The 121,896-nt window shown below is 45.8% G+C and overlaps 1 long non-coding RNA gene across 1 annotated transcript; it reads left to right on the top strand.

Moving 5' to 3' along the window:
• Positions 1–3,299: 3,299 nt before the first annotated feature.
• Positions 3,300–61,140, top strand: LOC137323339 (uncharacterized). The gene is made up of 3 exons (XR_010963357.1): positions 3,300–3,428; positions 14,955–15,004; positions 60,862–61,140. It is a non-coding gene; the product is annotated as an uncharacterized lncRNA (long non-coding RNA).
• Positions 61,141–121,896: the final 60,756 nt, after the last annotated feature.

Below are 121,896 nucleotides of genomic sequence, written 5' to 3'. Positions count from 1 at the left end.
GGTAGGTGCCATATTTCTTTCTTTCTTCCTCAAGCAGTTGTATCCCACATACTAGTCAGTAATTTAGATCATAAACCCCTCATATCACATCTTCTACTGAAAGACGCACGTAAACACTGCTCCTCGACAACCCATTCTCTTCTTCTCCTCCTTTGGATGTGACACAACAAGAAGAAGCAAAGGAGGAAGGTATAGTAACAGTCCCCTCTGCTTCTGGCCCTGCCATCATTTCATCATGTGTGCTGTCAATCACCCTCTCCCTTCCAAACACTAATCGAGAAATATCGATCTTGGATGCATGACATTGCAGCACAGGGTAATGCACAAAGAATGAGTGAGCAGGAGGAAAATCAGGAGGAACATGTTGCTGACTGAAGAGTCAAGATATGGTGTCCCTCAGCTGAAAAGACTGGGCACACAGATCACATGAGTCCTGCTTTTAAAAGAAGGATACCTGCAGAGCGTCAAGCTTTTCACCCTTCTTTTAAAAGTAGGCACCGTGATGGATGGCCTTGCAGAACCTCTGACCACCATGGAACATGTAGCACCTGCAGGCCAATCTGCAGCAAAGGGCCCCCAAACTGAGCATGCATGGCATTCTTAGTTTCTGCCATGCATGCTCAGACTATTGTCACAGAGGCTTGAGAGCTGTATGGGAGCTAGCTGCCCAAGTGATTGTCACTGCGATACAGACAAGTATCTGAATGATACCATTAGGTCTGCATTCCTGCAAATCAGTGGCCCTGCAGAGCCGGTGCCCAGTACCAGTGGCATGGCAGCAATATGCTCAAATGATCCTGTTGCCTCTCAGATCAGCAGCACACGCATGCCTTCCCATGAGCTGTTCAGATACCTGCACATGTGCAGAAAGGAGGAAGGGCCAGGTTACCTGTGAAGCCTGCCTCAGGCCCAACTTGGGAAACCCAATGGATATCTTTAGAATTGAAGGGGAGTTTGGGAGTCCCACAGCAGAAGGCACAACAGTAAATGGTTAATCCCGGGGATGAGGGGGCGGACATATGAGGAGAGGTTGAGTAGATTGGGACTCTACTCATTGGAGTTCAGAAGAATGAGAGGCGATCTTATTGAAACATATAAGATTGTGAAGGGTCTTGATCGGGTGGATGCAGTAAGGATGTTCCCAAAGATGGGTGAAACTAGAACTAGGGGGCATAATCTTAGAATAAGGGGCTGCTCTTTCAAAACTGAGATGAGGAGAAACTTCTTCACTCAGAGGGTGGTAGGTCTGTGGAATTTGCTGCCCCAGGAAGCTGTGGAAGCTACATCATTAGATAAATTTAAAACAGAAATAGACAGTTTCCTAGAAGTAAAGGGAATTAGGGGTTATGGGGAGCGGGCAGGAAATTGGACATGAAGCTGAGTTCGGATCGGTCAATGCCCTGTGGGTGGCGGAGAGGGCCCAGGGGCTATCTGGCCGGGTCCTGCTCCGACTTCTTGTGTTCTTTAGATTTGTGGTTGGGATCAGATCAGCCATGATCTTATTGAATGGCGGAGCAGGCTCGAGGGGCCGATTGGCCTACTCCTGCTCCAATTTCTTATGTTCTTATGTTCTTATGAAGCGACTGTCAGCAGCAAAAAATAATAATCCAAATTGGCTGAGAAGTAAACTTTCTTTGAATCCTTCTGTAATACCAGATGGCACCTTTTAATCTACTTGTGTCTTTACCTTACCACCAAGTAACACTGTGCCCATTTTTTTATGGGCATGATGTCTCTTCAGCATTAATGATGGAAAACGGGATGTATGATGCTATGACATTATTACCGCCTTATTTAAGCATGCCTGCCCATTTTAAAGTTTCCATTATCAGCCAGAAATGGGGACAGTAAATTGGACAGAGATCCAGTGCAATGACTACCCACCCACTGGAAAATCAGATGATATGAAAAGGAAAATTCAGGTTTGAATGTTTAGACTTACACATGAAGAATGGCCATTTAGATCCTGAAAGGTACCTGGTGTCCAAGGATCTGGACTCCGGCATGAGTCAGCACCTTCAAGACAGGATAGGAAAATATTTGAGGGGCAGAAAGCATCACAATAACACAAGCAAATTAACAAAGTGTCGGCCTTGGCTCATTGGTAGTATTCTATCCCCTGAGCCAGCAGCTTGTAGTTTCAAGCCCCACTCCAGAGACTTGAGCATATAATCCATGCTGACAATTCAGTGCAGTACCGAGGGAGTGCTGACTATTAGAGGGGAGACATTAAACTAAGGCCCTGTATGCCTTCTCTGGTGGACGTGAAAGATCCCGTGGTACTATTTGAAGAAAAGCAGGAGAGTTCTCCTGATGCCTTGGCCAACACAACTAAGAGATAATCTGGTTTTGCATCTCATTGCTGTTCGTACAACTTTGCTGCACACAAATTGGCTGCTGTATTTCCTATATGACAACACTGACTACACTTCAAAAGTATTTAATTGTCGGTAAAATACTTTGGGACGTCCTGAGGTCATGAAAAGCACTACATAAATGCAAGTTTTTTTTCTTTCTTTAATAAGCAATTTTAATTATATCATGCACTGGTGTGCCATCTTTGAAAATATATCAGTGCTTTTTTTCTGTTCCAAAATAGTATTTATTATTCTGTTTTTCAAATGTTAGCACAGTGCTAACTCCTAAAAATCCTTAATCCTTCCAATGGCAGAATCAAAAGATGCTTTGAATGTTAAAAATTATCCTCATATACTTTCTGTGGGTCCAAATTTTGGTCAAATAATTTTCTTTCCCGTCATTCATCTATGGAAAAAATTATCTACGGGATTAAGATTCTTCCTGTCAATAATTTTAGAGAGATCTGGCATAATTTCCCATTTTATACTGACAGCCACTTTTTCCAGTAAATTGCCAGGAGGAATTTCATTACCTTTGTCATCCCAATGAAACATGCTGATTGAACTAAATTCAAGCTGTAAGATATTGGCCACTGCCCGATCACTGGCCTGCCTGATGGATATGATGCAAACTGTACCACACACGGAGACGGAAGAGGTCAGAAAACAACGCATTCCAAGCTATTCTTGCATGGCTCCGAGTGACCAGCTATTGGGCAGAATTGATTGAGGCCTGCAAGATTTGTACCTGCCTTCAACCTCAGCCTGGAATCAGAGCACAACAAGGGCAACTAGGGTTAAAAGGAGAGAAAATAATGGCCAGATTTTGTCTGAAAATAATGGTGAGCCTAATAGTGATCACCGTTACTTCAGTGCGTCTGGTACAGCAACTTCCGGTGACCGTACGTGCGCAGTTAAATGTGGAAATCCAGAAGTTGCTATACCAGATGCCCTGTTCCTCCAGCTTCACGGGAAGGAGATTTCTCCAGCTGGCTTATCGCTCAGATGAATGGAACAGCATGAAGTTCCTGCACTGCCCTGATGGATACAAGGTAATCTCACCAAAAAAAGGTACGTCAAGTTATTTAAGTCTAAGTACCCTTTCTAATGGCATGGTAAGTCTTAGTTACTGCCAAACAACCTCTCTGGCACTGAAAATTAACTATTACATGTGTGGAGTCTCATTCCTTCAGATTTTAATTGTTTTTGGACATTTAAAAAACATTTAAAATTTTTATTTTTTTTACTTTTTCTTTTTGTCTCTTTTATCTTTGTCTCTTAATTCAATACTTCTTTCCCTCACTTTATTTCACTTTCTGTACCTGATTTGACATTGAATTCGCAATTCTAACTTACACTTCCTGATTCAGTCTCTGAACATGCTTCAATCTGATTGATTAAGGGGATACACAGCTGCTTGTCCCGTTCACACAGGTCCCAGATGCCCGGGGGAGGGTACCATGTTGGATTGAGACCCCATGAGACGAACTTGCTTTGCAAAAGCCCATGAAAAGTCTATTGGCAAATGCAAGTCTAACCAACAGCGGGTGCCGTTCGTTCGCCGCTCAGAGCAAAATCCGACCCGTTATCTCTTACCCTTTCTATTTATTTAATCTGTACCCGATTTGACAATGAATTCACGATTCTAACTGACACTTCCTGGTTCAAACTCTGTGCTGCTCATCAGATGCTTTAATCTGAATGATTAAGGGGATAGACAGTTGCTTGCCCTGTTCACATAGGTCCCAGGCGCACTGTAGAGGGCGCCGTTTTGGATTCAGCACCTGATGAGAGGAACTTGTCTTGAAAAAATACCAAGAAAAGTTTATGGGTAAGGGCAAGTCGAATGAGCAGCGGGCGCCACTCATTCGCCACTCAGAGGAAAATCCGGGCCGTTGAGAGAATAAATGTGAAGTCCGCTAAGGGCTGAAAATATAATTTAGTTTATGAGAGCTTTCAGGCAGACAAGTCAGAGTCTAGTGGCTAGGCAGGAATATAGATTTTCCACCCATTGACCATACAGGGACAGTAAATCTAGCCCTCTATTTTTTCTCTGACTATCCAAGATGGTTGCTCACCAATGAGACAATACGAGTTTAACAGCAAATATGTTCATTTGTTCGTGTATTCCTTACTGATGAGAACAGACAGGTCAGCAGTTCTTTAAACTAAAAGAAAATCAGTACACCATCACTTCTCAATGGCCGCTTGCTCTGGGGAAAGGTCACGCTTCCAGATAAAATACATGTATAATGTTGGACTCAACACCACAACTGGTGAGAAAGTAAACCACATTGTAATTTCCAAACCGGATAAAATATATGGGTAATGTTTGACTCAGCACCACAGCTGGTGAGAAACCACAAACTGTTTTAAAACTGGACATCTGACAACAGAATACAGCAAAGGATTTTATTTTGTGTGAGATAAGACACAGCGATCGGCTATTTCACATCATCTCACAATCACATTTAAATCTTCCAACAAAAAATGTATTTTCCCATTTCTTAAAATGTTCTCCTCTCCTCTTGTGTAGTCGTTGCCTCCCTTGTTGAGTATGCCTCCATGGGTGCCAGTTATCCTCTGGTATCATGACCTTTATTCATTTGTGAGTCTTGACAGTATGTGCCAGCAGGCTATTTGACTGTGGAAGGCATTACAATAATGATGCTGTTCCCACCTGGCAGCCACATACTGTAACCTGTTTGACAGGTCATCATGATGGCACACTTACATGTTCCTTATTATCCTTAAACACTTATGTAGTTGTGAAGTTAAAGAACAATAGCTTTATTTATAGACAGTCTGGAAATGGGACTTGCTTACTTTATTCCAAGTTACAGTTACGGGTTGAGCTCTCTGCTTACTACAGTATAATTTACTTCACAGGATAGTGTTCAGTTGCATTTGCAACCCCTCAGATAATGAAGCAGTCCAAGCCCGCATGCAGCAAGACCTGGACAACATCCAGGGTTGGGCTGATAAGTGGCGAGTAACAGTCGCGTCAGACAAGTACCAGGCAATGACCATCTCCAACAAGAGAGAGTCTAACCACCTCCCCTTGACATTCAACGGCATTACGATCGCCGAATCCCCCACCATCAACATCCTGGGGGTCACCATTGACCAGAAACTGAACTGGACCAGCCATATAAATACTGTGACTACAAGAGCAGGTCAGAGGCTGGGTATTCTGTGGCGAGTGACTCACCTCCTGACTCCCCAAAGCCTTTCCACCATCTACAAGGCACAAGTCAGGAGTGTGATGGAATACTCTCCACTTGCCTGGATGAGTGCAGTTCCAACAACACTCAAGAAGCTCGACACCATCCAGGACAAAGCAGCCCGCTTGATTGGCACCCCATCCACCACCCTAAACATTCACTCCCTTCACCACCGGCGCACTGTGGCTGCAGTGTGTACCATCCACAGGATGCACTGCAGCAACTCGCCAAGGCTTCTTCAACAGCACCTCCCAAACCCATGACCTCTACCACGTAGAAGGACAAGGGCAGCAGGCACATGGGAACAACACTACCTGCACGTTCCCCTCCAAGTCACACACCATCCCGACTTGGAAATATATCGCTGTTCCTTCATCGTCGCTGGGTCAAAATCCTGGAACTCCCTACCTAACAGCACTGTGGGAGAACCTTCACCACACGGACTGCAGTGGTTCAAGAAGGCGGCTCACCACCACCTTCTCATGGGCAATTAGGGATGGGCAATAAATGCTGGCCTCACCAGCGACGCCCACATCCCATGAACGAATAAAAAAAAAACAGGATACCATATATCCTTGCATTTTGTTCCCTCTAGTTCTGTACGCTCTAGTTCCTAAGTTCCAGGCCTGTACTAGCCACTTTCATATCTACAGATTTCAAGTACATTGACTGTCCCTACCACCCGATGATGTAGAGACTGGTTCAGTTGTCAGGGTCTTCCTTAAACGTGAATGAGCCTGACACAGCTGCTCAAAATGGCATCTTCAATCTTGCTCTGAGTCTTTCACTTGAAAACTGTTCTCCATCTCTGGGATATTAAACCCTCTAAGGTGTCAGCCTTGGTGCAGTGGTAACATTTTTGCCTCTGAGTTAGAAAACTGTGGGTTCAAGTCCCACTCCAGGCTACCACTCCAGTGCAGTACTGAGAGAGTGCTGCACTGTCTTAGCTGCTATCTTTTGGACGAGGCGTTAAGCTGAGGCCCTCTCAGGTAAACTTAAAAGTTCCTAGAAAGACCCTGTGATTTCTCCACTTCACCATCCAATTGTTTAACAGATTCCAGGGAACTTGCCATGGAAATGCATTCTATACATTGACCACTCTTTATGTGAAGAAGAATTCACTGATCAGTCCTAAATTTATCTTTTATTGGTTTGAATATATGTCTCCTAATCCTACTCGCTATTTAACTTGAAAGTAATATTTTGGGCTTATCATTTCCATTCCTTTCACTACCTTATATACCTCTATAAGATCACCTCCTCAACATCTCCTTTCCATGCTAAAAAAGCCAAAGTCTTTCCAGTTTTCCTCATAACTCAGACCCGAGACACTAGGAATCAGCCTTGTGGGTCTTCTCTGCACTGCTTCCAACTCCTGAATGTCTCCCTTGTGTCTCAGCGACCAGAGCTGGACGTAGTTCTCAAGGTGTGATCTGACCAGATCTGACCTCCCCGAACATATTCAACTGTTTTGGCTAAATAGTTTAACATTCTATTGGGTTTGTTGGTTGCTACTGTGGTTTGGTTAGACATGTCCAGTGTCAACTTTACGAAGATTACTAGGTTTCTTTGGCTTCTTCCTTAGCTATTTCAACACCATTTGTGGAGCACACGTGTCGCTAATTTTTTTCTTTTTACATGCCACACTTTACTTTTGTCTATATTAAATTTCATCTGCCATTTTTCTGCCCTGATACATATTGCCCAGCCTGTTCTCAGGATTCACTTCTGCACTAAGCTTCTTTCAAGGCCACTCACAGGACTGTTCTCATGGATTGATCTTTTTCCAGATGCTCTCAGGGCTCTCTCCCTCTCTGAGCTTCACTCAGGGCTTTCTTGTTCTGATCATAGACCTCGCTCCCTCTCACCAGGGTGCGTTAGGGCTTTCTCCCTCTCTCAGGCTGTTCTTAAGGCTCTCTCCCTGTCTGCTATGATCATAAAACTCTCCCCCCCTCCCCCTTCCCCGGGCTGTTCCTAGAACTCCTGCCCTCTCTCGGCTCAGCTAGGCTGCTCTTACCACAGAATCTAGCTTCTCTATGCCTCTGCCACACTCAAAGCTCAAGCTCTCCAGCATGCAAGGTTTTCTTCCCTGCTGTGACTCCTGCACCTGAAGAACTCTTTCTGGCTAAAGTCATGCCAGTTTTGGTCTCTCATCCTTGCCCATTGTTGTGCACTTACATATGATCTTTTACACTTTCAGCCACTGCTGACGCCTCAGTTCAGCTCCAACAGGAGCTTGGCCCACTCTTTGTCTTGGTCCTAGGCTTTCACTATCCTGCAACTGTTCCCGGAATTCCCAGTGGTTCCTAGCTAGCTAGCACTTTGGTTCTTATGCTCAGCTTTGATGTCTCAGTCTCCCTGGTTCCTCCTGTTGTCTCCAATCTCACTCCTGCACTCATTTGGTTATTCCATACCTCTGCTGTACATCTTGGTCACTTCTCTGCATTAGGCCACTTCAGCTTTCCTGTGCTTCTCTGCCCCAACTCTCATCTACTCCTCTTTTATAGCTTTCTTAACTGTGCTTACGTTTCCCACATTCTGTTGTTTTCCTCTCTCCAAGCACCAGCCCACACCTCCTCCACTCACGGGTGGCTCTGGTGCAGACATCCCCCCATTACTAACACGTGCTGTCCAAGAGAAAATGGTCTAAAGTTGTTAAACTCAATGCTAAAGTCGGAAGGTTGTAAAGTGCCCAGTAGAAAGATGAACTTGCATTGAGCTTCAATGGAACAGTGTAGGAGGCCAAGGACCGAGAAGTCAGAGTGGGAGTGGGATGGAGAACAACTTCAGACTGGGAGTGGAGGAGGTGTGGGCAGGTGTTTTGGGTGGGGTTCCCCCAATAGTACATGGCCGGTGGGGTGGTCCACTCCCCTGGGGTCTACCTACCTTTCTTCTGCTACATTCTCAGGCCACGGGAGCCTTCTCCTCTTTGCCAGATTTTCCATGCTTTCCTCCACCTCTGCCACTGTGCTGCAATCATTTACACCTCCTCTGGACCCATCTTTTATTTCTAAACTTGTCTCATTATCACCTCCTTTTGCCTTGCACCATCATCACTTTTATCATCTAACCACCCCTGCTCTCCACCCTATCACAGATCTTTCCCTTTTGTTCTTTTCCTGTCCCCTTTTCCCTGGCTCTATACTTGCTTAAAAGCTGTTCATCTCTAACGTCTTCCAGTTCTGATGAAAGGTCATCAACCTGAAACGTTAACTCTGTTTCTTTCTCCACACATGCTGCCTGTCCTGCTGAATGTTTTCAGCATTTTGTCTTTTTATTTCAGATTTCCAGTATCCGCAGCATTTTGCTTTTGTTTCACTATTACAACAGGCATTTTTCTGAAGTTGTCCTAGGAGACTGTATGAATTGCTCATCTCATCAAAAACACATGTAAATTAAACCAAGCAGAGAGGTCAATGATAGATGCAAATAAAAGGCATGATTGCCTTAAATGGCCACAAAGAGAGAATGAAGGAGTGATTTCACAACTTGTGATCCACATCAGCAAGGACAAATTGCAGAAATATTCAAGAACAAAAATTAATTAACTAAAGCTTTATGAATCGGGATAAAACCTACGCTATTTGCCTCTGAACAAAATGAAATATTACGTTCTGCATGACAAGAGGTTGATAAAATGGTTTTAAATAAACAAATGTGCTTATTGCCATACCGGAAGTTTTCATTTTATTGAAGATGTTTTTCCACACGCGGACCCAACTGAAATGTTCCAGGCTTATTTGCGAAAGGAAAAACAGAAGTTAATTGGGTATTGAAATAAGATCTGATTCACCAACGACAGCATATGTACTTATTTGCTACAATTCTGAGATGGTCGAAGGAGTAATTTAAGGTACGACGTGTACTATTTAGTTGACATGTCAGCAAGCGGGAACTGTCCTCCACTATACTTAAATCTGTGGATAAGTTAAACAGAACTTATTTTCAGATATTTTGGTCATGCTCCAAACTGGTAAGATATAATCGAAATAATAAGAAAAATTACTAGTTACACAATACCAGAAGAACCAATATTTTGTTTCTTTGGTCTCTTGGAATGTACCAATTGTTTTTAATATTCATTGGCTAGTGCATTCTTTGTTAGCTGGGGCTAGGAGATGGATAAGATTATCATGGAAATTGCAAGGTTCACCAACAGCTGGTATGTTGTTGGGAATGACGTGGAAACCAGTGTGGTAGGACAATGGCGCACGAAAAATTACACCACAAACTGCCGGGACATGGGTTCATCCTAAGGTTGCTAACTCTGGTTGGAGGTATTCTGGGAAGTTTGGTCACATGACTCCCGCTTCCAACTGTCCCACCCCCACGCTCCCGCCTGTTATAAAATTGGATAGCCAGGTGGTGAAGGATAGAATACTAGAGCCTAGTCTTCAGTTGCTTCCAAGTCTTTATTCAGAGAGATTTCCCTTATACACACACCACACCCTAGATCAGCTCTCATATAAAAAGGAAACAAGAGAGGCCCCAATTGACACACACCACCTGAATACAATTAACACTAATTGATATAAATCACATGATACAATTAACACTGCCACTGGTCGCCAGGTACATCCATCCTCGCGGTGCGCTGCCGTTCCATGCCCAATTGGAAAGGATGCGGAGATGCCGGTGATGGACTGGGGTGGACAAATGTAAGGACTTGCACAACACCAGGTTATAGTCCAACAGTTTTATTTTAAATCACAAGCTTTCGGAGCTTTCCTCCTTCGTCAGGTGAGTGACGAAGGAAGAAAGCTCCGAAAGCTTGTGATTTAAAATAAAACTGTTGGACTATAACCAGGTGTTGTGCAAGTCCTTACAATTGGAAAGGAAACAGACTCTTCATTATCTGGTTGGAGAAAAGGACCTTTTCTCCCCACCTCCAATATTTTTTATAACTATGATACAAAAGTGTTCAAAGAAAATGGAAAAAAGCACAGATTTTTTTTTAATGCCTCTTTGATTTTTCTCCCATTGTTGCTTGCACAACTGTTAGGGAGATTAATATTCCTGGAGACTCCAGAACAATGCTGGATGGTTGGCAACCCTAGGTCACCACTATGATTTCTTGTTAAGTTCCTGATCTTGACTAGGTCATCTTGGTGAGACATTAAGGCAAAGCAAGGGACTTTCCCATAATGTCCAAAATCTAAATTAATGGGGAAAAAAATTGTGTCTGCAGATTGCAAGGAACAGATGCAGACGTCTGGTGATTCTCTAAATTAAAACTAGCGGGGAATAATGCCTGTCCTCAGTGTTTTGATTTCTTTTCTTTTTTATTTAATTCCGACACAGATTAATTCCAAACCGTTCAAATTTCTTTTGCTAACTTTTCTCCTCTTCTGCTGAAGATTGGGGTACAGTTCAATATGTACCAGCAGCCCTCCATAGCTCCAGCAATTAATCGTTTTTCATATAATCACAAAGATATTTGGTGTTGGAGGCTATTACATAGAATTTTAGAGCACAAAAATAGGCCATTCAGCCCAACAGGTCTAGGCCGGTGTTTATGCTCCACACGAGCCTTCTCCCACCTTAATTCATCTCACCCTATCAACATATCCTTCCATTATTCCTTTCTCCCTCGTGCACACATCCAGCTTCCCCTTAAATGCATCTATGCTATTCGCCTCAACCACTCCATGTGGTAGTGAGGTCCATATTCTAACCACTCTCTGAGTAAAGAAGTTTCTCCTGAATTCCTTATAGGATTTATTAGTGACTATCTTATATTTATGACTCCCTATTAAGCCACAATGAGGTGGTTATTATAGTTGAGCCCAATGCAGTTCTCAGCCAACATCTATACATATGCACTTTTCAGCAAGAGTCACTGGATGACGATCAGGTGTGGGACCCTTGGATACATTTTTTGATTTCCCTTGGCTGGAGACACCGAGGCTAATTGTAGTGGCTCTAATTATACTGGCAGCCAGCTAAAATCAGCAAACTCAGCACAGAACAACGGTCAAAACTGACACCTTCCTGTTGTGTATCATATACCACATGCTGCATTTAATCACTGCTGCGGAGACCTTTGTGTTAAATATGGATGGAAAACTTTCAAAGTTTCACTTAACTTAACCAAGGTCTTTTAGTTTCTGTCTGCTCCTGCTCTGAACCCGAGGGAAAAGTGAGACTTGCAGTCGGCAGCCAGCTGCCTATCTTTATGGCGGCATGATTTAAAAAGATTATTATGTTCTGATTGGCTGACCGTCGTCAGCGCATCATGCAATCTGACGAAGATTCTGTGAGACATTCAGTCGCAACGTCTACTTGGGGAGAGGGGCAAGGGGCAAAGTGAAATTCCTGCCAGGAATGCGGAGCATTCTATGAAATGTGTAGCACTTGAGAGCTACGAGCCTTTGTAAATTAAATGAAATCTTTGTTCTGCATGTTAGTTGTGAGTTTTGCTTTAAGAATGTTACTTTTCTGTTCTACTCTTTCATGTGAATGTTTCAGATTGTAGAATTTGTCCTTCAATTTATGTGTCTTTACAAGGAATTAACGGCTGTTGGCCAGCCAATCAAACCTTAGATTTTACTCAACCACACACTAATGATTACTACTAAGTTATGTACAGGAAGTTGGGAGAGGGCGTTAATAAAAACCCTCTGCGTTGTTTATGAAGTATCGAATAAGGGTAGTTAAACCAGAATATACTGCAACCCTTGTAATTATTGACTAGGAATACGTTTTTAAGACTTCAATAATATGCAGAGCATATGACAGTAATGCAACAAGACACAAAGTCTCCTGCCATTTAACTGAACATCAGCAACATCTGTTATAATGCATACAAGTTTCGTTTGGCCTAATTTGCCTGGTAAAGTCACATGTACAAGTACTTTCATGTACTTCTACCAAAGCCTTAAGAGACAGAAGGAACCAATCAAGTGAGCTTAGTTGTAACCAGTGAGTCTACTAAATATGAATTGGTTCCATTGGGTTCCACCTGTTTTCTGGATTGTGAAAATTAATGTCAGTTTATCGGAATTATAAAACCTTGTACAGCAGCGGTAATAATGAGCTTCAGGGGAAAATTTGTGGCAATTTTGGACTGTTTAATATTAGTTATTTATATTTAAAGGAATGAGCACAGGATAGTTCATTTTTGTTTTTGAATTTGATAACAGAAAGAATATCAGAATAGAAAAACGGATTCTGTGTTAAATTTTTGGTATGGCATGCATAAGAATTTCTCCAAGAAATATAAAGTTTTAATGACAGAAATGCCAAGAATAATTCACTACAAAGTGCGATCAAAGGTTGCACACTAGTTCCTGTTCTTTATTAATGGGGAACTTAGAGTAAATACTTTGGTACTTTTCACAATACAAATGCATTTCCCATAAACCATCGACTACGATATTTTGTGAAAATTATATTCTAGATCTTTGGACTGAAAGGAATGTGAATAATTTAATTTATTAGCATTAGTTCAGATTTAAAAACTGGACTAAATTGACTTGGGAAGGAATAAAGAAAACTAATAATTCCATGGCTCTGAAATGATTATTTATTTGTTTTATAGCATTTCTTCAAATCATAATTCCTCCCGTTCAAAAGATGCTAGGACATTTAAAGTTTAATAGTGAAAATAGACAATGGTTTCTGCATTATTCATTATGTGAATTACTAAATAAATACAGCCACTGTGTTAAGTAACTGCAGGGAGAGCAGGTTTGATGGGAAATGGGTGTGTTTGTATCAAACGCCTATGATGTGGTGATTACTGTGCTGTAATAACCAACCCACGTCTGGCAGATTGTCGTGTGTGGCATTATTCAGCATTACTCCTCTTTGGTTTGGGAAAGACCAGAAAATACATGATTGTTCCTTCCAGTTTTATAAGAGTTGTTCAACCCTAACAATAGTCGCTTGCCTTTGTTATTAATTCATTTGCAGAAGTGTAGAAAGACAGAATCGGCTTTCGATAAATTATTTCTCACCCAATAGAATTTAACATTTTTATGGCACCAGTATTTACTATTGAACTATCCACAGATAAAATGTCTGAATAAGGCATATATGGTAGTTTAAACAGAACAGTAATAAATCCAATGGGATATGTGATAGTTGTGGTAAATAAGGATGGGCAGATGCACTAGATACCTCCCAGATGCCCTTTCTCAACAAAGATTATTCATGCACTGCTGACTCAATGATGCAACTGGCACAGCACTAGACTATTCTAAAACATGGATCCTAGAGTCAAACTGATCAGTAAGCCCTTAATAACACACTGCCGAATAAGCAATTAACATTGCACTCACACCACTCAAATACAGTATACAGGTACTTGCAAAATCATTCCACACAAAATGTTACTTCTCATTTTTTGTTTGTGAACAGCTCCTCATCATTCTCAGACAGTGCTCGACGCTAAGATTTAAGTTGAGACTTGTGGTTGAAATCAGCAAATAAACACCCTGTTTAAACTATATTCTTTCCACACCACAAGTCCTAAAAGTAATTGAGCACCGGCAAGGAAAACTGCCCCCTTTTTAATTATTCACAATTCCAGCTCTGTTTGGCATCAATTGGAGAAAAAAAATTGGCACTTAGAAACTATTTATGGTTAAGTTACAAGGAGGCGTAGGTGAAGCATGAGAAGGCTCAATGCGACAACATCCATCTTTCTGTAATTGTTTCTACGACCATTAAAAGAACTCACTTAAGATATTTTAGTGTCGCAGGAATAAAATATTTTAGAAGACAATTTTAATTTTAAAACATATGGCCATCTGATATATAATAAACTTTCTATATAATGATATCTTTAGGAGCAAAATCATGTTTTACAGTGAGGGGAGTGTTCTTGGAAGGGTTTTTATACAGCTTCCCTATTAATAAGTGGCCTTAAACAACTCACTTTATCAAAGGTCATGGCTTATCGGAGAATTGTATAGTGAAAAACAGCAAATGCTCATCTGCACGGCCATTCATCCATACAACTGCTTGTTGCCACTCACTGGTGCTCTCAGCTGATGAAAAATGAAGTGCTTTCAACTATTATTTGTTCTATAAAACGTAGTTTATTGAGCAAAGGGAACAGTTTATCAAAGACGCATGACATCACCTTGCTTAGCAACCTGAGAAACAGGTCTGTGGTGGTCAGCTCCGAAACAAAACAAACCGAGGTCACCTTTATCCCAAGGAATCTAACTCCACCGGTCTTAAACCGACTTTAGTGTCACTCTCCTGGTTCCTACTCAGTTTTATCTCCAACGAGGATCATACTATTAGTCACAATGTAAGACAGTCAGTCACTCACTGTGTCTGTGGAACGCGAGCTAACCATTCAAGGTTAGGTGGTGTTGCTGCAAGTATTAAAAACAATCTTTACCTCTTCTAAATCTTACAGGGAGAAAGGCTTCTGGAAATTGGAAAATTTAAGGAAGCACGTTTTTGAAGGTGAGAATCACTTTTGTTCAAGTAGATTATATTTTCTCACTTTGGCTTTCCTTGATCTATCCATGCCACTCATGAGGGCAAGCAGGTGGTCAGATCTCAGCCTCTGCTAGTGCCACTTAGTAACCAGCCACTAGGTCATTCACCAGAGCAGCCCTGAGTGCCCCTCCCTCCATGTAGTGAGCAACTGGACTTCACTTGGCATCTTTCTGCGGCAATGCAGCTAGGATTGAGAGAGGTTGCAGACGCAAATTGGCGTGACAAACATGGAAAGCCATCACTATGTTTAAGACGCTACAAATCAAGATACTGAACGATCTACAGGTGTAGATTTTCTGTCTGTCTGATACAGAGTGCACATTCTCTACCTAAGTCCAGAGAACTTGATTGCAGGTTGACAGAGCCAAGGCTTAGATATCCTCAAGTGTGTTGGGAGGAAATAGCAGAGGCTCTGAGCATCATTTTGCAATCCTCACTGGATAAAGGTATGGTGCAGGAGGATTGGAGGACTGCCAACGTTGTACTGTTGTTCAAAAAGGGAGCGAGGGATAAACTGAGTAATTACAAGCCAGTCAATCTAACATCGGTGGTGGGCAAAATATTGGAATCAATTCTGAGGGACAGGATAAACCGTCACTTAGAAAGGAACAGATTAATCAAGGACAGTCAGCATGAATTTGTTAAGGGAAGGTCATATCTGACTAAGTTGATTCAATTTTTTGAGGAGGTAACAAGGAGGATAGATGAGGGTAGTGCATTTGATGTGGTCTACATGGATATTAGCAAGGCTTTTGACAAGGTCCCACGTGGCAGACTCATCAAAAAAGTACAAGCCCATGGGATCCAAGGAAAAGTGGCAAGTTGGATCCAAAATTGACTCAGTAGCAGGAAGCAAAGGGTAATGGTAAATGGGTGTTTTTGCAACTGGAAGGATGTTTCCAGTGGGGTTCCACGGGGCTCAGTACCAGGTCCCTTGCTTTTTGTGGTATATATTAATGATTTGGACTTAAATGTAGGGGACATGATCAAGAAGTTTGCAGATGATACAAAAATTGGCCGTATGGTTGATTTTGAGGAGGAAAGCTGTAGAATGCAGGAAGATATCAATGGACTGGTCAGGTGGGCAGAAAAGTGGCAAATGGAATTCAATCCAGAGAAATGTGAGGCAATGCATTTGGGGAGGGCAAACAAGGCAAGGTAATACACAATAAATGGGAGGATACTGAGAGGTGTAGAGGAACTGAGGTGCATGTTCACAGATCCCTGAAGGTAGCAGGACAGGTAGATAAGGTGGTTAAGAAGGGATATGGAATACTTTCCTTTATTAGCTGAGGCATAGAATATAAGAGCTGGGAGGTTATGCTGGAATTGTATAAAATACTAGTTAGGCCACAGTGTGTACAGTTCTGGTCATCTCATTACAGGAAAGATGTGATTGCACTAGTGAGGCTACAGAGGAGATTTACGAGGATGTTGCCACGACTGGAGAATTTTGGCTATGAGGAAAGATTGGATAGGCTGGGGTTGTTTTCCTTGGAACAGAGCAGGCTGAGGGGTGATTTAATTGAGGTGTACAAAATTATGTGGTGTCTAGATAGAGTGGATAGGAAGGACCTATTTCTCTTAGCAGAGAGATCAATAACCAGGGGGCATAGATTTAAAGTAATTGGTAGAAGGATTAGTGGGGAGCTGAGGAAACATTTTTTCACCCAGAGGGTGGTGGGGGTCTGGAACTCACTGCCAGAAAGGGTGGTAGAGACAGAAACCTTCAACTCATTTAAAAAGTACCTGGATGTGCACCTGAAGTGCTGTAACCTACATGGCTGCGGACCAAGTGCTGGAAAGTGGGATTAGGCTGGGTGGCTCATTTTCCGCCGGTGTGGACACGATGGGCTGAATGGCCTCCTTCTGTACCTTAAATTTTCTATGATTCTATTCTATGTGCAAGATACTACTGGACTTTAGCCAGCTAAAACCATACTGCTTAGGATTATCCAGAACTGAGTGGGAAGAATCCCAGCCCCATCGACAGATATACCTCTGGAGGTTCCATTAGTGAACCACATTGGCTGTACAATCATCAGCAGTGCCCTGGACTACTGTAGACCTGACTGGTTCACAAATCAGATCACAGAGTCTGTAACAGAAGGTTGGCTTAGTTCTAAACTTCCATTGCCAGGCATGTCATCTTGGAGCCACATCAACCCAAAAATACCCCACTTACTTCATCTCAAGGAGGATCGTCACTTATTTGGCACTTTAAAAAGATGGCAAAGGCAGGTTTGAGCCTTCATTAAACTGACAGCAGGTGCAAGAGCTCGTCATGAGACGCATGGTCAGAAACTATTCATCTTACCGTGTGTGAGTGATTGTCACCATCCTCCTGACCACAGCATGGACTCCACACACACCACATGAAATGAAGTGCCAATAGTTGAAGGTGCAGAGCTTCAGCAGCAGCTATTTGCCTCTCTGTAACCCAATCATGGTAGGTAATGAACCCTGCCCCATCCCCAGAATTTGGGACAGGGTCAGTGTCCATTCGGCTGGGAGCCCCGCTCCACTGCTCTTCGAGCTGTGAAGCAGGGACCCCAGAATTTTGGCCCTTATGTAAGTAGATTGCACAATCAGGTTTAGTAGAATACCAAGTAACTCCATTTGTGAGGAAGGAGTCATTTGTAGAATCATATGCATTACAATGACCTGGGTGTTCCACTATTTATACATCCTATAGAGAAACCAATATGCAAAACCTATTTCAGCTGTACTTTCTGTATCTCCTCCACGTTGCAATTTTAAACTGTGAGTAGCAGAATAACCATGGCAGATTGATAATCGGTCAGAAGGATAGTTATTATTTTGTTTGAATAAAGGCAACTACATTTCCAGGATGAAGAAACAATTATTATAGATCACCAACATTATTCAGGAAATATCATCAAATCCTAGTTCAAAGTGCTTGATTTTTTAGAACGCAGTAATTATGTTTAGTAGTGGAATCTGAAGTAGACATCTTGAACCCTGTTGATAATAATGATGTGGACAGGTCACCTAGGGACTACAATCTGTTCATATTTCCTCACCCTTGCTTCTTGCACAAGCAGTCGTTATCCTTCACGTCCAATGTAATTCATATAGAAAGGTGAACCATTGGCATTAACATTCACAAACTTGGTGTGTGGCCTAAGGGGAGTGCCATTAATCCAGGTCGGATGAATAAAAACTTACAATGGCACCACTGGCAAACGATGAAATAAGACTGTTTAGACACATGCACTTAAAAAAAACGTTAGTCCCTTCCCCTACTTTACTTTATTTACTTGATCTCTTGCACACGTGGCACAATACACCAGAGCAATGACAACAGCTGTACTCCACCCATTGTGTGGTTCAGTGCCCTCATGTGTACATACATCGCTGCTGTCTTTATGTTGCTGTATGTTCCCACGTACTGATACGCTTGTACAGAAAAGTTGGTAAACCTCAGGTGAAAACAAGGCCACTGCAGTAAAAACGTTGCTGTTGGCTTCAGAAAATATCATGATAGAAACAGTGAAAATCTCTTTAGAAGATAGTTCTCATACATTCTTCTGTGAAATACCGTGCCCAACTGCCAAATACTTGACTATCATATAATAGAAACATTGTAATTGTGGTAAAATTATAGATTGCTGTTTTCCCTAATGTTCTACAATTAGCCTGTAGCAACTATGATCCTGAATCAGAAATAGGCAACTATGTCACTTGGAAGAAGTCCAAACATTTGGTTACTTACTAGTCCTGTAGCAAAAAACTGCACGGTGCTTTCTGTAATACATTAGTCTAGTCTATTGACTTCATTTACTTCATCTAGTCCTAATACAGGCATTCATTTTTGAGAGACTTCTACAAATTTGAGGGAGTCCTTGCATTACTCACTCATAGAGAGGGGTACAATTTATAGAAAATTGTCAATGTCTCAAGAACTGTTGCCACAAATGACATACACATTTAGTTATTAAAAAGGACTAGAAACCAAACTAAAGAGTTAGTAGACTGAGGCTGAAGTTCACCATTTCACTTTGAATGATATGCTTTAGATATATGGATTGAGTTGATACAGATGTAAGGATTGTTTACTAAGTTCTGTGAAACCTAGAATAAGGGTGCATGCAACACATTATTATATCTCACAGAGACTCAAGAAGTTGAATCTGGTTTGCTGCTGGGATAGAAGTCTGATCTGAAATGTAGATACAGTACTGAGACCACTAGGGAAATATGGACAGTGATAGCTTCTGGTGAATCAATGTACAGTTTTGGTGGAGAAATTATCCTTAACAATATGCAAAACAGATCCTGCAGATCTTGTTGCTTTGAGTATGGAGTCTAGTTTGGATACTTGTTTTCAGATCCCTCCATGGTCTCACCCCTCCCTATCTCTGTAACCTCTTCCAGCCCTACAACCCTCCGAGATCTCTGCACTCCTTCAATTCTTGTGCATCCCCAATTTTAAATCGTTCCACCATTGGTGGCCGTGCCTTCAGCTGCCTAGGCCTTAAGCTCTGGAATTCCCTCTCTAAACTTCTCTGCCTCTCTACCTCCCTCTCCTCCTTTAAGAAGCTCCTTAAAACTTACCACTTTGACAAAGCTTTTGATCACCTTTCCTAATATCTCCTTACATTGCTCGGTGTCAAATTTTGTTTGAAAATTGTTCCTGTGAAGCGCCTTGGGACGTTTTACTACATTAAAGGCGCTATATAAATCCAAATTGTTGTTGTCGGACTGCAGTAAATCCTGAAGTATTATATTTATTTAGTGGAAAGTTTTATTTTCCAACTAAAGTGTTGAAATGAAACATTTAATACACTGTGTAACAATGCAGTCAGTGTCACATGAAGGCAAACGTGATAACTTAAAGCACTGTTTAAGAGTACAAACTAAAAAAAAATGTATTGTGGTAGACAGAAAAAGCCCCAGCAAGTTGCATCCAAAGAATTATATAGTCATATAGTTTTTATTGCTAGCTCTGATCACATCTAACAGGATTCAGATCATCCGTAGGACTTGCAGTACCCTGGTATTGGTGCATTATTGATTGGTTGTTAAAGTTCATTCTTTAAGTCTCTGGTCTTCAGTGACACACTGAGACATGCAATAAATTGATGACAAACATTTAGACACTGTAGTGTATGTTGTGAGATCCAAACCTAGCTAAAAGTTCCAAATGATTTGCATAAAGGGATTTCAAACTCATTTGCAAGGTCACAAAATTTAGCCAACTTTGCCAATTTTGAGCTTGGCTTGGCCGAATCCTCTAAAGGTGTCATGTCATGCATAGCCAAAGGCATAAAATGTCACTCTTCTCACAGAAACCAACATCTTTATTTTCTCACTGTTTGCTTTGCCGTTGGTATGGCAGATGGCATGTTATGGATGAGCAGATGTTACCTGTGCCTGGAGCCATGGGCTATCAAGTTTCTGACAGTCTAGTGGCGAGGTCATCAAACCCCTGGTAGATCAAGTAGCCCAATGACTATATATGAACCTGCAGTCCTTAGCATTGCTGGTGGCCTGAGTTCTAGAAGTAAGATGAATTTGCATTCAATCCCTGGAGGCATAGAGGTCAGTGTTGTATTTGTGTCCCTTAGAACTGCATTTTCAAACTGAGAGATGACTAATCTTTGGCCCTTTATTCAACATAATACCTCTGTAGCCGTCGATCTGCTCAACCACTCTGCTTTTGATGTCCTTGTCCCCAGCAAAACCATTAACCTCTCCCATCTTGGTCATTCCTATGGTATGGCCCCCATCTTCATTCTCTCAAGTCCAAAAGGATGCAGTACTATCAGGCCTCTATCTCCTTTGCCAAAACTGCTCACTGCTCCAGAATAAGCCTAGAGAACAGAGAAAACCCCAATTTCTTTTCTTCACTACCAACCATCTTCTTAAACCTCTTTTATCCTGTCCCCTCCACCCTCACCAACAACAACAACTGCTTGGAGCTAATGGACCTCTTTTCCATTAAGATTCAGACTGCCTATTGAGCTGCCTCTGCTACTTTCAATTGCCAACCAAGTCAAACCTTCCCCTGAACCTGCATCCTTCTCTAGTTTCTCTCCTATTTCCGGTCATGCCCTCTCCAAGCTCATTTGTCCATGAGATCCATCTCCTGCTCCCTTGACCCCATTCCCACTAAACTGATGACCATCCAACTTGCCTTCCTAGCCCCCATTCTATCTAAGGAATCTTACAACACCAGGTTATAGTCCAACAATTTTATTTTAAAATCACAAGCTTTCGGAGATTATTTCCTTCGTCAGGTGAGTGAGTGAGTGAAAGGTTCTCAAATCGTATATCTTATATTAGGCTGACGAAGGAGATAATCTCCGAAAGCTTGTGATTTTAAAATAAAATTGTTGGACTATAACCTGGTGTTGTAAGATTCCTTACATTTGTCCACCCCAGTCCATCACCGGCATCTCCACATCATCCCATTCTATCTGACATTGTAAGTGGTTCCCTACTCTCAAGTGCTGACCCCTTTCCTTTCAAAACTGCTGTCATCAACTCTCCTTCTCAAAAAACCCACCCTCAATCCATCTGTCCTTGCAAACTACCTCCTCATCTTCAACCTCCATTATCACCTCTCAAATCCGTGCCCATCTTTCCTGCAACTCCATATTTGAATCTCTCCAATTGGATTCCTGCCCCTGCCACAACACTGAAACAGCACTAATCAAAGTTACAAATTACATCCTCTGCGACTGTTCCCATGGGTATTGACCTTCCTCATCCTTCTCCACCTCTCTGCAGCATTTGACACGGTTGACCACACTATCCTTCTTCAACGTCTCTTTATTGTCTAGCTCAGTGGGATTGCTCTTGCTTGGTTCCGCTCTTACCTATCCAATTATAGCATCTCCAGCAATCCCATTCCAGCACTGTTACTTCTGCAGTCCTCAACAATCTATCCTTGGCTCTCTCCTTTTCTTCATCTACGTCTTGGCCTTTGGCGACATCATCTGCAGACATGGGATCAGCTTCCACATGTTCGCTGATAAAATTGAGCTCTACCTCACCACCTTCTCTCTCAAACCTTCCATTGGCTCTGTGCTATCAGCGAGGCTGAAAAGAGTTGGGACCTGCCAGGAATGTGAAGAGGCTTAAACAGGTAAGTTTGGGTCTCTTCACATTCCAGGTAATCATACAGTCGTCGAAAGTTACGGCACAGAAGGAGGCCATTCAGCCCACCTTGTCCATGCCGGCCGAGAAAGAGCTATCCAGCTTAATCCCACTGTCCAGCGCTTGGTGCATAGCTATGTAGGTTACGGCTCTTTAAGTACATATCCAAGTACTTTTCAAATGAGTTGAGGGTTTCTGCCTCAATAACCCTTTTAGGCAATGAGTTCCAGACCCCCACCACCCTCTGGATGACAACATTTCTTCTTAGCTCCCCTCTAATCCTTCTACCAATTACTTTAAATCTATGCCCCCTGGTCACTGACTCGTCTGCTAAGGGAAATAGGTCCTTCCTATCCACTCTATCTAGGCCTCTCATAATTTTATACACCTCAACTAAATCACCCTTCAGCCTCCTCTGTTCCAATGAAAACAACTCCAGCTATCCAATCTTTCCTCATAGCTAAAATTCTCCAGTCCTGGAACATCCTCGTAAATCTCCTCTGTACCCTCTCTAGTGCAATCACATCTTTCCTGTAATGTGGTGACCAGAACTGTATGCTGTACTCAAGCTGTGGCCCAGCTAGTGTTTTATACAGTTACATAAGAACATAAGAAATTGGAGCAGGAGTAGGCCAATCGGCCCCTCGAGCCTGCTCCGCCATTCAATAAGATCATGGCTGATCTGATCCCAACCACAAATCTAAAGAACACAAGAAGTCGGAGCAGGACCCGGCCACATAGCCCCTGGGCCCTCTCCGCCACCCACAGGGCATTGACCGATCCGAACTCAGCTTCATGTCCAATTTCCTGCCCGCTCCCCATAACCCCTAATTCCCTTTACTTCTAGGAAACTGTCTATTTCTGTTTTAAATTTATCTAATGATGTAGCTTCCACAGCTTCCTGGGGCAGCATATTCCACAGACCTACCACCCTCTGAGTGAAGAAGTTTCTCCTCATCTCAGTTTTGAAAGAGCAGCCCCTTATTCTAAGATTATGCCCCCTAGTTCTAGTTTCACCCATCTTTGGGAACATCCTTACTGCATCCACCCGATCAAGACCCTTCACAATCTTATATGTTTCAATAAGATCGCCTCTCATTCTTCTGAACTCCAATGAGTAGAGTCCCAATCTACTCAACCTCTCCTCATATGTCCGCCCCCTCATCCCCGGGATTAACCGAGTGAACCTTCTTTGTACTGCCTCGAGAGCAAGTATGTCTTTTCTTAAGTATGGAGACCAAAACTGTATGCAGTATTCCAGGTGCGGTCTCACCAATACCTTATATAACTGCAGCAATACCTCCTTGTTTTTATATTCTATCCCCCTAGCAATAAAAGCCAACATTCCGTTGGCTTTCTTGATCACCTGCTGCACCTGCATACCAACTTTTTGATTTTCTTGCACTAGGACCCCCAGATCCCTTTGTACTGCAGTACTTTCCAGTCTCTCGCCATTAAGAAAATAACTTGCTCTCTGATTTTTCCTGCCAAAGTGCATAACCTCACATTTTCCAATATTATATTGCATCTGCCAAATCTCCGCCCACTCACCCAGCCTGTCTATATCCCCTTGCAGGTTTTTTATGTCCTCCTCACTCTCTACTTTCCCTCCCATCTTTGTATCATCTGCAAATTTTGATATGTTGCACTCGATCCCCTCCTCCAAATCGTTAATATAGATTGTAAAGAGTTGGGGACCCAGCACCGACCCCTGCGGAACACCACTGGTTACTGGTTGCCAGTCCGAAAATGAACCATTTATCCCAACTCTCTGCTTCCTGTTCGATAACCAATCCTCCACCCATGCCAGAATATTACCCCCAATCCCGTGATTTTTTATCTTAAGTAATAATCTTTTATGTGGCACCTTGTCGAATGCCTTCTGGAAGTCTAAATACACTACGTCCACTGGTTCCCCTTTATCCACCCTATACGTTATATCCTCGAAGAACTCAAGCAAATTTGTCAGACATGACTTCCCCTTCATGAAGCCATGCTGACTTTGTCCTATTAAATTATGCTTATCTAAATGTTCCGTTACTGTCTCCTTAATAATAGACTCCAAAATTTTACCCACCACAGATGTTAAGCTAACTGGCCTATAATTTCCAGCCTTCTGCCTACTACCCTTTTTAAATAACGGTGTTACATTAGCAGTTTTCCAATCTGCCGGGACCTCTCCTGAGTCCAGGGAATTTTGGAAAACTATCACCAAAGCATCCACAATCCCTACTGCCACTTCCCTCAAGACCCTAGGATGGAAGCCATCAGGTCCAGGGGATTTATCCGCCTTGAGTCCCATTATTTTACTGAGTACCATCTCCTGAGTGATTTTAATCGTATTTAGCTCCTCCCCCCCGAGAGTTCCCTGTTTGTCCAGTGTTGGGATATTCTTAGTGTCCTCTACTGTAAAGACTGAAACAAAATATTTGTTCAGCATTTTTGCCATCTCCATGTTTCCCACCATTAATTTCCCGGTCTCATCCTCTAAGGGACCTATGTTTGCCTTAGGCACCCTTTTTCTTTTTATATAACTATAGAAACTCTTGCTATCTGTTTTTATATTTTTTGCTAATTTATTTTCATAATCTAACTTCCCTTTCTTAATCAATCCTTTAGTTACTTTTTGCTGTCTTTTGAAGAATTCCCAATCTTCTATCCTCCCACTAAGTTTGGCTACCTTATATGTCCTTGTTTTTAGTCGGATACTATCCTTGATTTCTTTACTTAGCCACGGGTGGCTGTCATTTCTTTTACACCCTTTTTTCCTCAGTGGAATATATTTATTTTGAAAGTTGTAAAATAACTCCCTAAATGAACACCACTGCTCATGTACCGTCTTACCCTTTAATCTATTTTCCCAGTCCACTTTAATCAATTCCGCTCTCATACCATCATAGTCTCCTTTATTCAAGCTCAGTACGCTTGTTTGAGAATCAACCTTCTCACCCTCTAATTGGATATGGAATTCAACCATGTTGTGGTCGCTCGTTCCAAGGGGATCCTTAACTAGGACATTATTAATTAATCCTGACTCATTACACAGGACCAGGTCCAAGGTTGCCTGCCCCCTTGTAGGATCAGTTACATACTGCTCAAGAAATCCATCCCTGATGCACTCAATGAACTCGTCCTCAAGGCTGCTCTGCCCAATTTGATTTGTCCAGTTAATATGATAATTAAAATCCCCCATAATTATGGCTGTTCCCTTATTACATGCCCCGACTATCTCCTGATTAATACTTCTTCCAGCAGAGTTGCAACTATTAGGAGGCCTATATACTACGCCCACTAATGTTTTTTTTCCCTTATTATTCCTTATCTCCACCCAAACTGTTTCATTATCTTGATGCTTTGTCCCAATATCATTTCTCTGTATTACAGTGATTCCTTCCTTTATTAACATAGCCACCCCACCTCCCCTTCCTTCCTGCCTGTCCTTCCTGATTGTTAAATACCCTGGCATATTTAATTCCCAGTCGTTGTCACCCTGCAGCCATGTTTCTGTAATGGCCACAAGATCATACCCATACGTAGTTATTTGTGCCGTTAACTCGTCCATTTTATTACGAATGCTACGTGCATTCAGATAAAGAACTTTCAAATCTGTTTTGTGACGCTTAGTTCCTGCTTTTTCCTTTAACACTTTACCTATTACTCCATACCTTCTGTCTCTTCCTGTTACGCTTTCCTCTCTCTCCCTGCTCAGGTTCCCAACCCCCTGCCACTTTAGTTTAAACCCTCCCCAACAGCACTAGCAAACACTCCTCCTAGGACAGCGGTCCCGGCCCTGCCCAGGTGCAGACCGTCCGGTTTGTACTGGTCCCACCTCCCCCAGAACCGTTTCCAGTGTCCCAGGAATTTGAATCCCTCCCCCTTGCACCATTCCTCTAGCCACGTATTCATTTGAAATATCCTCCTATTTCTACTCTGACTAGCACGTGGCACTGGCAGCAATCCTGAGATTACTACCTTTGAGGTCCTATTTTTTAATTTACCTCCTAACTCCCTATATTCTGCTTTTAGGACCTCATCCCCTTTTTTACCTATATCGTTGGTGCCTATGTGCACCACGACAGCTGGCTGTTCGCCCTCCCCCTCCAAAATGTTCTGTAGCCGCTCCGAGACATCCTTGATCCTTGCACCAGGGAGGCAACACACCATCCTGGAGTCTCGGTTGCGGCCGCAGAAACGCCTGTCTATTCCCCTTACAATTGAGTCCCCTATCACTATAGCTCTGCCACTCTTTTTCCTCCCAGCCTGTGCAGCAGAGCTACCCGTGGTGCCAGGAAGTTGGCTGCTGCTGCCTTCCCCTGATAAGTCATCCCCCCCAACAGCATCCAAAGTGGCATATCTGTTTGAGAGGGGGATGGACACAGGGGACCCCTGCACTACCTGCCTGCATTTCTTACTCTTCCTGGTGGTCACCCATTCACTTCCTGCCTGTATACCCTTTACCTGCGGTGTGACCAACTCGCTAAACGTGCTATCCACGAGTTTCTCTGCATCGCGGATGCTCCACAGTGAGTCCACCCGCAGCTCCAGCTCCGAGATACGATCGGTCAGTAGCTGCAGGTGGACACACTTCCCGCACACATGGTCGGCAGGGACACTGGTAGTGTCCATGACTTCCCACATCTTGCAGGAGGAGCATATCACGGGTGCGAGGTCTGCTGCCATGACTTGCCTTAGCTGAGTTACCCCTTTTAAATTACGTTGAAATTAGAAAATGTTAACTATACTAGGGACCTAGGTTCACTAAAAAAAAAACACTATCTGCTATAAAACCTGCAGATCTTCCCTTTCTTATTACTTTACTTACAGTAAAATGGTAGAAATACTCACCTGAACCTACTCACCAATCAGCTGCCTCCCCTGTGCCGCGTCACTTTCTGACTGGTGACGTCACCCCGAACTGCCGCTGGTCTCAGAGTCTCGCTCTCAGAGTAAGCTCTGGTCTCGCTCTCTCCGCGCTGTTTATATCCCCGCTCTGGTCTCGCTCTCTCCCGCCGCTCACCGCTCTCAGGTCCACTACCGCTCTGCAAGAAAAGCAAGGCAAAGCAGCACCTCCTTCCCCCACTTCACCTAACTCCCACACGTACCGAACTCTCAGCACACTGTGTAATATCCGCACACCGTGCAGTCCGCACTGACAGGCCCCTGTATTTCTACAGTTGAGACTCAGATGAGTCAGGCCTGCCCCACCTTCAGGGACCAATTGAATCTAGCTAACCAATTAACTTGCTACAGCAGCTCTCTGCTGAAGCCTGACAAAAACTTAGAAATTTAAACTTTTAAATTGACCTTAAACAGTTGAAGCAATATGCACTAGATTTAAAGAGATCAACCCTTCAACTCCCACACGTACCGAACTCTCAGCACACTGTGTAATATCCGCACACAGTTCTAGCATAACCTCCTTGCTCTTATATTCTATGCCTCCGCTAATAAAGGAAAGTATCCCATGTGTCTTTTAACCTTCTTATCTACCTGTCCTACTACCTTCAGGGATCTGTGGACATGCATTCCGAGGTCCCTCTGTTCCTCTACACCTCTCAGTATCCTCCCATTTATTGTGTATTCCCTTGCCTTGTTTGCCCTCCCCAAATGCATTGCCTCACATTTCTCTGGATTGAATTCCATTTGCCATTTTTCTGCCCACCTGACCAGTCCATTGATATCTACCTGCAGTCTACAGCTTTCCTCCTCACTATCAACCACACGGCCAATTTTACATGTGTGTCAGGGGAGTTCCTATGCTACCCTAGGAATTCCATCTTTTAAGCCCTTAAAAGGCCTCAGTGGAACTCACAATAGCTAAGAGCTAGCATGATCCCCATAAGAAGCCCTTGACCTTGCCAGACGTAAGGAAATCGATCCTGACGAGAAGGCCAGGGAAATGTCCCCTGGTGCCCCTAGTGGAGTGGGTGTATGCCACCACTGCTGATGGATTGGGATTTGGGACAGGCTTAATGTCCATGGCTGTAGATGGCTGGGAGTCCTGCTCCACTGCTTTTCCAGTGGTGGAGCAGGGATCTCGAAATTTCAGCCCCAGAGTTTTGGTTGCTGTATCGAAAAAGAGACCACCCCAGGAAAAAGACTTTCTGGACATGGTTCAAAAGAACAAAAACCAAACTTTAGGGCCGTGAGGAGAGTTCTAGAGAGGATTTACATATAGAGGGAAAGAGATCACTCCATGGCCTCGCCCCTCTCTATCTCTGTAACCTCCTCCAGCCTTACAACCCTCCAAGAACCCTATGTTCCTCCAATTCTGCCCTCTTGTCCATCCCCCACTTCCTTCACATCACCGTGCCATCAGCTGTCTCAGTTCTAAATTGTGAATTCCCTCCTTAAACCGTTCCACCTCTCCCTCCTGCTTTAAGACCCTCCTTAACACCTACCTCTTTTATCAAGCTTTTGGTAACCTGTCCTAATGTCTCCTTCTTTGGCTCGGTGTCAATTTTTGTCTGATTACCCTCCTGTGAAGCGCCTTGACGTTTTACTATGTTAAAAGTGTTATATAAAGGCAAGTTGTCGTTGTTGATTTAAGATCTCAGAAATAAAATTGAAGACAAATTTAATTTTTTTCAGATTTCGTTATGGAATATGAAGAAGAAGTATAATAAAAGAAAGGAGAAAAACAGGACTGTGGTTGAAATGGAGGTTAAACATAACCTTAAGACAAAGTATAATTATTTTAAAACTTGCTACAAATCAAGTTGCGAGGACTGGACATTATTCAAAATCACAGATGAATCACAAATAGCAGAAAGATAGATCTGAAGACATGTTTGGGTGTGTACAAAATACAGGGAGTGTTAAAGAACAGATAGATCCTTTAAGGAAGAAATATTATGGACAATCAGGAAACAGCAGATTTGTTAAACACATTTGTCACATTAGTCTCCACAAATGAAACTGTGGACAAATTCCAGATCCAATCAAATTGGCTTGGGAATTTATTACATATGTAGGTCAGGAAACATGTATTATGAAAAGATTTCAAGGAATTAAACATGCACAGGGCACCTGGATCAAATGAGATGCATTCTAGACTTCTCAAAGGAATGAGTGAGGAATTAGACAAGACTGTTCTCGTCTTTTAAAGGCTTCATTTTTACTTTTTTTCTTAGCACTTCCTCTACTTTTTAAAGATCTAAAAATACCTCTGATCCACCTTCTTGATTTTGAAAGTTCCTCATGTAACGCTTATAAAACTAATGCCAAATTAGCTGATGTATAGTAGTAAAATAGGCCTGAGGGTGGTGAACATTATCCTAATACTCAAAAAATGGGTGACATATGAATCAAGGAATTATAGGCCAGTTAGCCAAACATTGTAACAGAGTAAACCTTCATGAGTATTTTACTGGTTGCTTTCACAGTTCAACTGAAAAGCACAGATACCCTAAAGAATAGTCAGCGCCAATTTAGGGTCAGCAGCTATCCTCATATATCTGCTACAATTCTTTAACGATGAAACTAAATTAGAATGTAAGGTATATTCATGTAAGTTACTTGGATTCTGATGACGTACTTGGCAAAGTTCCGCATGTAAGGCTTTTAAAGAAGATTAAAGCTCATAGAACTAATGCCAAATTAGCTAGCTGGAATGAAAAGTGGCTTGGCAATACAAGGCAGGAGGTAATGATAAATGGAAAAGATTTGACCGGGGTGAGAGAGGGAAGTAACTCAGAGAGCTCTGTCGTGATTTGTTGTTTGCAGTATTATTAAACAATATGTATGGGAGGATGCCTATATCTTTATCCAATGCACCAAGTTATGTGACTGGTATAAAAAGATAGGTAACATTTAAAAGGATCTGGACAAATTAAGCAGCTGGAATAAAAATGCCATGTGAATTTTAATAGGGAGAAACGTAAAATAATGCACATTAGAACAGGAAACATTTACACAGGGCATCCATTAAAAAGGTGGAAAATAATTGATTGTAATCATTAACCATTTACTGAAAGCATCCAGCAGATGTGAAACTATCATCAAAAAGGCAAATCATCCATCTGACAGGTATTTACTTATAAAGTGAAAGGTTATTTAAGTACATGTATCCCATTGGCAAGGTTACATTTAGATTAATGTGTGCAGTATTGGTCACCTTATCTTCAAAAGTACTTCAATTGGTATTTTGGGGAGTTCAGACTCTAAGCTACGAAGGGAGATGCACAAAACTAACCTTATTTTCATTGGAGAAAAGATCAAGAGGGATCACAGAGCAATTCTTTAAAATTTTGAGAGGCATGAATGATGTAGATGTAAGAAAGTCATTTAACTTAAAATTAAATAGTAAAATCCTGTTCCAAATGGGTATGTTTAATCTCAAAAATTGCCATCTTAAAACTGTGGGTAACTGTGGAGTAATAAGGACTCAAGGTCAGAAAATCTCTCAACTTTATAAGATCCATTCTTATGTCTTGGACTTCATCTGAATCTCTTGTGTGCTATGGTCATATAACGTGCTGGACCTGGAATGTCCCAATCAACTGAAGTTTATTTCACAATAAATTTAGAGTAACGATATTAGAAACTGTTAATTCCTCGTGTGAAAATCATCATCGATCGAGGACATGAAGTCGCTTGACAGAATTACTCGTACAAAAAGTAATTAAAAATAGACCAAAATCCTAAATAATAATTGAATAATTTCAAGGTTCAGCTCCCCATCTCCATGGCTCATACAGGCAAGATCAATGGCCAGATCGCTGGCTAATGCCAAGTTAACTCAGCTCAACTTGAACAGCAGGAACAGTGCTAACACTGGGCACAATGTCCCTGGGGTAGGGAGGGGGAAATGAGATGGGATTCCTGCTCCTCAACATTTGCCAGTGATTCCTGTTGGAAACAGCCCATTTGTAGATGCCTGTACAAGATGAGGTTTGGATGAAATACCTATTACTGTTGACTTGGTTGCTGACAAATGAGCCCTGAAATTGTAATGTTGGCAAATTCAGGGCTTTTGCCAATCGCAGGGAGGGGTTGGTCTCATGGGAAATTGCAAGGGTAGTCCCTTCCCTTAATTGTAATAGATTCCTAGATGCTGGGAGCAAGTCCAGATGTGCAATTGGCTGAGGAGGCTGGATTTAAAGGGTTAGCACTAGCCTCTAAAGGGAATTTACAGGGAAATTTTCCTGGATTCACAGAGAAAGCTGCAGCACCCTCGGGGAGGTAACATGCAAACAAGCTTGCACCTTTTCTATACAATTTCTAAAAGCAGCAGGTCATCATTTTTACATGGCACACAAATAGTTTGCAGTGTGATATTTAAATGTTGGAAGGTTTCGAACCTGCACAGTAACTAGAACCTCAGGTGTCATTGCACGTGCATTTGTCGTCCCAACGTGAGCTTGTTTTCTCCATGTAAATCATGGAATGCAATAGGAACCCCTATTGGCTATGTTTTCCAGACTCATGACAAATGGCCATTTGGGCAAAGTGCCAGAAGGGCTACCGAACCCCATGGAATCTCACCCTGTGATAAGTTATGGTCTTCAGAAGAAGGGGATCAAATTTTCTCTGGAGGCATAATCAGAATGTTACCCCCAAAACTGCATTCGTGCACCCATTTTGCCGATTTTTATTTACGACCAAATTTCCTGCCGATCTCAATAACATACATAAAAATGGGCGTAAACAAGCAAAAATCAGCTGAAACAATCGGGGCCTGAGGAAAGTGCTGAACTCACACCATATATTCCTTCTTGAAGTATGTAAATTAATGTTTCAAGTCATCTAACTATCATTCATGCTCATTAAGCACAGCACGATTAAGAACATGCAATCGTGGAAGCTTTTCAATTTTTAATGTGACATACTGATGCCATAAAAATTTAAAGAAACAGAAAATACAGTACAGGCCTTAGTGAGAATAATTGTTTTTAAAAATCGCTCAAAAAATAGCAAACAACCACCGGAAAAATTACTTTATTAGTAACATAGTAATATAGGAACAGGAGTAAGCCAATCAGCTCCTCGAGCCTGTTCCGTCATTCAATGAGATCATGGCTGATCTATATCCTAACTCCATCCACCCACCTTGGCTCCATTTCCCTTAGTATTCTTGGCTAGCAAAAATCTATCGATCTCAGATTTAAAATTATTAATTGAGCGAGTGTCTACTGCTTTTTGTAGGAGAGGGTTCCACACTTCTACCACCCTTTGCGTGAAGAATGTTTCTGAACTTCTCTCCTGAATGGCCTGGCTCTGATTTTAAGGTTATGTCCCCTCTTGTATTAAGCTGAATTCTTTTTTGAACACCTCCCATTGTTCATCTGCAGTTTTACCTGATAACAGTTTGGACCAGTTTGCTGTCGTCAGTCTCTGTCTCACCCCGTTAAAGTTAGCCTTACCAAAATCTAGAATCTTAATAACTGTGTTCAGTTTCTCCTTTTCAAACCTAACACTGAATTCGATCATATTATGTTCATTGTTAGATAAATGTTCCCTTACTGTTAGATTAATTAACTAAGTCTGTTTCCTGCTGAGCCTAAAATCCTGGGCTTAATTTTACACCCATTTTGAACCAGCAGGAAATTTGTGTGCATGGCTGTTTAGCCTGGGGGCGGAATCATTATAATGAACCGAGATGCGTTTGGACGCAGAGATTGATGGACGATGTAAAAGAGTGAGGAAATTCAGGCATAGCGTTAGTAACACACTTGCGCCCAAATTTCCTTGCTCTTTTATGCTTGGTATTTTGCTTTATGCCCTGATTACACATCCCTGATTCCAACTCCCGAGGATGAGTACGGAGAGAGAATGCAATTCTTTTAAGGAGGAATTTCAAGGTAGTAATGAAAGTTGAAGAGCCAGCTGGCGCTGTAACACTTAAATGTTTCTCTGAAAAACCTAATTAGAGTGCCGTCTTTTAATTATTGTCATGTTATTTATTATTCTGCATTCTCAAAGCCATTTATTCCACTTTTTTTCTCATGAGAGTAATATTGTACATTAATATGATACTGAAAATGGTAAATAGCTTATTCTGGTTTAAAGTAGCAATGCACCACATTCCTTGCCATTTAATCACTCCTGCCCTCCACCCTATTACAGACCTTTCCCTTTTTGTTCTTTACCTGACCCCCTTTTCCCTGGCTCTGTATTTGCTTAAAAACTGTTCATCTCTAATATCTTCTAGCTCTGAAGAAAGGTCATCGACCTGAAACATTAACTCTGTTTCTCTCTTCACAAATGCTGCCTGACCTACCAAATGTTTCCAGCATTTTCTATTTTTATTTCAGATTTCCAGCATCTGCAGTATTTTGCTTTCCTTCCTAGCCCAGTGCAGTTGATGTCACTTCAGCTGAAATCAGCTACCTCAGTAACAGCACAGAGATTGAACCTGAAATCTTCCTGTATGGCTCAGTACTATACCACCATCAGATGGAATGGCAAAAAGGTCGATTTACCCAACCTGATTGCTAATCATTTTTCGGGAGATAGTGCATGTGCATTAGAAGTAGGAATCCTGGGTCTGCCTTGAAAAATAAAGCTGAGGGGAAAAAATAAACCACCCATGATAACCCAATATTTGGTAGAACAGTGGCAGTAGGCTAACTGAAGGGATCTGAATCTTTTGCTATATGAAAAGAAAGAAAGACTTGCATTTATATAGCGCCTTTCACGACCTCAGGTCGCCCCAAAGCACCTTACAGCCAATTAGGTACTTTTTGAAGTGTAGTAATATAGGAAACACGGCAGCCAATTTGCACACAGCAAGGTCTCACAGACAGCAATAAGATAATGATTAGATATTCTGTATTAGTGATGTTGGTTGAGGGATAATTATAGGCCAGGACCACTGGGGAGAACTCTCCTGCTCTTTTTCAAAATAGTGACATGGGATCTTTTCTGTCCACCTGAGAGGGCAGACTTGGTTTAACGTCTCATTCGAAAGATGGCACCACCAACAGTGCAGCCTGGAGTGTCAGCCTAGATTTTGTGCTCAAGTCTCTGGAGTGGGACTTGAACCCACAACCTATAATCCTTAAGGGTCCATTTCCTCAGTGCACTTATCTTGCCCCATGTATCATTTTGCAGATGTAAATTTGCGCTCGCTCCAGCTTTGTCTGGCAGTTTGACAGTTACCCGCCATAGCAATGAGCACACACAGCGCACACAAAAGCAACTGGACTTTCCTTAATTGAGATTGGTGTTCCACTGGGGATAAGAGTCAGCTGTTGAAGCTTTTACTGCTTATGGTTTAAATAAAGTTATTAAACTAAGAGAGTCACACAGTTTCGTGTCCAGAAAGGAGAAGAAAAAGCGAATTGGGGGCAAGATATAACTGTGTCCCAGCTCCATTTGGTAGACACCCTGCCCCCTCTCCCCGTAGTGCACAAATAAATCTTTACAAATCTGCACCTTAATGCTGAGGTGAGGGAGGCCAAAATATACGTGTATCCTAAATTTTGTACATTACACATAAGATCAAACTTGTCTCAATGATTTTAATCAAAAAGATAAATTTTACATAGACAAAATTTAAACACAGCCAGCAAGTTTCATTTTAATGCAACTTTCGTCAACATCTTTAATATCAAAATGAAAACTTGCATCTACAAAATACTGAAAACACAATGAAATGACTGAAGCCTGGATGGAATTACAATAACGATAAGTGTATGGGTAGCTAAAAGTGCACTTCATACATTTTAGTAAGTCAAGGATATAAAGTATCACAGGCTAAGTAGGATTTAGCGTGAAACGATATAGAAATATATCCCACTACTTAGGGTATTAGAACAAAATCCTGCCCAGCAATTAACAGATTCACATGTGTATGTGTGGTGTGTTTTACAAAGAGGTCAACTGTAGAGTTAACAATGACAGCTCTGTTCGATTAGTGTGCAGTTGGTCAGTCTGGACAAATTCCTGTGGATGCTGTCCCTTGACATGAAGTGTTGCAGAGACCTCGGGGAAAAAATTGGCAAACAACAGCAATCTGAAGCGAGCTACCTGCACGTATTAATCAACAGCAGCTGGGATTTCATTGCCGGAGAAGATTTATGGCACCCATTTGCTACTGTATGTTTTTTATAAACAGTTTGCCACAGTTTGATGGCGACTGCTTGAAAGTCATTCTCTAATAATTAATAATTTTTCTTATCTACTCTGGAAAAGTTTGTGTTTTGTGTGTGGGGGGAAGGAGGAGGAGGAATCATCTTGTTCCTGGGGTTTTTTTGAAGCAATATCAAGCCAAATAATTGTATACCACTAATTCTATTACAGTACAAGGCTGCATCAGGCTTGAGTATGCACTGGAGACCCATTGCGAATGAAATGGTACGTCTCAATTAGTTGCCCTGGTAAAGTGCTTTAAATAAAAAATAATCTGTGAAGCATGTAAATTTTATGGACGTGCTGAATATTTGTGTAGTAAAACAACGTTCAAAATACAGCAACAATTTCCTTTTACATCAGAAGCATGGAAAATAATTCTTGTTTTGCTAATATACATAATGTAATGTGACCTGTTTTTTTTGCAATTACTGAATTTCTCAGAATACACTAATTCCTTTTCTGCTCAATAAAGAAGTCATTTTGAAGTTTATGAAAAACGCTCCTTGATTTTGTACAAAAATCACTGCTTTTTAAAAGCTAGGACTCCAGGGGCCGACATATCACGTGAAATGCTCAGGAAAAGGTGTACGGTTACTAGGAAAACTCCGCTCGAATCCAGGTTAGGAACCCAAGTGAACAAGATACTGAGCAGTTTGATCAACCCAGGCTCAATCCCAGCTTTTGTTTTGGGTGAGACACAAGTAGGTTTGAAATTAAATGCACAAAAGGACCATAAATATGTCCATGAAAACAGGAAGAGATTTGTATTCGTTAAATCAGAGGCAGAACACAGATCTGCAGTTGTCTTTTCCCCTGGTTCTTTTAGAGGCAGACGGTATTTAAAGCTTCCTCCCTGACCTTCTATTAGTACTAAAGCTTGCATTCTGCTACTTGCTGTAAATCTATGCTAGTTGACCAATAGATATTTATGGGATTGGGCAATTAAGAGGTCTTATTTTTTGGGACTGGCCAAATTGACTGCAGAATATCTTCCAGATCAATACTTTCCCATGTTCCTATGTTCCAAACTGTTTGAATTTCACCTAGTACAACATATCTGACTGATAAACATAGCAGTATTGTAAGAAATTATGTTTTTAAGTTTTATTTGAAAAATATTGAAAACTAGTTGAGGCGAATAGCATAGATGCATTTAAAGGGAAGCTAAATAAGTACACGAGGGAGAAATGAAAAGAAGGTTATGTTAATAGGGTTAAATGAAGTAGGGTGGGAGGAAGCTTGTATGGAGCATAAACACTGGCGATATATTTCCAAGTCGGGATGGTGTGTGACTTGGAGGGGAACGTGCAGGTGGTGTTGTTCCCATGTGCCTGCTGCCCTTGTCCTTCTAGGTGGTAGAGGTCACGGGTTTGGGAGGTCCTGTCGAAAAAGCCTTGGCGAGTTGCTGCAGTGCATCCTGTGGATGGTACACACTGCAGCCACAGTGAGCCGATGGTGAAGGGAGTGAATGTTTAGGGTGGTTTTGCACTACAGCAGGGATGTTGCTGGGGCCAATAGTCTTTGCTATATCCAGTGCACTCAGACATTTCTTGTTATCACGTGGAGTGAATCGAATTGGCTGAAGACTGGCTTCTGTGATGGTGGGGATATCGGGAGGAGGCCGAGATGGATCATCCACTCGGCACTTCTGGCTGAAGGTGGTTGCAAACGCTTCAGCCTTGTCTTTTGCACTCACGTGGAAATATATTGCTGTTCCTTCATCACCCCTGGGTCAAAATCCTGGAACTCCCCACCTAACAGCACTGTGGGAGAACCTTCACCACACGGACTGCAGCGGTTCAATGCGGCAGCTCACCAGCACCTTCTCAAGGGCAATAAAGGCTGGCCTTGCCAGCGACGGCCACATCCCATGAACGAATAAAAAAAAACGTGCTGGACTCTGCCATCATCTACAGGATCATTGTGGATGGAGATGATTACAGAACCTCCTCCTCCCGTTAGTCGTTTAATTGTCCACCACCATTCACGACTGGATATGGCAGGATTGCAGAGCTTTGATCTGATCCGGTGGTTGTGGAATTGCTTAGCTCTGTCTATAGCATGTTGCTTCCGCTGTTTAGCATGCATGTAGTCCTGTGTTGTAGCTTCACCAAGTTGGCACCTCATTTTTAGCTACGCCTGGCGCTGCTCCTGGCATGCTCTTCTACACTCCTCATTGAACCAGGGTTGATCCCTTGGCTTGTTGGTAATGATAGAGTGAGGAATATGCCGGGCCATGAGGTTACAGATTGTGCTGGAATACAAATCTGCTGCTGCTGATGGCCCACAGAACCTCATGGATGCCCAGTTTTGAGCTGCTAGATCTGTTCTGAATCTATCCCATTTAGCACGGTGATAGTGCCACACAACACGTTGGATAGTGTCCTCAGTGTGAAGATGGGACTTTGTCTCCTTAAAGACTGTGCAGTGGTCATTCCAACCAATACTGTCATGGACAGATGCATCTGTGACAGGTAGATTGGTGAGGACGAGGTCAAGTAGGTTTTTCCTTCGTGTTGGTTCGCTCACCACCTGCCACAGGCCCAGTCTGGCAGCTATGTCCTTCAGGACTCGGCCAGCTTGGTCAGTAGTGGTGCTACCGAGCCACTCTTGGTGATGGACATTGAAGTCCCCCACCCAGAGTACATTCTGTGCCCTTGCTACCCTCAGTGTTTCCTCCAAATGGTGCTCAACATGGAGGAGGACTGATTCATCAGCTGAGGGAGGGCGGTAGGTGGTAATCAGCAAGAGGTTTTCTTGTCCATGTTTGACCTGATGCCATGAGATTTCATGTGGTCCGGAGTCATTGTTGAGGACTCCCAGGGCCACACCCAGTACCAATGTACCGCCACCTCTGGTGGGTCTGTCCTGCTAGTGGGACAGGACATACCCAGGGATGGTGATGGAAGAGTCTGGGACATTGGCTGAAAGGTATGATTCTGTGAGTATGGCTATGTCAGGCTGTTGCTTGACTAGTCTGTGAGACAGCTCTCCCAATTTTGGCACAAGTCCCCAGATGTTAGGGAGGAGGACTTTGCAGGGTCGACTGGGCTTGGTGTTTTGCCTTTGTCGTGTCCGGTGCCTAGTGGTCCGATGTTGGGTGGTCCATTCGGTTTTATTCTTATTGTGACTTTCTGTAGAGAGATTTTACAACTGAATGGCTTGCTAGGCCATTTCAGAGGGCAATTAAATGAGTCTGGAGTCACATATAGGCCAGACCGGGTAAGGACGGCGGGTTTCCTTCCCTAAAGGACATTAGTGAACCAGATGGATTTTTACAACAATCCAGTAGTTTCATGGCCACCGTTACTGATACTAGTTTTTGTTTATTCCAGATTTTATTTAATTAATTGAATTTAAATTCCCCTGCTGCTGTGGCGGGATTTGAACTCATGACTCCAGATTATTTTGATACATTAACAGAATATAAATATTTTGATCTGAACAGAACAGTTCATTTCCACATGGATAAAGACATATTAGGAGAGATTTTCCTGGGTCTGTGCCCAGACCCAGTGGATTACCTGAGCGCAGTGAATATCAGAATATCAGAAAATCGGCCAGATTTTGCGTGCCTGTAAAGAGGCACAACCGAGCTTCCTCCACGAATTAGGTCTAAAATCATAATGTCCTTTTGTTAAACCATGTCATTATTTTGTCATTATCCTTTGCTTCAAAAATTGAAATAATTCTATTTACTGATAATTCCACTGCTATATGAGATGGTATTTCGAGATCCCCGATGGTTTGAATCTGAATTCACAAAATGCCAAATAATCTGTTGGAAAAGGAATATTCCAGTGTTAAATGCTCCAGAACTGTAATAAAGCTTAATTACTTGAAATTTTCCCCATTTCTTAATTATTTATCCATCTAACTGATAGATAACTCTGCCAATGCCTCTCTCTAAATAGTGCAGGAATTGCTAAAGTGTTCCAGTCCCTGGTTCTCACAAGAGATTCACCCCCCCACAAAAAAAAATAGAATATTGCAATTATTTTAACAAAATGATCTACTCAGCTTTAAGTGTAGCAGTTAGCATTCTTCCAATTTGGCTTATAAATGCAGAAAGAAAATGTGAAATGGCTCCAGCCTGCAAATACATTTTTCCCTTCCTCTATTGAAGGCACTGACCCCTGCTGGGATGAAGATCGACAGGCACTGAATGCCCTCAGTACCTTACCCAAGCGACCATTCTTAAGACTTGTACTTAGAAAATGAGTGTTTCCAGGCTTTTCAACTGTGAGAGAGGGGAGGGGGGGGGTGGAAGATTACAACCGAGGCCACTCCTCATACGACTTCCATACATGTCCAGCAAGGATCACTGACTCACAATAAGGATGTGGAGATGCCGGTGATGGACTGGGGTTAACAATTGTAAACAATTTTACAACACCAAGTTATAGTCCAACGATTTTATTTTTAATCCCACAAGCTTTCGGGGGCTTTCCCCTTCCTCAGGCAGTGGGCAGTTTTCCACACTGCCTGAGGAAGGGGAAAGCCCCCGAAAGCTTGTGGGATTAAAAATAAAATCGTTGGACTATAACTTGGTGTTGTAAAATTGTTTACAATTCACAGTAAGGAGTGAGAACGCTGGTTAATTTTTCTTCTCCTCACCCTTCCTAGCTCAGGGCTGCCAAGGCCAAATATAACTCCCCTACTGCTGTCCAGACAGACAATCGAACCCAGCACCTTCCAGGCCCTTTTGGCACAACATCACCCTAGACTGTGCACTTACAAATTGAGCTATCAAACGATTCTGCCTGAAAATTCTTCAAGGGATAGGCATCCCACCAATAGTCCAGATCTTCTTTTACGAACGGTGTGTGGAGTATAGTTGAACATAATAGGAACAATATTATACTGATTTTGTTGCAATGGAGTTTTGTTTGGCTGAAGTAATTAACATTTTCTAGGATCAATTAAAGAGGCACAACTCCCTCTCTCACCCAGATGCTGGAATGAATACAATCATAGTTTCTTGTGAGTATTTATGCTTCCTGAGATTATGGTCATTTTTAAATGTGGCTATTTGAGCGGACTGAGCGGCACAATAGTTTACATAGGGAATGGTAGTGTAAAATGTTCACAACTGAACCGTTCTCACCGTTAATGTGTCATTCTCCAATGGAACAAAAACAATTTGCTTGTGAAACGATATTAATACAAAATGTCAGTTGGTGATTAGTGGTACACCAGTACTGTGCCCATGCATTTATGTTTACTCTTTAGAACATGTGTTCTCTGTCTCAATGAAGCATTAAAGACACACACACACAAATATTGCACGACAGCGCAAGATACCTTTAAATCACTGGTTATAAACTAGAGCTCGAGAAGACGAATGCACTATATTGAGGAACGAGTGCCCTTTCACCTCTGGGACCTAAGGCACAATCCAGCTGAAACAGAAATGGAACTAAGTATTCTCTCTCGGATGGTTGCTGGGGCCCCAAGGGAGCAGGTTTGAATAGTCGGAGTGCAACTTCTAGTGAACACGAGCACACGCCACAGAACTGGCACTAATTAGGCCATCTTATTCATAGAGGCATAAGAATAGGTGGTGTGAGGAATACAAGTTGCAAGCTGTTGCAGTAGTTGACGCTATTCTGAGGAGATGATGGGAGAAGTTCTGAGGGCAGTATAGAGATAGCTGTGATCTGTGTCGAACCAATGATATACCAACCCGGCTTACCGGTTTGTTTAATTGAGCGCAACCAGTAAAATATATTTTGTTCCAAACACGGTCACCTCTCACCTCAATATGCACAAAGTAGAAAATGTCTGTCTCTATGCCTTAGACTGCACTTTTTAAAAATACCTTAATGAATCCAAATAAAATGTAAATGGTTTCTAATACCGGAATAAAATTTTCTGTCCCCTACATTTTAGATGTTGCTGACCAAACTGATATATAAAAGGATTTATCATGGGAGATTAGTCTCATGACACCACATGTTCTTAAAGAGTCCAAAGAGCAATTATTATGTGTCTGGCTGGCACTGTAAAGTTGTTGGTTGTGTCATCATTAACCAATTACTGCTTGATTATATTTTCTTTCTACTTTTTATGATTGTGCAATGGCATAATTTCCCACAATCAGACCTTGACAATGTGGACAATATAAAATTCTTAAGTTGTTTTTCCACACTGCGAAAGCATTCCTCAGAGGCTGATAAAGAAGGAAGGTTTTTTTTGTTGCAAATATTACCATTTCAAATGCTGTTAAAGGAGCACAATATGAAATTCAATCTATGCTGAAACTGGAAGATAATTATGGCCCTATCAACATTAGCTTTGTTGAACAGTTCACATGCATCTAATTTTTGCTCATTATTGACTTAATGTCTTCAAACAATGTATATTTGCAGAGATACGTGCATGATAAGCTTGCATATGACACTGATTACACCCTGATAAGAGTGATTATTGTTAGTGCTGTACTAGCGACAGTTGGGTGGTATCTGAATGTTGCTGCCAAAACCTTTTAAATGATGCATATTAAAATTCCAATAAAACTATCCCGGAATAAAAAGTGCTGTGGTCAATTACAGACTTTGCCGCACTTTAATTATGTATGCTGATACATCTGTCTTAACCCCTACTGACGCAGACATTAAACGTGCATCAGATAGAGTGTGTTCAAGACGAAAATCAAGAATCTCTATTTTTTTTTAACTCTTTGAGGAGCACGGAAGCTCCTTTGCCCTTTCCCCACCCCCCAACCTGAACAAACTACAAGTACTTGTACTCCAAAGGAAGTAATGTTTCTTCCTCTATTAAAATTTTACTTTGCAATTTTTGAAGCCGATCATAGCAACTATTTATATTTTCAAAGTTTGCAAATGGCACACAAAATTAAAAGGCACAATAAAAGTGTAATCAATGTAATTTCTACATTTTAAAAATTGAATTACTTTCTTTCTACTTTTTTCGTTTTCCATGTGCAATACATCATTCCCTGGTTAAAAGCCAGGCCGATGACTTACTCTCAACCTTTGTCAATATTAGCCTTGATCCAAAAGCAGAAAATGCTGGAGAAGCTCAGCAAGTCAGGCAGCATCTGTGGAGAAAGAAACAAAGTTAACGTTTTAGGTCAAAGACCTTTCATCAGAACTGGAAGATGTTAAAAGAGTTAAAGTTTTTGAGCAAGTACAGAGTCAGAGAAAGGTGGAGAGGGAGGGGAGGAAAGAACAAAAGGGAAGGTCTGTGATAGGGTAGATCATAGGGTAGAGGGCAGGAGTGATTAAATGACTAAAGGGATGATGGTGCAAGGCAAAGAAGGTGATAATGGGTGATAATTAAGAAACAAAAGATATTGAAATTATTGAAATCAATGTTGAAGTTGTAAAGTGCCTAAACAAAAGATGAGGTGCTGTTCCTCAAGCTTATGTTGAACTTCATTGAAACAGTGTAAGAGGCAGAGAACAGAGAGGTCAAAGTAGAAGTAGGAAGGAGAATTAAAATGGCAAGTGACCGGCAGGTCAGGGTCATGCTTGCAGGCAGAGCGGAGGTGTTCAGCAAAGCGATCATCCAGTCTTTGTTTGGTCTCTCCGATGTAGAGGAGACCGCATTGTGTGCAGCGGATACAGTATAGTAAATTGAAAAGCCTCTTACATTGATCCAATGAAGTTCAACGTAAGCTCGAGGAACAGCACCTCATCTTTCATTTAGGCATTTTACAACCTTCCGGACTCAACATTGATTTCAATAACTTCAGATCATAACCACTGCTCCCATTTTTTCAGTCAGCTAGTGCTGGTAATGGCTCTGCTGCTGCCATTTACAGCTACTCCTGATCAATCTTTTGTTTCTTAACCTGTCCCATTACCACCCTCCTTGCCTTGCACCATCATCCCTTTAGTCATTTAATCACTCCTGCCCTTTACCCTATCACAGACCTTCCCTTTTGTTCTTTCCTCCCCTCCCTCTCCCCCTTTCTCAGTCTCTGCACTTGCCTTAAAACTTTAACTCTTTTAACATCTTCCAGTTCTGACGAAAGGTCTTCGACCTGAAACGTTAACTCTGTTTCTTTCTCCACAGATGCTGCCTGACTTGCTGAGCTTCTCCAGCATTTTCTGTTTTTATATCAGATTTCCAGCATCCGTAGTATTTTGCTTTTGATTTAGTCTTGATCCAACTGCTTGGAGGTTCAGGACTTGAAAGACTCGCTTTGTTCTCCTCCTTTCTATTGGAAGGAGTGTGTCGGATTGCATCACTGTTCGTGCTCGCCATGCAGGGAATCGCAGTCTACCACACCATTTTTAAACACCTGCTTCACAGAATTACCAATATTTGTTGTATAGAATAAGTAAACATCAAAAGTATCTGGCTCTGGGAGTTACCTTCATTCAGCACTTCATCAGTCAATAGTCAAGCACTGCTTAGTGACTAAATAATGAAGCAATACTGGTGTGGGAACTGCAGACAAACCCAAATGTCTCTCCTTTCTTTTAACAACTGGAGATTCAGATGGAAATGAAAGGCTAATAAAGGGGGTTAGGTGGAATAGAGCCTAATTGCTAGTTGGGCAACTCCACAAGGTGAATGCATCATCAGGGCAGGTTTGACTGTTAAAGGGGCTCGGTGAAGGCATTCAATAAACCAGGACTTTAAAATCTGATGGTTTAGGTTTAACGGAACTGATTGCTGAACACAGAAGGGCCTTGCACTGGATGTCAGCAACCAGACATATACTCTTTCATGAGATTGGCAGGATTTTAGATACATATTCAGCAACAAAACATGAGACAGATCATGTGTATAGCCACTAAACTACAACGAAAAGCGCAAGAATTTCCTGAGTTGCACATATGCTGAAGTGATGCCAGAATTTACGCCCCTTTTAAACCAATCTTGCGATGGGAACTTACACCAAAACTTCCTGAGAATCTCATTGGCATATGCCGAAATGTAAAAACCGGCATGAAGCAAGCAGGAATCAGCGTAAACAATTGAGGCCTGAGGAAAGCTCAGAACAAATGCCATCTTCCTTCTTTAAGTCCCTCTTTATCTTATTGATGTCGTGAAAATTAAAGTTTGAAGCCATGAAACCATCATTTATGCATATTAAGCACAATTGTGCAATTGTGGAAACTTTTTAATATAACAGATTCAGTTGCCATAAAAAAGCATTCAAAGATATAGAAAATATAGTGCAGGCCTCAGTAAAGAGAAATAAAAAATAAGTTCCCTTAAAGAAAATTGCAGTAAAAGGCTAGAAATGGTGACTTTGGGTCCTGACCCGCCTAAACTTTCAGGCATAAATTTCTGCTCGTTCAGAGCTGGCGTAAATGCAGAAAACTCCCGTTTCTGGTCTTTTCCATAGAGGCGGAGCAACGTTAATGAGCCAAGTGGGGGCTGGGCAGATGTAACTTGGAAGCAGCACAATTGATTGAAGAAATTTGCATATAGTGATGGTTTGGTTTAAAATCAGTTACGTGTGAATTTCCTTGTTAAAAAACCAGGGCAAATCCGTACTTGCGCCATAATTACATCAAAGCTTCCCAGGAAATTCTGGGCCAATATTTAATGGAAAATATTGGACCTTTTGTAACACTTACATGGCTTAATGTACAGACTTTGTCATCTCATTTTGTTGCTGCAATATTTGGCATTTGGTTAATGCTATTCAGGATATTTTGGGCAATAAAGTATTATAATATAGTTAGAACAAAGAGAGATAAGTGATCCCCATACTCATTGGTTTTATGGTCTATTTAAAACCATTCCACAATAAAGAAGGAAGTCTTGTTGATTCTGCTCCTTCTTTGATATTAATACCTCCGTCATTCGATGGTTATAGTTATTTTGTGGGTTTTGTACCTTGACAATGATACTGAAGTTACTGAATGTAGTTTTCAGCTAGGAGAGTAGCAAGACACCATAAAAGAACACAATGCATGATTATTAACTTTTAGGTAACTGACCAAAGGTTAATGTAAGAAGTGTTAATTTAGCTAGAAAAGGTCACACATTGTTGGCATAGTAACTCAAGAACTAGCCAGTGAAGTTTAACTACACTTGGCAAGAAATTAGTAAATGACCAAACCTTCTGAAGATGAGGCTCAAAGGTCAATGTTATCAATGTTAGACTAGTGACTACTAAAGTCTTATGTCTAAGATCACACCTCATCTACAATGTGAATAAAGCCCTCTAGGAAGCACCAACTTATAAGATATAGCAGACTGGTTTGGGATTTAGTTGAGTAGGAATGCTATTTCTGATATCTTTTGGAAAATCAAAGTTTGGGGCATCATCCCTATACTACAAACAAACAACATTTTGCGTTTTACTAAGCAATATCATTTACCTTTGGCATCTGATTTTTATTATGGATAACAACTGTAAAACTGATGTTTGACCATTAGTAAAACCTTTTATAGTTTTATTGTTGTGAGGTTTAATAAATAAGCAAAGTTATTCATTTAAAATGCTCAATAGTTAAAGCAAAATATTCTTCTTTGTACACATAGTCCACAAAGCTGATTATCTCTTATCTCAAAGTGCCTTTGAACCTCTTGTAAATTAACAAGACTGTCCCTAACACAATAGAGTGTATGGCAGTTAATAGGTATCTTTTTAATGAGGACATTATTTAACGGGAACATCTATGCACACACTGAACTCCAGCAGAAAACGACTGATTTATTGGCACAATCCTTAAGCAGCACTGCATTTGTGGATTAGTGGGATGCAGGTACTTTAAACAAAAGCAATGATCACACTTTCATTCACAGGTAGTCGACCAAATACTGCGACCCTTTGTGATCAATACTGTGATCAGTGTTTTTCATAGATAAATGACCTGTAACTCATATTATCGTTTGTGATTTTGCAAAGCCACTTGCAGTTGCAGTACAACAGGCACAATCCAAAGGAGTTGCATTGGCCAGTTTTACATCCTATTAACACTGAACAAAAACTTGCACTCAAAAACTGGTTAATGATTTTAGTCTGTGGGCACTTGTAGGGCAGCTCACTGCCAAGCAGGATCACTGAACATCATTTCAATTTGTGCTCACATAGTAGGATAGCACAGATTAAAAGAACTTTTTCTTCCTATTAAGAACTACTGAAGTGGTACACAGCCATATGTATTGGACAATCTGCTTCCAAAGACAAAAGCAGCATAGAAACAAGGCTCAGTAACTTAAGCAGTAGAACACCTGCCTCCCACTAGATGGTTATGCATTGAAATCCCATGGCTGTCTGTTACTCAAAGCTGACTCTCACTGGTAGTTGTTCTGTGTTGTTCATCAGTGCACTGAATGGAACACTGTACATGGCAAAGCAAAATGTCAGAAGCAGAGATAACAGGACCGTCATCTCATTTCATTACAAGCTCATTCTTCTTGGCCGATAATGGAGCGGGGAAGGTGGCAGTCACGGTGAAGTCCATTCTTGCTAAGCTGCACATCCTATAATCGGCAACGTTCTCCTGCAGAATGAAATATCCTGTAAGATAATCACAGACTGCCACTGATAGTAGTCATGGAGCAGTCTATGTCCAGACTATCTTTGTCTCCTGGAGAATGAATGGCAGCAGGAAACTGTAGAAAGCATGTAAAAAAAAAAGGGGAAATCAAATCCATGATGACAGGTTTAATCCTGCCACTATCAACAGATGGCAATATTATCAAAGACTCCCTGCCACGGGCAGGCATGGACCTTGTTAATATTGAAATTTCAGGTCCGATGACATAATTTTTTACCCTGGCAAGATTTTAATCTGGAATTGCAGCTGCGTTGTCCAGTCCCGAGGCCTCCGAGGAAAGCTGGCACTAAGCAGGATCCAGGGCCAGAAGATGCTCAGATTAGTTACTTAAAAGATTTTGTCCTGGTTTCCTTGTGGGCCAAGAAGTGCAGGAATGCTCCTCCAAGCCCCAAGAGGAAACCTTGAGCCTCCTCTGCCACAGGCTTCCCCCCCTCACCCGACCCCACAGCCCTCCCAATTCCCCGACCCGATCACTTACCTGACTGCCAGGGACCATTCCCTCGGGTCCCTGGCAACAGCCTCCTGCCACCTGAAATTCCGCTCCCCTCCCACATCGTTCCGATGGGCTTTGGGTGGGCGCCAGTGCTGCCAAATTTAAATAAGGCCCCGGAGTTAAAATAGCGCAGGCCTCACTCTGGCGTTATCATGGGCACTTCTCTGCCACCCTGGCTCTGGCAATCCTCAATCCCACCCCCTGGGATTTGATTTAGCTCCAGTGCAGTATTTGTGCACTGTGTCACATGAGTGTTAAAGAGAACCCAAAACATCTATGGCTGTTCTCATACCATAACAGTGAGTCCTCAAGTGATGGAAAGAACAATATATTTTGAAGTAGCAGTTCTAGAAACAATCACTGAAAATGAAACTGTTTTGCCAAACACGAGATCCGTGACAGAAAGTAGTCAGTCGTGGTTTAGGGATGAGTAGAAACTACTTCAATTGGCAGTTTTACAGATTTCATTTTCTTTTTCTGTTTTATGCCACGTTTCTGCCCACCCCTCCTGAAGGCCTTAACTCCCTGTTGGGAAGACAGTTCTATAGATGCCAGTTTGAAAGTTGGTCATAGTGGCCATTACCCCAGATTAATATGATCTGATCGCATCTGCCGGAAGTCTCTCTATGAGCTGACAACCATGGCAGCAGGGGACAATATTTGCATTTGCTTAAAAATTGGCAATCCATAGTAATCTGCTCTTCTTTTCCAAATAGTAACAATAGGAGTATTTTCTAGAAGCTCATCAGCCCAAACTTTGCTACATTTCTTCCAACCAGTCAATGTGCTGCAAATCACTGCATGGTGACAATAGAAATCTTCTTGTTGCATAGCAACCACATTGTGCATGGGGTCAATGAGTTGTATATTTCTTAGAACTCGTAATTTGCTGACCATGTGAATATGTATTTTTATGTAAGTTTACTTTATCTTAGAACTTTATACATGCTCTCAGGACATGATTTGATACAGAGTACAATACATGCAGACGAAAGCAGTGACATTCATATACAGTTACATGAGGGTGAGAGGTGCTTGGTGAAATGGCACAGGTCATTCCTGGTCAGGGGGTGCTACGGCATTGGTTTGGTTGGGGAAAGGAGAAGATGAGGTGCTGCGATCAGCTATGCAGCAGCCGGTCATTGTCAGCCTTGCACATGGCACTCAAGGCTGTCTCCTTAGCAAATAGTCCTGACTGTGGGGGCTTAGGTTGAGTGGGAGGCTAGCCCACAGGAAGCTGCCACAAATCTCCTGATGTTTTCCCAGCTCCATGCACAGCCCATACATCACTCACTCTACTGGCAAATATCCCACATGTAATTAGACCACATGCTGGTAGTGGGAATGTTGAATGGTACCATAACAGGGGGATGCAACTTCTTGTCGGAAGCAAGGTCTGCGTGAACTGTGGGTGGTAGAGGTTCCTTGCTCTGCCAGCAGTAGGTCAAGCATGCACGTGTTTAGGTACAGGGGCACTATTAGGTCTGTCATATCTTCAGTGGTCTCCAACACCACAGAAAGACTGGACAGAGCAACAAAACAAAATGTGTGCAAGAGAGTGACCTTAACAGCTGCACTCTAAACAGGCCCCTGGGCGACCAGAGTCCTTTTGTATGATAGATATGAATATTCCACAGTGCAAATCTTTTGCACTATTGAGGAATCAGTTGCAATTTATTAGATTGCTAGATAACAGGGCTTTGAACATAGAGCAACTGGCAGCATCTTTGTTCCCTTTATCAAAAGCCCAAAACACCTTGTGAACGGGAAAAGGCCAAACTAAAAGGTGGAATGCTGATATCCTGAAATGGGACTCAGTGTTTACCATCCATAGGAACTTGAAGTGATGCTGCAGCAAGCACTGCTCCAGCCCTAGAAATTTATACACAGCAATGCAAGAAGACTAGAAATGAGAAATACATCAGGAACATTCAGCAGATCCAATTGAAGTCCATTTTCTGAAACTGCATTCTAGATAGACTTTTCTATCTCCATAAAGCCACAATAACTAGGCTGTAGCCTAGGTTTTCTACCATTGGTATATTTTAGGCCCAAGTGGCCAGAGACAGGTTTTAGACTCATTTGCTGAGGTTAGATAATTTGCATCCTGTCAAAAAAGGGGATAAAATTTATGAAAGCCCTTGAAAAGGCTCAGATGGGTACGGTAGCATAGTGGTTATGTTACTGGACTAGTAATCCAGAGGCCTGGACTAATAATCCAGGGTCATGAATTCAAATCCCGCCACGGCAGCTGGCGAATTTAAATTCAATTAATTAAATAAAATTCTGGAATAAAAAAAACTAGTAGCAGTAATGGTGGCCATGAAACTACTGGATTGTCGTAAAAACCCATCTGGTTCACTAATGTCCTTTAGGGAAGGAAACCTGCCGTCCTTACCCGGTCTGGTTTATATGTGACTCCAGACCCACAGCAATGTGGTTGATTCTTAATTGCCCTCTGAAATGGCCTAGCAAGCCATTCAGTTGTAAAATCTCGCTACGAAAAGTCATAACAAGAATAAAACCGGACGGACCCCCGGCATCGGACCACTAGGCACCGGACACGACAACGGCAAAACACCAAGCCCAGTCGACCCTGCAAGGTCCTCCTCTCTAACATCTGGGGACTTGTGCCAAAATTGGGAGAGCTGTCCCACAGACTAGTCAAGCAACAGCCTGACATAGCCATACTCACAGAATCATATCTTTCAGCCAATGTCCCAGACTCTTCCATCACCATCCCTGGGTATGTCCTGTCCCACCGGCAGGACAGACCCACCAGAGGTGGTGGTACAGTGATATACAGTCAGGAGGGAGTGGCCCTGGGAGTCCTCAATATTGACTCCGGACCCCATGAAATCTCATGGCATCAGGTCAAACATGGGCAAGGAAACCTCCTGCTGATTACCACCTACCGTCCTCCCTCAGCTGATGAATCAGTCCTCCTCCATGTTAAACACCTCTTGGAGGAAGCACTGAGGGTAGCAAGGGCACAGAATGTAATCTGGGTGGGGGGCTTCAATGTCCATCACCAAGAGTGGCTCAGTAGCTCCACGACTGACAGAGCTGGCTGAGTCCTGAAGGACATAGCCACCAGACTGGGCCTGCGGCAGTTGGTGAGTGAACCAACACGAGGGAAAAACCAACTTGACCTCGTCCTCACCAATCTATCTGTCACAGATGCATCTGCCCATGACAGTATTGGTAGGAGTGACCACCGCACAGTCCTCGTGGAGACGAAGTCCCGTCTTCGCACTGAGGACACCATCCAACGTGTTGTGTGGCATTACCACCGTGCTAAATGGGATAGATTCAGAACAGATCTAGCAGCTCAAAACTGGGCATCCATGAGGCGCTGTGGGCCATCAGCAGCAGCAGAATTGTATTCCAGCACATTCTGTAACCTCGTGGCCTGGCATATTCCTCACTCTACCATTACCAACATGCCAAGGGATCAACTCTGGTTCAATGAGGAGTGTAGAAGAGCATGCCAGGAGCAGCACCAGGTGTACCTAAAAAGGAGGTTCCAACCTGGTGAAGCTACAACTCAGGACTACATGCATGCTAAACAGCGGAAGCAACATGCTATAGACAGAGCTAAGCGATTCCACAACCAACGGATCAAATCAAAGCTGTGCAGACCTGCCACATCCAGTTGTGAATGGTGGTGGACAATTAAACAACTAACGGGAGGAGGAGGCTCTGTAAACATCCCCATCCTCAATGATGGCAGAGTCCAGCACGTGAGTGCAAAAGACAAGGCTGATGTATTTGCAACCATCTTCAGCCAGAAATGCCTAGTGGATGATCCATCTCAGCCTCCTCCCGATATCCCCACCATCACAGAAGCCAGTCTTCAGCCAATTCAATTCACTCCACATGATATCAATAAACGGCTGAGTGCACTGGATACAAAAAAGGCTATGGACCCCGACAACATCGCAGCTGTAGTGCTGAAGACTTGTGCTCCAGAACTAGCCGCGCCTCTAGCCAAGCTGTTCCAGTACAGCTACAACACTGGCATCTACCCGACAATGAGGAAAATTGCCCAGGTATGTCCTGTCCACAAAAAGCAGGACAAATCCAATCCGGCCAATTACCACCCAATCAGTATATTCTCAATCATCAGCAAAGTGATGAAAGGTGTCGTCAACAGTGCTATCGAGCGGCACTTACTCACCAATAACCTGCTCACCGATGCCCAGTTTGGGTTCCACCAGGACCACTCGGCTCCAGACCTCATTACAGCCTTGGTCCAAACATGGACAAAAGTGCTGATTTCCAGAGGTGAGGTGAGAGTGACTGCCCTTGACATCAAGGCAGCATTTGACCGAGTGTGGCACCAAGAAGCCCTAGTAAAATTGAAGTCAATGGGAATCAGGAAGAAAACTCTCCAGTGGCTGGAGTCATACCTAGCACAAAGGAAGATGGTAGTAGTTGTTGGAGGCCAATCATCTCAGCCCCAGGACATTGCTGCAGGAGTTCCTCAGGGCAGTGTCCTAGGCCCCACCATCTTCAGCTGCTTCATCAATGACCTTCCCTCTATCACAAGGTCAGAAATGGGGATGTTCGCTGATGATTGCAGTGTTCAGTTCCATTCGCAACCCCTCAGATAATGAAGCAGTCCGTGCCCGTATGCAGCAAGACCTGGACAACATCCAGGCTTGGGCTGATAAGTGGCAAGTAACATTCGCACCAGACAAGTGCCAGAGAATGACCATCTCCAACAAGAGAGAGTCTAACCACCTCCCCTTGACATTCAACGGCATTACCATTGCTGAATCCCCCACCATCAACATCCTGGGGGTCACCATTGACCAGAAACTTAACTGGACCAGCCACATAAATACTGTGGCTTCAAGAGCAGGTCAGAGGCTGGGTATTCTGCGGTGAGTGACTCACCTCCCTAAAGCCTTTCCACCATCTACAAGGCACAAGTCAGGAGTGTGATGGAATACTCTCCACTTGCCTGGATGAGTGCAGCTCCAACAACACTCAAGAAGCTCAGGACAAAGCAGCCCGCTTGATTAGCACCCCATCCACCACCCTAAACATTCACTCCCTCCACCACCGGCGCACTGTGGCTGCAGTGTGTACCATCCACAGGATGCACTGCAGCAACTCGCCAAGGCTTCTTCGATAGCACCTCCCAAACCCGCGACCTCTACCACTTAGAAGGACAAGGGCAGCAGGCACATGAGAACAACACCACCTGCACGTTCCCCTCCAAGTCACACACCATCCCGACTTGGAAATATATCGCCGTTCCTTCATCGTCGCTGGGTCAAAATCCAGGAACTCCCTTCCTAACAGCACTGTGGGAGAACCGTCACCACACGGACTGCAGCGGTTCAAGAAGGCGGCTCACCACCACCTTCTCAAGGGCAATTAGGGATGGGCAATAAATGCCGGCCTCACCAGCGATGCCCACATCCCATGAACAAATAAAAAAAATGGCATCTCAACCATTAACGGCCTTTGCCAAGGCAAAAGGGGTAGGCAACTTAGAAGTGACAGGAGAAAATGAAGAGAAAGGAAATCAAAGGTGCAGGCATGAGACTGCAGGCAAGTGAAGCACATCCTCGCACTCGGCCCTCTGTCTGATGGCTACTAAAGTAGAGTTGCTACTGCAGGAGATGGATGTGAGGAGGTTGTCCTCTATGACCCTCCATGCCACTATCACCATAGGTCAATATTGCAGCATGATTGCAAGGACTTGGAGCCAATATTCAGGCCAGGATTGACCATTACTGCCATTGGATATGCTCGCCTTATGCTGCATTGTAGATGCAGATGTCCTTGCGGCAAGTTGCACAGCTCAGCATTTGCATTTCTATTGATCCAGACCCTGTGAAGAGAGCTCCTCCAGTCATTGGCAGGTGGGCGTACTAGAGTCTGCAAATATACAATCCAAACCCTTCTCAATTCTACCCAGGCATTTAAGGCTGTACAGAGAACTGGTGAACAGCCCATTCAGTTCAACTCTCCTGTCAATTCACATCTCATGTGAAATGGAAAATAAAATGGAAGATAAATGGTATCTTGGCAGGTGCTGCCAATCAGAGTATACTTTCTTTCACGCAGTACCAGCAAAAACATGACTTACCGTGATTGGGATGCTTCCAAAGTAGCTGTTTCCCACTCTCAGAAACTACACCACAATACAAAAGAGGCAAAGTTCCAGCAGGGCCCTGGCAACAGCTTCATAACTTATATTACACGCAATTTATTCTACATAGCAGAAGCATATAGAAGGCCCCTGCCCACTCAACACTTTCCAGAAAGCTGTGCAGATTTGGATGGTGACAGGGCCATTTTTAGCCACTGGCTCTCCAATTAACAGCACTACGACAAGCTAAGGTCAGCTAGACATCAGAACATTGATTTCATTTTAAATTTACTGCATTTTATTGCAAAGTTTCCAACTCTATGTGAGAAGTGAACCTCAAGTAACACAATGATCATGGTTTCTCAAACTTTCAATCTTAATACTTGGCTTCACATGATGAATTTTTTTCGCATTTTTTTTAATCAATTGTAGATAAATTATCAATTTATCAATTATAGAATTTTTTATCAATTCAATTTATTAATTACTCACAAGAGAGGTTGATGATACTGCAGGTGTGTACACGGTGAGACACCAAAGGATAACACTTTCCACAGACAGTAAATTTCCTCTCCATGATCTTAATGGAATATGGTGGACAAATCTTTTCAATAAAGAGGAAGCCTGGGAACTACAGTTGATTAGGGCCACTTGATGTGATGAGAAATACTCAGCTCCTCTCCTTCTTAACCTTCTGGACTCAGAGATCAGGGAATTGCGTACAGCAGACACCTTTGCAAACAGATCAGATTCTTGGGTCTGGAGCAGAAATACACCTTAGCTGCCTAGTTTGTGATTGTGATGCAGTAGCGACTTGGTCTACACTCAGAGTCAGGTCGAAACAGAATAAAAAGGAGATATCGTTTTTTTTATTTGCGTACATCTCGTAGGGAAAGATATGAGGTTAGTTTTGTGTCTGCTTTGCACACTTTAATCACAGCATCTGCATTCGATCCTGTGTTTTAATTTATCCCTGGCATTCTAGTGGGAAGCATCTGATTCCTTTCTGTCTAGTGGTGACTACAAGTGTATTTCCTGATGTCACTGAAATAGGGATGTATTGTACCTTCTGCCAGTGTTTGACAGCCTAAAATGACTCGATGGCAAGGTAACTAGGATCGGTAATGGTGTCATCCCTATTAGTATAATGGAGAGGATGTTGAAGATATTGTGAGTTCTCGCCTGTCACGAGCAATGTTGGAAATGTGCTATTATCAATGCTACCAACTATCCTTTTTAATAATAAATCCTGGGGTTGGGTTTGTTTTCCTTGGAACAGAGGAAGCTGAGGGGTGATTTAATTGAGGTGTACAAAATTATGAGGGGCCTGGTGAGAGTGGATAGGAAGGACCTATTTCCCTTAGCAGAGAGGTCAATAACCAGGGGGCATAGATTTAAAGTGATTGGTAGAAGGATTAGAGCGGAAATAAGGAAAACTTTTTTCACCCAGAGGGTGGTGGGGGTTTGGAACTCACTGCCTGAAAGGGTGGTAGAGGCAGAAACCCTCATCTCATTTAAAAAGTACCTGGATGTGCACCTGAAGTGCCATAACCTACAGGGCTACGGAGCAAGTGCTGGAAAGTGGCATTAGGCTGGGTGGCTCATTTTCTGCTGGCACAGACACGATGGGCCGAATGGCCTCCTTCTGTGCCGTAAATTTGCTATGATTCTATGATTCCGCAATGATTCAGGCCTGAGTGTGACCGAACATGCAAGTTTTATTATAGACACTAGAACAACGTTATACCAAACAACAAGTATTTATATAACAACATTCTAAAACAGTTACATCAAATAAACAAGGATGGTACAACCTGACCCTAGGAAGTTTCAAGCTGATCAGGCCTGGTATCATAGGGTGAGTGGGTCTTCGTCACCCCAGAAGCTGCTTCTAACTGTAGTAGGACAGTGTCCTAGTTTATATATCTTTCTGAAGCATATTTGCTTCTGGTAGATTAACGACATTAGTCCCATGATGTCATCTGTCCCAGACATCTCTCCCCAGGGTGCCCATTGTTCCAGACATCTTTATCCATTCTATGATGTTATCTGTTGTGATGTGGAGATGCCGGTGATGGACTGGGGTTGACAATTGTAAACAAATTTACAACACCAAGTTATAGTCCAGCAATTTTATTTTAAATTCACAAGCTTTCGGAGGCTTCCTCCTTCCTCTGTTGTGCATTCTATCTATCTTATAAATGTAAGGAATCTTACAACACCAGGTTATAGTCCAACTGTTTTATTTGAAAATCGCAAGCTTTCGGAGGCTTTCTCCTTCGTCAGGTGAGTGTCGAATTCCATGGCATTTATGGTCAGAGAACAATACCTGGTGATTACAGATAATCTTTCCAACTGCCCGTTGTCAAGGCAATCAAAGTGTTCAGACAGAGAGATGTTACCTACAGGACCACCGAATATACAAACGGCCAGAACAAAAGACAGAGAGAGAGAGAGAGAGAGAAACATCCGAATGGAAGAGAAAGACAGAGAATGACCCATTGTATTAAAAACAGATAACTTTTTTTCGCTGGTGGGGTTACATGTAGCGTGACATGAACCCAAGATCCCGGTTGAGGCCGTCCTCATGGGTGCGGAACTTGGCTATCAATTTCTGCTCGACGATTTTGCGTTGTCGTGTGTCTCGAAGGCCGCCTTGGAGAACGCTTACCTGAAGATCGGTAGCTGAATGTCCTTGACTGCTGAAGTGTTCCCCAACTGGGAGGGAACCCTCCTGTCTGGCGATTGTTGCGCGGTGTCCGTTCATCCGTTGTCGCAGTGTCTGCATGGTCTCGCCAATGTACCGTGCTCCGGGGCATCCTTTCCTGCAACGTATGAGGTAGACAACGTTGGCCGAGTCACAGGAGTATGAACCATGTACCTGGTGGGTGGTGTCCTCTCGTGTGATGGTGGTATCTGTGTCGATGATCTGGCATGTCTTGCAGAGGTTACCGTGGCAGGGTTGTGTGGTGTCGTGGACGCTGTTCTCTTGAAGGCTGGGTAATTTGCTGCGAATGATGGTCTGTTTGAGGTTGGGTGGCTGTTTGAAGGTGAGTAGTGGACGTGTGGGGATGGCCTTAGCGAGGTGTTCGTCGTCATTGATGACATGTTGAAGGCTGCGGAGAACATGGCGTAGGTTCTCCGCTCCGGGGAAGTACTGGACGACGAAGGGTACTCTGTCGGTTGCGTCCCGTGTTCCGACGGGCAACAGCGAAAAATCGCATCGACCTCCTCAGAAGACTATAACCTGGTGTTGTAAAGATTCCTTACATTTGTCAACCCCAGTCCATCACCGGCATCTCCACATCATATCTATCTTATAGGGGAGGGACATGCCCTTATCGTTCTGTGTATTTTGGTTGTTCGGATACAGACATTTAAGGTGTCTCATCTTTTATATGCCAATCACAAAGGTTACTTAATTAATTGAACAAAGTTCCTGCAATTAACATAACAGGATTAGTCTGTGTCCAGGTCCTGAGTCTTTGATTATGTCTTGGGACGTTTTGTTATCTGTTTCTGACAATTGGCCTTCAATGTGTCCTGCGCTTCTCTTTTTAGCCAAGTGTCTAAGCTTTGCAGGATGGGATACATAATTATGAATTGGTCCAGAAATCGTATTTCTTACATTGGAAAATACCAACAGTTCTGTGTCTCCCACTGTTTACTGAGATGAAACAACTGTATACATTGCCAATTCAGTCAGGAAATGTGCCCTTGTTTTCTGCTGGCCAAGGACAATACTTTGAGCACATTATCAGGTTTGGCCCTTGTCTTTGTAAATACTTGAACTTCAGAGTATCTGAAGCTGAAGTCTAAAATACCTGAACACTCACCTGATATGTATTGTACTTGCATATTGCATCTCTGAACGTTAGAGGGCCCCCTGATGGAAGCAAGTATACTGCAGCAATTGCACTTCAGGGTCTCTCCTCTTATATTGTTCGCTGTATCTGGAGGGAATGTTCCAGAGAGTCTGAAATAAAAGCAGCCATTACATTGCCACACCAACTTGAGTATTTATTTGGACATAACATTGTCCTTTCTGTGGGATTCAATTTGCCAGTCATTATATAACAAGACAGGGTTTAGTTGAGTGCAAAGCTCCTTACTGCACTGCACAGTGAAGCAACATCAACCTTTTAAGTTTGTTTTCACATTGGTTTAGCTGAATGTTCGTTGACAACAATATTTCTCCTTTTTAACCGTATTCAGTGCAGTTGATGCATAGACATTCAGTGCACATGCAACAAATCATCACAGTAGTCATTTATAAATTATCTAAATTACATTTTTTAGGAAGGAATGAATGATTCACATTGACTCTACTCGTTGACTTCTGAGCAGCGAAAGTGGGGTTTGTAGTTATTAACTTTTGCTTGCCTCTCATCATATGCTGCAATTTAGGTTAACACACACGACAACAAAGTCTCATAATAAAAACCATTGCATGGCTGAATATGGGAACTTTTCTGTCAGTTTCTTTACAATTACCAACATCCATGATCACCTAGTTGTCTGCTTACTCCTCCCCACCCCAAAAAAAAAACAGATTAAGAAGCATCGATGGTGCCTCTTTCTTCCTTTTGATACGATCCAGAGAAAAACAAACCACAAAGCACACTGCTCCTGCCAAACAACCAAGTGCCACACATGTCACTGCTGCTGTGTGTAGTCTGGTCTGTGGTGCAAGTGACAGGGAGTTAGAATCATGGGAGGAAAATTCAGCTTACAAACAGACGTTTTATCGCCCGTAAATGGGAGTTAGGCCTCTGTATTTCACATTGTGATCTGTCGTGCCCAATCTGGACCAGGAATGCGCCGGATGCCATATTGGCTCGGGCAACTTTTAGTCATCCAGGCAGGATGACTAGTCTGAAACATGATGTGGAGATGCCGGTGATGGACTGGGGTTGACAATTGTAAACGATTTTACAACACCAAGTTATAGTCCAGCAATTTTATTTTAAATTCACAAGCTTTCGGAGGCTTCCTCCTTCGTCAGGTGAACGATGTGAAAATGAAAACCTCGAAATGAAATCGCATTTATAATTCACAGAACAATGCTCGGTGAGTACAGACAGTTTTTTCAACTGCCCGTTGCCAAGGCAATCAGTGTGCAGACAGACAGGTGTTACCTGCCAGGTCTCACAGAATATACAAATCACCAAAAAAAACAACAAACAAAAAAAACAGAGATAGAGAGGTAGAAACATAGAAAAGACAGCAACTGACCCGTTATATTAAAAACGTTATATTAAAAACATAGAAAAGACAGCAACTGACCCGTTTTTAATATAACGGGTCAGTTGCTGTCTTTTCTATGTTTCTACCTCTCTATCTCTGTTTTTTTTGTTTGTTGTTTTTTTTTGGTGATTTGTATATTCTGTGAGACCTGGCAGGTAACACCTGTCTGTCTGCACACTGATTGCCTTGGCAACGGGCAGTTGAAAAAACTGTCTGTACTCACCAAGCATTGTTCTGTGAATTATAAATGCGATTTCATTTCGAGGTTTTCATTTTCACATCGTTCACCTGACGAAGGAGGAAGCCTCCGAAAGCTTGTGAATTTAAAATAAAATTGCTGGACTATAACTTAGTCTGAAACAGGCATTAGGGTCCTTAAATATGCAAATCGGGATCTGATGCTGGTTGCAAGATGCCAAATGCGAAACTCAGTTACCAATGGGAAGAGCTTGCCTTGCCCTGTCTAGTTGTACCAAATCTTGAGCGGCCTAACCAGTGGTCCTTAAAGGAACTGCTGGAGGCCGCTCAGAAATGTGATGTTGATCATGTGACATCTAATCACATGACATTTTATCCACTGTTTGCAAATGTTATTGCATTTATCTTGATTGAGTGTCTCGGCATCACCAAGGGCCGAATAAAATATTTCAATCATTTTGTTTTGTAGAATATAAAAATTTCAGTGAGATGAATTACAACATAATTTATAAATCTAAGCAAAGAAATAGAAAGATTTACAGGGAAGTCATGTTTAAATAAAATCTACTCCTGTGATGTTTCTGCAGTATCGAGCACAATGATTCTACAAAAACATAAGCTATATAAGTAACATCTAACTGAAGTTTTTATGCAATTTTATTACTTTTTACAATACACAAGAAGTTATAAAAATAATAAATAAAACCAAAACCAAACCTAATTCAATTCACCGACTCCCACACCCCACCACACAAACCCAACTTCAGGGAGGTGAGACTAAGTCTTTAGGGAGAAGCACCAAAGCTGCCTGACTCCAGCAATAAAACACATTGTACAACAGCGCACAGCACAGGCCGACATGAACTGCCCCTCTCCCAGAAGCCGGGTTAGTCCGCCCAGGGGCTGCTCTGTGCCCGGTGGCTCCTCTCCCTCCTTCAATTACTAGAGACCAGGTCACATTTAAAGGGCACATCGTGCACTTCCTCTCACCCCACTCTTACTGATTCAAATGTCTGTCCCGATCCCGATCCCAGAATCTTGCGGGCTAGTTCATTCGGAAACAGAGTTGAAATTCTCAGAATTGAAAGCAGACAGGGAATTCCCTCGTGGCTGGTCTCACTCCACGCCGTAACCGTGCCGTAAATAATACGCTGACGGGGTCACGGAGCGAGCAGAGGAGGCTGCGCTGCACAGGGGCAATGTTCCACAAACGCAAAGTACTTTTCTCCCGGATTGCTAGCAGCAGTGCCCGGGAGGGCAAACCTTAATTTCGGGAGACTCCCAGACAATCTGGGACAATCTGAGGTAGGTTACACCCAGTTTAAGCCTATATCTTGATTTGGTAAGAATGGTTATCTAGTCCACCATATGTAGAGAAAGGAGAATTCATGTAGCAACATGTGATACACTCCAGCAGCTGGTGTGCAGAGTAAGGGTTCACTGTTATAATCTCTGGGTTATACTATTGTTTACCTAAATATTGGACAGAAAGGAGGTACTGCAGCTCGTAGGGGATGTGAGGTCTGTTTACAGGACTGGCTGGTGATGCTGAACCAAAAAACTAAATAAGCTAAAAACCTAAAAAATGTGACAGAAAGTGTACAGTGAAGGTTCATTAGAATAATACCAGGAATGAACGATTATTGTTTGAAAGTAAGGCTCCAAAATTTAGGGCTTTTTTTTAGTGGGACAGAGAAGGCAAAGGGGGGAAATATAGCAGAGATTTTCAAAATTATGAAAGATTGTGAGACGGTAAATAGTGAAAAATCATTTCCCTGGTTGAATTGGTAATTAGGGGTCATGGATTTAGGATTATCACTAGAAGATTGAAGGTGGAAGTTAGAAGAATGTTTTTCACATGGAGTGTCATTAGAACATGAAACACTTTACCACAAGTGACTATTAATGCAGAGACTATAACATCATTTTAAATGTAACTAATACATGTAATATTGTTACTAGTGAGTGGAATTATCAGAGTTCATTGATTATTAATACACATGGTTTCAATTTTACTTATTTAGCTGCATTTTTGTTTCACTTAAGATGGTTTAATTCTTTTCTCTGATAACAGGAATGAAACTATTGGATCCGCTTCAGAAAGGATGATTTGGTTACTACCCTACTTTCCAATGGTCGTGCTTAGCCTGCTATCTACCGATCAACTTCAGCCCATGGTCCTTCTGTGGTGTTACATGTGGGGAGTAATGTTAACTTTTGGCGATAGTGTAAAACTGCTATCAGATTGGCCGCCCGTTATACACCTCTCCCGAAAGGAAAATCAGGAGAGGCAGTCGAGCTGATATCGGCCATTTTACACAATTGCCAAAAGTTAGCATTACCCTCGTGACTTCTACCTCCTTTTGTTGTGCCACCCACCGCCATCAACTGGGCACACTCTGAGTCCTGGACCTCATATTGTTATTTGCGACTTTTGTTACATTAAATACAATTTCTTCAAATTATATTTGAAGAGAGAACAATTAGTACACACATCCCCCTATAGTCCTTCCATTCATTGCGAGCAATGCCGCCAGAGGTCTGCTATCCTCACGTATTTTCTTACTGAAGGACACTTCCTGATCTGCCCAAACACAAGTATATAAGTTTACCATATCATAGGCTTCAGTTACATCCATAAACTTGTATAATCAGGATGTAACCGACCAGACGTATGGGTGGAGATGGCTTATGCTGAATGTCTGTCCATAATGCACGAGGTGTATTTACAGGGGCCATTTGGACTGGTGCAGGAAGCTCCCATCACAAAGATGAGAGCTTTGTTTCCATATTATACCGTAGGTAAGTCCCAGGGGGTGCTAGAGCAGCAACAGGGGGAGTGATCACATGTGTTGTCGAGTCGAGGGAGCACTGCTGCTCCTCCTGGCTCCACAGCAATGAATATCTGAATTTTTTTTATAAAATAAACTTACATTGGCAGCTGCAGGGGCCGCTGAACAATCCCAAGCCGAGCAGGCCCAGTTCCTGCTCCGTTCATCACCAACCAATGTCAGCAAAAGAACCTAAAACAGGCATTAGGTGCCTCATTTGCATATGTAAGGAGCCTAACACCTGTTTCAGGTTCCCTCATTTAAAGGGCCTAATGCCTATTTTAGGCGGCCACCGGGGACGCCTGAAAAATGGGCCTGATGAAGTTAGCAGTGGCCCGAACGCACGCGTAGATTGGACATGGGCTGTCCTTCTGCTAAATTTTTCGTTGTACCGACGTAAAATGGGCACCACAATGTTGAATTTAAGCCGCAGTGAGTTGCTAAGAGATACAGCAAAAACTGAACAGGTGTAAAATTACCCCAAAAACTTTAGGCGTAGCAGGACCCACAGTCACTATTTATACAGTTTTACAGCAATCTTTGAGCAATTTTTAAAAAATTCTTCTTATTGAGACCTGCAATGTATTTTCTATATCTTTGAATGCTTTTTTATGGCATCATGAATCTCTTGCATTAAAGAGAAAAGCTTCCAAAATTGTATTTTTAAAAATATGTTGTGCTTAATGTTCATAAAAAACGGTTTGATGGCTTCAAACTTTTAATTTTCATAACATCAATAAGATAAAGAGGGACTTGAAGAAGGAAGATGGTGAATGTTCTGTGCTTTCCTCGATTGTTTACACTGATATCAGCTCATTTCGGCATATGCTAATGAGATTCTCAGAAAATTTCAGCAAAAGTTGCCATGGGCAAGAGTGGGGTAAATTTTGGCGTAAGTTAGACCAAGAAAATCCATGCCCATAAACATTATAACATGTCCACCAACTTAGGAATTAAATCTTAGGAAAAAGCCATTCCACTTGCCCAGCTTGCTCTATCCAGCATGTGGATCATATTCCCATTAAAAGTAGCAAATAAGTACAGATACCTTTCATTGTTACTTTCTCCACTGACATAACCAGCAACACCCAGAGATGCTAAGAAGTGAAAAGTACAATGGTATATTAATCAAAATGGTTGAATGTTTCATGCCAGACAGAACAATTAGAAAATAAAAATAATGGTTGCTATCAGAAGTGTAGCTATTCAGATCTACTGTTGTGGGTTTAAAGTTTGGACAGTATTGAAATAAGTAATTTAGAGTGCCACACCTACACGATTTTTCCCATCGGTCACACCATTGCACTCATTACTGTTGCATCACAATACCTGCCTGTATTGGCTCATCAGCACAATTTTTATTATCTGTCCTCTTATTTTATGAAACCTTTAAATCATATCATATTCTCTTTTATGACTAATGGGCATGCAATGTTTAAGGAGTCTCTCCCTGCGTACAAACATACCATCTAGCAACCAATATGTGCAAATGTCACTGACTTTCAACGGTCCCTTTTTGTCCCTGTAATCTGTTTGCCTTTTCAAAACACATTGGTTTTATTTCTACATTAAGGAAGCATTAACATCATTGAATGGACTGCCACTTCTTGATAACAGGGGCTGTCATAGTGATCCAGGGAGATAATGAAAAATGCTCATCATTGTGTAATAGCCATCCAGTACTGGCCAAAGTGCAGTACTTACATTAAAAATTGTACAAATGTGGAAGATTATGATGCCATATGTTCAGCTGTTCACCACTCTAGGGCCTCTGTGTTCAGCTATGTGTAAGAAAAAAAATCTACAATTTCATGTCTAAAAATCAGCCAGCATTATGAAACTATGACTGGGACTCTGGCTTCAAAAAGGGTATTGTTCATTGATAATTACCTTTGGCATAGTCATCGATCATGATTTTATGTCAATAAATAGCTTGTTATCAGTTCGGAAGATCTGCATAAAGGCTGATAATAAATCTTCATGGAGCCTTAACAGTCACATGGTACGCTGATACACATCACATACATGATATGAGTAAATATGTTTTGCATTCATCAACTTTCTACTTTCTTGGCTAATAACTGCATCATTGCAACACATTAAGCACCATTGGGGCAATTTGCGCAGATGAGAAACAATAAGGTTTTTTTTTATGACAGGCCTGAGGAAGATTTGACATAATATATTTATAAATCATCATTGTGCAATCAGCCAATTGGTTGCTGTATTTCATATCTCAAGCAGGCTCTTAATTTTACATGGAGGAGTCAAACATGTACTGCTCTGATGTTGAAGATCCTCTCACAGTAGATCCAGTGCTTAGGGTGGATTTCCACCCCCGTCCCGACCGAGTGGAGCAGGCCAGACGGCTGCCTGGTAGTCCTGGAGGGAAGTTCCATCCATTTTGAGGATTGGGCCTCATTAGCATCAGGACGGCGGGCTGCAGCTGGAGATCAGGTGCTCCGGGGCAACTCGCTGGCCCTGGACCACCACAATATCGGGCAGCTCGGACATCCTCCGGGCCAGAAGAAGGGCAGTGTGGATGTCTAGAGGGGGGAGCCAGTGCGGCCTAGGCTAGTCTTGTGGGGGCTGGAGGAAGCAATCCTGCTCCTCCTGACCTCACAAAAATAAAGAAGAACCTTTGGGATCCAGGCTGCCAGTTGATACTAGTCGGAGAGTGGTTGACTTATATAACATAGAAAAGAACAGATGGCTGGGAGTGTGTTATGAGGCTGCAATGCACTCAAGGTTACTGATGGCAACAGAAAACATAGAAGGGAAACTTAAAAGTTTTATGGCCATCAACCAAATCTGAAAATTGTGCCATATTTTATTCTGTAGAGTACATTTTTTTGACATCAACGAGCTTTCGCAACAAAGGTTCACTTTCTACTGCTCTCATTGCTGGACCTAGCTGTGCACTTTCACATCATGTGATAGAAATATGGGAGTTACAGGATTATATCAGACCAAAGCATTTTTTTATTCCACCCCAATTTCCTCCTTTTTTGTGTCCTTTCCTGAGGAAGATAACTCTTGATGGGAAATAGCTGCACTGGTCCTTCAGGACCTCATTCAGGTGGCCATCCTTCATGTGTCAGCCCGGCCAGTAAGAGCTGGTTGGGTATTTCACTGCCAGTGCTCACTGATCAGTCCAAGCCCTGCCTTCACTCAAGAGCCATGTGCTCAGACCTCAATAACAATAACTTCCATTTATATAGCGCCTTTAACGCAATAAAATGCCCCAAGGCACTTCACAGGACCGTTATCAGACAAAATTTGATACCGGGCCACATAAGAGGGATATTGGGCTCAATATTGAAATGGTGGCAGGTTGGCAGCGGGGGAGGTGAAGGTGCGCGCGGCAAACCCGAATAAAAAAAACTTACCGTTTCCGACGCGATCGCGATGTAATTGATGGTGATTAAAGTTCTTTCCGGGTTTCGCGCCTGGCAGCCAGCCTGATTGACAGGTTGGCTGCCGACAGGAGCTGCAATGCCAGGGGTGGAGGAGGAGGGAGAGAAAGAGAGAGAGAGGCGTCATCCAGCGCTGCAACGGAAGATCCGGGGGGGGGGGGGAGGAGAGTGGAAGATCGGGGAGGAGAGTGGAAGATCGGGGGAACTGGAAAATCGAGGGGAAGTGTGGAAGATCGGGGGGAAGAGTGGAAGATCGGGGGGAAGAGTGGAAGATCGGGGGGAAGAGTGGAAGATCGAGGGGGAAGTGGAAGATCGGGGGAAGTGGAAGATCGGGGGAAGTGGAAGATCGAGGGGGGAGTGGAAGATCGGGGGGGAATTGTGGAAGATCGGGGAGGAGAGTGGAAGATCGGGGGCAGTGGAAGATCGAGGGGGGAGTCGAAGATCGAGGGGGGAGTGGAAGTTCGGGGGGGAATAGTGGAAGATCGAGGGGGGAGTGGAAGATCGAGGGGGGAGTGGATGTTCGGGGGGGAATAGTGGAAGATCGAGGGGGGAGTGGAAGTTCGGGGGGGAATAGTGGAAGATCGGGGGGAAGAGTGGAAGATCGGGGGCAGTGGAAGATCGAGGGGGGAGTGGAAGATTGAGGGGGAATTGTGGAAGATCGGGGGTAGAGTGGAAGATCAGGGAGGAGAGTGGAAGATCGGGGGCAGTGGATGATCTTGGGGGAGAGGGGAAGCTCGGGGGGAGAGGGGAAGATCAGGGGGAGAGTGGAAGATCGGGGGAGAGTGGAAGATCGGGGGGGAGAGAGGGGAAGATCGGGGGAGAGTGGAAGATCGGGGGAGAGTGGAAGATCGGGGGGGGAGAGAGGGGAAGATCGGGGGGAGAGGGGAAGATCGGGGGGAGAGTGGAAGATCGGGGGGGGGGAGAGTGGAAGATCGGGGGGGGAGAGTGGAAGATCGGGGGAGAGGGGAAGATCGGAGGGGAAGAGTGGAAGATCGGGGGGGAGGGGGAAGATCGGGGGGAGAGGGGAAGATCGGGGGGAGAGGGGAAGATCAGGGGGAAGATCGGGGGGAGAGTGGAAGATCGGGGGGAGAGGGGAAGATCGGGGGGAGAGGGGAAGATCGGGGGGAGAGGGGAAGATCGGGGGGGAAGAGTGGAAGATCGGGGGAACGAGTGGAAGATGGGGGGGGAGAGGGGAAGATCGGGGGGAGAGGGGAAGATCGGGGGAGAGGGGAAGATCAGGGGAGAGGGGAAGATTGGGGGGAGAGGGGAAGATCGGAGAGGGAGATGGGAAGATTGGAGGGGAGAGTGGAAGATCGGGGGGAAGAGTGGAAGATCGGGGCATAGGGGAAGATCGGGGGGAGAGTGGAAGATCGGAGGATAGGGGAAGATCGGGGGGAGAGTGGAAGATCGGGGGGAAGAGTGGAAGATCGGAGGAGAAAAAAAGATCGGGGGGGAGAGTGGAAGATAGGGGGGAGAGGGGAAGATCGGGGGGAGGAGTGGAAGATCGGGGGGGAGAGGGTAAGATCGGAGCGGGAGAGGGGAAGATCGGGGGGAGAGGGGAAGATCGGAGGGGGAGATGGGAAGATCGGAGGGGGAGAGTGGAAGATCGGGTGGAGAGGGGAAGATCGGGGGGGGGAGGGCAAGATCGGGGGGAGAGAGGGGAAGATCGGGGGGGGGAGAGTGGAAGATCAGGGGGAGAGAGGGGAAGATCGGGGGGAGAGAGGGGAAGATCGGGGGAGAGAGGGGAAGATCGGGGAGAAGGGAAGATCGGGGGGGGGAGAGTGGAAGATCAGGGGGAGAGAGGGGAAGATAGGGGGAGAGAGGGGAAGATCAGGGGGAGAGAGGGGAAGATAGGGGGAGAGAGGGGAAGATCGGGGGGAGAGAGGGGAAGATCGGGGAGAGTGGAAGATCGGGGAGAGATAGGGGAAGATCGGGGAGGGAGTGGAAGATCGGTGGGAGTGGAAGATCGGTGGAAGAGTGGAAGATCGGGGAGGGAGTGGAAGATCAGGGAGAGATGGGGAAGATCGGGGAGAGTGGAAGATCGGGGATGGAGTGGAAGATCGGGGGGAGAGGGGAAGATCAGGGGAGAGTGGAAGATCGGGGAGGAAGAGTGGAAGATCAGGGAGAGATGGGGAAGATCGGGGGAGAGTGGAAGATCGGGGAGGGAGTGGAAGATCAGGGAGAGATGGGGAAGATCGGGGAGTGATGGGGCAAGATCGGGGAGAGTGGAAGATCGGGGAGGGAGTGGAAGATCGGGGGGAGAGGGGAAGATCAGGGGAGAGTGGAAGATCGGGGAGGAAGAGTGGAAGATCAGGGAGAGATAGGGGAAGATCGGGGGGCAGAGTGGAAGATCAGGGGGAGAGTGGAAGATCGGGGGGAGAGATGGGGAAGATCGGGGAGTGGAAGATCGGTGGTAGAGTGGAAGATCGAGTGGAAGATCGGGGACAGATGAGGAAGATTGGGGAGAGAGGGGAAGATCAGGGAGAGATAGGGGAAGATCGAGGGAGAGTGGAAGATCAGGGGGGAGAGTTGAAGATCGGGGGGAGAGGGGATGATCGGGGGAGAGTGGAAGATCGGGGGGAAGAGTGGAAGATCGGGGAGAGAGAGGAAGATCGGGGGAGATTGGAAGATCGGGGAGAGATGGAGGAAGATCGGGGAGAGTGGAAGATCGGGGGGCAGAGTGGAAGATCAGGGGTAGAGAGGAAGATCGGGGGGAGTGGAAGATTGGGGGAAGAATGCAGATCGGGGGGGAGAGGGGAAGATCGGGGGGAGAGGGGAGGATCGGGGGGAGAGGGGTAGATCAGGGGGGAGTGGAAGATCGGGGGGGAGTGGAAGATCAGGGTGGAAAGTGGAAGATCGGGGAGAGTGGAAGTTCGGGGGGAAGAGTGGAAGATCGGGGAGAGGGGAAGATCGGGGGGAGAGGGGAAGATCGGGGGGAGAGTGGACGATCGGGGGGGAGAGTGGAAGATCGGGGGGAGAGTGGCAGATCGGGTGGAAGAGTGGAAGATCGGGGGGAGAGGGGAAGATCGGGGGGAGAGTGGCAGATCGGGGGGAAGAGTGGAAGATCGGGGGGAGAGAGGAAGATTGGGGGAGAGTGGAAGATCAGGGGGGAGAGTGGAAGATCGGGGGGAAGAGTGGACGATCGGGGGGGAGAGTGGAAGATCGGGGGGAGAGTGGCAGATCGGGGGGAAGAGTGGAAGATCGGGGGGAGAGAGGAAGATCAAGGGAGTGAGTGGAAGATCAGGGGAGAGGGGAAGATCGGGGGGAGAGTGGAAGATTGGGGGAGAGTGGAAGATCAGGGGGGAGAGTGGAAGATCGGGGGGAAGAGTGGACGATCGGGGGGAGAGTGGAAGATCGGGGAGAGGGGAAGATCGAGGGGAGAGTGGAAGATCGGGGGGGAGTGGAAGATCAGGGTGGAAAGTGGAAGATCGGGGAGAGTGGAAGATCGGGGGGAAAGTGGAAGATCGGGGAGAGGGGAAGATCGGGGGGAGAGTGGCAGATCGGGGGGAGAGGGGAAGATCGGGGGGAGAGTGGCAGATCGGGGGGAAGAGTGGAAGATCGGGGGGAGAGAGGAATATCGAGGGAGTGAGTGGAAGATTGGGGGAGAGTGGAAGATCAGGGGAGGGGGAAGATCAGGGGAGTGAGTGGAAGATCGGAGGGAAGAGTGGAAGATCGGGGGGAAAGTGGACGATCGGGGGAGGGGGAAGATCAGGGGAGGGGGAAGATCAGGGGAGTGAGTGGAAGATCGGGTGGAAGAGTGGAAGATCGGGGGGAGAGAGGAAGATCGGGGAGAGGGGAAGATCGGGGGGAGAGTGGCAGATCGGGGGGAAGAGTGGAAGATCGGGGGGAGAGAGGAAGATCGGGGAGAGGGGAAGATCGGGGGGGGGAGAGTGGAAGATCAGGGGAGGGGGAAGATCAGGGGAGTGAGTGGAAGATTGGGGGAGAGTGGAAGATCAGGGGAGGGGGAAGATCAGGGGAGTGAGTGGAAGATCGGAGGGAAGAGTGGAAGATCGGGGGGAGAGTGGAAGATCGGGGGGAGAGTGGAAGATCGGGGGAGAGGGGAAGATCGGGGGGGAGGGGAAGATCGGGGGGGAGAGGGGAAGATCGGGGGGGAGTGGAAGATCGGGGGAGAGGGGAAGATCGGGGGAGAGGGGAAGATCGGGGGGGAGAGTGGAAGATCGGGGGAGTGAGTGGAAGATCGGGGGAGTGAGTGGAAGATCGGGGGGAGAGGGGAAGATCGGGGGGAGAGTGGAAGATCAGGGTGAAGAGTGGAAGATCGGGGGGAGAGAGGAAGATCGGGGGGGAGGGGGAAGATCGGGGGGAGAGTGAAAGATCAGGGGAGAGTGGCAGATCGGGGGGAGAGGGGAAGATCAGGGGGGGAGTGGAAGATCGGGGGAGAGGAGAAGATCGGGGGGAGTGGAAGATTGGGGGAAGAATGCAGATCGGGGGGGAGAGGGGAAGATCGGGGGGAGAGGGGAGGATCGGGGGGAGAGGGGTAGATCAGGGGGGAGTGGAAGATCGGGGGGGAGTGGAAGATCAGGGTGGAAAGTGGAAGATCGGGGAGAGTGGAAGATCGGGGGGAAGAGTGGAAGATCGGGGAGAGGGGAAGATCGGGGGGAGAGTGGCAGATCGGGGGGAGAGTGGCAGATCGGGGGGAAGAGTGGAAGATCGGGAGGAGAGAGGAAGATCGGGGGGAGAGTGGCAGATCGGGTGGAAGAGTGGAAGATCGGGGGGAGAGTGGCAGATCGGGGGGAAGAGTGGAAGATCGGGGGGAAGAGTGGAAGATCGGGGAGAGGGGTAGATCGGGGGGAGAGTGGCAGATCGGGGGGAGAGAGGAAGATCGAGGGAGTGAGTGGAAGATTGGGGGAGAGTGGAAGATCAGGGGAGGGGGAAGATCAGGGGAGTGAGTGGAAGTTCGGAGGGAAGAGTGGAAGATCGGGGGGAAAGTGGACGATCGGGGGAGGGGGAAGATCAGGGGAGGGGGAAGATCAGGGGAGTGAGTGGAAGATCGGGTGGAAGAGTGGAAGATCGGGGGGAGAGTGGCAGATCGGGGGGAGAGTGGCAGATCGGGGGGAAGAGTGGAAGATCGGGGGGAGAGAGGAAGATCGGGGAGAGGGGAAGATCGGGGGGGGGAGAGTGGAAGATCAGGGGAGGGGGAAGATCAGGGGAGTGAGTGGAAGATCGGAGGGAAGAGTGGAAGATCGGGGGGAAAGTGGACGATCGGGGGAGGGGGAAGATCAGGGGAGGGGGAAGATCAGGGGAGTGAGTGGAAGATCGGGTGGAAGAGTGGAAGATCGGGGGGAGAGAGGAAGATCGGGGAGAGGGGAAGATCGGGGGGAGAGTGGCAGATCGGGGGGAAGAGTGGAAGATCGGGGGGAGAGAGGAAGATCGGGGAGAGGGGAAGATCGGGGGGGGGAGAGTGGAAGATCAGGGGAGGGGGAAGATCAGGGGAGTGAGTGGAAGATTGGGGGAGAGTGGAAGATCAGGGGAGGGGGAAGATCAGGGGAGTGAGTGGAAGATCGGAGGGAAGAGTGGAAGATCGGGGGGAGAGTGGAAGATCGGGGAAGAGGGGAAGATCGGGGGGGAGGGGAAGATCGGGGGGGAGAGGGGAAGATCGGGGGGGAGTGGAAGATCGGGGGAGAGGGGAAGATCGGGGGAGAGGGGAAGATCGGGGGGGAGAGTGGAAGATCGGGGGAGTGAGTGGAAGATCGGGGGAGTGAGTGGAAGATCGGGGGGAGAGGGGAAGATCGGGGGGAGAGTGGAAGATCAGGGTGAAGAGTGGAAGATCGGGGGGAGAGAGGAAGATCGGGGGGGAGGGGGAAGATCGGGGGGAGAGTGAAAGATCAGGGGAGAGTGGCAGATCGGGGGGAGAGGGGAAGATCAGGGGGGGAGTGGAAGATCGGGGGAGAGGAGAAGATCGGGGGGAGTGGAAGATTGGGGGAAGAATGCAGATCGGGGGGGAGAGGGGAAGATCGGGGGGAGAGGGGAGGATCGGGGGGAGAGGGGTAGATCAGGGGGGAGTGGAAGATCGGGGGGGAGTGGAAGATCAGGGTGGAAAGTGGAAGATCGGGGAGAGTGGAAGATCGGGGGGAAGAGTGGAAGATCGGGGAGAGGGGAAGATCGGGGGGAGAGTGGCAGATCGGGGGGAGAGTGGCAGATCGGGGGGAAGAGTGGAAGATCGGGAGGAGAGAGGAAGATCGGGGGGAGAGTGGCAGATCGGGTGGAAGAGTGGAAGATCGGGGGGAGAGTGGCAGATCGGGGGGAAGAGTGGAAGATCGGGGAGAGGGGAAGATCGGGGGGAGAGTGGCAGATCGGGGGGAGAGTGGCAGATCGGGGGGAAGAGTGGAAGATCGGGAGGAGAGAGGAAGATCGGGGGGAGAGTGGCAGATCGGGGGGAAGAGTGGAAGATCGGGGGGAGAGAGGAAGATCGGGGAGAGGGGAAGATCGGGGGGGGGAGAGTGGAAGATCAGGGGAGGGGGAAGATCAGGGGAGTGAGTGGAAGATTGGGGGAGAGTGGAAGATCAGGGGAGGGGGAAGATCAGGGGAGTGAGTGGAAGATCGGAGGGAAGAGTGGAAGATCGGGGGGAGAGTGGACGATCGGGGGGAGTGGAAGATCGAGGGGAGAGAGGAAGATCAGGGTGAAGAGTGGAAGATCGGGGGGAGAGAGGAAGATCGGGGAGAGGGGAAGATCGGGGGGAGAGTGAAAGGTCAGGGGAGAGTGGCAGATCGGGGGGAGAGGGGAAGATCAGGGGGGGAGTGGAAGATCGGGGGAGAGGACAAGATCGGGGGGAAGAGTGGAAGATCGGGGAGAGGGGAAGATCGGGGGGAGAGTGGCAGATCGGGTGGAAGAGTGGAAGATCGGGGGGAGAGTGGCAGATCGGGGGGAGAGAGGAAGATCGAGGGAGTGAGTGGAAGATCAGGGGAGAGGGGAAGATCGGGGGGAGAGTGGAAGATCGGGGGGAAAGTGGAAGATCGGGGGGAAAGTGGAAGATCGGGGGGAAGAGTGGAAGATCGGGGAGAGGGGAAGATCGGGGGGAGAGTGGCAGATCGGGGGGAGAGAGGAAGATCGGGGGGAGAGTGGCAGATCGGGGGGAAGAGTGGAAGATCGGGGGGAGAGAGGAAGATCGAGGGAGTGAGTGGAAGATTGGGGGAGAGTGGAAGATCAGGGGAGGGGGAAGATCAGGGGAGTGAGTGGAAGTTCGGAGGGAAGAGTGGAAGATCGGGGGGAAAGTGGACGATCGGGGGAGGGGGAAGATTAGGGGAGGGGGAAGATCAGGGGAGTGAGTGGAAGATCGGGTGGAAGAGTGGAAGATCGGGGGGAGAGTGGCAGATCGGGGGGAAGAGTGGAAGATCGGGGGGAGAGAGGAAGATCGGGGAGAGGGGAAGATCGGGGGGGGAGAGTGGAAGATCAGGGGAGGGGGAAGATCAGGGGAGTGAGTGGAAGATTGGGGGAGAGTGGAAGATCAGGGGAGGGGGAAGATCAGGGGAGTGAGGAAGATCAGGGTGAAGAGTGGAAGATCGGGGGGAGAGAGGAAGATCAGGGTGAAGAGTGGAAGATCGGGGGGAGAGAGGAAGATCAGGGTGAAGAGTGGAAGATCGGGGGGAAGAGTGGAAGATCGGGGGAGAGGGGAATTTCGGGGGGGGAGAGTGGAAGATCAGGGGGAGGGTGGCAGTTCGGGGGGAAGAGTGGAAGATCGGGGGAGAGGGGAAGATCGGGGGGGAGGGGAAGATCGGGGGGGAGAGGGGAAGATCGGGGGGAAGTGGAAGATCGGGGGAGAGGGGAAGATCGGGGGAGAGGGGAAGATCGGGGGGGAGAGTGGAAGATCAGGGGGAGTGAGTGGAAGATCGGGGGAGTGAGTGGAAGATCGGGGGGAGAGTGGAAGATCGGGGGGAGAGGGGAAGATCGGGGGGAGAGTGGAAGATCAGGGTGAAGAGTGGAAGATCGGGGGGAGAGAGGAAGATCGGGGGGGAGGGGGAAGATCGGGGGGAGAGTGAAAGATCAGGGGAGAGTGGCAGATCGGGGGGAGAGGGGAAGATCAGGCGGTGAGTGGAAGATCGGGGGAGAGGGGAAGATCGGGGGGGGAGAGGGGAAGATCGGGGGGGAGTGGAAGATTGGGGGGGAGAGGGGAAGATCGGGGGGAATGGAAGATCTGGGGGGAGAGAGGGGAAGATCAGGGGAGACGGGAAGATCGGGGGGGTGAGGGGAAGATCGGGGGGAGAGGGGAAGATCGGGGGGAGAGTGGAAGATCGGGGGGAGAGGGGAAAATCGGGGGGTGTGGAAGATCGGAGGGGAGAGTGGAAGATCAGGGGAGACGGGAAGATTAGGGGGGAGAGTGGAAGATTGGGGGGGAGAGGGGAAGATTGGGGGGAGAGTGGAAGATCGGGGGGAGAGGGGAAGATCGGGGGGGAGAGTGGAAGATCGGGGGGAGAGGGGAAGATCGGGGGGGAGAGTGTAAGATCGGGGGGAGAGGGGAAGATGGGGGGGAGAGTGGAAGATCGGGGGGAGAGGGGAAGATCGGGGGGGAGAGTGGAAGATCGGGGGGAGAGTGGAAGATCGGGGGGAGAGGGGAAGATCGGGGGGGAGAGTGGAAGATCAGGGGAGAGGGGAAGATCGGAGGGGGGAGTGGATGATCGGGGGAGAGGGGAAGATCGGGGGGGGAGAGGGGAAGATCGGGGGGGAGTGGAAGATCGGGGGGGAGAGGGGAAGATCGGGGGGAATGGAAGATCGGGGGGAGAGTGGACGATCGGGGGGAGTGGACGATCGAGGGGAGAGAGGAAGATCAGGGTGAAGAGTGGAAGATCGGGGGGAGAGAGGAAGATCAGGGTGAAGAGTGGCAGTTCGGGGGGAAGAGTGGAAGATCGGGGGAGAGGGGAAGATCGGGGGGGAGGGGAAGATCGGGGGGGAGAGGGGAAGATCGGGGGGAAGTGGAAGATCGGGGGAGAGGGGAAGATCGGGGGAGAGGGGAAGATCGGGGGGAAGAGTGGAAGATCGGGGGAGTGAGTGGAAGATCGGGGGAGTGAGTGGAAGATCGGGGGGAGAGTGGAAGATCGGGGGGAGAGGGGAAGATCGGGGGGAGAGTGGAAGATCGGGGGGAGAGAGGAAGATCGGGGGGGAGGGGGAAGATCGGGGGGAGAGTGAAAGATCAGGAGAGAGTGGCAGATCGGGGGGAGAGGGGAAGATCAGGGGGGGAGTGGAAGATCGGGGGAGAGGGGAAGATCGGGGGGGGAGAGGGGAAGATCGGGGGGGAGTGGAAGATCGGGGGGGAGAGGGGAAGATCGGGGGGAATGGAAGATCTGGGGGGAGAGAGGGGAAGATCAGGGGAGACGGGAAGATCGGGGGGGTGAGGGGAAGATCGGGGGGAGAGGGGAAGATCGGGGGGGAGAGTGGAAGATCGGGGGGAGAGGGGAAAATCGGGGGGTGTGGAAGATCGGGGGGGAGAGTGGAAGATCGGGGGAGAGGGGAAGATCGGGGGGAAGAGTGGAAGATCGGGGGGGAGAGGGGAAGATTGGGGGGAGAGTGGAAGATCGGGGGGAAGAGTGGAAGATCAGGGGAGAGGGGAAGATCGGGGGGAAGAGTGGAAGATCGGGGGGAGAGTGGAAGATCGGGGGGAGAGGGGAAGATCGGGGGGGAGAGTGGAAGATCGGGGGGAGAGGGGAAGATCGGGGGGAGAGGGGAAGATCGGGGGGAGAGTGTAAGATCGGGGGGAGAGGGGAAGATCGGGGGGAGAGGGGAAGATCGGGGGGAGAGGGGAAGATCGGGGGGGAGAGTGGAAGATCGGGGGGAGAGTGGAAGATCGGGGGGAGAGGGGAAGATCGGGGGGGAGAGTGGAAGATCAGGGGAGAGGGGAAGATCGGAGGGGGGAGTGGATGATCGGGGGAGAGGGGAAGATCGGGGGGGGCGGGTGGATGATCGGGGGAGAGTGGAAGATCGGGGGGGAGAGTGGAAGATCAGGGGGAGTGAGTGGAAGATCGGGGGGAGAGTGGAAGATCGGTTGGGAGAGGGGAAGATCGGGGGGGAGTGGAAGATCGGGGGGGAGAGGGGAAGATCGGGGGGAGAGTGGAAGATCGGGGGGGAGAGGGGAAGATCGGGGGGAGTGGAAGATCTGGGGGGAGAGAGGGGAAGATCAGGGGAGACGGGAAGATCGGGGGGGAGAGGGGAAGATCGGGGGGAGTGGAAGATCGGGGGGAGAGTGGAAGATCAGGGGAGACGGGAAGATCAGGGGGGAGAGGGGAAGATTGGGGGGGAGAGTGGAAGATCAGGGGGGAGAGTGGAAGATCGGGGGGAGAGGGGAAGATCGGGGGGGAGAGTGGAAGATCGGGGGAGACGGGAAGATCAGGGGGGAGAGGGGAAGATTGGTGGGGAGAGTGGAAGATCAGGGGGGAGAGTGGAAGATCGGGGGGAGAGGGGAAGATCGGGGGGGAGAGGGGAAGATCGGGGGGGGAGAGTGGAAGATCGGGGGAGAGGGGAAGATCGGGGGGGAGAGTGGAAGATCGGGGGGAGAGGGGAAGATCGGGGGGAGAGGGGAAGATCGGGGGGGAGAGTGGAAGATCGGGGGAGACGGGAAGATCAGGGGGGAGAGGGGAAGATTGGGGGGGAGAGTGGAAGATCGGGGGGAGAGTGGAAGATCGGGGGGAGAGGGGAAGATCGGGGGGGAGAGTGGAAGATCGGGGCAGACGGGAAGATCAGGGGGGAGAGGGGAAGATTGGGGGGGAGAGTGGAAGATCAGGGGGGAGAGTGGAAGATCGGGGGGAGAGTGGAAGATCGGGGGGGAGAGGGGAAGATCGGGGGGGAGAGGGGAAGATCGGGGGGGAGAGTGGAAGATCGGGGGGAGAGGGGAAGATCGGGGGGGAGAGTGGAAGATCGGGGCAGACGGGAAGATCAGGGGGGAGAGGGGAAGATTGGGGGGGAGAGTGGAAGATCAGGGGGGAGAGTGGAAGATCGGGGGGGAGAGTGGAAGATCGGGGCAGACGGGAAGATCAGGGGGGAGAGGGGAAGATCGGGGGGAGAGTGGAAGATCGGGGGGAGAGGGGAAGATCGGGGGGGAGAGTGGAAGATCGGGGGGAGAGTGGAAGATCGGGGGGAGAGTGGAAGATCGGGGGGGAGAGGGGAAGATCGGGGGGGAGAGGGGAAGATCGGGGGGGAGAGTGGAAGATCGGGGGAGAGGGGAAGATCGGGGGGGAGAGTGGAAGATCGGGGGGAGAGTGGAAGATCGGGGGGAGAGGGGAAGATCGGGGGGGAGAGTGGAAGATCAGGGGAGAGGGGAAGATCGGGGGGAGAGTGGAAGATCGGGGGGAGAGGGGAAGATCGGGGGGGAGAGTGCAAGATCAGGGGAGAGGGGAAGATCGGGGGGTGGAGTGGATGATCGGGGGAGAGGGGAAGATCGGGGGGGAGAGGGGAAGATTAGGGGGAGAGTGGAAGATCGGGGGGAGAGGGGAAGATCGGGGGGGAGAGTGGAAGATCGGGGGGAGTGGAAGATCTGGGGGGAGAGAGGGGAAGATCAGGGGAGACGGGAAGATCAGGGGGGAGAGGGGAAGATTAGGGGGAGAGTGGAAGATCGGGGGGAGAGGGGAAGATCGGGGGGGAGAGTGGAAGATCGGGGGGAGTGGAAGATCTGGGGGGAGAGAGGGGAAGATCAGGGGAGACGGGAAGATCGGGGGGGAGAGGGGAAGATCGGGGGGAGTGGAAGATCGGGGGGAGAGTGGAAGATCAGGGGGGAGAGTGGAAGATCGGGGGGGAGAGTGGAAGATCAGGGGGGAGAGTGGAAGATCAGGGGGGAGAGTGGAAGATCGGGGGGGAGAGTGGAAGATCGGGGGGGAGAGGGGAAGATCGGGGGGGAGAGTGGAAGATCGGGGGAGACGGGAAGATCAGGGGGGAGAGGGGAAGATTGGGGGGGAGAGTGGAAGATCAGGGGGGAGAGTGGAAGATCAGGGGGGAGAGTGGAAGATCGGGGGGGAGAGGGGAAGATCGGGGGGGGAGAGTGGAAGATCGGGGGAGAGGGGAAGATCGGGGGGGAGAGTGGAAGATCGGGGGGAGAGGGGAAGATCGGGGGGAGAGGGGAAGATCGGGGGGGAGAGTGGAAGATCGGGGGAGAGGGGAAGATTGGGGGGGAGAGTGGAAGATCAGGGGGGAGAGTGGAAGATCGGGGGGAGAGGGGAAGATCAGGGGGGAGAGGGGAAGATCGGGGGGGAGAGTGGAAGATCAGGGGGGAGAGTGGAAGATCGGGGGGAGAGGGGAAGATCAGGGGGGAGAGGGGAAGATCGGGGGGGAGAGTGGAAGATCGGGGGAGAGGGGAAGATCGGGGGGGAGAGTGGAAGATCGGGGGGAGAGTGGAAGATCGGGGGGAGAGGGGAAGATCGGGGGGGAGAGTGGAAGATCGGGGCAGACGGGAAGATCAGGGGGGAGAGGGGAAGATTGGGGGGGAGAGTGGAAGATCAGGGGGGAGAGTGGAAGATCGGGGGGGAGAGGGGAAGATCGGGGGGAAGAGTGGAAGATCGGGGGGGAGAGGGGAAGATCGGGGGGAAGAGTGGAAGATCGGGGGAGAGGGGAAGATCGGGGGGGAGAGTGGAAGATCGGGGGGAGAGTGGAAGATCGGGGGGAGAGGGGAAGATCGGGGGGGAGAGTGGAAGATCAGGGGAGAGGGGAAGATCGGGGGGTGGAGTGGAAGATCGGGGGGAGAGTGGAAGATCGGGGGGAGAGGGGAAGATCGGGGGGGAGAGTGGAAGATCGGGGGGAGAGGGGAAGATCGGGGGGGGAGAGTGGAAGATCAGGGGAGACGGGAAGATCAGGGGGGAGAGGGGAAGATTGGGGGGAGAGTGGAAGATCGGGGGGGGAGAGTGGAAGATCAGGGGAGACGGGAAGATCGGGGGGAGAGGGGAAGATCGGGGGGGGAGAGTGGAAGATCAGGGGAGACGGGAAGATCAGGGGGGAGAGTGGAAGATCGGGGGGAGAGTGGCAGATTGGGGGGAGAGTGGAAGATCGGGGGGAGAGGGGAAGATCGGGGGGAGAGGGGAAGATCGGGGGGGGGAGAGTGGAAGATCAGGGGAGAGGGGAAGATCGGGGGGTGGAGTGGATGATCGGGGGAGAGTGGCAGATCGGGGGGAAGAGTGGAAGATCAGGGGGAGTGAGTGGAAGATCGGGGGAGAGGGGAAGATCGGGGGGGGAGAGGGGAAGATCGGGGGGGAGAGTGGAAGATCAGGGGGAGAGTGGAAGATCAGGGGAAGAGGGGAAGATCGGGGGGAGAGGGGAAGATCGGGGGGAGAGGGGAAGATCGGGGGGAGAGTGGAAGATCGGAGGGGAGAGAGGAAGATCGGGGGGGAGAGGGGAAGATCAGGGGGAGAGTGGATGATCGGGGGAGAGTGGAAGATCGGGGGGGAGGGGAAGATCGGGGGGAGAGTGGAAGATCGGGGGAGAGGGGAAGATCGGGGGGGAGAGTGGATGATCGGGGGAGAGTGGAAGATCGGGGGGGAGAGTGGAAGATCAGGGGGAGTGAGTGGAAGATCGGGGGAGAGGGGAAGATCGGGGGGGGAGAGGGGAAGATCGGGGAGGAGTGGAAGATCGGGGGGGAGAGGGGAAGATCGGGGGCAGTGGAAGATCTGGGGGGAGAGAGGAGAAGATCAGGGGAGACGGGAAGATCGGGGGGGAGAGGGGAAGATCGGGGGGAGAGGGGAAGATCGGGGGGAGTGGAAGATCGGGGGGAGAGGGGAAGATCGGGGAGAGTGGAAGATCGGGGGGGAGAGTGGAAGATCAGGGGGGACGGGAAGATCAGGGGGGAGAGTGGAAGATCGGGGGGGAGAGGGGAAGATCGGGGGGAGAGTGGAAGATCGGGGGGAGAGGGGAAGTTCGGGAGGAGAGTGGAAGATCGGGGGGCAGTGGAAGATCAGGGGAGAGGGGAAGATCGGGGGGGGGGAGTCGATGATCGGGGGAGAGTGGAAGATCAGGCGGAGTGAGTGGAAGATCGGCGGAGAGGGGAAGATCGGGGGGGGAGAGGGGAAGATCGGGGGGGAGTGGAAGATCGGGGGGGAGAGGGGAAGATCGGGGGGAGTGGAAGATCTGGGGGGAGAGAGGGGAAGATCAGGGGAGACGGGAAGATCGGGGGGGAGAGGGGAAGATCGGGGGGAGTGGAAGATCTGGGGGGAGAGAGGGGAAGATCAGGGGAGACGGGAAGATCGGGGGGGAGAGGGGAAGATCGGGAGGAGAGTGGAAGATCGGGGGGAGAGTGGAAGATCAGGGGAGAGGGGAAGATCGGTGGGGGGAGTGGATGATCGGGGGAGAGGGGAAGATCGGGGGGGAGAGTGGATGATCGGGGGAGAGTGGAAGATCGGGGGGAGTGAGTGGAAGATCGGCGGAGAGGGGAAGATCGGGGGGTAGAGGGGAAGATCGGGGGGGGAGTGGAAGATCGGGGGGGAGAGGGGAAGATCGGGGGGAGTGGAAGATCTGGGGGGAGAGAGGGGAAGATCAGGGGAGACGGGAAGATCGGGGGGAGAGGGGAAGATCGGGGGGAGAGGGGAAGATCGGGGGGAGAGGGGAAGATCGGGGGGAGTGGAAGATCGGTGGGAGAGGGAAAGATCGGGAGGAGTGGAAGATCGGGGGGGGGGGTGGAAGATCGGGGGGAAGAGTGGAAGATCAGGGGAGAGGGGAAGATCGGGGGGGGAGTGGAAGATCAGGGGAGATGGGAAGATCGGGGGGGAGAGTGGAAGATCAGGGGAGATGGGAAGATCGGGGGGGGAGTGGATGATCGGGGGAGAGGGGAAGATCAGGGGGAGTGAGTGGAAGATCGGGGGGAGAGGGGAAGATCGGGGGGACTGGAAGATCGAGGGGAGGGGGAAGATCGGGGTGAAGAGTGGAAGATCGGGGGGGGAGAGGGGAAGATCGGGGGGAGTGGAAGATCGGGGGGAGAGGGGAAGATCGGGGGGGAGAGGGGAAGATCGGGGGGAGGGGAAGATCGGGGGGAGAGGGGAAGATCGGGGGGGAGAGGGGAAGATCGGGGGGGAGAGGGGAAGATCGGGGGGAGTGGAAGATCGGGGGGAGAGGGGAAGATCGGGGGGGAGAGGGGAAGATCGGGGGGAGTGGACGATCTGGGGGGAGAGTGGAAGATCAGGGGGAGACGGGAAGATCGGGGGGAGAGTGGAAGATCGGGGGGAAGAGTGGAAGATCGGGGGGGAGAGAGGAAGATCGGGGGGGAGAGTGGAAGATCAGGGGAGAGGGGAAGATCGGGGGGGAGAGTGGAAGATCGGTGGGGAGAGTGGAAGATCGGGGGGGAGAGTGGAAGATCAGGGGGGAAATTCAGGGGGACCTGGGGGGAGAGAGGAAGATCGGGGGGAGTGGAAGATCGGAGGGGAGAGTGGAAGATCGGGGGGGGGGAGAGTGGAAGATCAGGGGAGGGGGGAAGATTGTGGGGGGAGAGGGAAGATAGGAGGGAAGAGTGGATGATCGGGGGGAGAGGGGAAGATCAGGGGAGAGGGGAAGATCGGGGGGGCGAGTGGAAGATCGGGGGGAGAGGGGAAGATCGGGGGGGAGGGGAAGATCGGGGGGGAGAGTGGAAGATCAGGGGAGAGGGGAAGATCGGGGGGAGAGGGGAAGATCAGGGGGGAGTGGAAGATCGGGGGGAGAGTGGAAGATCGGGGGGGAGAGTGGAAGATCAGGGGGGAAATTCAGGGGGACCTGGGGGGAGAGAGGAAGATCGGGGGGAGAGGGGAAGATCGGGGGGGAGAGTGGAAGATCAGGGGAGAGGGGAAGATCGGGGGGAGTGGAAGATCGGAGGGGAGAGTGGAAGATCGGGGGGGGGGAGAGTGGAAGATCAGGGGAGGGGGGAAGATTGTGGTGGGAGAGGGAAGATAGGAGGGAAGAGTGGATGATCGGGGGGAGAGTGGAAGATCGGGGGAGAGTGGAAGATCGGAGGGAGAGTGGAAGATTGAGGGGAGAGGGGAAGATCAGAGTGGGAGAGGAGAAGATGGGGGGGAGTGGAAGATCGGGGGGGAGAGAGGAAGATCGGGGGGAAGAGTGGATGATCGGGGGAGAGTGGAAGATCGGGGGGGAGAGTGGATGATCGGGGGGAGTGAGTGGAAGATCGGCGGAGAGGGGAAGATCGGGGGGTAGAGGGGAAGATCGGGGGGGGAGTGGAAGATCGGGGGGGAGAGGGGAAGATCGGGGGGAGTGGAAGATCTGGGGGGAGAGAGGGGAAGATCGGGGGGAAGAGTGGAAGATCAGGGGAGAGGGGAAGATCGGGGGGGAGAGTGGAAGATCGGGGGGAAGAGTGGAAGATCAGGGGGGAAATTCAGGGGGACCTGGGGGGAGAGAGGAAGATCGGGGGGAGTGGAAGATCGGAGGGGAGAGTGGAAGATCGGGGGGGGGGAGAGTGGAAGGTCAGGGGAGAGGGGAAGATCGGGGGGAGAGTGGAAGATCGGGGGGGAAATTCAGGGGGACCTGGGGGGAGAGAGGAAGATCGGGGGGAGTGGAAGATCGGAGGGGAGAGTGGAAGATCGGGGGGGGGGAGAGTGGAAGATCAGGGGAGGGGGGAAGATTGTGGGGGGAGAGGGAAGATAGGAGGGAAGAGTGGATGATCGGGGGGAGAGTGGAAGATCGGGGGAGAGTGGAAGATCGGAGGGAGAGTGGAAGATTGAGGGGAGAGGGGAAGATCAGAGTGGGAGAGGAGAAGATGGGGGGGAGTGGAAGATCGGGGGGGAGAGAGGAAGATCGGGGGGAAGAGTGGAAGATCGGGGGGGAGAGTAGAAGATCAGGGGAGAGGGGCAGATCGGGGGAGGGGGAAGATCAGGGGGGAGAGTGGATGATCGGGGGAGAGTGGAAGATCGGGGGGAGTGAGTGGAAGATCGGCGGAGAGGGGAAGATCGGGGGGTAGAGGGGAAGATCGGGGGGGGAGTGGAAGATCAGGGGGGAGAGGGGAAGATCGGGGGGAGTGGAAGATCTGGGGGGAGAGAGGGGAAGATCAGGGGAGACGGGAAGATCGGGGGGGAGAGGGGAAGATCGGGGGGAGTGGAAGATCGGGGGGAGAGGGGAAGATCGGGGGGGAGAGGGGAAGATCGGGGGGAGTGGACGATCTGGGGGGAGAGGGGAAGATCGGGGGGACTGGAAGATCGAGGGGGGAGGGGAAGATCGGGGGGGAGAGGGGAAGATCGGGGGGACTGGAAGATCGAGGGGAGGGGGAAGATCGGGGTGAAGAGTGGAAGATCGGGGGGAGAGAGGAAGATCGGGGGGAGAGGGGAAGATCGGGGGGAGTGGAAGATCTGGGGGGAGAGAGGGGAAGATCAGGGGAGACGGGAAGATCGGGGGGGAGAGGGGAAGATCGGGGGGAGTGGAAGATCGGGGGGAGAGGGGAAGATCGGGGGGGAGTGGACGATCTGGGGGGAGAGTGGAAGATCAGGGGGAGAGGGGAAGATCGGGGGGAGAGTGGAAGATCGGGGGGAGAGGGGAAGATCGGGGGGAAGAGTGGAAGATCAGGGGAGATGGGAAGATCGGGGGGGAGAGTGGAAGATCGGGGGGAGAGGGGAAGATCGGGGGGAGAGGGGAAGATCGGGGGGGGGAGTGGAAGATCGGGGGGGAGAGAGGAAGATCGGGGGGGCAGAGGGGAAGATCAGGGGGAGTGAGTGGAAGATCGGGGGGAGAGGGGAAGATCGGGGGGACTGGAAGATCGAGGGGAGGGGGAAGATCGGGGTGAAGAGTGGAAGATCGGGGGGGAGAGAGGAAGATCGGGGGGGCAGAGGGGAAGATCAGGGGGAGTGGAAGATCGGGGGGAGAGGGGAAAATCGGGGGGGGAGAGGGGAAGATCGGGGGGAGAGGGGAAGATCGGGGGGGAGAGGGGAAGATCGGGGGGAGTGGACGATCTGGGGGGAGAGTGGAAGATCAGGGGGAGAGGGGAAGATCGGGGGGAGAGTGGAAGATCGGGGGGAAGAGTGGAAGATCGGGGGGAGAGTGGAAGATCGGGGGGAAGAGTGGAAGATCGGGGGGGAGAGAGGAAGATCGGGGGGAGAGGGGAAGATCGGGGGGGAGAGAGGAAGATCAGGGGAGAGGGGAAGATCTGGGGGGGGAGAGGGGAAGATCGGGGGGAGTGGACGATCTGGGGGGAGAGTGGAAGATCAGGGGGAGAGGGGAAGATCGGGGGGAGAGTGGAAGATCGGGGGGAGAGGGGAAGATCGGGGGGGAGAGGGGAAGATCGGGGGGAGTGGAAGATCGGGGGGGAGAGGGGAAGATCGGGGGGAGTGGACGATCTGGGGGGAGAGTGGAAGATCAGGGGGAGAGGGGAAGATCGGGGGGAGAGTGGAAGATCGGGGGGAAGAGTGGAAGATCGGGGGGGAGAGAGGAAGATCGGGGGGAGAGGGGAAGATCGGGGGGAGAGGGGAAGATCGGGGGGGGAGTGGAAGATCGGGGGGGAGAGAGGAAGATCGGGGGGGCAGAGGGGAAGATCAGGGGGAGTGAGTGGAAGATCGGGGGGAGAGGGGAAGATCGGGGGGACTGGAAGATCGAGGGGAGGGGGAAGATCGGGGTGAAGAGTGGAAGATCGGGGGGGAGAGAGGAAGATCGGGGGGGCAGAGGGGAAGATCAGGGGGAGTGGAAGATCGGGGGGAGAGGGGAAAATCGGGGGGGGAGAGGGGAAGATCGGGGGGAGAGGGGAAGATCGGGGGGGAGAGGGGAAGATCGGGGGGAGTGGACGATCTGGGGGGAGAGTGGAAGATCAGGGGGAGAGGGGAAGATCGGGGGGAGAGTGGAAGATCGGGGGGAAGAGTGGAAGATCGGGGGGAGAGTGGAAGATCGGGGGGAAGAGTGGAAGATCGGGGGGGAGAGAGGAAGATCGGGGGGAGAGGGGAAGATCGGGGGGGAGAGAGGAAGATCAGGGGAGAGGGGAAGATCTGGGGGGGGAGAGGGGAAGATCGGGGGGAGTGGACGATCTGGGGGGAGAGTGGAAGATCAGGGGGAGAGGGGAAGATCGGGGGGAGAGTGGAAGATCGGGGGGAGAGGGGAAGATCGGGGGGGAGAGGGGAAGATCGGGGGGAGTGGAAGATCGGGGGGGAGAGGGGAAGATCGGGGGGAGTGGACGATCTGGGGGGAGAGTGGAAGATCAGGGGGAGAGGGGAAGATCGGGGGGAGAGTGGAAGATCGGGGGGAAGAGTGGAAGATCGGGGGGGAGAGAGGAAGATCGGGGGGAGAGGGGAAGATCGGGGGGGAGAGAGGAAGATCAGGGGAGAGGGGAAGATCTGGGGGGAGAGAGGGGAAGATCGGGGGGGGAGTGGAAGATCTGGGGGGAGAGAGGGGAAGATCGGGGGGGAGAGTGGAAGATCGGGGGGGAGAGTGGAAGATCGGGGGGAGAGGGGAAGATCAGGGGAGAGGGGAAGATCGGGGGGAGAGGGGAAGATCAGGGGGGAGTGGAAGTTCGGGGGGAGAGTGGAAGATCGGGGGGGAGAGTGGAAGATCAGGGGGGAAATTCAGGGGGACCTGGGGGGAGAGAGGAAGATCGGGGGGAGTGGAAGATCGGAGGGGAGAGTGGAAGATCGGGGGGGGGGGAGAGTGGAAGATCAGGGGAGGGGGGAAGATTGTGGGGGGAGAGGGAAGATAGGAGGGAAGAGTGGATGATCGGGGGGAGAGTGGAAGATCGGGGGAGAGTGGAAGATCGGAGGGAGAGTGGAAGATTGAGGGGAGAGGGGAAGATCGGAGTGGGAGAGGAGAAGATGGGGGGGAGTGGAAGATCGGGGGGGAGAGAGGAAGATCGGGGGGAAGAGTGGATGATCGGGGGAGAGTGGAAGATTGGGGGGAAAGTGGAAGATCGGGGGGGAGAGTAGAAGATCAGGGGAGAGGGGAAGATCGGGGGAGGGGGAAGATCAGGGGGGAGAGGGGAAGATCGGGGGGAAGATCAGGGGGACATGAGGGGAGAGGGGAAGATCAGGGGGAGGGGAAGATCGGAGGGGAGAGAGGAAGATCGGGGGAGAGAGGGGAAAATCGGGGAGATTTGGGAAGATTGTGGGGACATCGGGGGGGAGGAGGGAAGATTGCAGGGGAAGAGGGGGAGATCGGGGGGATATGAGTGGGGGAAGAGGGGGAGATCGGAGAGGGAGACATCGGACATCGGAGCAGGGTTGAAAGGTAGGTTGATTTTGTGTTTTAACTTTGTGCAATGATTTTTTATTGAATTTATTTTGTTTCTTTTTGCCTGATCCGGCCCTTCATCAGAAGCCGTGGGAAAGCCGCCCAGGTAAGTTAAAAATCGTTCTAACAAGCTAATATGTCACAAGTAAAGTGCCTTAAGTACCTCACTGAGGTACATTTGGTTCTTTAACTATCATCCCGCCAGCTTTAATTGCCGGCGGGACTTCCGGATTCGGGACGCTCGCGCGCACACAGGTGCGTCCGTGGGGAACTTGGAAGTCGGTGGGTTGGAGCCCACTTCCGAACCCGCTCTGCATTTCTGCAATTTTCGCAGCCCCCCCACCCCAAACGCACCCACAATTTAGGTTTAAAATTAAGCCCATTAGAACAGGTGACTTAAAGCTTGGTTAAAGAAGTAGGTTATAAGGAGCGGCTTAAAGGAGGAGAGAGAGGTACAACATGGATTGGTGGACAATAAGCAGGAGCAGGAATGCTGGCTGTTCTCCCCCCTGCCTGGACTAGGGACGTTGGGATGTTGGGACTTGGAAAATAAAACTATCTGGAAAAGAGTACTGTCCTGATAATGAATGCACTCTCGTTTACTCCTACAGGGATGTTATGTTATGGCCTCGCCCCTCCCTATCTCTGTAATCTCCTCCAGCCCTACAACCTTCCGAGATCTCTGCGCTCCTCCAATTCTGGCCTCTCGTGTATTCCTGATTTTCTTCGCCCCACCATTGGCGGCCATGCCTTCATCTGCCTCGGCCCTCAGCTCTGGAATTCCCTCCCTAAACTTCTCCGCCTCTCTCCCTCTCTCTCCTCCTTTAAGATGCTCCTTCAAACCTACTTCTTTGACCAAGCACTTGGTCACCTGTCCTCATATCTCCTTATGTGGTCAGTGTGTCAAATTTTGTCTGATAACGGTCCTGTGAAGCGCCTTGGGACATTTGACTATGTTAAAGGGTCTATATAAATGCAAGTTGTCGTGGTTGGATTGTTTTGTATCTGCTCCCTGGAGATCTCTGTGGCAACTATTGAAGCTCAAATATATCTAACTTTATAACCATCATAATATTCATACGGGAGAAGCACTGAATAAAAGATTATAAACTAGGAATAAACGAGCAACTTGGTCAAAATTTCTTAGCATTGGTTAAATAAAAATGGAAAGCATTCCATGAGCAGACTTTGCCAGAACTCATAAACATGTAACACTTTTCAGCACACAGCGGGTGGTTCAGACTTTGAAACTGACTGCAGTCAACGATGACAAGAAGGCACACTCAGAGCAGAACAGAACACTGGCAGGAGCAGATCGGCTGCCTGTTAGACACAACATCTAATTTTCCTAACCATTGCCCTCAACTGAGGGGGGGAAACGGGCAGGGTATGTAAGGGGAAGGGTGTATGATGGGCAGAGTGTGTAACGGGCAGATTGTGTAACAGGCAGGGTGTGTAAGGGTTGGGGTGTGCAATGAGCAGGGTGTGTAACAGGCAGGGTGTGTAACAGATGGGGTGTGTAAGGGGCGGGGTATGTAACGGGCAGGGTATGTAATGGGCAGGGTGTGTAAGGGGAAGGGTGTGTAACGGGCAGAGTGTGTAAGGGGCAGAATGTGTAACGAGCAGGATGCAAAATGGGCAGGTTGCGTAACGAGCAGGGTGCGTAATTGGCAGAGTGTACAATGGGCGGGGTGCGTAACGGGCAGAGTGTATAACGGGCAGAGTGCGTAATGGGCGGGGTGTGAAACGGGCAGCCGATCTGTTACTGCCAGTTTTCCGCTACCACCGAAAGTGAAAATCACTCCGATAATTTTTTTTTCTTTCTATTGATAAAGGGCATAGGGATTGAAGACAGAAAGTGTAGTTGATGAGCATTCAGAAATGTTGCCTGATTGCCTTTGGTGATCAGGAAAAACTATGCATCATTTTCTCTGAGGAGATTGAATGGTTGGGGTGGATTTTACATGATCTGTAGAAACAGTAGGTTTGATGATCAACCTTTTTTTGTTCCATACTTTCTTATGTTCCATAGAATAAAGGATGGGGCCTCATAAAATTTATCCTTAAGTACTTTGCAACCATGACAAGATACTCCACCTAATGGCCAACCTAGAGATACTCTAGACTAGAGGCGAGAATTGATATGAATCATGATATTGGCTTGAATGATTCAAGTGTCAGGTACATCTGGGATACTAAACTGTAAATCCTAGATCGTGAAGCATTCGCTATGTTACCAGACTCTGCAGTACAGTGAATACATTCTCTCCAGACAATCATGGGTACAAATTCTAGAACTGCCAATAATTCAAATATACCTGGTAGGTGTTGTTTCAGCTCAGGTACAGGCCACAGTGAAACAATATAATGACACAGCATTCTATTTTGTGGGAGGAAAAATGAATATGGGTATCTTCCCCTCCCTAAAGAAAACCTCTATCAGTTTATTTTGGTTTGCATAAATGCCAACCATCAGCTTTCCACCCGTGTGGCAGCTAATTTTTTACTGGGATTGAAGGTTGTCAATATGAACTAATTAGATCAGTCAGAAAGCACAACGGGAAGTTATCAGGATCACATCACTTATGTTAGAGTGGGTCAACGTCCACAGGGAAATATGAGGAGTGACATTAATAATCAACAACAGCATGCATTAATATATGCCTTAAATGTAAAAAATATTCCAAGGTTCTTCACAGATAGACGCTTAGGAAACAAATGCTGATCCAGAAATGGAAACATTAGGACTGGTGATCGAAAAATTAGTTGAAGAGATGGGTTTTGAGAATGTATTTAAAGGAGGAGAAAGAGCTGGGGAGGCGGAGAGGCTGGGTTGGGGGTGGGGTGGAATTCTAGAGAGTAGGACCTAGCAGCTAAAGGCTCTACTACCTGGGACAAAGGGAAAGGGGGATATGCAAGATACTGGAGTCAAGAGAACAAAGTATTCAGGGAGGCTATAGGGTTGAAGGAGGGTACAGAAGGTAGGCAAGACCGTGGAGGGATTTGAAGATGCAGATGAAAACTTTAAATTTGAAGTGCTGGAGGCCAATGTAGATTAATGAGGACCAGATTGATAGGAGAATGCAAATTAGTGTGGGCAAAGATAAGTGCAGCAAAGTTTTGCACAAGTTGCAGTTTATGGAGGGTAAGGATGGGAAACCAGGAATTAAGAGTAGTCAAGACTGGAAGGGACAAAGGCATGTATAAAGGTTTCAGCAGTGAAGGTGTCTGAGTAGAGGTGCAGGTGGCTAATGTTGTGGAAATGGAAGTAAGAGATATTAGTTATGGAAAGGATATGGATTCTGAAGCTCAACTCAGGGTTCATCAGGACATTGAGATTACAAACAGTCGCTTTTCAGCTGTCAGCTTGTGCTAGTTTTCCAGGTTGGCATTATAGGTTTGTTTTTGTCAACGAAAAGAAGTTTGCAACCCAAATGGTTACTAGGTTGCTCACTAAGGGAGAATGAATAATATGGTGGTAATTCAGAACTTTAAAAACACATTTTTTAATTAAAAGAAATCATTTGATAATCTTACTCAGACTCTGTAAGGGTGAGTGGTGTTAGAAATTTAAAAATTGTCTAATGGAGGGTGGTCTTCTCAAGTTACATCTAATGCACATTCTGGGGGCAGAACAGCGAAACAGTTTACTCTGTACCTGGCCAAGGTATACCTGACTTGGGTGTAGGCCCCTAATGGAAAATTGCTCCACAGACAGCATTAGGATCCTTCAGACTGAGCACAAAATATAAACAGTTACAAATTAGTGAAGAACTCTTGAGCTCAATGCTCTATTTTAATTTCTATATCATCAAAAACATTTAACCAATTGAACTCCTAACTTGTAAAATTGAGTAGCGCACCAGAAATATTAGTAGTTTAAGGGCACCGAGCGCTTGTATTCTGTGAAGAATGTTGAGCCGAATTTGAATACTTGTGATTTTCTTAGTCTGCAATGAAGTCACTGAAGTTTCTGCAGTTTTAGATTTTTATCTTAACAACAACATTTTATATGCAACTATAAACCATTGTTTAAAATCATGTGTTTATGACAAGAGCTTTTCACACAATTGGCTAGAATTTCATCATTGTACTAAATATGGGTTAATAATGGGATACTTTTCATTCCTATGGGTTATAAGTCACAGAATGAAACATGCAGTGGAGCAGCGGGAAATTCCAATGAACTTCCTCTTGAAAATTCTACTCATGGCATTCAGGAAATTGAACAGATTGAAAAGAATCTGTGCCAGTGCAAATTGTACGTAGTCGATTGGAAACAGTGGGCTTAATGGCTTTCGCTTTTTTATATCTTATCTCCACCAGAGGTAATCTAAAAAAAAAGAAGAAAGACAGGTGCCAAGTTGACAGCACCTCCTCTGCGCCAATTGTTGACTGTTCTGATCATCTCCCCAAATAATAGTGGCGTTTCCTACTGTTACCATTCAGAGATAGGGGAATATTGGATAAAAGCAATAGTCCAGGAAAAAAAATAGGTCACTACGACTGTTTATTAAAAATCTCACTCTTGAACTTTGGAAAATACAAATGGCCAGTATATATTATCAGCTTTTTCATACCTAACTGTTCTGACACTCATATTGGAAGCTGAGATGTAGCTTACTTCCAGCAAATGGTGCTGTTTTCTGATAGTAGTTAGCAAATTTTATATTACTTTAGCAGCAGGTACAAAGTGGTAAAATGATGAACATAACCAATGAAAAATGGGGATGGGATACAACCTATCTTTCATTCAGTAATGTAGCACATAATCACAATCCTTATCTTACTGAATCATGAAGAAATTCAGATATGCAGGTTTTATACAAGGACAGTATAGTGCTTTTATTTTGTTTTGGTCTGTCTTAGCATTACATTCTAATACTCTATTTGCTCAGGTACAGTCACTGTTTTAATCTAACTTGCTCTCCCTGATTTCAAAACCTTCCTAAAAACCCTTTCCAATGAATCTCATTCATTGGTAGCTTCTCAAATTCCCCCTCCCCCTTTTTCTACTTTCCTCTTTCTACTTAGTGTCCAGCTTTTTCCTCCTTGTTAAATTCTGTGAGATGTTTCTTTTATGTGAGTAGCACAATACAAAAGCAAGGTGTTTTTCATGGAAATCCAAAAAATATTAACCAGGGCCATATGTATTTTTATATGTCCCCCATCTGCATTTGATTCTTCAATTTTTCTGTAACACATATGTTACCGTTTGGGCATTTGCTCAACACTATTGTCTCATGCTCATGGCAAAAAGGCAGTTTCCATTAGCAAATCAAGTCTCATAGAAACCGAAAACTATCCTTATATGTGGCACGGGTGGGATAGAGTGCACAGGATTAAAAATTACTGCTTAATTGCTTTAACAACTACTGAAGATCACATGGGATACAGAAAGGCAGGAAAGAAACATACTGTCAAATGACACATGTAGGATTCATCTAATAGATTTATTATAGGTTGAATAATACAAAGAAACAGTGAGACGCAGCAAGATATTGCGAGTACAATTGAATCATTGCACAAAAGCATTGAAATATCTTTTTAAAAAGCATTAGAAACACAGTTTGATAAGCAACAGAACTTTTGAATGAAACAATCTTTTCATAGACCTTCATGATATAATGTTGTTCTTGGATGATGTGAGTCTCTAGACCACCCATGTGGTTCAGAACTAAAGCCTACGGAAGCATTCCCCAGACTTAAAGGCCAGGATTTTGTGCTTCACCATTCCTGGCACATGCCAGGAGTGCATTTTGAGAAATTCCACACCACATGTCCGTGATTTTCTGACCACTAATTTTAATAGTCTATATGCACTCCCAGCATGCACCAGGAGAACTAAAGTGGAAAATTCCAGTCAAACTATCCAAACACTCCTGAGGTCTGATCTTACAATCATCCCCAATTAATGACACAATGATAGGGGATACTGCACATCATGATAATGAGTCGGGACTCACAAATTGTCCAGGTTTCACATATCTACTAATGCTCTGGTTATGTATAATTTAATTAGCACCGAGAACAAAACCTTGCATCCAGGCTGATTTCCTGATCAATCTACCTGGCCTGGTCCAATGGGCAATTCGTCTCCAGGCCTCCATTTGAAAATTGGGGAAGGAAAATCAAATTGCATTTTATTTTTAGCTGATTCAGAACTGTTGGGGATAAAATACAGAGCTCCACCTTACGGTGCATCCCTTCATCTCTTGGACAAACGGTTAGTACTGTGGCAGCTGTGGCTCAGTGGTAGCACCTTCGCCTCTAAGTCAGAAAGTCTATGAGCACATAATTCAGGCTGACACTCCAATGCAGTACTGAGGGAGTGCTGCATTGTCAGAGGTGCAGTTTTTCAGATGAGATAATAAACCAAGACCCCACCTGCCCTCTCAGGTAAATGTAAAAGATCCCACAGCACTATTCAAAGAAGAGCAGGGGAATTCTCCCCAGTGTCCTGGCCAATCTTTATCCCTCAACAAACACCATTAAAACACATTTATCTGGTTATTATCACATTGTTGTCTGTGGGACTTTGCTGTGTGAAAATTGTCTACCACCATTCCTAAATTACATCTGTGACTACACTTTGAAAGTATTCCATTGGCTATAAAGCACTTTGGGATGTCCTGAGGTTGTGAAAGGCGCTATAGAAATCCAAGTTCTTTTGTTTTTAGTCTCACTTATCTGATATTGTGGAAAAATACCCTTCCCTGGGTGATCTGCCTTGAACAATGTCGACAGGGCTTTTCCAGTTAAAGTGCTCCATGGGATGCGTGGACGCTTTTCTGTAAGTCATGTTCTCCCTGCAATTATCTGTGGCCTGCTGGGCTATACAGTCTTTGAGAATACAACTGATCACCTGGCTTGATGATTCACCCATCAGTTGATCAATGTGGGGATGCTGCCCGTTTGTTGGTTACTCAACTCTTGCAAAGACACAAAATGATAGGTTCATTGTGCCATCTGAGTTTAGGCCGTGGGCTCTTAGTCCAGTAAACATATCTTTAAGTCACCTAGAGCAGCTTCCCGAAATGTCTCGTAACGTAAACTCACACTTAAGAATAATGTGAAAAATTAATTTAAGATTGCTGCCATTTCCTGATTCTCTAATATTTCTACCACAATTACCTATTAAGAACATAAGAAATAGGAGCAGGAGTAGGCCAATCGGCCCCTCGAGCCTGCTCCGCCATTCAATAAGATCATGGCTGATCTGATCCTAACCTCAAATCTAAAGAACACAACCTCTTAACATATCATGGTTTATATCTACATATTTGGTTTATCTCAGAAAAGGTTTTCTATCTTTGAAGTGTATTTATTACATAGGTTTGCTCTTCATGGTTTTTAAATTGGAGGAGAGGGTTTGTGTACTTACCCCATTCAGACATTTTCTTGTGTGGATTCCTCTTGCTATCTATTCTTTTTGTATCTACTAGTCTGCTGATTTCCCATAGGCCCCACTGTCTGTGATCCATTGGTCTATGTAGTCTGCCCATTGATCTACTCTCTTCACACATGATACCCCATGTGCGCTCTTCTCTCCTTGCTGTTGATAGCCCTGTTCATTTGACCCCCCATTTACACAGTATACCTGCATATTGGTACCTGTATGTGCCTTTTTGCCTTGGTGATCACCATATCATTCTGAGACTGAATTTTTTATTAAATAAAATATAAAATGTGTGAATTATATAAACTATACAAGAAATAGTTTTATTATTTAGAAAAAATATGTAAGTGTAACATTTGTTATTGTGGGACCAGTCAGTAATAAGCAACAGAGACTTCAGAGCTAATTAAATGTGCTGTTCACCGTGCAACCATTTTGATTCTGCACCACAGCTATAAATCAGAAAACTCTTCGAGGGCAGAGTGAACCTTCCGATCAACAACTTACATTTATATGGTGCCTTTAAGGTTGTAAATATCCCAAGACCCTTCACCGAGGTGTGCTTCAATATCTACATAAATTTCAATTCATTATCAATACATCAATGAAAATTTAAAACTGGGCGGGATGTATAACGGCTGCCAATCCATCACCGCTCATTTTGCGCCCCCACCAAAATTGAATTTCACACCCGTACTCTTTGAGCAGGTGAACTGTCCAGTGTATTGTGTTAGTTGAGAAGAGCCAGCTAAAGGTTACAACCAACCTTGTGTGCGTTTCTCAGGAGTGAATTTGCAATATTAACAGTGTTCTCTGTCTTGCCATTTGACGGAGGATTCCTTGATGAGCAAGTGAAAAAAACTAATTTATTTTGTTACACAAACTCTTGAAATTTCCCAGAGTTAAATAGTGACTGATATAACCATATTTGGAATGTGATGCCATGGAAAATGACGACGGGCATCTTTTCCTTTACCAGCAATCAGCTACAATTTTAAAAAATAAAGTAAGTAATCGAAACAACCAATAATCGTACAATCTCTTCCATCCACTTCAAACAAATCACCCTATATTCTCCTTGGGTCTTGCATACATCACACCTGAATATGTGCATCGCAACATTCTTATTCATCGGAGGTTACCAAATCCTGCCTTTAGCTTTCTGAAGACAATCTTGGATTCTGATGAGGCTTGAGTGAGCTCTCTGCTACTTCTCATATGTAATGGTATAACAACTCATTACCCCTTGAATATCGACACATCGTGTATGGTCAATTCCTCTTCAATGTTGAAATGCACAGCAATCTGGAGTGGCATTTCTCTTGTATTAGGTTATTAAGTTCTCATTTACTGCCATACCTTGGTCATTCCATCCTCAGATTGGGTCAATTTACTGCCTCTTTCCCTATTTCAGAGCATGTACTTTCTTTTTGCCAGGGTAGTGTAGGGGGTGGTGGTCTGTGTCAGCTTCACCTCTGACTACTGAGCGGTCCGAATCGCTCCCACTCCCTGGGTTCTAGACCTTGGACTTATTTGGGGGTTGTGACAAAAAATGCAGCAGACAACTGGTTTTGGTACAAGAAAAGAAACTGGGTTTATTGAAATCACAAATGAACTTATAACATTAGGATAATACTGAGATACAAAGTACACTTAGTTAAGAATGGGGAACACACGACATAACGAGGGAAAATCACCCTACTAATCCCCTTACCCTTGTCCCACCCCCAAAACCTAATTAAAATTGAACTAGGAGAGGTCAGGAATCATGCTCACCAAACCAGGGTTCCTTGACAGTTCGAAATCCAGCCAGGTAAGCCGGTTGCAGTTTTGGGGTACGCTCTTTGTGTCCTCTGGGCCCTGCCGTCCCCACGTGGCCCTGGTCTGAGGAATCTGCGAAGGTTCTTCAGTTGGATAGAGTCTGTTGGTACGGTAAGGCGCAGTTGTGGGTGGACGATCTTCGTGCAGGGCTGTGGCTGCCTTCTTGCTGCTTCAAAACTGCTGTTTTAAAGCTGAACTGCTTAGAACCTGCTCCAAAACCAAAACCCTCCCTGCTTCATAACTGGTCCCCAGTTATACTGACTTTCGAATTTCTTATCTGATTCCCAAAACAAGGTTAGTTCTTTGTGTTCTTCAGGTGATTGTTGGCTTCCTGCTTTTAGTAGTTAGTAGCGATAATTTATGCAAGGTTTTGATGGGCTTTAGTTTCGTGTAAGCTGAAGTCTTTCTCTGGGTTGATTGTTTTAAAAGGGAAGAATGCGTATTCTGTCTACTCTCATTGTCTGGTTTTCAGGAACAATCCACTCTGTCGCAACAAGTCCAGGCATGTCTTGCAGGGATCCATGTTTTAAAACTAGCAGTTGATACGTCTTCAAATAAAATTCCAAAAGTCATATCCTCGTTGATGATATGAAAAATGTGGGAATTTTGAGAACCCTTCAGTAGATACACTCTGAACAACAGGTCAGCAAGGAACATGTCCTTGCCCCTCTTCTGGACAACATCAAATTCATATCTTTGCAGCTATAACATCATTCTGTGGTGCCCTTTGGGGGCACTAATTAGATTCTTTTTCAATTTTATGATTACTTTCCACAGTAACTTTCTTCCCAAAGATATGGAAATCAAACTTCTCCAAACCAAATTCAGTGGCAAAAAATTCTTCTTTTTGCACATAATTTTTCTCTGTTGCAGTTAGGGATCTTGAGACATAACCCATATGGGTTTTTTTCGGAGGTATACTCCCAGTGCTTTTTCAGTTACATCATACTACACCCTTATTATGACCATCTTAACCCCATCCAGACACATCCCATGGTAACAGTCACAAGTAAAGCCATGTTCTTCCTTCAGTAACTTGTGAGAAGGAGCAGTTGCCTCTACCAATTTTGGAGCAAACATTTACATGGAATCACTCATTTCAAGTGATCTCTGGATGCCTTGTTTCTTAATGGGAGGAAGTATTTTAAGCACTGTCTCAACTTTAGTAGAATCTCTTTTTTGTTCATCTTCATGAGAATCAATCACCCATATATTTCACTTCTCTTTCATTCATTTTATCCTTGTTCAATTTGATATCTATTTTTGGCATTGCTTCAACGAGGCTTCACATTTCATATCGTGATTTAGTTCATCTATAGTAGACTAAGTTGTCGTCTAAACAGTAACTCCCCCCAGATTTTCCACTGTCTTCCAAAACTTTCTCGGAGCTATTACAGGAGCTGGATAGATTCGAAAATCTTAGGTCTCTTCCAAACATGATGTGGAGATGCCGGTGATGGACAAATGTCTGAAATCCAGATACTGGGTCAAAGACAAACAGCAACTACATAGCGTAGATGAAGCTACCAGTGACTCAGACGAAGCTCCAAACAGATAGTCAAAAGACTATCTTTATTTACTAATGCCACAATACAAAAATGTTATGTGGATGAGCTGTAGTTTATGGTGGTTAGAGGCTAGCTCGGAGAACATTAGAGAAGTTGAGCTTTGAGGTGATAAAGGATTTTGGCACTTGGTCACTAATTCTTGTTTTGTGAGTTTGGGTGAACCATTCATTGTCATAATGTTTTCACGATTCAGTGGCACAACTTGTATGTGTTGAATGACTCTTGCACCTAGTACGGGTCTACACCCACTTGGTACTATTTAAAACCTGTGCTGTGCGTCTTGACCTTGTATTCCTGGGACCTAACATTTAATTTCTTTTTAATGACTTTATGGCTGCTGCTTTAGAGCAGGTTACAGTCAAAAACGTAATACAGGATCAGGGGTTTCCAATGCTTACTCTTATTTTCCCCAGTGGCTTAATTCCTGTTTTAATGAGCATGAGCATTGCAGTTTCCTATCACTTACATTGTCAGAAAGCTCAGGTAGGGTTATTGACTATAGAACCATAATCTAACTCAAATCTGACTTGCTTCTTTGTGAGCATGTTGGTGTCGAGTTTGTTGCCATAGGAGTCTTCCACAGATCTAATAACTTCAAGTGAGAGAATGTAACCTTCGTCTGAGTCACTGGTAGCTTCATCTACGTTATGTAGTTGCTGTTTGTCTTTGACCCAGTATCTGGATTTCAGACATTTGTCTGAGAAATGGTTCTGTTTTCTATACATATTACATTTCCAATCATAAATGGGACAGATTTCTTTCTGAAATTACATTTCGAAAGTCTATTTCTGAAAACTTTCTGGGTTTCATATCTGGAGTCGATGGGGGTTAAATTGGTTAACCCCCGAAAACGGGCGCTGGAATCGCGGTGCGCGATTAGCCTGCGCACCGTGATTCCAGCACATTGGTTGCGATGCAGGTAGCATGTAACATCCTCAGGGGGGCAGAAGGCCCTCCAGATATATGTTCAAGAGGCAGTGGGAGGCTGTGGCAGATGAGGTCAATGACAGGAGCATCGTACCATGCACATGGATGCAGTGCAAGCAAAAATTCAATGATTTGACATGAGTTGTCAAGATGAGTGAGTTCAAGTTTCAAGTGGCATCTCCTACTAACTGCACCACGAGCCTCATCCACTGCTCCACGCACCACACCCCCCATCACCCGCCTACCAACAAACTCTTTCAATCACTACTCAACCCTTCAAATCAGATGATTCCTCTCACCCTCACACATTACCATTTTGGCAAGCCGCACACCCACAACTCACAGATCACACACACTGGCAGCTATGTAACCATGACAGCCACATCACCCAAACATCTTACAGGACGCTCACTGAAGCACTTCCCAGGGGAAGGTGACGCACAACAGTGGGCAGCAGGAAAGAACGGACAGAGGACAGGCATGCCTACACGTCCTCAACCCCATGGAGGAAACAGTGTTGTCCATCATTGGACGAGCTGTGGTTGAGGCCATGGCCATTGGTGGTGCTGGAGTTATCAATGATGAGGGTCTCTGCATACCGAATCCTCCTTCTCACTTCCCATGTCTCCCTCATCCCACAATCTTTTCTGACTCACGTGCTGCAAATGGTGTAAGCACACATGTCTTTATTACTCCTCTCCCCCCACCACAACTCAACCCATGTCGCTTTGTCATTTCATATACCCAAGAACTGGAACCGTCACAGTCAGAGGAGGCAGAGGCAAATGACAGTGATGTTGAAGACACACCATCATTCGATCTTACATTCATAGCCACCAGCTCAGAAACTGACACCGTGCGTAGTTTAGAGGTTAGGATAGAGGAGGAATCTGCGCATGGTGAGACACCGAGCACAAGTGCGCAGGAGCCGGGGCGGAGGGAACGGATAACGCAGGTGCCAGCTCACCGGAGAATGAGATCTCACACTAGTTCTGCTGCAGAGGAGTCAGATGACAACTTTGGTGGACCAGGCTACAGAAGGCGGCTGATGTGCGTACAAAACCAAATGCTTGGTGCACTGGGAAGCCTGCTAGAAAGCCTGCGCACAATGTCAAGGGGCATGGAGGAGTCCAGCTCCAACTTAGCACTGGGCTTTGCGCAGAGCTTTGAGCCCATCCTTTCCCACACGGAACGGGTGGTCACCTCCATCAGCACACCTGTGGAACCCACCATGATGCAGCTTCTGATGACCGATGTCACAGCATCCAACGCAGCAGAAACATCTGCCATCCAAGGTCTGACTGCTGCATGGGAGCTCAGACTGCTACTAACGTGGCTCTGGGGACCACAATGGAAAGGGGCTTCCAGGGCATCACAGTAGCCCAGCAATCTGTTCTCCAGCAGATCACTAGGATTGCTGAGGCGCCGCCCCAGGAGAGTGACAGTGGTGCCATGGAAGACAAACCTGCTATCCTCTCTCAGGATGACAGCATTCCTGCTCCCACCCCTGCCATTCTGCCAATGCCCTTGCTGTTACCTGTCAGCCAACCAGGCCAGGCTGCTACAGCCCAAACTGACATGGCGCAGTCTGAAGCTGGCCCTCCCGGCCCAGAGCAGCTCGAGGTCATCCTCCAAGGCCACCTGCACGCTCCTCAATTGAAGGTCAGCAGCCTCCCACCTCCCATGCTCCAGCCATAGGGGATGCACCTCATAGGAGCACTAGAAAAGGTAAAGGCACATGAACAACAGGCACTGAGGGAATGCACAAGGGTGAATAGTATCAGTTTGTTTGAATCATTTGATGTGTAAATCTATAAATATGGTTATGAATTTGCATTTGATGGTGGTTTTCATTTCTGCAATGAGCTGAGGGTGGAAGCAATGTGTAATCATAAGGGGACGATTTGATGGTCATGTGAGAGAGGAAAGGTAAGGAGTGTGGGACTGTTGGTGAATGGGGAGGTGTCGTTGAGATTACTGATGACGCTCATTAATAATCTGATCACACAGAGCCCTGGCAGACAGGGCCTGTTTCATTGACCTTGTTGCCTCCCTGCCTCTTCCTCCACTTCCTCCTCCTCTAGCAGCTTGTACTGCTCTGCATGGCCTCTCTTCATTCTCCCAGTCATGTTCAATTTCCAGAGGAAGCTCTACCAGGCCACACATGTCTGGAAGCAACTTTCTTCAGCACATTATTTTAAATGTCTTTAAAAGTACTGCAAGACCAGCCAGACCACTCTCTATAGAATATTGAAACTTCAGCCAAGTATAGGAAACTTCCAAAAACACATACAATTGCATCAGCAGCCAAAAGAAATAATCCAACAACTAACCTGCAAGTACTTCATAATCCCTTTAAATGGCGCTGGTGGAGGGGGTCTTTCATGCCTTTTAACTCCTGTTCAGCAGTGTGTGGTTAGAACAGTGTGTTGGCTGGAGCATGGAGTTCGAAAATGCCGCCGGCTGCTTCAAATCAGCGTTACACACTGATTTATGTCATAATCTCCCTACTCTATGTGCTTCCGCCGTTTGTTAGGCGTGCGCACCCACCCTTAACATGATGGCATCCTGCGCACGTCACACCGGATGTGTGCACGCACATCTCTGACGCCATTTTCGGGGCTTAGGTGTCTGCATAGCGCCTACACAACTGGTGCTACCCAGCCCAATTTAGCCCCCAATGTCTCCTTTCTTTTTGAGATATTAGGACTATGTCCACTGGAGCAGAAAAGGTTGAGGAGATTCAATAAAGGTTTTTAAAATTATGAAGTGTTTTGATGGAGTTAATACAGAAAGACTATTCCCTCTGTTTGGGGAGTCAGTGATAAGTCAATTAAAATTGTCACTATGAGAGTAAGAGGGTTTCAAAGAAATTTATTTACATAGGGAATTGTTGGAGCATTGAATGCTTCACCACAGGGAGTGGATGGGTTAAGGAGCATTGCATCTTTTAAGGGAAAATGGGATAAATATATGAAGCAGAGAAGGATATGGGGAAATGGAGAGGGAGCAGGACAGTGGGAATAGTTTAAAAATTGCTCGAGCAAAGAAGTAGCACAGACACGCTGGGCCAAATGGCCTTTTTCTGTGCTGTAAACATCTACAGTTCGAAGTGTTGCACTCTTTTCTAGGTATGTAATTCTTCAGCTGCTTTGCTACCGATTCACTAGCTTTACAAATGTCAATAGATACATCACACTGTCGTACTGCACCGTCATCCTTGACCTTCTTAACTTCATCCAGACATATCCCATGATAATGGTCGCAAGTAAAGCCATGTTCTTCCTTCAATAGCCCATTACTGTGCTGTAAGCCAATAACTATTCTGCCTCTGATTAGCTTCCTCTAGAGTCCCATGGTTCAAGGTTCTGACCATGGTACAGAGACCCGCCACACATAATCTATTGTTTCATTAGGGTCCTGGTCCCAATTGTTGAAAACGTGTCATTCATATGTTCATATGGAACATAGAATGATTCCACTTTGGTAAGAACTTCAGTATCACTCTTGTTTCCATCTATCTCAAACTGAGACCATCAAGAATCTTAAGAGCCTCTCTGCCAATAATAGTAATCAGCATAGCAATTCTGATTTTTTAAATTATTCGTTCATGGGACGTGGGCGTCGCTGGCAAGGCCAGCATTTATTGCCCACCCCTAATTGCCCTTGAGAAGGTGGTGAGGAGCTGCCTTCTTGAACTGCTGCAGTCCGTGTGGTGAAGGTTCTCCCACAGTGCTGTTAGGTGGGAAGTTCCAGGATTTTGACCCAGCGACAATGAAGGAACAGCGATATATTTCCAAGTCGGGATGGTGTGTGACTTGGAGGGGAACATGCAGATGGTGTTGTTCCCATGTGCCTGCAGCCCTTGTCCTTCTAGGTGGTAGAGGTCGTGGGTTTGGGAGGTGCTGTCAAAGAAGCCTTGGCGAGTTGCTGCAGTGCATCCTGTGGATGGTACACACTGCAGCCACAGTGCGCCGGTGGTGAAGGGAGTGAATGTTTAGGGTGGTGGATGGGGTGTCAATCAAGCGGGCTGCTTTGTCCTGGATGGTGTCGAGCTTCTTAAGCGTTGTTGGAGCTGCACTCATCCAGGCAAGTGGAGAGTATTCCATCACACTCCTGACTTGTGCCTTGTAGATGGTGGAAAGGCTTTGGGGAGTCACTTGCCGCAGAATACCCAGCCTCTGACCTGCTTTTGTAGCCACAGTATTTATATGGCTGGTCAAGTTAGGTTTCTGATCAATGGTGACCCTCAGGATGTTGATGGTGGGGGATTCGGCGATGGTAATGCCATTGAATGTCAAGGGGAGGTGGCTAGACTCTCTATTGTTGGAGATGGTCATTGCCTGGCACTTGTCTGGTGCGAATGTTACTTGCCACTTATCAGCCCAAGCCTGGATGTTGTCCAGGTCTTGCTGCATACGGGCTCAGACTGCTTCATTATTTAAGCGGTTGGGAATGGAACTGAACACTGCAATCATCAGCGAACATCCCCATTTCTGACCTTATGATGGAGGGAAGGTCATTGATGAAGCAGCTGAAGATGGTTGGGCCTAGAACACTGCCCTGAGGAACTCCTGCAGCAATGTCCTGGGGCTTTGATGATTGGCCTTCAACCACCACTACTATCTTCCTTTGCGCTAGGTATGACTCCAGCCACTGGAGATTTTTCCCCCTGATTCCCATTGACTTCAATTTTACTAGGGCTTCTTGATGCCACACTCGGTCAAATGCTGCCTTGATGTCAAAGGCAATCACTCTCACCGCACCTTTGGAATTCAGCTCTTTTGTCCATGTTTGGACCAAGGCTGTAATGAGGTCTGGAGCCGAGTGGTCCTGGTGGAACCCAAACTGAGCATCGGTGAGCAGGTTATTGGTGAGTAAGTGCCGCTTGATAGCACTGTCGACGACACCTTCCATCACTTTGCTGATGATGGAGAGTAGACTGATGGGGCGGTAATTGGCTGGATTGGATTTGTCCTGCTTTTTGTGGATAGGACATACCTGGGCAATTTCGGGTAGATGCCAGTGTTGTAGCTGTACTGGAACAGTTTGGCTAGAGGCACAGCTAGTTCTGGAGCACAAGTCTTCAGCACTATAGCCAGGGGCCCATAGCCTTTGTTGTATCCAGTGCACTCAGCCGTTTCTTGATATCACATGGAGTGAATCGAATTAGCTGAAGACTGGCTTCTGTGATGGTGGGGATATCGGGAGGAGGCCGAGATGGATCATCCACATGGCACTTCTGGCTGAAGATGGTTGCAAATGCTTCAGCCTTGTCTTTTGTACTCACGTGCTGGACTCTGCCATCATTGAGGATGGGGATGTTCATGGAGATTCCTCCCCCCGTTAGTTGTTTAATTGTCCACCACCATTCACAACTGGATGTGACAGGACTGCAGAGCTTTGATCTGATCCATTGGTTGTGGAATCGCTTAGCCCTGTCTATAGCATGTTGTTTCCGCTGTTTAGCATGCATGTGGCTTAATGAGACGTGATGCAATCTTATAGTTGTCCCATCTACCCTGCTATTTTTAGTCTCGCTAAGAATGACACATTTTGAATATTAGGCTCAGGATCCTGTGGAACAACTATATTCCCAGCCTCTCACATTCAATCTTTTGAAAAATATCTTTACAGCTGTTATATATAATGTAGAGCAAGTTATAATCAGCAGGTTAACAGTAAAAAAAACATGATGCAGGATCAGTACTGAAGTAACCATCACCACAAGTACTGCAGCAGTTCAAGACCCACCACCACCTTTTCAGGGCAACTAGGGATAGGTAATAAATGCAGACTTGCCCAGTGTCACCACATCATGAGATTAAATGAAATATATAGAAAGTGCAGTATCTATCAGCTTAGCTGAAAGTGCATGGGATGTACAAAGTGGCTTTGCTGGTATCAAATGTCCCTTGTTTTTATCTGCATTGCCTTCAAGAACATTCTAGTAGAATTGCAGTACATTGCATCCGCTTCTGAGAACATGTAACATTTATTACTTCAGGCCAACCAGTAACAGACAAGAAAGACTTCAGGGCAAATTAAATGTATTCTTTATTGTGCAGTCATTTCAGTTCTACATGGTATCTGTCAATCATGAAACAAACTTGCTGGGCAGGGGGAAGAGTTGAAGATAACCATGTTGTGCTTGTCAAAGGAAATGCTTTCTACAAAATGTAATGCCTCACAAATGAGGACCTCTTAGTCGAACCACCCTAATAAAACAGATATGCTGCTGATCCTTCAGGGTGTGCAGTAGCCAGGAGGACATGGTGGGGTCCATTCTCATCTTCATCGCACCATACAGCTGGTAAACTGGCGGAGCGGATTGCCGGCCCATTATAGAACCCGTCTGATTTTCATTACATTAAAATCAAAGGAATGTAAATCGGGCCAGTCGTGTAACGAGTGGGAAATTCACTCCACCAGATTACCACCCTTGCGATGAAGACAAAAATTTACCCCAGTCTCTTTCTTTAGTAACAACTATGGGTGGGGGCAACCGATTCTCAAATTCATTGAGCCTGAGATTTAAAGGCTTAAGGGCTATATAGGATTAACCTATCTCTATCTCTGGGTAATATAAGGACTTATATGACAAAAGCCTTCTTTATCCTGAACTGAAAGTATTAAAAAGTTTATTAATTAGATCAAGTCAACTTGGGCTGGCAAGTGAAATTATGTGGTAATGGTTTTGAGTACAACTATTATTTAGGAACAATTGGTTTTCACTGTGCCACCATCCAAAGATACTGATCACTCACCAGCTGAAGTTGGGAAATTTATTGCAATGCACAAAATGGCGTTAGGCATACCAATATGAAATTATCAGTGTTGCTAATTACTGCAGCTCTTTTTTATCCTAATGTATAAAAGTCGGTTTAACAATATCCCTGTTTTAGCACATTATTATTTACAAAACTTTTGAAATGTAAATAGGTACAAAATTGTGCACCTTAACTGCCTTGCTTTATGGGTGGCAGATTAACTTAAACTCAAATGTCTGAATTGGGGCAACTTCTAATATTTACAATATTTACCAATTTACCCCAAGTGGTCCAGTTTTGCAAGAAGGAAAGAGAAACAAATACTTCACTCACTCTAATCCTTCCAATGACTCTTTAGGTGTGAATTTGGTATTTGAGTTAAATTTTACAGCCAGATCTTTTAGTGTCCCATATTTTATTTCATTTTTCCTTCTCTTTTATCTTTCACACCATTGGCAATACCTTAAGCCAAGAAGCCAACTTTCTCTCAAACCTCTGTTCATGTTGTGTAATTTCCCACTAGATGGTGCAAGAGAGTACACCAAATTTACACCAGAGTGCACCAACTTTAATACCTTAACTTCCTGGTCACAAATACAGTATGTGTAGAATCACAGAAACAAATCTGTAACCCATTATTCTGTGGCTCAGCATTTAGGCACAAGTGTCTGTTCTGTCTATATGGGGCAGAACATTCAGTTTAATGTTATTAGGCAACATCCCAATTCTATACTATGTGTAACTTATACACAGATAATCTACACAGTAAGGATTATAGACCCACTTTTCATCCTTTGTCACATCGAAGTACCATCTCATCTGGAGAAATCTGTTCCTTGTCCCAGTGGGTCATCCTACATATGCAGACAGAAAGAGGCAGCTTGATTGAAAGTCGAACTATGCTATCAGTCATGAGCTAAACATTCTTAGTTGAAAAGACAAGCTGAAATAAAAGCCTGGGTTGACAATCACAAAGGAATATATATAAATATCAAAACAATTGTGGCTACTGACTAGAGAAAGAAGATCAACACCAAGATCCCAGGTACTCCAAGTAAAACTTTATAGAACATATGAAAAGACCATCTGGTCCAGCAAGCCTGCCTCACAATTATGTTGGCTGGAGCATTATGTCTAGGCACTTCTTCCAACCCCCCCGCCCCCCCACCCCCCACCTTACCACACAGCCATGTAATCTCCTAGGAGAGACAAAAAAAAACAGGAAAAGAAACTCCAGCCCAATGACAGTAAAAGAAAATCAGGAAAGGTCCTTTCCAATCCCCTCATCAATGCATCAGCCAATCACCAGAGGACTATTAACATGTGACATTCACAGGTATCTAAACCAAGTCAAACAATCTAAAAAAAAGACGAGATGCTTTTCAGAACCAAAAACAGTAACTCGCCAACATCAGATTGGAACTTGCACTATTTAACTACAAGGTGGCCCGCACGTGCCATATTAAGCAAAACCCCTTAAGCTCCTAATAGCGCAATATCAAGCAAACATTAAATTGTGGATCATGTAACACTGAAACCGTGTCAGATCCAGGCACCTGAATTTTATTTATAAATGTAAAATTTTTCACTTCGTCGAAGGGAGAAATAGTTCATCAGTCGCAAGAACTCCCAGTTCAGAAATACATTCTGTTAGTTCCTTCTACTCTCTCCCAGCAATGTGGAGATTTTCCATCTGTCTGTCAGACTGACACTTTCATATTGATGTAAAGTAGTTTGGGGTGTGCATTAGCAGAGAGGTAGAACTACATAACTCACAAGACTACCAGGCATACTAAAGTTCCAAGGAGCATGTCTCACTCCAGGAGACCATGTCACATCAGTCTCAGTTCACACCAAGCGTAGTCTAATTCCAGCCTTAAATCTCTGTCTATTTTCTGCCAGGTGAGAAAATTGAAACTGGGAAAAAATGCAAGTGTTGGTAAATTTCTGTCAGTCCAAATCATCCTCCTCCAGTTAAACTGAGTGGAAACTTTTTCAGCACAGTCTCCAAATCTTCCAATTTAGCCAATTATAATCCACTCTGAGCAGGAGTAAGTTTAATCAACTACCACAATTGAAGCTTTCTCAACAGGCAAAATAAAGCTTGTTCAGAATGGGCTCAAAAAACCACAGAGCCTAGAAGTAAGGATGAGGTGCAAGCAATTTTATAGTCACAATCAAATGCACTGTACAATGTGTCAAACAAATACTTACAGCAGGAAATCAATAGCTCTGATAAACATTGCCGAATGCTAAAACTGCATAACCATTGATTTCAGTACCATAATACAACTGCTTTATATAGAGAAAATATCTTTGCAAAATGTGCTTGTGAAAATTTACAATTATAACCAACCTGTGTGTTTATGAAATAGTACAATCCAGACCAGATGTTGCATTAATATATAAATGAATGCAACACCCACAGGACAAAAGGGGACCACAGGAGCGAGCTGATGCCCGAAGCTCTTCAAGAACCACACCTCACATTGAATTGTCAAGTTGAAGCTCACATATGACCTTTAGATGAAATGTGAAGTAAATCTATCGCAATCAAGAAAAAGACACATAAAGATGCGATCAATAAAAATTTCAACTTGCAATAACACAGAAATGGGGGAAACAATTGGTTAGTGAATATGCTGAAAATTAAAATTATATTCACTACAAAACTGCTTATTCTAAAATACACATGAACATCCAAAAGAAATACCTGAATAGGATTATATTAGTTTTAAGTCCTATATTATTGTGTTAATCAATTCAACATTTTATACAGTCTGCACATTACAAAGGAGGGCACATGCAGATGAATTGACGGCGGCTACATTAAATGTTCAAATATTAATAATTCAATTAAGATATTGGGAAGAGGGACAAGTATTACAGTCCATTCAATCACCAACACACTATGCCAGAATGATGGGCCATAGGTTCACAGTTGCTGTTCTTCCATGTGATGAGTTGCCAGTCTCAGCCATGCACCCGTGGGGAGATGTAGAAATGAGGCACGCCTTTCCTCACAGGAAGGGAAAATCTAAGTAGCAGTCTCAGAGGCCATTCATGTGCATCTTCTGCTATCTGAATCTGACTGATATTGGGAGCAGGTCGTATGAGGGGTATAGTGAGAGGAAATGAGAGCAAGGGAGAAAGATAAAACTAAACCAAACCGACCGCTGGGTCCATTTGCTCCCGTGGCTATTTTTCTTTGACCATGGCACTGATGGTATACTATTTTAATAAGTAATTGTTTTCTCCCAATTTATCGTGTTTTTCTTAGGTAACAAAGTGAATGTCTAAACTTTATCCCAAAGGATGAGAGGTTTTAGTTATGAAGAGGAACGAGAAAAACTGGGGGTCTTTTTATTTGAACAAAAAATGTTAAGCACAGACCTGATAGAAGTGTTCAAATTTATGAGGAGCTTTGTTGAGGCAAATTGGCAAAACTTATTTCAGCTGGTCAATGAGTTGATAACTCAACGGCATGAATTTAAGATCATCAAGAGAACGGAGGGAGAGATTAGGAGAAATTTTTTATGCAGTGTTGATAGAAAAATTAGTGGAAACTAAATCCATAATAGCTTTTTTTAAAAAGGAAAATGGATAAAGATTTGAAAAAGAGAAAATTTAAGAAGATTGTGGGGAAAGAGCTGGGGAATGGAAACTAAACGGGCTGTAAAATTCAATCATTCTATTAAGGCAGTTAGATGAGGATGGTATCTGAGTAAATATAGAGATAGGTGCAAGTTTAATGTTAAAGAAAATCCCAAGGCATCTCACAGATAGGTATGAAAACAAGCGCAAAGTCAGCAGGGGTGGCTTATGAGTTTGGAAAAGCTTTTAAAGGAGAAAGATGGAGAGGAAAAGAAAAGAGGGTTAGGGAGGTAAGTCCAGAGAGTGAAATCCTGCCTATCTCCAAAGTGTCTTGGGATTATTTTATATTAAAGGTGCTGTATAATATTGTTGTTACTGTTGTTATCATTATTATTAATAACACTGGGGAGCAGGTCCCAGAATCTAGTAAGACTGGACTAGAGATTCCAGGGTCTTGAAGAGGAGTCCTGGGATTTGGATGCAGTGAAAGGAGGGATCCCTAGGTCAGAAAGAATGGAGGTGAGCACTAGCATGTGGCAGCAATGTGAATGGGACCAGCTAAAGAGAAAGCTAAAAGTCTGTTCCACATCTAATCTCCTCCCAACTGTCAACTTGGGCCCTGGCCTGAAACCTTATTTTTAACCATAAAATTCACTGTTACTGTATTTGCCAACTATATGCCAACAGTGAGTCAGTAAATACAGTATTTAAAGTCTTTTCACACTTGACCAGATCAGACTGGGTTCTGAGGAGAGCACCTGATGGCAAGGAACAGGTAGGCATGGGTTGGGGAGGAATGGGCATAATGTCAAACAGTAGGTCACAAAAGAGCACATTCTCATTCTCTCTCACACTTGCTCTGTTCTTCTCTCTCTCACTCTCTCTCTCTCTCATACTGTTTCATTCACAATTTCTCTGGCTTTTTCTCTGTCTCTCACACTCTTTCTCTTGCTATCTGTATCTCATTCTCTTTCAATCTTTTTTTTCTGGACTTTCTGTCTGTCTATGGGTCTCTGTTTAGCTCACTTGCTCAACTTTTCTCTCTTTCTCCTTTTCTATCTTTCTCCCGCCTTTTTGCTTTGTAACTGTCCCCTTCAACTTCTCCAAGCTCTCTCAGTCCTGTACTATTAATCTCTCTCTTTTCTGCTTCTCTCCATTTTCTCTACCTTTCTCTGTCCTTCTCTGCTCACAGGATCTGGGAGCGACTCAGTCAGGGCTGCAGGTCGGTAATCGTTGGAAGCAGGAGGGATCTAGCTAATGTCGTAGACTGGTACAGGAAGCCATGGCTGTTTTTTAAATTTGAAAGTGGGAAAAAGTGTAACAAAATTAAAAAGTATATAAAAATTTTCAAAAGAGGCAGAGATGATTCTGGAGGGGGCTGGGAGAGGCCCAATTTCAGTACGCCCCAGACATGGGGCATTGTGGAACTCAGGACCAGCTATCTTGGAGATGCAAATTGGGAGCTGAGAAAACTCATAGCTAAGTATATGGGAGGGCCAATTTTCTGAGTTCATGGTGCCAGCTGGGAGCCTCGCTCGGGAGCATTGCATATTGGAAATTTGGGTACACACTATTAACGATTTTCGTTCCATTAATATAACCGGACAGAAAACCGTGGGCAGTGGCCCATGACTTCCCAATATGCACTGCTAGTAAGCAATATTCCTAGGTGGTAATACTAATTCAGATAGATAGGTAGTGATAGACAGGCGTGGCAGATACAGGCATGAAAAGAACGTGTTACAGGAATTATGACATTTCCACAAAGTGTGCGCATACTCAAATCTTTTTACATATTCCAGATTAGGGATTTATGGGGATCTTTTATACTGCAGTGAAATCCACTAAAGATTTCCTCCAGATATTCCATGATTCCATATAATGGCGTGAATCAGAAATTCCCAGAGACTGAACATAAGCTTTCTTCACCGAGTCCTGACAAAATGAAGAAGTTCATGTCACATAGCAAAATAAAATCAGAGGGAGCCCCTCGCAAATGCAAGGTTTCCAAATCACGCAAGTAAGGAGCACCCAATTAATTCATCAATTCGTCAATAATTACCTTGGTTCAATGAAGAAAACAACAGCTGGTGCTACAACAGAAAGTGCTATAGAGTTCATTGGAATATGGAAAATTTTCATCAGAAGACTGGAATCTGGAACTCATAACACACAAACAACTAAGTTATTTGGAGTCAATTTATTCAGGATACATTGTCCAGACTGGGTGGATTCCAAAGTGTTGTTCTTAGTTATGCCACGTCTGTGGTAAAGAAAATATATTTATGCTTTTTCACGTTTTTTTTAAATTAAAGTTTTTAAAGGACGTTAAACACTGGAGAAGGTCAATGGCTGATGCCTGGCATCATATGACATGAGCCAATTCCAGCTGCTTTGGAGCTGCCTCTCTCAAACGATGCTGTCACCATAGGGTAGAGATTCCTTGAACAGTTCATTTTTGCAGCTTCCAGTCTAGTCCAAGTAGAAGCAAAAAAAAGCTGGCAATTCAATGCTGCAGCCAAGTTAGAGTTTTCAGGTGAGCTAGTTTGAGAAAGTTGTTTGTCTAGTTGCTATGATGGTTGTTAAAGAACAGAAGATATGCCAAATGCTAGAATCAGGGCTAGGTGCAGTCAGGGTTCATTAAGGTTGTGTGTCAGCAGCACTGAGCTCGGACTAAGAGGCTGTTGTGTTTGGCTGAAAGTAGTTCTGATTGAAAAGTTATACACCAGAGGTTTTGTTTCATTTTTTTAGGTTTAGTTAATTAGAACATTTCAACAGATTTTACAAGGGCTTGTTTATAGCCAAGCCCTGTACAAGTTTAAGTACATCATTTATCAAAAATTCATGAACAATACAGATTAAAATTTAAGAAATTTAATTAAATGACCCAGATTCTGGTAGCCGTAAGATAATATTTAGTACGTACAAGTTGCTTGATAGCCAAGGCTCATTTGAATATGAATGACGGTTTATTCATTGAATAGTATAAATTAAGCTGTATCCTTCAAAATAGACAGTTAACCTTAAAACACCAAAACCATCGAAAAAATTTTTTAAAACTATGAAACATCACACACACACAAATATATACATTTAACTGTGCTGTAATATGTGACCAAAGAACATTGCATTATTATTATTAGATGTTAACCTATTTTAATGTTAACTTATCTTAATGTTTTATTATCTTAACATTAACCTGGCTTTCTCTTGTAACTGCTGTGCTTTTTCAGCATTTACTATTTTTATTTCAGATTTCCAACATTCAATTTTCTTTTTACTACTGCTTTGTGTTTTTATCATTATTACATCTCTACAGCAATCTCCCATAGACTAGCCACATTTCTCAGGATATAACAAACAAAAGAGAATCGACAGGCTTCTACAGTCAGTGGCTTCCTCTGAAATTTGAACAACACTCTCATTTTTCAAAATCTAAATGTTTAGGCAGTGTTATATTTCAACACGTTTTTTTCACTTCACATCAACAGTTGTGCTGCGTTGACAGAGGCATGGCTAAAAAGAAAACAAGTTTATGTGCGAGAGTGGGTGATGAAAGGAACAACATGCAAAAAGAAAACCCATTGATGTGAGTGGATGCAAATGGGAAACCAGCAGCATCATATCTGTGGCAGGTCCCAGGAAGATGCAAGACTGCATTGTGCAGGAGTTGTGATCGAGTACAGGTGCAGCAGTCTTTAAAAAGACAACACATTGTGCCATAATTTCCTGTGGTAGGGCATCTAATGGCGTCTGTCATTAGTTAGGCTTGCCCTTTGCATGTAGAGGTTTTTAAAATTTTTGCATGGCAAGTTGCTGAAAGTGCAAGGTGATAACGTCACAGTGAGGGAAACAGGGCATCTGGGAACTGAGTGAACAGGGCATGTAACTGGGTATCTCCTTAACCAGTCAGATTGAAGGATTGTGAAATTAACAGCACAAGGACTGAGAAGGAAGTGTAAATTAGAACGGGTGAATTCAATGTCAAATCAGGTACAGAAGGAGAAATAACGAGAGGGAAAGAAAGATTGGATTAAGAGAGAGAGAAAAAAAAGAGTCAGAAAGGAAATATATTTTAAAAATTAATTTAAAATTTGACATTTTTAAAATCTCCAACAACAATTGAAACCTGAAGGGATGAGTCTCCACACTTGTAATAGTTAATTTTCAGTGCCAGAGAGGTTGACTGGCAGTAATTAACACTTATCATGTCATTAAAAGGGTACTTAGACTGAAATGGACAAAATTTAACTTTCTGTGGTGAGTTTAGTTCGTATTTACCCCGCAAATACAGCAACTTCACATCATTCAATGCATTTCAATAATGAGGCAGACAGCGAGATGCAGTTTTCACAGAGCTAACAGCAGAACCACGCATCTCGGACAGCAACTTTTGGATTTCTGCATTTAACCGCGCATCTGCCCCTCGCCTGAAGTTGCTGTAGCATTTACATATAAATAACGGTTAACGGCCGCACCGTTATTTTGACAGCAAATTATGGCCCAGAGTGACTGAGATGGGACACTGAGGACTGTGAGGAGGGGGAAGTTCAGCAAGGTCCAGCTGGAATGCCAAAAAAAGGCAGACCTCAGTTTTGGGAACAGAAAGGTAGATAGGTTGGCATGGAGGGCAGACATGGAAGTGAAGAAGCAGGCTGCAGTAATCCAATCCAATCGTGTCATTTCTGGGTCTGTTGTAGACTAATTAATAAAGATTGATTGCTATGATTAGTCTAAAACTATATTATCATTGTATCATGTGACTACCAGGATTTGTAGAAGGCAAACTAGATGGACCATGGTCTTTTTTTGTCTAGCAATTCCTATGTTCCTATGTAATCCATGTTCATGGGCATAGAAGAAGAGGCAGAGTTTTGATTGACTTACTGTTGAAATGTTCTGGGTTTGAGGATTAGGTGAACTGATCTACACTTTATTTCATCAGTAATTAAAAGTAAGAAATGAGTTTACGGGAACCATATATTTAGTTAATAATAAATTCAATGTGGTCTTAGGATGGATTTAATTTATTCACAGAGGTATTAATAAATATTTTTATTCTGTTGAGAAGTTAGGAAAATTGATCAGTTCATATTTGATCAGGAAACTATTTGGAATCAATTTAACTTCAAGGGAAGAATTTAATTTGCTCACTGAGCCATTAATAATTTATTTATCATACTGAGAGGAGAGGGGAGGGAGTATTTCTTTATTTACTAGGTGTTCTGTACACAGCAGAGAGGGAAGGGTAAGACTGATTAATTCAGAATTTCTGTGACTCAGAAGTGTAGCGTGAAAAATAAATATTATTTATAGATTTCAAACCAGAGTGTGAGAGAACTACGCATTTCATTATTTATTGACTACAGTAGCAGAGGGTGAGGTAAATTGTTTCTTTCATTATTTATTGGAATGCAGTTGGAGTGTGAGAGAAGTAAAATTACTTATTTATTTATTTGTTGACCTACAGTCAAGTAGATTGAGGCAAATGTCTTATTTCACAATGAATTGGCTCTGAGCCGCAGCAGGAGGGAAACTCTTTATTCCTCCGGCAATTAACTTAAAGTCCAAGAGTAAGTGGTTATTGTTTATTTTATTAATTTTGCTATCATGCTGGAATGTGGAGAAAATAATTTCCTTTATCACGCATCAAAGTCAGGATGGGAGAGATAGCTTATCATTGGATAACGTACTGGTTTCTCACCAGGTTATGAGGAAGACTAGTTATTTAATTAATTGTTGATTTAGAGCCAAGTGACATCAAATTGGATATTAGTCTTAACCTAGGAAAAGAGGGAAATTCCCACGGAATTCTTCAATTCTTAAGGAAGTTAAAGTTGGGAGAGCAGAATGCAATTTCATTAATAATTATGTGGGTGAAGACATGGGGCATGATTTTAGTCCCAAAGAACGGGTGGGTTAGGAGCAGGGGAGGCAGTAAAAATTTTAAAAGTTTGGAGCGGGAACGAGACTTGGCTCCAACACACCGAAAAATTAGCTTCACCCAGACGCATCTGGGTGGGTGCGTGCTTCAGAAACCCGGAAGTTTCATCGGCAATTAAAACCGGCTGGATGATATTTAAAGGGGGAATTAACATAATTGGAGTACTTAAATCAATTACATTTGTGGGGATTGAGGCAGACAAACGATTTTAACTCTGCCCGAACGTGTCTCCCGTGGTGCCTGAAACACGCCATGGAAACAGAGGTGAGTTGCAGCCGGCAGCCATTTGGACAGTGATTGACAAATAGGGATTAAAGGTGAGTTTTTGCAGCAGGGCTAGCAATTCTTTCAGACAAACATTTGGCTGGGAGTCCTTAGTATTTAGACTGAGATTTCTTTGTTCACATTCAGAATTCTTCTGTTCAGAGATATTTGCCTGCATTTTGGACCCCCTCAAACTGACTCCATCAGGATGGGCGGTGCAATGGATGTATTCAGCACTACATCTGAAGAGGAGACACATCAGCATCCATGGCAGGCACAGCATGCAGTTCTGGGATTTGCAGCTCCACAAGAGGGGAACTCTGCTCTTCTGCAGAGGGCCCGATGTCACAGGAGGCACTACCCTCGTGAGAGGGTCTACAGGCAGAGGCTGAGCTTCCTGGACCTCTGTGAGAAGCAGTGCCTATGAAGGCTAAGATTGAGTGGCTGGGTGGTCGCAGACATCTGCACGCTGCTTCGTGCAGAGCTGCTCCCGGATAGTCCTGCTGGCCACGCATTGCCTGTTGCAGTTAAAGTCACCACTGTCCTCAACTTCTTCACCTCCGGATCCTTCCAGGACGCCACTGGTGACACCATGACATCTCAGTCGTCTGCACATAAGTATATACAACAGGTCACCAATGGCTTGTTTGCCAGGGCATCTCACTACGTCAACTTCCCCAACAACAACATCAGCCAGACTGAGAGGGCAGTGGGTTTCCACTCTCTGGCTGGCTTCCCACGGGTACAGGGCGCAATTGATTGCACACATGTAGTAATCCGAGGACCTCCACATGAGCCAGGACTGTTCATCAACAGAAAAATGATATCACTCTATCAATGCGCAGCTGGTTTGCGACCACCGGAGGAGGTTTCTGCAGGTGTGTGTCAAATTCCCGGGCAACTGCCATGATTCCTTCATTCTCGCGAATCCAACATCCCAGCTCTCTTCACACATAAGACACACTTAAGGGATGGCTCATTGGAGACAAGGGCTACCCTCTGCAGACATGGCTCATGACACCTGTGAGAAACCCCACCAGCGAGGCACAGAAGCGGTACAACGACAGTCACATCACCACCAGGTCTGTCATTGAACAAGCCATAGGAATGCTGAAGATGCGCTTCAGGTGCCTGGATCGATCTGGGGGAGTCCTACAGTACTCACCAGCAAGGGTGTGCTGAATAATAGTCGTGAGTGGCGTCCTGCATAACCTCGCTCAACAGAGAAGGTCACCGATGGATGAGGTCCCATGCGCTCCAGACGCAGCCGCACCTGCCATCAACATTGAAGAAGAAGGTGAGGAGGATGAGGAGGAGAAGAAGGAGGAGGAGGAGGAAGACGACGATGGGCGATCCATCAACAGAGCAGCATCTCACCTGGCTGCTCGTCGTGCCAGGCAGTCACTCATATTTGATAGATTCTCATAGGGAGATCTGCAAAGTGACTACAGCCAAGTACTCAGACCACCTGTAAGGACCACCACAACCACCCCCCCCCCCCCCACCCCACCGCCCCAGGTTGTACAAAACAGTCATACAACGACACAAATACCCATTGCAAATGTACCCAATGGGTGGCAACAAGTCTCACCGTTCATGATGAAACACATTAAAAGGGCACTTTTACAAAAGGGACTCAAGAATGGGCAAGACGTGGCAGTGGTGGTGAGAATCATAACATTTAATGTGAATTTAACATAGACCAAATATAAATGAAAAACATGACAGTCTGTCAGCCACCCTTGTGTATACCCATGGTGATTACAAAACCTTTGACTTCCTCTTCCGTGGTGCATCTTCTGTGGCTGCAGCAGAGGTAGTGGCAGGTTGCTCATGTTCATGCCCTGACTGCTTAGATATCAGGAATAACATGCCCTGGGCAAACAATGACCCTTTTATTGGTACTAGATGGTAAATTGGGATTCCACTATGTCTCACACACTTCAGATACTGCATAACAAGTTAAACTGTTAACAGGTTTATTCACAAACAGTTATTCATAGAAGCTGCAGTACAGACAAGACACTGAATCAGTTACATCGAGTCTACAGCACAGAAACACGCCATTCGGCCCAACTAGTCTATGCCAGCGTTTATGCTCCACACGAGCCTCCTCCGACCCCTTTATATCTAACCCTATCAGCATACCCTTCTATTCCTTTCTCACTCACGTGCTTATCTAGCTTCCCCTTAAATGCATCTGTGCTATTTGTCTCAACTACTCCTTGTGGTAGTGTGTTCCACATTCTTACCACTCTTTGGGTAAATAAGTTTCTCTTGAATTCCATATTGGATTTATTAGTGACTACCTTATATTTATGACCTCTAGTTTTGGACTCCCCCCACAATGGAAACATTTTCTCTATTTCTACTCTATCATTATCTTAACGACCTCTATTAGTTCACTCCTCAGCCTTCTCTTTTCTAAAGAGAGCCCCAGCTTGTTCAGCCTTTCCTGATAGGTATATGCTCTCTGTTCTGGTATCATCCTTGTGAATATTTTTGCATCTTCTCCAATGCAACACCGCAGCCAGCTCCCAAAGGGTTAAACAGACAAACCAGATGACATCCTGTTAAACTCCCTTGCAGATCTCGGGATAAAACGCCTATTTAACAAGTAACAGTCTGTTTCCTTAGTGAACCTATTGGATTTATATAGAGGCATGCTAGTGGAGCCCTGTTTCATCCCCACATCTCACGGCCAGACAAAACTGATTTGCTGAGACATGAAATGTGCAGGATTTTTATACTCATAAAATACTTTGAAGAAGGGCACTGGCAACATGCAAACTGTAAATATACAACATCTACATTTTAAACCATTTGATGACACCTGGATTAAAGTACCATTAACTCAATTGACCAACTTTGAATCAGGACAAGAGTATGCTCTTTGACTGGATTACCATGGCTGTTTCTGGTGATATATTCACTCTTGCTGAGTTTTACAATCAAGGTATTCATATTCTAAGGATACTTTGCCCCTTCAAGGGATTACTGTAGATCTATTGGTCTCATTTTTCTGATCATAATAACACAACCCATGAAAATGAATGGGTTACCATCAGCATTATCAGGAGAAAGCCTAGGCTATAATCTCTCCAGGCAACATGTTGGTTTTAAATGAATACATCAAGTACCATTTTGAGTGTGGTATTTTAAAACTAATTTAAACTTAATTAAACACAGAAAAGAAAAAAAATAAGAAACCCTGGACAAAATAGTCCATTTGTTAGTCACATTTTAAAGTATGCACCATGGGAGCATGCGGATAACTATTAGAGTAAACACCAGATAAGATCCAATGGTTTGGTGATGTGTTACTGAACCCTACAAAGCAGTAGGTTACAGATTCCAATCCAGCTCCATACTGAATTGTATGAGTTCAGGCAGAGTGACAGTTCAGGTCCAGCAATTGACCTCACAAATTGGCTAAATAAAGGCAAAAATCAGACAAGGTTACCACTACTATCCAGTGACCTTTCTGAAAAGCATACATGTGTGGACATCGGGGCAGGATAAGATCAGGCTTGACTGTGGAAGTCCCAGAATTCAAATTACCTGTTGACGCACATTTTCTCAATTGGAGAGCTACTAGTGCTCTTTGAAGTTTATCCAACATAAGTCACTGTCTTTGGGATAGGACTGGAGAAAACTAGGAGAAAGAAAATTCGCTGAATAAAGTACTAGATTAGCACTACAATTAAATGCCAGGCAAACACCAAAGTACGCACTAATTAATGTGCTAAACATTAAGAGAAGTTGTCAGATAGAAAGCCAGGCAAATACTAAGGTAAAATATTTGCTGAGAACCAAATACGAGTTGGGGGTCAGTGCCAAGATAAGCTGTAAAATGACCACCAAGTAAAGTAAGACTCAAGAGAATATGAGGTGAATATCAGGTAAGGTGTCAAGGGAGCATCAGGTACATATCTGAAAGACAACAGAAAGGGTTTTAAAAAAGAACATGAGACGCAAGGGAAGGTATCTGCCAACCAGGTAGAAGAAAGCAATTAAGTTCTCCAATATAAAAAAGTGTTGTACTTGTGCTTCAGTGTGTACACAATTAGTAACCAGTTAAATATTTCCCATTACTCAAACCCCATGATTAAGTGTTAGCTGTGGCACTTTACCCAATGCATTAGGGCAGATAGTACAAAAGGTCTCGTTACACCCAATTCATTCAAAGAAATGATAAATGTGTGGTTGATGCTTAACAAATGAATAGTCCCACAAGTCTCTCTTCATAATGTTGCTGCCCGAGAATAATAATTAAAATAAAACATGCGAGTTGGGGATGCTGGTGCACAAATCTGTCAACATTATGTAAATCACCCAACACTTGAAGATTCACTGATACAAACTTTCATGTTTATGAAAATGATGGACGTCTCGGCACTCTACACCAGTATCCCCCACGATGACGGCATCACTGCGACAGCATCAATACTCAACACCAACAACAGCCAATCTCCAGACGCCATCCTACAACTCATCCGCTTCATCCTGGATCACAATGTCTTCACCTTCGATAACCAGTTCTTTACCCAAACACACGGAACAGCCATGGGGACCAAATTCGCACCCCAATACGCCAACATTTTCATGCACAAGTTCGAGCAGGACTTCTTCACTGCACAGGACCTCCAACCAACACTATACACCAGATACATCGACGACATTTTCTTTCTATGGACCCACGGCGAGGAATCACTAAAGAGACTACACGATAACATCAACAAGTTCCATCCCACCATCAAGCTCACCATGGACTACTCCTCAGAATCAGTTTCTTTCTTGGACACACGAATCTCCATCAAAGACGGGCACCTCAGCACCTCACTCTACCGCAAGCCCACGGACAACCTCACGATGCTCCACTTTTCCAGCTTCCACCCTAACCACGTCAAAGAGGCCATCCCCTATGGACAGGCCCTGCAAATACACAGGGTCTGCTCAGACGAGGAGGAACGCGATGGACACCTACAGACGCTGAAAGACGCCCTAGTAAGAACGGGATATGACGCTCGACTCATCGATCGACAGTTCCGACGGGCCACAGCGAAAAATCGCATAGACCTCCTCAGAAGACTAACACGGGACGCAACCAACAGAGTACCCTTCGTCGTCCAGTACTTCCCCGGAGCAGAGAAACTACGCCATGTTCTCCGCAGCCTTCAACATGTCATCAATGACGACGAACACCTCGCTATGGCCATCCCCACACCTCCACTACTCGCCTTTAAACAGCCACCCAACCTCAAACAGACCATCGTTCGCAGCAAATTACCCAGTTTTCAGGAGAACAGCGTCCACGACACCACACAACCCTGCCACGGTAACCTCTGCAAGACATGCCAGATCATCGACACAGATACCACCATCACACGAGAGGACACCACCCACCAGGTGTATGGTTCATACTCCTGTGACTCGGCCAACGTTGTCTACCTCATACGTTGCAGGAAAGGATGCCCCAGAGCATGGTACATTGGCGAGACCATGCAGACGCTGCGACAACGGATGAACGGACACCGCGCAACAATCGCCAGACAGGAGGGTTCCCTCCCAGTCGGGGAACGCTTCAGCAGTCAAGGACATTCAGCCACTGACCTTCGGGTAAGCGTACTCCAAGGCGGCCTTCGAGACACACGTTCCGCACCCATGAGGACGGCCTCAACCGGGATCTTGGGTTCATGTCACGCTACACGGAACCTCACCAGCGAACAAATGTTATCTGTTTTTAATATAACGGGTCATTTGCTGTCTTTCTCTTCCTTCCGGATGTTTCTATGTTTCTGCCTCTCTCTCTCTGTTTTTTTTTTGGGTGTTTGTATATTCGGTGGCCTTGTAGGTAACACCTCTCTGTCTGCACACTGTGATTGCCTTGGCAACGGGCAGTTGGAAAGACTATCTGTAATCACCAGGTATTGTTCTGTGATTTATAAATGCGAAGGGTTCGAGGATTTCATTTCCACAACATTCACCTGAGGAAGGAGGAAGCCTCCGAAAGCTTGTGAATTTCAAATAAAATTGTTGGACTATAACTTGGTGTTGTAAAATTGTTTACAATTGTCAACCCCAGTCCATCACCGGCATCTCCACATCATGAAAATGTTGGCATTGGGTGGAGGGACGTGCAGGAGTATGTGGGAATAGGCTGCGACAGTCCCTAAGATAACCAGCTATGACAAAGGAGGTGTGCTTGGTTCACAAATGTCGTTATGGTCTTTTGGGAAAAATAATGTAACAATAGGCACTGATCAAGAGGTTTGCCAAATCTACGAGGCTCACACTGGGCTACCTAGGGTATGGAAAATACATTGGCACATGAGATGACAATACAATCTTATTCACTAACAGCACGGTGAAAGGTGTTGGAACATGACATTCCCAGCCAACAAAGTGTTGTAGCGAAAGTAATGACAGCAAACATGTGATGGTAAAAATGTGAGGGCAAAAATGTGATAACAGGAAGTAAGTGAGACAAACAGGAAGTGCATGTTAGATATAAGACTTTAAATATATTATAGATGAGCGGGATGAGACTAGGTGACTTGTGGACAAAACCGCCCGATGAGCTAAATGGCTTGTCTCTATGCTTTAATATTCTATATTCTTTGAATCAATGAAGGTAGATTTGGATGTGTTATATCAGGCATAGAAAATCTTTAGCATGATGCAAAACTATTTTAAATACCAGAGTGACATAAACCACTTCTAATGCAGACAACAACATTTTTTTTTAAAGTCTTTAACTATTGTTCATCTTGTTCCATTAAAAAGCCATCTTAGTAGGTCCCCATGTACAGCTGCTTTGATACTATCTATTATCCAATACAATCAAGTGGGGCATAACTGATGATTAATATTTAAATCCCAATTACACAGTTCCAAGTATTAGTGGCTTGTACTACTAGCCACTAATACTGTATTAGTTCAAATGCTTATCTCACCGAGGCTAATGCAGAGCACTTTGAAAACAAATACTGGTCTTAAGTTCTGCAACAAGTAACAAATGCAAGATAAGAAAAAAAAGTGAATAGTTGCCATCAGAGGAGTGTGAAGTAAATTCAGTGTATGAAATGTTAAATTTGACAAAGGTCATTGACCTTACATGTTTGATTAATTATTACTGTGCACAAGGAATCTGTTAAAACCATACTTAAACTATTGAATAATTAAGTAAACCAGTTTCAGGGGTGGACTATTCCACTGAACTTGGCAGTTCCCAGCACGAATAATGTTTGGACAGATACTTACTACAGGGGGTATACGACTTTTTTTATATATATAAACTTGTCTAAACCTGTAACTTGAACCTGACTCAAATGAAATGAATCTTACAAGGAATAAAAAGATACATTTGGTATAAATCAGGAGTTGGAGGAATAGAGAACATGTCACATAGGATCGCATGCAGCAAGAAATGTTGTTTGGAAGGTGGCAAGTCACTTAATGTTCAGCTCTCCAAAACCAGAAAGAAACTCATCTCTAGCGGGTTGGTATAATTTTCTGGTTCTGCTATTGGTGATGATTCTCCTTTACAAGCCTGTAAAACGTCCCTCATTTCATGTTTGGTTCTTGTGTCATCGAATGCGTTGCTGCTAACCACTTCCACGCTCACCTCTCCCCAAATTCTCTCTGTGAATCAGACTTCTACTTTACCCACAACACCTAGTCTATGTCACTAATGCCATCCTCTGACTGAGACCATTGCACATTATCCCTCCTTGTCCTTTCAACCACTCCACAGCATTCAACACAGTCGACCACTCCATCCTCCTGGGACTGCCCACGCCTGGTCCCACTCCTACTTGTCCCAATAGTATCAGCATACCTTTAACAATATCGTCAGCCTTAGCTGAATGGTAGCATTCTTGCCTCTAAGTCAGAACAACAACAACTTGCAATTATATGGCGCCTTTAACATAGGAAAACATCCCAAAGCACTACACAGGAGCGTAATGCGACAAAAAAATGATACTGAGCCAAAGAAGGAAATATTAGGACGGGTGACTATATGCTTGGTTAAAGAGGTGGGTTTTAAGGACCATCTTAAAGGAGAAAAGAGAGGTGCAGAGGCAGAGAGGTTTAGGGAAGTAATTCCAGAGCTTAGGGCCTATACAGCTGAAGGCACGGCCGCCACTGGTGGGGCACAGGGAGTGGGGGATGCACAAGAGGCCAGAGTTGGTAGAACGCAGAGTTGTTGGAGGGTTGTAGGGCTGGAGCAGGTTACAGAGATAGGAAGGAGTGCGGCCATGGAGGGATTTGAATATGAGGATAAGAATTTTAAAATCAAGGCGTTGGTGGACCGGGAGCCAATGTAAGTCAGCAAGCACAGAGATGACTGACGAGCGGGACTTGGTGTGGGTTAGAATACAGGCAGTAGAGTTTTGGATGAGCTCAAGTTTATGGAGGGTGGAAGATGGGAGGCCGGCCAGGAGAACTTTGTAAAAGTTGAGTCTGCAGGTAACAAAAGC

Source organism: Heptranchias perlo, chromosome 7 (assembly GCF_035084215.1).
Source record: "Heptranchias perlo isolate sHepPer1 chromosome 7, sHepPer1.hap1, whole genome shotgun sequence".
In the NCBI taxonomy this organism is placed as follows: Eukaryota; Metazoa; Chordata; class Chondrichthyes; order Hexanchiformes; family Hexanchidae; genus Heptranchias; species Heptranchias perlo.
Note: the sequence above shows the minus strand (reverse complement) of the source record. Positions and strands in the feature narration are given on the sequence as shown.